Source organism: Haemaphysalis longicornis, unplaced genomic scaffold (assembly GCF_048455015.1).
Source record: "Haemaphysalis longicornis isolate Haplotype H1 unplaced genomic scaffold, Haemaphysalis longicornis Haplotype H1 scaffold_7, whole genome shotgun sequence".
Lineage (NCBI taxonomy): Eukaryota > Metazoa > Arthropoda > Arachnida > Ixodida > Ixodidae > Haemaphysalis > Haemaphysalis longicornis.
In genome coordinates, this window is record NW_027526422.1 from 132,309,789 (window position 1) to 132,413,941 (window position 104,153).

General features: G+C 47.5%; 2 protein-coding genes and 1 long non-coding RNA gene across 4 annotated transcripts; 2 read left to right on the forward strand and 1 right to left on the reverse strand.

Annotated features, from left to right (window-relative positions):
- Positions 1–5,573: 5,573 nt before the first annotated feature.
- On the reverse strand, positions 5,574–28,863 carry LOC144147006 (protein RCC2 homolog). Its single transcript, XM_077679008.1, has 6 exons — positions 28,485–28,863; positions 28,295–28,391; positions 24,921–25,061; positions 21,676–22,178; positions 18,067–18,426; positions 5,574–7,559 (listed from the first exon to the last, which is right to left on the reverse strand). Exons 1-6 carry the CDS (start codon positions 28,722–28,724, stop codon positions 7,386–7,388), a joined length of 1,515 nt encoding a protein of 504 aa, XP_077535134.1. The 5' UTR covers positions 28,725–28,863; the 3' UTR covers positions 5,574–7,385.
- Positions 28,864–41,827: 12,964 nt separating this feature from the next.
- LOC144145138 (uncharacterized) lies at positions 41,828–44,348 on the forward strand. 2 transcript variants are annotated; one of them, XR_013317436.1, is made up of 5 exons: positions 41,830–42,358; positions 43,322–43,448; positions 43,527–43,606; positions 43,662–43,748; positions 43,818–44,348. It is a non-coding gene; the product is annotated as an uncharacterized LOC144145138 (long non-coding RNA). The 2 variants fall into 2 exon arrangements; XR_013317435.1 differs by having other exon boundaries at positions 41,828–42,358; positions 43,527–43,748.
- Positions 44,349–47,646: 3,298 nt separating this feature from the next.
- Ube4b (Ubiquitination factor E4B) lies at positions 47,647–101,352 on the forward strand. Its single transcript, XM_077679009.1, has 17 exons — positions 47,647–47,827; positions 52,981–53,078; positions 53,937–54,079; positions 58,686–58,761; positions 59,685–59,769; positions 60,915–61,018; positions 62,403–62,517; positions 66,418–66,573; positions 70,921–71,031; positions 75,136–75,228; positions 78,963–79,266; positions 80,494–80,878; positions 91,343–91,438; positions 93,032–93,319; positions 95,154–95,493; positions 97,078–97,594; positions 101,011–101,352. Exons 1-17 carry the CDS (start codon positions 47,804–47,806, stop codon positions 101,070–101,072), a joined length of 2,997 nt encoding a protein of 998 aa, XP_077535135.1. The 5' UTR covers positions 47,647–47,803; the 3' UTR covers positions 101,073–101,352.
- Positions 101,353–104,153: the final 2,801 nt, after the last annotated feature.

Genomic DNA, 104,153 nt, shown 5'->3' on the forward strand with positions numbered 1-104,153 from the left:
CAAAAGTACCAGTGTGCACTGTTGTACTGTGCACACTATGCTTGTTAGAGCTACTCAGCAGTATGGCACTTTGGAGTTTTGTCACAACACTGGCCGATTGGCGTAAACGACATCGTCTTACATGACCCTATTTCTTGAGCATACCCTATATTTCACGAAACGATTACTACATGCTGTAACAAAGACAAGCCAGAAATACAAGCGAGGTGCAAATACGCTCAAAAACAAAGTGAGTATGGACAGTGGGCCTGAGTGCTATTCATGCGACATCTAGAGGATGGGCGGTAAACGAAGAAATGAAATTATAAGGCATTTATTTTGCCACAGGGCATAGATGAGGGAGTAGGAGTTGATGACCAAAGTTAATTGAACATGAAAATTTCACTTTGCAGATGAAGTCCAAGAGGGAATGATGATGAGCCCCATGTATCCATGTAGTGTATGCAGTTGCGTCGCCTACGCGGAGGCCTGTTACCGCAAGATGTTGCATCCTTGTTGGATGCAAGGCAAGGTTTCCCTATCCGCTGCAGCCCTAGTTAACGTGCTCAACATTCATTTCAAATACCTGCCCTGGATATATATATCATCGCTGACATCACAAGACGCTATTTAGCGAGAGGATTGAAACTTTGGCTTAAATTGTGTAATCTCTCAATGAATAAGGCATCATTCGCTGCTTGGCAAGCAGTAGGGGCACTATAAGACACCCAATGTTGTGAGTGAAACTGGTATTTTGTCCTAATGGCCCCTTTAAGGCGAATAAAAGGTTTGCTCTACAACAGGATTTGTAGCAACTGTGAAACTTAGCAAAGAACTGTAATGTTGTGGCACAGCAGATAAGACGAACCATGGTTGAAGGTTACGAGCGATCTATTTACATCATTTACAAAATGGCCATGAGAGAGTCAGTGCTGGCTTCGCCCCCACACAGCTTCTCCCTCGTCATTGTCATCAATGGTCAGCCATGGGAATTTTCGTCCACCATGCCCCATGACAGAATGGCACCTGTAAAAATCAAGGAATGGTCAAGGTTACTCATTAAAGGCCAACGGTACTCACACTTCAGCTCGGCCAGATTTATCAATTTGTAGTAAGTACCACTCAACGCCGCCTGTATAAACATTGCCTGACACGTCGCGTGCTTTTCAATAGGAAGGGTAGGGACGCTTAGTTCAGCCACTCATCCGCTATGTGGTGCACGCCGGCGGACATTTCGCCTTACGTCACTGCTCTGGAGTCGCGAACGCTGCACCCACTTCTATGACGTGTGTCTGTCGGCTTGCCTGTTGGGTTTCAAGAGCCGTTTCGCTCACATCTTAGGCCGGACGGGGCGATAGTTCTGGGGCGCGCTGGGGATCTTGTTCAACGTGTCGCTCGCTTTACACTTGCTGCATTTTCCCAAAGATAACCGACGGAGGAGGAACTGAATTATATGTGTAAGAACATATTAATTGTCAGGTAGATAAATAGTGAACAGAAAACGATATTTTAGGAAGGCACAGCCATTATTTTACTGATGTTTTTTTTCTCTCTGGAGGATTTAGGGAGGAAAAAATTGACGGCACATTTTTCATTCAGGCGCTCGCTTCCACTATTACTTTCGAAAATTATCACGTGTTTGTATCATGATGAGATGTTCATATGGAGAACATGCAACAGGGTTGCCGCTATTTAATACTGCAAAAATTCCTGAACAATTCGCAGCTTCTATGTTTTGATGCATAAATAAATAATTGGTTTTCTTCGTTTGCTGGCGTGATAATTGGACCTGCTTGGTACGCTGGTCATACGCACGCACCTTGACAACAAATTTGTCACGTGTTTATATTTGGCAGAGGCATAAACAGTAACATTTAACAGCCTCTGAATGCATTACAACACCACAACGAATGTGATGCACTGTGCGGAAGAAGCAGGACATGGAATATTATTGGGGCTCTTCGATTGTGCATAGTCTGTAGACGCTTCCTCGTATTAGTCCAAGGATCGTTCGTTTAATTTGTCCTCGCGGATCGAGTGTGAAACCTCGCGACAACAGTCTCGGGGCACGCCACTTACGCTACAACAAAGCCGCAATCATGCGAGAAACAAAAAAAAAAAAAAAAAAAAAAAAGTACGCTTGAGGGCGCAGAGATCACGACCGAGCAGTGGTCTGGTAGCGAGAGTAGACTACGTTGTTTTTATTGTGTTTTATTGCGGAATGTCGCAGCGGCGAAGCTCTCGTCCTGCCAAGAACGGCGGACCGGCAGCCCGCGCATGCGCAGATCGCTACTGGAAAAAGGTCCAATCCTTCGAGCCTTTGCGAGATACTCTATGATCGTGTGGCTAGATAAGTTCTAACAACTTTATGACAGGCATTGACAGTGCAGCTCAAGGCGATACATCAGCTGACAGTGCAACGTAGTAGGCGCTGAGTTATCTAGTTCGCAGAAGACCGGCTTCAGAAAAATCAGAACTTTAAAAAAGCTAAAATGCTTCGTTTACAACTTTATGGCTTTTGCGGTTAGGCTTGAGGCGTCACCTTACGGGTATCTAAATAAATTCAGGTAGAATAACTACGGAAAATGGTGCTCCCATATTCTTCTTTCCTGCAAAAATAGCCGGTGGAAAAAAGGGGCAAAACCCGGCGCAAAAAGATTGTTTGTTTATTTTGTTAATTATCACATAACATAAACATGTTGAAAACAAATGTACAAGTTCGGGTCGTTTTTTGATAAAAGCGAAGCCACGTCCGACACCGACAGGAAGCAATTCGCGATTCCAAGTTTGTGCTGACCATCCAGCGGTTAGGGCGGGCACCTGAATTACCTTCAGGTCCAATTGATTTTCCCTCTTAGCTTGACCAGATACGCATACCTTTATCTGGCTTCAGAAATTCGCTCACAGCTTTTCTCCCACCTCCCTCAATCATACATCACCGCAGGACCTGTCAAGGCAGATCGAGGCAGCTGGCAAGCCATGCTTCGACTTGCTGTCTCCCTGGCATTGGCACCAGCATTGCAAGGGCAGCTATGCAACGCAGCTCTGCTTTCTGTCGCTCACTCTGTAGCAGAGCGATCAACATGGATCGACGCGGTAATCTTGCCAACATGTTCCACCTATTGCTCATGCAATAAAAAATCATGCACACCTCTTTCGAACGATGACAATGGTTGAACACGAAGCTTTCTCATGATGGATGCGACTATGTTCTACTCTGGAGGTATGCACCCCTTTTATAGAATATCCACAGCAACTCTGAGGTGTGCACTAGTCGTATATTTTTAACGTCTGGTTTTGGGGTGCACGGCGCGAATCGGTACCTGCTGCTTGGCATTCGTTCTGACCATGTCGAAATCGAGCCATCGAATAGAGGCCAGCTTCACAAATGTGAGGGACCCAGGTCCGGTTCCGGCCATGGGAAGCATTTTTTTCTTTTTCACCCACAATAATTCATCATCGTCAGAGAAAGTTGCCTTTCCTGCAGGGCGTATTGGCATACAATGGCATCAACGAGGACACTAATTAAGCTTCACTTTAAAATGTACGCATCTATAGAGATTTGTTGTGTACCCTCTGCACGGTTGTACAGGTCTGGTTGTATGGAGACACTTGGTCTCCGAGAGATTTGCAGATGAGGAACTTAAGAATAAAAAAAAAAGTGACGATGAGTACGGTAGTCTGCTGGAAACAATTTTCTCTGGTTAACCGCCACCTCCCACTAAGAGTGATTCACTTGATGATAAAAAATGAAATAAAATGTTTTCTTGTAATCCTGCGCCGCACGCATTTGTTCAGCTGGCATTATCGGTTTGCTTTGCCCATGTGCACTGCATGTGCCGCATTTTCTTTTTTTACTATTGCTACCTGCTGATGCCCCTAAAGTGCCACTTTCTTTAAGATGCTTGTTAGCATAGATGCACGAGATTTTATTGCTTGCAGCGGAGCAGAAGCACACGTCTAAGGAGTCGCTGCACATTAGCAAGGGGCGACGATCTGAAGCTTGTATATCTCATGCTCCGTACTGCTGACATGGAGGAATCGCTCCCATTTCTCTTTAGCACGAAGCATACGTAGGCAACTAGTTCAGTCAATCCCTGTTAAATGTGTCATGTGCATTAAACTTCTTGGAAACAGCGCTGAGACAAGACTAAGAGAAGGTGAGACAAGACTGGGCACTGGGAACATGTATTATCATCAGCCTGTCTACGCCCACTGCTGGGCAAAGGCCTCTCTATAGATCTCCAATTATCCCGGTTCTGTGCTAACTGTGACCAATTTATCCCCGCAAACTGCTTGATCTCATCTGCCTATCTAACGTTCTGCCGCCCTCTGCAACGCTTGCCTTCTCTAGGGATCCACTCTGTTACCCTTAATGTTATCTTGCCTTGGCATTACATGCCCTGCCCATTTCTTCCTCCCAATTTCTACTAATGTGTCCTTGACACGCGTTTGTTGCCTGACCCACTACGCTCTCTTCTTGTCCCTTAATGTTACACCTATCATTTTCCGTTCCATTGCGCGCTGAGTCGTCCTCAATTTAAGTTGAACCCTCTTAGTGAGCCTCCAAGTTTCTGCATTGTAGGCGAGTACCGGTACTTCTTTTGGGATGCAGCTGTCGTACACCACTTCTTTTGCGACAATGGTAGGCTGGCATTCATTATTTGAGAATGTCTGCCGAATGCACTCCACCCCATTCTTATCTAATCATCTCTGCCTCATGGTTGGGATCTGGGGTCACCACTTGGCCTAAGTAGACCCACTTACCACTGTAATAATATAATGGGGAACATGTATGGTGGGCATTAAATGCCCATCATACATGTTTCCCAGTTCATTACTGCTTATGAAAAAGTTAAATGACGTTAACACACTGTCATCATCAGCGCATGACCCGGGCAATAAGATGCATTGTATGCGTAAATTGCTAGTTTCCTTTAACATGTAGTAGAGTTTCGGACAAATGGCCATTTGTAAATTTCACCTTTGCAAAGAAACACAGAAAATTCGGCTAGTGACCGTGTGCTCAGCAGTGCAGGCACCGAGCCAACATTGACGGTATAATCTCATTAGTAGAACAGTGTTACTTCGGAAACAGCTAACAATAATGAAAAACCATTCATTCTTCATTTCTCTTTCATTAAGGGGCCATGCAGACAAAATACAAGTTTGTTTTCAGTGCTGTGCAGCTAAAACAAGCATAGGGCATGCAGTACCAACAGCACTATGCATCACTACTTCCATGTTTACACGTACATTCATAACTTCCACTGTTTAGCCCACCGTTCTTACCGTTTGTTTTTTTGTGTGCCACGCGCAAGCATGGACGACATCAAGCGCCCTTCGCAAAACGCGTGCTCACGTTTGGTAAACGGTCGGAGTAACTATGACCTGGTGTTTTTTGTTTACACCGCACAAACTACGGCCAGCAACAACTCCGCTGTCAAAAAAAATATATCATGGCACGGGGGCCCGGACCTTTCGTTCCAAAACTCCCGATTATACTCGTAGGCTACTGAGGTTCAACCACAGAGTTCTTTTAGCACTTCTTCAAAAGAATAGGACAAGGGTTCGAAGAGAAACAGCCACACACTTTGGAAATGACCTTTGCTTTATTATCAAAACATAAAATCTATTGTCCTGAGATCATACAATGAGGTCACGTCGCAATAAACATGATGGGTGGAGGCCAATCGCTTTCCACAGGAAATAATGAGAGGGGGCGTGGGGGGGGGACACTAAAAACTCATGACGCACGCGACATAAACTGATTAAAAAAAGCTCACACTTTATGTACAGCACACGACGGGAAGAAAGATAGGGGGGTGGAAAAAAATCACAAGAAAATGGCAGGAGATTCTCGCACAACCACAGGGCGCAAGGAACCATTGTTGAGGCAAGTGTCCCTTATTGCTCACAGCTTTGGCTTTATGGCCTCCCCGTAACAGCGCAGCAAGAACCGAGGTCTGCAGCTGCCGTCAAAACTCTTCGCTGCACTGCGTACAAAACCGTGGCGGCGACATTGCCAACAGAGCAGCCCCGACACACTCTCGTTCCCAGCCGCCTTACCCTGTCCTGGCAATTGTCTGCAATCTCGTCGCAACCACTCCCTCCGCATTCATCCGGAAGAGGGAACGTGCCTTCGGCGTCCAATCAGAAAAGTCGCAAGAATGTACTCGTCCGATCCTCCACCCCTCGCTACTCCAACGCCGACGACTTTTCGACGGGAAAAAAATACCACGTACCCAACGCAAAAACACGCACCTGCTCTTCAATCAGTCCCTCCTTACTATCTGTCGTATTTACCATGTTTACTAGATTGTAATGCGCGGCCCCCTATTTTCTGGAAAAGAAAGTCTTAAAAATTGCATGTGCATTACCAAACTGCTCTGGTGAGTGCCTGCGTTCAACATTTTAGGAGGACATTTTCCCGAACAATTTATCAAATATTATACAGCCCAAAACATCACAATTGAAATCGCTCGGATGGCACTTCTCTTTGTACAATGCTACCTTGGGGGCTTCCGCATGCGACCTATAAGGGTGCAAACGTCACAGGCTGTTGCAGATCAAATATTGTAGAACTTGCGCAGAAGGCGCTTATCTTAAAAACAAAATGTATCCTTATATCTTTACCGCTTCATCTCGAAAGGAGACTAACTGCATCCAAATTGTATATTACTTCTCAGTTTACACAACACAGCCTATCAAGAAATATGACAAACTGCATCTGCAATTCGACAAGTCAAAAATTCGACAATTCGCATTTATTTTTTAGGCAATCGTTAGTAATTCATGCACTTTGGTATTCTGTGTAACATCTTCTCATCTCGTATTTCAGAGCCTGGATCGCCACATAGCATGAATTTAGCTCGAAAGCAAACGCATCGATCGACCACCTAAAACGCTGCACCACCGCACGCACACTCCCTCTTCCAACACAACACAACACGCAGTGCCGTCCAGCTTCGACAGCACTGCAGCAAACTAACCCGAGCAAACCCTTTTCCCACTCCACCGCGCACAGGACACCATCATCCACGGCAATCCGCACAGGCCGCGACGCCTGTACACCTCGCAGCGACGTAGTAGTACAAAGACAGGAAAAAGAGGGGGCAGGTGGAAACCACACGAGCCAAACCCAGCCGCAGACGAATCCGGGGCCAAAGTGCGGCTAGTTCAAACGCAGTCCCGGGCAACGGCGAGCCAACGGGGAGAGGGCGCGGCAAACGCAACTAAATGCCGGTGCGTGTGTGAGTATTTGCCGCACTGTCTCGTCCGGCGGAATGATTCTCGGCGGCAGCGAAGAGGTCCTCCTCCTCCGCTGCTTTGAACGACGGGGGAAGGGGGGATGCGTGATGTATGCCGGAGGAGGCGTATGTACACGTGAAAAAGGGGGGAGGGGCTTAGGGTTGGTACTCGGGCAAGCGGCGTATGCGGGCGCGCTCTTCTTCGGTGTCGTCGCGCGCGATGAACACGGAGTGGCCCAGGCCGCACGCCACTGTGTGCACGTGGATGCCTTCGAGCAGCCGCACTTCCTGGGGCGTCGTCGACGACTTCTGCCGGCCCTCGCCGTAGCCCTGCACGTAACAACATGTAAAAAGTGTGACTAGGGCTCAAACGCTGGCCAATTCAAATGGGTTGCTTCCTTTACGGGGCAGACTGTTCTTAGAGCTACATTTTCTTATTTAAGCACCAATTTTAATGAAACTGCACAGCATTACAGAGTTTCTTCCGCTTATTTCAAATCTGTAATAACATTTTTTGCAAGTTGATTATTTTTTGAGATAATGAATGATTAACCGCCATTAGTTTGGGGCACAATTACAAAATAACCACTCCATACAGAATGGTGATTACCCTGTTGCCAGGCAGACAAATGACTAAAGAATACAACGTCGGAAGAATTTTTTTTTTTTGATTTAGCTATTTTTGATCATTTTGCAAAACACTAACTTCACTCCTCCCTTGCTCTGCCAGAAATGGCTCAGAGGTGGTGGTAATCAAACACAAAATTAATTTTGCAAAGCCTTCATTTGAAAAATTTATTTCCAGCATTGTATTCTCCACACATTGAGGTATCAAAAGCAAAAAAATTACAGTTGTACCTGCTCTGGGTGCCGAGATATCGGAGGGCGAAACGCTAGCTTCGCGTTGCAAGAAAAGTGCCGTTCCACCATCGAATTCTCTGTGAATTACAATAAAATACGGTGCCTTACGATGAGGAAATTTGCAGACTGATAGAAAAATGGCCATGGATGATGCTGCAAATGCCATTTTTCAGAAAATGATTTTTTGACTCTTTTTCAGCCCCAAAGACCCATGTGCCCTGTCAACGAGCCTAAGCTAAGTTATACCCGTGCTACACGAGCGTTTGGAAGGGCATTTCAGTCGAATGACCTTCGAAATTTCAAATGTCATTCGAACTGGAAGGAGTTTCGCCGATCTACACGGCGATTCTCCAAGGCAGTTGAAAGTTTCCGCATTCGCCCGCCACGTTTTGATGTCGCCACTGCTGCCATGTTTCGTTCTTGGCGAAAATGTAATTTTAGAGTTAAAATGGGAAAAAAAAAGAAATTATTAGAGATCAAAGTGATAACTATCTACAAGCGCGCACAAAACATGCACAAGGCAGCCAGTTGCTTTTTGGTTTTTTTCGCACCGCCGATGTTGAGAGTACCAAGTTACCTCGTACTCGTCGAGCGAATGACAGAGAACGAAAACAAGTGAACAAGTGAAAAATTATGAAGATCTTGCACTTCAAACACAAAGTTTTTGTAGTAAATAATTGGTTTTGTTATTACGGCTTGCCGAAACTGAGCCCGAGGGTACGACCGTTCGTGTTTCAAAGGCCTTTGAGACTCTCAAAGGTCAGTTGTCGTGCTCCTTTGGCTCAAATGCCATTTTAACCAAATGCCTTTGAAAAACGTCGTGTAGCAGCTCAAAGGTGTCATTTGAGTCAAATGACATTCGACTCGAAGGCCTTCGACACGCACGTGTAGCATGGGTATTATACTCAGGCGCACAGTGGAAGGCTACATCAGACGGCCGATTCCTGACCAAGCTGCTTTGGTAACTTATTGGCGCAATGGAAGTTTCGGAGGGTCTCGCTTGCGACAGGAAGCAATGCTGTCGTGCTTTCATCAGCTAGTTACCCAATGACCTAGATCAGGGGTTCTCAAGCATGTTGGTCCCAGGGAACCCTGCTAAGTTCCGTTAAGGGGGGACGTGGCTTTCAAAATCAACTTTTTTATTTCTGAGTGGATTTTGATGAAAATTGGTACAGCAACTGGAAATGCTTCTGTGATAACACCATAAAAATTTCAAGATAATATTTTGATAACTTTTTTATTTATTAAATTTTCTTTCTGTTCCGCTTGTACCGAGCTTGAGCGACTTATAAAACACGATAGAAAACTTGTTCGAAGTGCTTTGCATTCCCAAATGAATGGGCGAGGTCGTGACAGTTTTAGAATTTTTTTTTTACAAAACAATATTTTTTAGTTTTCATTTTTTTAGAGGTTAATGTGCAACAGGCATGTCGAATGTGAACGACTATTTGAATAAAAAAGTCACAAAAAACAAATCTGGAAAACCAAAAGTGTCACGACCTGAACTGTTCATCAAGGAATGTAATGCAAGAAACGGAATCAAAATAGACCCAGTGGTCACGAAGAAATCCCTGGTACAAGCGACATAGGTGGCAAAAAAAACTGTTTTGAGAAAACGGCTTCCGAAGTTGCAACATAGGTTTCACTTATCAAAAGTCGCCACGGTTGCAGCCTTTCATGTCCTTTTGAACATGGGGCTTCTGGAAGGCCTTGCCTTGAAATTGGAGTGCCTTTTGCAGCCTTTCTCTTTCCAGAAAACATAATTTTCAGCTCCTCCGTGAAGAGTACATACCCCCTTTGCAAACCAAACGGAGGGGAAGATGGGTTTCAATGGGCTTTCAATGCAAAGTAGGTTAGCTGGTTGGCTGTATCGCACTGGACAACCTCCTTTTGCAGTGTTGTCACCATGGCAACAAGTTAAACATTTTTTTTTACTTAAATTTGAACATTTTTGGCTTTCTTTTATGTTTTATCTTGCCTGGCACAGCAACTTAGTACTCATACGTGCAGGTGTTCATTGCCAAAAGTTTGCAGACCACAAGGATGAAAATGAGCTACTTTGAAGCTTGGTAGAGTATTCTGCATAACTCCCAACTTCAATGCAAGAGCATATTTTTTTACTACTTTTGACATTCAAGGCATCCAATATTTCTCGCAGCAAAGCCAGTATGCCCTAAGCAATGGTATCAATAATTTCACCAAGAAATCACTGTTAAATGCTGCGACAGTAACGTACATTTTTAATGTAGAGAACATATTTTTATTCCTATATTACTAACTCAAACCTGTTTGCATGAAAATTACAAGTGCACGGGAAACGTAGCGCAAGAAAGGCGATATGGCACGCGCGCATCGCAGCGCACGCTTACCGCGACATATCGAGCTTTGATTATACCTGATATGGCTGGTCAGGTCGCTTTTAAGATTAAATCTAACGTCGCAGGCATTAATTAGAACTACTGGCGTTCAATCGTAACCGGTTGCCCAGTCATGTGATGCTCCAATGCGCGTCGGCTATGCCGTGCGCGCCGCAGCGTTTGACGCGTCGACCGTTTCTTTCTCAAGGCTAGCGAGCCCACGGTCAAAACACAGCAATAACTAAGCGTGTAAACATCGCAAATAAGACTAAAAGTTCACTTCACGAACCGCTATCGCAAGCGCGCACACCGCGTCACCCTCCAAGGTCTGGCGACGGTAGAGTCACGCGCACCACGAAGCGTTCGATGACCTCCGCTTTTAGAGCCACACAACTTCCCGTAATCTGGCTCGTTATCTCTGGCATTCCCATCGCGATAACGTGCGTGTTGAATACCACAGATTGAACAGAAACTCGGCCGAGCGAAGCGGCGAAAATGAACTCAATCCGCTCGCTACGCAGCTCAGGCGGCCGCCATCTTGCGTTGCGCCCGCGACATCCAATCAGGAGGGTCGTCCCGACCGGAGGACCAATAGCGCTTCAGCATCTATTTCTAGCTTCGTTTGTGCGTCGTTTCTTTTCTGCCGTTTGTGCGTTTGTGAATGAACGAAGATACAAGAGACGAGCGGAACCGGAAAGACGATCGCTCGGCCGATCTAACCATATCAAAATGGCCGCGCCCGGTGGCACCGTTGCGGAGATAGAGTGCTCCAAAAATTGCCGTTTTTTCGCCCTTTTGCGCTGATAGTTTGTCACCGCGCCTGACAAAAGTATTTTTTTATGCCACTTTGCGACGCTTTTCAGCGTAAAAACTTTGCAGACGCACAGAATAGGAAACATAGAAGCCGAATATGTGGGTTTCAAAAAAACGATGTTTTGGTCATTTTTCCGAAGTTGAAAGCCGCGTCCCCCCTTAAGTGCCAAGGAACCCCCCTCCCGCCATTTTTCATTCCGTTCATGCTACATTAACGTGCAATGAATTCAAAAGCAAGCAATGGTATCGTTTTTTTTCCCCTTGACTTTATGCAAATGCGTACTCTAGCGGCACCTATCTCCAAACAGGAAAAATGCGCATGGGGGTAATATAAGACCGAGATTCAAGTGCAATAGTTTAACCACGTGGCCCGTTTTGGGAGTCTGGCTGGCTACAAGCTGCTGGCGAGATTTATTGCGCAGCTCGCGAGTTTCTGTTATGCGCCGAGATGTGCTTACTGACACTCGGGCGTGAGTAATGGAGGTTCCTTAGATCGATCGCACCTCAAGTTCACCATATAAGACTTTGCGACTGCGGAACCAGGGAAAATTTATCAGTGGCTCGCGGAACCTTGAGGAGGGGCCTGCGGAACCCCTAGGTTCCGCGGAACCCACTTTGAGAAACCATGACCTAGATCAATTGCTTTTTGAGGTGGCATAAATCATAAAATCCTAGCTTGAACGAAATTGAAATCGCAGTGAGACCGTTTACAACATAACTAGGGGTGTGCAAATACCGAATCAGATATCGAACCGAATTAGTAAAAAAGGAGACATATATCGAATTGAATATTTTTTTTACGGGTCTTGATTTTCCACGGGTTTCTGTGCAAAAACAAAAGCTACTGCGTATGTTCGAAAGTCATGACATTCTTTTAATGACTCAAACAATTAACTTTTAAACTCTCATTCGCAGCAGTCCTGTCGCCAAATGGCTATGAGACGTTACTTCAGGAATCTGGTGCGGGCACGTTACGCATTCGAAGAACAACTTCGAATGAAGTACAGAGTTGCTGTACTGCAATCATAGGCAACGACTAGATAGCGCCTCCTAGCCCGAAAGCGAGCACGTTGCAGGCACAAATAATATTACACCAAAACACGGCAGAACCACCATCACGGACCGCATAAGGGCTGCTTGCTATGGTACCACGACCAGGGAACGAGCCACTCTTTTGGAAGCCTGAGACGAACATCAAGGTTATTAACTCTTTCCTTACGGCGCCATAGGCCATCGGACATGGAGTTCCGATGATTTCAAACGTCCCGCAAAAGCTAAAACCGGCGCCTGGCAGACAACTAACGCCATCTGGCATATTTATTAACAACTCATTTTTCGATTTTATTATGTTTTGTTGATATTTCGCATGCAGAGACCGCGCCAAGAGTGAAATTTGAACCCGCGATAGTGGCGAGTTGTGTGAAAATGGCGTCCGCTGTATTTGGGCTGCATTTATAAACAAAACGGGCTTCCTATCTGACGACTGCGGCTTTACACATTGATGTGAAGGGTCTGGACAACGTATGGTGGGGATATTATGCCAAATGCACCGCGTGATATCGCGTTGTTACCTTCATGATAGCCTGGCACTCCTGTCAGATTAACACTACTGAGCGATGTGCGACCCTTCTCAAGAGCGCTGGATTTTTTTTTTCTGTTTTTTTTTTACCACTAAAGTGAAAAGGATTTTGTGTCAGAACACAAAAAAATGTGCTTGGATGCACGACCGACTTACACTCGAGTGGCTTCGAGGAGTGGCACAGCCGTCAGTTCCGCTTGGTTGACGGGCCCACAAAAATACAAAACTTGGTGTACAGCGTTGATATATATATTGAATCATAGCCAAGAAATGTAGGAACAATTTTTATATCTTAGAATTCCTAAAATAATTTTTAGGCTCATTACAATCGCCTATATACGTTGCGTGTATACTTTTTGTGCATTTTTTTCTGATTATTTGACTAATAAACTAAGTAATTGTACCTTTCACAAAACTGTTGTTATGTGTTTGTAAGAGCAATATATAAGCTACAATTCCATGCATAGCAATGCTAAATGTGTCCACTAGCTCAAGAGAAATAGTTTTGTGGAAGCACTCAAAATCGGCCGCTTTTCTGCCGTAACGAAATAGTTAAAGGAGCCATGAAGAGAAAATGCAAGTTGGTTTTATTCGAAAGATTTCGTGTTTTATAGTGCCCCCAGCGCTTGTCCGGATACAAACGGTGCTTTATTCACTGAGAAATTAAACAATTTAGGTTAAAATTTTGATTTTCCCGCTCAATCGGGCGTTTGCGTGGTCCCAAATGACATCACAGAAACCGACCGCTCTACAGCCTAGAGTACCTTCATTCACACATCCGCCGTACAGGGTAGAGACACGTATACGCTGGCGCCGCCATTTTCGGTTGCTCGCTCGCCGCCGGGGCAAGTCATTGTGTCAAACCGCGCTAAAATTATCGCCGCAACGCGGTTTACTGAAGAAGTTTGAATCATATTGTCTGTTTCGCGTTGCTAAGTCTCGTGGGAAACGAAAAGAATAACGCGTTGAGCCCGTTGGCCCAATTGCGGCGGCACGGGACCGTTCAAAGGTTGTCTCCACCCTGTACAGCGGTGTTGGTTTGTTCCCGCGTTTCTTTACGTTCCGTAACCTAGATGGCGCCACCATACCGTGGCAAGCGTTTGGTTTGTTTTTGCCCGCATTTAAACCTGACTTGTTTTTGTTCTGGGAGAAAATATTCGTTCCCTAAAACAGTGCTCGCTCGACAAATGGGATCACGTAAGACACCGTTGCTTGCGTCAATCGGCCAGTGTCGTCTGAGACAACCCCAAGCCGCGTAGTGCTGTGCAGCTAAATCAAGCATGCTGTGCGCAGTACGAACAGCAGAACGCATCAGTACTTCTATGTTTACATGTGCTTTCGTAACTTCCACTGTTTGTCCCATGATTCTTATTGCTTTGTAAAGAATGTGCCCTAAATTTAAGCGCAAATTGCTCGTTCGTCTAGTTTGTAAGCTCTACCTAATTTGCGTCTGCTTCTGCCAGTCTCCGCCAATCGCAGAGCTTAGCTCATGTGACATCATAGGTTCTGTTGCGGGAAATGAGCTGGTGGGTCGCATGACCATTCCCGTTTTTCCTAATTATGTAGCTTATTTGAGCGAAGTTTACGTTAAAAGTGGTGTCAGTATGATTCTAACGAGACAATTTTTTGAATGAACCAAACTTGTGTTTTCTCTTCATGGCTCCTTTAAGCAGAGGGATGGTTTGTACCTCTCACTAACCACTGACTGATTAACGCTGACCGCTCATCTGTTCAACAAAGGAGTCGTAAAACTATCGTCCCCTGCAGTCTAGAATGTAAACAAAAAAAAATGCAATAAACATACACCTAGTGCACGCCAAAAAAAAAAAAAAAAAAAAAAACCGCCAGACCCTCTTTGGTGTCAAAAACAACAAAAACGACGGCGATTGCTTTCCTGGAAGCTGCCGTAACATGGAAACATCCAGTCACGGAATTCAAAATGGCAGCGGCCTAGTCGACAGCATGGACGAAAGACTTTATCGATACAAATCGCGATTGCGATCGCTGCGTGATAAAATTTACGGCCTCTACAGGGCGCGCTCGTCAAAACCGCAATTTGGATGAAGCTTGCCGAGTAGACAGGAAATGAGGAGACGGTGTAGCAGCAGTGCATTAGCGCGTGCCGAAATTTCTTACTTTCGTATAGTTGGGCACATTCAGAAAATCTACTAGACTGTTCGAAAAAATCAAATACTAGTAGGAATTTGATTCACTAATCAAATTATTTGCGGAGGCTACGTATTTCCACAATTCTAACACAACCCCTATTGTAACGCACAGGTAAGTCTTCTCATGAAAATTTAAAAAATAACTTAAAAAGTAATTTAAAGATAAATATGGGCAACAGCCGGTTAAGGTATGCCCATCAAAGAATGGGCATACCAAAGTTTACTTGCGTGATGTTGCCGGCTTGTTTAGGATTGGACTGAGTTGGACATTGGGAGGAGTTTGTATGCATCGAAGCTGGGCGCTTTGAACCTAATTTTGGTTTCGCGCCCAACTGTAACGCGCACATAAATTTGAAGGCTGCATTTAGGGAAAAGAGGTGCGCGTTAGAAAAGTGCAAATACGGTACTACAGTCAAACCCGACTATACCAAACCCGCTTACATCTAATTATCTTTTACATCGAACTATTTCTCGGCCCAGTACATTTACAGTGAGAATATAGAGCGAAAACTACGCTAATATTGAACAAAAAAAGCAGCAACAACTGATACTGAACAACATCAAATGCCGCAGAAGTGCCCCCCCCGCAAGTTGGCTTTCCCTTGGTGCAGAGGGGAAATTCTGCCGGCACACCTTTCAAAGCCGGCACACCTTTCGACAACAACTGAACAACATCAAATGCCGCAGAAGTGCCCCCGCAAGTTGGCTTTCCCTTGGTGCAGAACAGAAATTCTGCCGGCACACCTTTCAAAGTGGTTTTGCTCGGCCACTCATGGGCAGCGGTCAGCTGTCCTCTCCCTCACCTCGCTTTCCTATTTTGACTGCGCCATCGTGCCGTGTCGGGCGAGCCGTTGACACCCCCCCTTGCAATAAATGATTCTGGCCTGCCCGCCATGCCTTTTTTTTTTCGTTCGTTTTGTTTGCGTTGTTCGCGCTTTGAGGGCGTTTCAGGGAGTGTAGCTCCGGGTGGCGAGCGCTAGTGTCACCAAATAAAGGCTTATTTAGTGGTTCTTGATTTGATTTGATTGTATGGTTTAACGCGCCGACGCAACGCAGGCGATGAGGCGCGCCGTAGTGGAGGTCTCCGGATCAATTTTGACCACCCGGGGATCTTTAATGTGCGCCGAAATCTCGTACACACGGGCGTTTTTGCTTTTCGCCTCCATCTGAAAAGCGGCTGCCGCGGCCGGGAATCGAACCCACGACCTCGTGCTCAGCAGCACAACGCCTTAGCCACTGAGCCACCGCGGCGGGTAAGTGGTTCTAGCTAGTGCGAAGCGGCCAAATTTGCCTTTCACTGTGAAGCTGGCAATCGTAAATCAAGTCGAACTTGGTGAGAAGTCGGACGTCCCGTCAAGCACGAGATTCCCGAGAACACCTTGTAGAAGTAGGTTTCTGGGTAGGTGTTACCAAAGAAACCCCCCGAAATTGCTTCAAATCTGCCGGCTTGTGTGTGCAGGTGATGACTGAAAATCATCAGTGCAACGAAGCCACCACCGGTGTCTTGCCGAAGTGAGGAGCGAGCTGTCGAAATTTATGGACGCCGTTGTCGGATTAACGGTCGGCGCGTTTGTGAGTGTGGATGATGATTATGGGAGAGTTTGTAAGACTATATCGCCAGCATCGTACCGAGCGCAACCGAAAGCGGGCACAACACGGAAAGCAACAACGATCCTTTGCCCACAACCTCCGAAGTGATTGGTGCACTCGTGCTAGTCCGGCGCTTCTTCGAAAATGTGACAGATTGCGGCCTCACCTGTTCCGACCCTTTAGATAAGTGTGGAGAAGTGCGTACTGTTTCGGGCAGCGAGGTTGTCCAAGCAGGATATACAGGACTATTTCGTGCGAAAAGAAGGCAGTTTCACCCATAAAGTGTCTTTATAAATGCTATGTGCTTTTACGATGTCCAATTCCTTAGTTTATATTGAATTATTCCCTGTACCGAACTTCTAGGTGTTTTTTGAGTTTGATATAACCGGGTTTGACTGTATTTGAATCGTATTCAAATATTTGAGTATTCGCACACCCCTAAGCATAACTGCTTACAGGGTTCTGGTACAGACAACTCATGGAATGGAGACTTGCTGCCTCCAGAGGTGATTGATTGATTGACTGACTGACTAATTTTAGGGTTTAACGCGGCGACGCGACGCAGGCGATGAGGCGCGCTGTAGCGGAGGGCTCTGGATTAATTCTGACCACCTGGGGATCTTTAACGTGCGCCGAAATCTCGTACACACGGGCATTTTTGCTTTTCGCTCCATCAGAACTCCAGAGGTGTGCCAAGGGAACTGGGGAGGTTGCATTTATCATGCGAATCTGAACAGAGGCCATTGCTTATCAACACAACTTTCTGTTAGAAACTCCTCGCAACATAGCAGCTTGCTACTTCCACAGCAGCAAAAAGGAAAAGGATGCTAACACCTCAGGTACTAGAGCTGTTCGGTGGACCCCTGAAGAAAACTGGTACTGTGCTTCAGGCAACTGAGTTTGAAGTGTTATGGTAGGTGAACCAGTGGTCAAAGAAACCTGCATTATATCTGGTCCCGCACAGTAAGCAACTGCATTGCGAACAGTCCACACTGCAATTCGCACTTGATTCCAGATGACGTAATTTCATCATTTGCACACCTTTAGAAAAGAAAGCGACCTAAATGTGACAACATAGCATCCTGTTCCATCCGAGACCCTTTGAGACAGACTGTGCCCTAGGTCAAATGTTGGGCCAGAAATGCTGTTGCTGCCATAGTCACCACCTAATTTTTTATCGGCTTGCTGCCCGCCACATGCATTTCAAAAAAGGGTTTCTCAACGAATTCGCATCCAAGGAATACCGGCAACCAGAATGTGCTGCCAATGCATGCTCCTTGTCACTTTGTCGTACTCCTAGGGCGAATGTTTTACCTGATTGGGTGGTGCTTACTGGCTCTAAGCCAGTAGCACCAGCCATGGCCGACTGCTAGGGAGCTTTTAGAGCCAGTGGCACCACACACCAATCAGGTAAAACGTTCACCTTTTCACACACCCCCCCCCCACCCCCTTCCCACCGTCTCTCTCACCAGCTCGCCGTAGGTGGGGTGGGGGCCCCAGGAGATGACGCTCTCGTCGGCGAGCACGACGATGCTCTTGTTGGAGCAGCCGATGCCGCGCACGTGCCAGCCGGTGAGGTCCTGGATGGGCTTGGGGTACATGGTGGCCTCGCCCCCGTGGTTGTTCATGCCCCAGAAGTAGAGCACGCCCAGCTCGCTCAGGGCCATGCTGAAGGTGCCGCCCGCGTGGATGGAGCAGAGGCCCCGGTTGGGCCCGTCAAAGGCCTTGATCAGCCGCGGCACCATCTCGTCCTTGGGCTCGTTGTGGCCCAGCCGGCCGTAGCCGCCAAAGCCCCACGAGAAGCACCGCTTGCGCTCGTCCAGCGCTATCTGCACCGCGTGAATAGAACGCACGCACGGGTCACTTCGACGTCGGGGTGTGAACTGGTAAAGATAAGCCTTTATTTAATATGCACACAGCTGTAGTCCACGTAGAAACAAAGCGTAGTCAACAGCGCAAAAGAACGGGACGCCGCGACAGCTACTGGCGTAAATGTGACCACAGTTCCTGCTTGTCGATTGCAGGTATAACATTATTAGTCGACGACATGCAAATGACGACAAACCTTTTCTCTGGGCCCACAAACGTAAACATGAACCTGCTGTGCAAAGAATCACAGCAGGGACACGGGTCTTGTTAGGTGTGCCTACAGCATGAATGGACATCTCTTTTTTTTATAGTATGTCTGCTGAAGTAGACGTTCATGATGATGGGCAGGTGCAGACAAACACCGATATTTGGAATCTGAGAGAAATTAAAAAAAAAATACCTCACCAACCAGTAAATTAACAAAGATCCCCGTTCTGAGTTGTCACCCCTGGGAAACCTTGAAGTCATTTGTCCCTCATGGTCTTCTTGCCCTTCCAAGCACACTGGAACCCCCTAAACTTCGCTGCGAAGCCCAGGTTGTTCCTGTTTTTGAAGCCCGCAGAGGTCATAGCTAACTAGATGACAACACCAGATACCATGAAGAGGCAAGTTAAACCCAACGTTCATTCAGTCATGCATGCTACGCAAGGTATGTCCACAACACTACAACGTTGCAAACGGTGCACCCAAGCTGAATTGCACATGCTAGGCGAGATGCGCCTACAACACAAAAACAGCGCAACAAGTGACGTTCAAGCTACCCTGTAGCACTCATGGTGCATGAGGCATTCTGAACAGTGCGAGGTGCAAAAGATGTTCACTCTGACTGTCTAACAAAAGCAAAAAAAAAAAAAAAAAAACGAAATAAAGGAAAAGTGCTTGGCCGTAAAGACAACAGGCACCCCCACCACCAGTTTCATTTCTAGCTCTCTACCTTTCCCTAGCACATTTTTTGTGGCCGAATTTTTCAGTGGTCACGCAATGCTGCACGCCAAGCAACCACCGATGCGGCGAGTGTCTTTGGGAAAAGCGCATCACCCAGGGGCTCAGCGTAGGCATGCCACATATTCAACAGAAAGCGAAAATACGATTCTGATAAGAGCATACGACATCCCGCAGTTTCACAAAGGATTTTCAAGAGATAATTTGTTGCATTTAACATACAGTGTAGACCATTCATAATCTAACAGCTAGCTTATAGCGCAGGACCGAATATAACGCGGGTTTTCCTCGTCATCGGTAGGCCTCCCACAGAACTGAATGCGTAAGCATACTGCTTATAATACGGTTGCTCGAAGCACCACTGCGCTTTTTTGGCGCGTCCACTGATCGACCAGTGCAGCTGGGGCATCGTTTTGGGGTCACAAGAAAGGCAGTGCCCGCTCCCTGCTCTCCTGTAACTTCGACATAGGAAAAAAAAAAAAAAGGCACCCTTTAGCTTGCGTTTTTTGTTTGCACTCAGATGAAAACTACAACCGCCCTTGCTCTCGGCACAGCTGTGAAGATAGCTCCTCCCCCCCAGGCGCAGTAAGTTGTTGCGATTAGAACCTTGAGCAGATAAGCAACCACCCTTTTCCTTTTCGAACACCTGGAGATAGTGAGCCAAGCGACACTGGAGGTTTCCACCACCTGCACGTTGCGCAAATCGTGCGGATGGAAAAAAAAAAAGAGATCTGGCTTGCGTTCTTATCTCGTCTGCTGGCATAAGCTGGGCTTCTGCCCTGTACGTGACATCTGTTCTTCTAGACGCTAAGAAACAGATATCTCAAAACATAAACGCAAAGTATAAGTTAAAAAGCCACGCTCGCGGTGGCCGTGCAGCAGCATCTGATGCGATAAAAAAAACAAAATAAAGACTGTACCTCTGTTTTTAATAGGCATTCGTTTAAGTGATGATAAACAAAGAATGCTTAAAAAGCAGCTTGCAATATGGTTGGATTCGCGCTTGATTTGTTTATAGTGCAGATTTTCACGGCTCCCGCAAGATACGTTATAAGCGGTCTACACTGCAGTAAATGACAAAATTCCAAGTTCAACTGTATGCACTCTCAGTGTGTCCACATCATTACACATGCTTATTAGATGGTCACGAGCAAAGGCAGTAACAGTAACTGAACCTCGTGACAAACATGCCTCGAAAAGCCAAGACGTCTACCTAGATGCTCTGAACAGCCCAGAACATGGTACGAGCAAGCCACATCATGCAAATCCCACGAACAGTGCCCCTTGAAGTTGCAGCATTGCTCCTACTGAATTGCATTATGCCTTTCCAGCTACAACATGGCACAGATTAACGGTGGTGGTAGGCCTCTTCAGGATAAAAAAAAAACATGGGCACTAGGCAAGAGACTCCCGTCGAAAACAGGGACTACGGATTGGTGAATGATGGTTACGGTGCCTAGAAATGTGTCGGATTTGAGTAAATGCCACCGCATGTGGCAACAATGCCTTTGGCAGGGACAAAAATACTACTTTACATTATATACACGTTTACACTGACACCACTTCCCAGTACCCCATTGTTCGCTCTTGCAATAATGGGTGCACATCTTTCCCCTCGTCAAGCTCCCAACATGACCAGAACGCAGTTGTCACTTGGAACTGCTGAACCCGCTTTTTGCAGGCAAATTGGAGTTTGATGGGTCACTTTTTCTAGCCAGGCACACATGTGAAGATATACAATTTAGGCCCACAACATGTTAGGCCTGTGTAAGCCCACATTTACGTACACACAGACACCGATAAGCAACCAGTTCTGGGCGGAGCTTTCATCATTACAGCAAGGGATGCATCTAAAAAGCATAAGGCTAAGTACGATACCTTGGGGGCAACACTGAGATACAAATGCTCACCAACCCAGCCATCCTCACTGCAGACGGACGTAGCACTTCGACTAAATACTCCACACCAAATGAAAAACTCGGCTGCCACATCCCGCGGGGCAATAAACATTGCGGGAGCTATGCTATCGCAACTTCTTTGAACATCCAAGAACTAAGCTGCCAACAAGAGGTAGTGGCTGCAAACAGCCAGGCAGGCAACGAACAGCAGTTCTCCCAGACAGGCCGACAGAAGTAACATTTATCGCAAAAGATGGCATTAGGCAGCATGGGAAAAAGGAGGGTAGAAAGTGAGCTTATTACGCATGGATACGTCTAACAAGTAGCCCCCCCCCCAAAAAAGACTTTGGCAGTGCCCCTGCCACGCACCGTGTGGTTGAGCCCCGAGGCAACGTCGACGATGCGGACGTCGTCGACGGGCACGACGTGCCCCTCGCGGCTGCGGTCGATGAAGACCTGGACACGGCGGGGCACGAGCTCGCACTTGAACTGCAGCTTGTTGGAGGTGACGAAGTAGCGGCCGTCCGTGTTGTGGCCCAGCTGGCCGTACTCGGGGCAGCCGAAGGTGTACGCGTGGCCCCGGCAGTCCACCAGCACCGAGAACTCGCCGCCGCACGAGACGCGCACCGCGGGCCGCAGCTTGAAGGCCACCCGGGTGGGCACGTGCACCGAGGCGTTCTGCGAGCCCACCCCGCACTGGCCCATCTTGTTGTCCCCGCAGCCGAAGACGGAGCCGTGGTCCGTGAGGAACAGCGTGTGCGACCGGCCGCACGCCGCCCCGACCACCAGGTGGTCCTTGAGCGTCTCCACCAGAGCGGGCACGTCGCGCCGCTTCAGGTCGCACTGGCCCAGCTGGCCTTTGTCGTTGCGGCCTGGGGCAGAAAGGTCAAGGGGCGTTGTGATTACCAAGATCAAGGAAGCGAGACTGACCCCAAGTGCACCAAAGCATTCTAGCCTACGCCATTGCACCAGCCAGCTATTATGTCCAGTTGAAGGAAAAGGCAACCTCCCTAAAGGACAAGCGACCCATCACAGTCTGCATTATCCTAACGTGCTCTTTTCCCACAAATTTTTTTTCCTAATGGCGCTCAGAGTTTTCCATCTACCCACTACTTATCGTTTCTGCCCCAAGAAGCCATCCTGAACGAATGGTTCGCTTGGATGGTTCACTTGTTGCTGTTTCCAGTACTCCATATCATTGGTCTGACCCGGCTCTACGTGCACGGAGATAACTTTGCACAAGACGAAGTTCGTGTTTTCGCAAACACACCTGCTTAACAGTGTGCTTGGTAAACAATGTTTACTGCCATCGTACTTGGGAGATCCTAACCGTTCAACAAGATATGCAACTGTAACCAGAGGTTCAAAAGAAGGAGCAAGGCACAACACTGTAAGAAAATGCAGCTGTCTCAAAGAGCTCCCACTGGGAGGTCGGACACTCTAAGGAAACTAATTCAGGGGCTCCACAGGTCAATGCAAGGCTAAAGGCCAACTGCCCTCAAATTTCTCTTTGCCTAAATTTGATCCAAATAAGTTGTTTATTCTCTAGAAATCACCATGGCAAAGTTATAAGCCCGATACCCACATAGCACAATAAGTGCAAGCATTATCTCTGCACCAGACGATGTTGGCACCTGGCGGAGAGTCTCCAGAACAAGTTCCGAGTGGCCAGTGATGGAGAAGAGGAACCTGTCTAGTGGAGCTCGCGCCTCTTCAGCGACTGACACGAAGCACTGCCGGGAAGAGTGATGTGTTCACCGGGAGCTTCTCTGCTACACAGCCACACTGTACCCGCTGTCAGCACCCAGTCTTACAACTAACCGCAAAAGTAACAATATTCGCAGTTTTTTTAACACAATAAAACAGACTAGAAGGGTACAAACCGTACGAGCAGTTGCAGCACTTCTGGAGCTAGCAAATCTGTTTTTTAATTGAATATTTGTACTCATTAAAAATAGTGCGAACAGCGCGCTTACCTGCACATTTATCATTCCTACTGCATTTGTCACCGAAAAAAGGATTTATAATAAATCCTTGAGCACTTACACATCCCCGTGCCATATTTGCTGTTTGGGCTGGCCCGACGCCACGTCCACCCCTTCAACCTTCGAAAAGTTTGACGACCTAACTAGAGTTGTTCTACGCGCGGGTGTAAACATTTGTGTGAATTTTCCCTCACTCGTTAAGTGAACCAAAATCAGCCTTGCTCGTGGTAACAAATACATCCGCACAAAGATCGGCCATCGTCTCCGCGAAGTGCAAAAGCTAACAAAGCTGCTCCTCTTCTGTACGAAAAACTGTCTTTTTTTTTTTAAACCATGAAATGAAGTATTAACTTTCATAGAGCGTATATATAGATTTAATTCACCTCAAAGTAAAATGTTAACTGCACATGCCCCTGGTGAAAGTAACAAAAACACAATGACAGATGGGCAAGTTTTTTTTTTCAGTTTTACAACATCATTTAGCTTTGAAAGCTGACGTACTACTGTTTCAACCCGATTTTGCACGTCGTTCCTCAATGTGCACCTATAGTAGTGCAACTAGCTACAGTAGCTCCCGCCATTTCCCACCCGTTGCAGATGTCTACCCAGTAATAACTCACAAGCTCAAGAGACGACAGGCATTGCTCATAACTCACCTTACTGCAGGATCTCTCATCAAGGGTGATCGGTACCAGTTGCATACAACAAATCAAGGGGCATCCTACAAGCCCCCCAAACAGCAGTGTTCAGCGACTAGCATGAAGCAAGGGAATTTTGAAATTAGTAGCTGCAGACGTGTTTGTGGACTTTGTCCGCAAATACGATAATGGAAAGGCTGCACCAGAGCTACCGCTCAAGCAACACGTCACATACTATGTAGACAGAAAAAGCACATACTAGTTAGCATGTAGAATACACTGACTGCAAGGGGAAAGTCACAATTCACTGATAAAATTCAGTTGTTAGAGTCCGCTCATCTTTGTTTTTTCTTCCTTGTCCTTGTATGTTTTGCGCAGTCGCTGCCGTGGAAGGCTTAGTGTTACTGCGTAGGAGCTTCACAACACAACGTGCACTGCTGCGAAGCTGCACTAAAGGAAGAACCGTACGTATAATCTGCACCTCTAGTTTCCCACTGATATTTTCATACTTAGTGCGGGTTATACGCGCGAAAATACGGTAGCTGCTTGCTGCACGTGGGTGTAGTTTTACCACACCAACATTTGATTGGCAACAACCACAATGTCAGTCCTGAGCAGGGCTGTTTCTTCTTCCTTACATCATCCCCCCCCCTCACTCCCCTTGTTAAAACCTTCTCCACGAGTCCTGAGCCCCGCAATCATCTCAAAAACAAACGAACAAGAGGAGTCGAAACGCAACAAGCATTCTTCCCATAATCCCTCTCTTCTGCCACCCAACCCTCTAGCGCTAGTGCAAACCAGCATGTATTCAGTCGCCTAAAGAACTAACCCAGCTTGCTACTCTTCAGCCAAAGCCTCATCGCACAAATGGACGTTCACTTCGGACAGCTTGTCAGCTTTGCCCAGCGCAGCCCTACCCAATGGTAGCAAAACAGATTTAGCCTCACGCTTGGCAACCATCGCACAACAGAAAGCGCAAGATAAGCCGTACCCCAGGTGTAGGCCTGGCCCTCCTCGGTCAGCAGGACCGTGTGGCAGGCAGAGCAGCCCGAGAAGACCGCCTTGACCCGGTGCGGCCACGCCAGCCGGTGGGGGCCCCACAGGTTCTTCTCCGTCAAGCCCCCAGAGCCCCCTGCATGGTGCGATGATCAAGGAGGGGATGGGGGACGGGAATTTGGCAAACAGCTTCACAGCAGCAACACGGAAACTGCGCGCCTAAACACCACGACTTGTGCAGGGAGAACGCATCAACACACAGACTTGCGCCCTTTCTGGAGCGAGATTGCAATGATGCGAGTGAACACTAACATGAAGTCACCTTATTCTACAACCAACAAATCCTCAAGTTCATTATTTGTGCGCCTGTATTTTATTTTGCCACAGCAGTACATCCGCGCTATGCACACCCTCTTCACCATTACGCTGTAGTCGAGGGTATTTTAGACAAAGCCAACGAGCAGCGGGCTCATTAACAACACAGGGTTAGCTCTATGTCAAAGCATAACAACAATATCCGTGTTCTTTAAAGCCAACGACAGGAAACACACAATTTGGAGAGAAGCTGAAACTTGTGTAGGTGTGGCAAAAGTCCCTTAGCGTAAGCCGTGGCTGACAACGCAAAGACTGTGCTTGCAAATTTCAGGAGAGTGTTACGATCTCTCAGCTCAGCCAAAACATGAAGGAAAGATTGCTGAACTTTGTATATTCGCGGTTTTTAGTGTTTTCACATCATTCAAGGTGTTTGACTATGCCGTAACCGCCGTACCCAATTCTAAGTCCTTCAGTGCTGCCTTGTCCCATTCCTGTTCTCGGAAGGTGTTTGTTTTGTTTGAATGAGCCGGTCAAACCAAAGGATACTAAGCTCGAAATGGCATATTCTGAGCCGGATTTCCCAGCAATACATTCACAAGGCCCATGCGCACATAAGAAACACATTTGTAAAAGCCCATTTCCTTGCAACAAGCACCTGTCAGCAACAATAAAAGGTTGTCTGCACTTAATATTGTCTTGGAACTCCTTTTTCGCTTCTCGATGCTTTAATACCCCTTAAATTGTTTTAAGTACACTACTTTTCTTACACCAAAGACGTACGTTAAGATCTCAAAGCTATCCACACACTTCAGAAATAACCACCCTGATGTAACTAAGAGCTAACAAGCTTTTTTTCCTTAGTTTATCTGTACTCAAAACAACAGGGTCCAGAGAAAGCAAGAAGGCAAAGCATCTAGTTAAATGTTTGGCATGCAGTAGTGGGAGGCACCACTTGTCCGATGCTTCCCGTGCCAATCCATCGCTTCCTTAAACAGGGTGCACGAAAATCTAAACTGCATTGAAGGCCACCAGCCTCCCTCGTCGGCCTTATGGGGAACCAAGAGAACTACCAGCTTTATGATCAGCCCACGAGAGGCAAGAGGAGCAAATTGGGTTCCTGCAGCACTGCAGTACTCCCTAATTTATCTCACCATTTAAAATCGAACAGCCAGTACAGTGAGCGAATGAGTTTTTTTTTTTTTTCTCTTTTGGCCAAGAACACTCTAAATAGAATATGTCCTGCGATTAAAAAAGGAACAGGTAAAAAGGCCAAAGAGGTGGCTACAGGGTTAAACATGTGATTTAGTCTTTCCAATTTAGTTTTGTGGATAGGATGCCCCTCCCATGCAGTCCTACTTACATGGGACAAACACTACAAAGCGCGAGTATTCGCATAACATTGCCACTCACTCAGCAAGTGCCCCTTTACCATCTGTTGATGCACAAGGTGACCTCACTTCGGCCTTTCGCAACAATGCAACCTTGTTCGGGAAGCTGATTCAGAAATGAGGGAGCTCGCATGCAGTTAACTCTCGATAATTTGAAGTCATTTGAGTTTTTGGCTAATTGGAAGTGATGTTCATGTCCCGGCGATTTTACATGCAATTCAATAGAAGAAATTGCTCTATATTCGTGACCAAAACCTGTTATATCGGTTAATTGGAAGTTATTTTGAATAGAAAGCATCGAGGTGACGGTCATCTCTAGATAAAACGAAAAATTTTTAAGTGTCAAAACACGTGTTGTGGTTTATTAACAACATGCTTTCTGTTTAATTGAAAAAGTTTCGGTTAATTCGGAGTTTTTTGTGATCCCCGAGGACTTCGTGTTAACGGGAGTTGCCTGTGTACAAAAGCAGGCAAGTGCGAGCATTAGCCCACTGACTCCTTCCCTACTTGATGCAGCATTTATGTAGCTAGATTAAGTTGCTCTGTTGCACTGTGAGCCTGAGTAGCTGCCTTTTTCTGTGATTTGTTCTTCATGTAAGCAAGATAGCTATATATTCGTCACTTGAAGTTCAGCGCTCGCCCTGCCTTCTCTGTTCTTAGTCCTCTATTTGCTACTGCTAATATGTCGGACTAGTTGGTGTAGGCCACCAGCCTCCCTCGTCGGCCTTATAGAGAACCAAGAGAACTATCGGTTATTAACTATTAAGTTAATAACTAGGGTTATCGGTTATCACACCAACTAGCCCGATTTTCAACACAGCACATCCCCCGCGTGCTTGGAAACTTCCATCATTACGGCCATCGTGTACAACTTGACCAAAGCCAGCTAAAGCCCAGAGAATTTGACACCATATGCCTTGCTAGACTTATTCGCGTTCTTTTTCTCATCATTCCACAGCTAGTTCCAACATGCATTCGTAGACAAACCTCAGTAAAACATTTGCCCATACCTACTTCACCTCTTCTCGGCGTCTTACCACAAGGACCTCTTCTAATTTTTCTGCATAACAGTCCAAAGCAGACCCTTATGCTTCCCAGAATAGATAAAGTACCGGGTGCAAGAAAGGCAGAAAATGCTGCCGCTGCAGCGAAAACGATGCGATTACAGTAAAAAAAAATGTTCTTTCCACTGATTCAACAGCTCTCCACTAACTGAACAGGACTAACAGCAAATTGCTCTGCAATCCGCGCGCAGACTTCACGCCGATCGGTCACTCGGTAGCTGCGACAGCACAACAGCAGGTTCTACGGTCGCCTGCGCGTGGGCCGGCGACGGGAGCGTCTCCCGACGACTACAACTCGATGTCGCAACGCTGTGCGCGCAACAATACCCTTTCGTGCCCGCCTACGTTAGCCCGGTGCCAATTTTTCCCCCGAGAAACGCGGCCGCTGGCGCAGCGCTGTTCTCCGTGCCCATTTGACAGCTACGCGCGAGACTGCACGTGCAAGTCCGCGCGGCGCTCAAGAGAGACGCGTCACCGGACACCGCGCTTTTGAGCGACCCCCACAACAACGGTGCCGAACGGCTCCCCAGCTTCTATTGTGTTCGCCGGGCCGCCCCGAATGGCCGGCCGCTCCGAAAAGGTGCGCGTCCAGGGCCACTCACCGGCCGCCTTCTTGTCTTTGGGTCTGCGGCCGATGGTGTCCCAGTTGGTGCCTCCCGAGAAGAGCAGCGTGCCGGCGTCGCCCGTCGCCTCGACGCGCTGCGCGGTCAGTCAAGAGGTGCCGTCAACAGAGAACGCCGCCGACAACCGTAGCAGCGGTGGATGCAGAACAAAAGAGAGAGATAGACTCACGAAGCCGCGCTGTTTGGAGCCCTTGTCGCCGGCGGACGCGTCGTCGGGCCGCTCACCGTCGTCCTCGGCACCGCCGTCCGGCGGCGTGCTGCTGCCGCCGTTGGGCCGCGCGTCCGACTCTTCGCCATTGTCCGCCGGCTGCTGCTGCTCTTGCTCGCTGGCCGCCGGTGTTGCCGAGGTCTCCTCCTCGTCGCCGTCCTCTTCGAGCCGGGGCCTCTTGGCGTCCGCCTCTCCGTCCATGCCGCTTCTCGGTCGGGGAAGACGATGTTCTGCAAGAGATCGAGCACCGCTGGAATCGCCGAGCAGCTGCTGGTGTAGTGTAGCGGGCTGCGGCTGCTGTTGCGCTGCTCTCTCGCACACCGGAGAGGACGCGATGAGCTCGCTGCGGCGGCCGTTGGAAATAGGCGACGCGCGGGTGGCCAGCTCTTTTTCGCGCACACAGCGTCCCCCGTCGGCGCGACTCCGAAGAAACTGCAGACGACGCGAAGCATTGGCCGTGTTCGACATTTTGTTCTGTGAAGTCCAAAATATTGTAGTTGGGTCAAGCAGGTTTGAGAGTCTGTTTGCCGATCTGTTGTTTTGAACCTGTCGTACATTACAAATGCGAGAAAAAAATATAATCCGAGAAACCCGCCGTTGTAGTGTTAGATGCGCGACCATGGAGGAAAGAAAAGGTTTGCGCGACGTTATTTGGCGTGACAGAGTTGACTCTGGAAGTTTCGAACTACATACACGAAAGATTTGCAGGGTTATCGCTCCCGTTTTTCTTTTAATATGGGTACATCTCCACAGGAACTTGCTGTAACATCTCCATGTTCGAGCGAAATACTTGAACTGTATGCGCAGTGCGAATGCATGTTTTGATATCCACACTGTACCCAAAATGTCCAGGCAGTTTAAATAAAACTATATGAATTTTTAACCGGAAAGAAATACCACGTCAGTACTGTTTCTGGGAACAATTTTGCCTCAAAATAAGCTAGCACGAACAGGAGGAGTTTACGGCGGTGGCAAGAACAATTCAGAACAGGAAAGAAAACGCCGGACGAGAAGAGGGTCTGACTAGACTTATTCTAGTTCACTCTAGTCTGACGTAGCAAGGAGGAGCGCTCGACCGCTCTCTCGTGGCCGATCGCGGAGGCCACGGCTCACTGCGAGCAGTTAGGTTCTCCTAAATCAGATGGATCTGAAGCAGCACTCGCCACTAATGGCCTTCGAGTGCATGCCGGCCAGTTTGGGCACGTTCCGCTTCAGAGTGTGTCATTTGCGAGAGTGTTGATGGAGGGGCGATATTTCGAAACGCGGAAGGTACTAAGAAAAAACTTAAAAACAGCGCAGTCGCTGAGACAAAGGGGACATGCGTAGAATGAGCGCTAAAATATGATTCCCAACCAACTGGCCCAAATCTACCCCTGTCATATGGACCGCAAAAGGCCAAATGTCATGGACCGCAACTACGCAATGACCGTCTGTGTTCAATTGAGACATGCTTGATCCTCGAGGTGAGCGCAAGTAATGCGCTAAACTGCTGGAGGAAACACGCTTGCACAACTAAATAGATTAGAACGTACGTTCTCAGTTTGGGGCGCCTGACAGCGTCGGGTATACCTTGCGAGAGCCGACATCGCCAACACAAGCATATCTCGCGCGAAACATTTCATCTTGCAGTAGTTGCACGTTGCAGTGGTTTCGCAATTGCATTTTCAGTGTAGACCAACACAGCGTCACAACCTTGGGGCTGCCACAAAACTTATAGGCCACGAAACGAAGTACAAGTTTGGGGAACTTTGCTTTGTCACGGTAACAATGGCACTAATCCGATCTCTAACTTCAGACAATAGTGAAGATACAATTGGACCTCGTTATAACGAACACTGATATAGCGAATTATCGGCTATATCGAACTACACACGAACTTTGGTTCATGACGCTTCATTCCAATGACACTTATCCTTTTAAACGAAACCGAAACTATGAGAGCCGCGCGTACTATCGCATTTTACGAATAAATATCTGACCAGTAGGCTGAGAAGCTACTTGGAAAAACTCCTGGCGTCCGAAACTGCAGAAGTAGAAAAGGCCCCTTTGTTCGTGGACGCTGTGGAAGACTCCATTCTGCTCAGTGCTGTGAATAGCCACCGGACAAAGATCACTTGTCCTTCCCCGAAAAAATAGGAACGCAGGCCTGTTTTGTAAAATGAGCCTTGTTCTGGTGTAATTTCCCGTTTCGTGCTCTGGTTCATTGAGCTTTGAAATGCCGCAAGGAGAAACGTAAGGGCTACCTTGTTTATAGTATGTGCGAAGATTAAAATAATGCCTTTTTGTATCAAGAATTTTTTGCGCGAGCCAGCTAAGCGATTGGTTTGAACCAATTTTTAGCTTTACTATATACTCCAACAATTATAATCACAGATTCGAAAACGGACATTTAAAATTTCGCCGGTGGGTAAAATTTTCCTGGTGGCATCCAAAAACCTCTTCGAAAATCCCCCGACTTCTCCGGTCGAACTCATTGGGGCGCACACTGGTCTGGGAGGGAACGAGGCGGCCTACAGCACGAGGACTTAATTACCATCCATGCCTAGCTTCACCCCCTAACATGGTACCCGATCCGCTCGGGACCGACTCACGACCGGACATTGTCGTGCACTACCGCCTCGCCCGCCGTTATCCTCCCGCCTATCCAGGGGTGAGCAACTATCAGGAACGGCGGCGTCCTGCAAATGAATACCCCTTGCCGGGCAGTACTGCATCGCACCTACCCCACCCAGTATCCCTCACCGCATTGCCTCCTTTGTGGAACCCCCGCCCCACTTATACACTGTATATGGCATGCCCCAAGATCCCACCCCGTATGTAATAAAAATATGATGAGCAGTGGGGGCGTGCGCTGGGCAGCTCGGAATTGGACGTGCAAACACTCCTGGTCACAAGGGCTGCCACCGTCGCCGCCAGACTTCAACCGGCGGCCACCACGCCCCGTTAGAACATGACTCAATAAATGCGTTTCTCTCATCTCCCTCTCGCTCAGTGTCAGAAGACCCCCCGAAATTTTCTGAGTTGTGCTAATTCCTCCACCTTTTTAGAATTTTTTTTAGATGCGACGCATCTCTTGCTCTGAGGCATGTCCCTCCTGCGTCGGCATTGTCCGGCGTCCGCACGCCAGCTGCGCATGCGCGACTCTCCTCCCGTCTTCTCTCCGACAGCTGTGCGCGCAACGCTCTCACTCCGCCTCATTATCATAAACAACAGCTGTGTGCGCACGCTTCGCTCCGCTCCCGTCGCGCAAGCGTGCGCATGCGCGACTCTCCGCCGTTGTCTCCTCTCCTTGAGGCGCTGTGAATATAAAGCGGGTATCGCGCTGCGGCGGTTCAGTCAGCGCTCGCTCTCGTTCGACTTCGCGTCACTTTGCTTGACGACTGCGTGCTTGACTTGATTCTTCCGATGAAGACGTGATGGAAGCGACGGTCCCTTCATGAAAAGTAAAATTACGCCACCTTCCCGCGTATGAGAACACCCGCATGTGATGGAATGCATCATACGCGTTCACAACACGTTTCACCCGATTTAGAGAATTAACCCAATGGAAACGCCAATTGAACCCCCCGATGCGTCGCATCACACCAGGGTTCCCTCGCGGGAAGATGGGCGTAATTTTTTCGTCCATGCTATTTGCACGCTGCATCCACATAATAAAATAGAGAAACGAAAATAGAATAAGCACACAAAAGTAAGGCATTGTTTGGCCACAGGATATCATTCATTTCTTTTTATTTTTTCTAACGACGGGTCGTAAAAAAACCCCGAAAAATATTTCTGGCACGCGACTGCACTTAACGTTTCTCGTTGCATCTCGTATTTCTTAATATTTGACGCACTCAGCACGCATCACCGTTCCCTGCTGCCCTGGCCACACTCTTATTTTAGGGTGTCAAGGAACCTTACACTCTTTTTTAGGGTGTTCACAAAAACACCCTTTTTTCATCCACACACCTTTTTTTCGCCAAAACACGTTTTAAAGGTGTTCGCCATGGGACAAGATTCTTACACCCTTTTCGGCCAAAAAGGGTGTAAGAAAGTTTAGTGTGTAGTGAGGCCTGTTGCCTTAGCTTGTAGGTAACTTCAGACTAAAAAAAAAGAACATTAGTTTGTATCCTGGAAGTGTACGAAAATTGTCCAGCGGCATCATTTTGACGACGTTCTGAGGATGTACGCTGGACGGACAAACGGACCCCGATTGGACTGGCTGAGGATAAGATCTGGACAACCTGAGGAAGCTGAAATGTCCAGAGTCGGACATCCTGAGGATTTACCCAGGTTTGTTTTGCGTTATCTAGGAATACGCCAAGCACAAATAACACCATCAAAAAATGCCACACGCAAGTTCATTTCAGTGTGCGTTACGCCGATTCCCACTTCTGTTCTGAGTTTTAATTTTTGTTCCGTGTTTTCCAGTTTCCATGAATGCCGAAGAAGAGGCCAGCCCCATGCATATGTGACAACGTAAATTTGTGCCAGTGCTTGTCGACGCGCGCTGCCAGGCGTAGTGGAAACTCCATGTACACAAACTTGTCTGTTGCCTGATCAGTGGAAGGAACAGGGCATGCTAGCTTTGAATTAATTTTAATCGAAACTTATTACTCCAAGTCAAACTCACAGAACGTAATTCGTTCCTCTATCCACCATTCAGACTTTCAAACTCGGCCAAGGTGAAGCAAGCGCAACTGGCTTCACTTTTTTTTGAACGTGCGATAATATGCCCAACGGAACGAAAGAAAGTGTCTAATCGTTCGTTCGTTCCAAGTTGAAGGGTGCGGAAAGGGCGATAGGGGGTAAGAGTAAAGCGTCTAATCGCTGGTTCGCTCCAATGGGAGGGTGAGAAAGGAGGACAGGGGGAAAGAGTAAGTTCGTAGATAACATGGAGGGTAGATAAGTAATACCAGAGTCCTTCAATGCTTCTCTGGTCATGAAACTCCCGGCCAAGTTTCGTACGGGGACAAAGGCTACCGCGAGTGGCGACACCGCAGATCGGAGGGCATCGAGCGGCCGCCGCTGCTCTGTAGCCAGACATGCAGGCAGGAACGCGCAGTAGCAGCATGCCCGTTCGCCCCACATTTTTTCGCCACTCACAAAATGATAAGTCTATTTGAGCGGCCCACGACGAAAGCGCACTGCTGATAAGGCGGCGAGCGTCTGCTTTATCTTACTCCGTGGTCCGTTCCCTGCCAAACGCGCTCTGACCACGCCCCCGGCTGCCCTCCGATCAACACCAGCGCCGCGGCGCGGCAGCGAACTTATAAGCTCTCCCATAGCGAGTCAGTAGTATTAAAGGGCCCCTGAGATGGGGGTTTTTGGGGGGTCGATGGTATCGGAGCGCAACGGCTATTTCTTGAACTAATCGTGACGTGTTTGTGCGCTCTTGATTTAATCAATTTTTTACGAGCGTAAAAACATCAGAAAGCTACAAAAAACATCTTTTGTGTGTGGGTGCTTTTACACAGTCACACATATTTGTTTTATAGCGGAGTGTAAAGCACTTACACACCGGGCCAAACCGGGCTTGACGCTCCTCCGTTCTCGGCGGAAGGATACAGTGAGCGCAGGAGCAACGACGCTTGCAGCCAGCGTGATCGCTCAGCGCTCCGTGTCTGGTGTTAAAGTATCACCAGTTTTCTTTGCATTTGCTTTCTTGGACGCTGTACCCGAAAGGATTCTTTGCACCATCTGTGTTTCGAGCGTAGCCTCGACGTTGTTTCAGAGGTGGTAACGAACGGCGCGCCAAGGGAGCGCCGCGCCGACGACGAAGGAGGAGCTCCGCACGCAGCGCTTGGACGACGCCGGGCACTGCTCGTGATCACGAGGCGCACGCTCAAGTGCGCTCACGCGGGCTGAATAAATCAGTTCAAGCCCAAACGCTGTCGCAGCTGATTCTCTGCGGCGGTCGCGACAAGGGCAAGAGCATGCTCATCCCCCCTAGTAGCACAAATTGTTGCCGCAACGTTTCTGCCGTGTTGCCAATGTTGTGTAACGTTAGGCAACGTTACACAACGTGGTGACAATGTTGCCGAATGTGGGCCAACATTGGACACATTCAGCAACATTCCCGCAACGTTTACAAACAACGTATAGGCAACGTTGCCCGTATGCACATTTTTCACGTTGCAGCAATGTTGCCAAATGTGGGCCAACGTTGGAGACATTCAACAACATGCACGCAACGTTTACAAACAACGTATAGGCAATGTTGCCCGTATGCACGTTTTTTCACGTTACAGCAATGTTGCCAAATGTGGGCCAACTTTGGAGACATTCAACAACATGCACGCAACGTTTACAAACAACGGATGTGCAACGTTGCCCGTATGCACATTTTTTCACGTTTCAGCAATGTTGCCAAATGTGGGCCAACGTTGGACCCATTCAAAAACATTCATGCAACGTTTACAAACCACGGATGGGCAACGTTGCCCGTATGCACGTTTTTTCACGTTCCAGCAATTTCCAAATGTCGGCCAACGTAAAATCAGTGTTGGACGCATCCAACAACATTCACGCAACGTTTAACGCATAGGCAATGTTGCCCACATGCACATTTTCTTGCGTTGCAGCAATGTTGCCAAATGTGGGCCAACGTTGGATACATTCATGTAACGTTTAAAAACAACGCATGAGAAACTGCCATTTACGCGCTTTTTTCGCGTTGCAGCAATGTTGCTGAATGTTGGCAAATGTCATATTTATGATGATAAACGATTTCACGTGGAGTTACATAAGCTGCCTAAAAATTCAAATGATCCCGTACAGCACACTTGAATGTTTGCGATATAGTTACAGGATATGTTAATTTCGGGAGTGTGGTTAAAAGTGATCAACGCGTACGTACAGTTTCTACATATTTAGCAATGCTCACGAAAAACCTTCAAATTAACATTGTCTGTGTACATGTTTATCTAGGTTGCCGCAATATTGAGGAATGTTGAATGTATAGCAGCTTTCCATTTATTTATTATGTGAAACACCACACTAACCCATGTTTTGGAGAAATTACGTCGCCTATAAAAGTTCAAATGGTTATGCCCAATGGACGTCTTAGCCACAGTTCACTGCAACGTTTTAAGATTAGGTTGGTTTAGAAAATGTTGGTTCACTGTACCATCGCCTCGTGTACTTTAATTACTGTACTTTAGCTGCATATAATACGGCACTTACACGCACGCACATAAATGAAATCCCCATCGTCAGCCTGTCTACTGCAGGACGAGGGCCTCACCCATGCAGGAAAGAAAAGTATTCTTTCCTCCTTGCACAGCACTTGCTTCGCGCCATCTCCGCGACCCCGACCTGCCCCGACATACAACACCCCCCGCCCCCCCCTCCCTCCTCGCCCGCTCCATTGCAAGGGGAAAAAACGTGGCCGAGCTTTCTCTTCTCGCGCAAACCCTGCCGCAGCCCAAAACGAAGAATCTGACGCCCCCGCGCCGGCTCCCTCCTTCGCCCTGAGCACGGCTTTTGAAGCTCCTTTCATGGCGGCCGAGCTCGTGCGGGTCATTCAAAATGCAAAAAGGAAAAGTGCGCCCGTAGCCGAGAGGCAGCACTCGCGCCTTCTTGACTTTGCAACTTCCACTTGTCTTCCGGCACCCTCCCTGCTCAATTTGGCCTCCAACTTGTCCCTCCCATCCTAAAAAAGAACAAATCTCCCAAACTTTTCTCCTCTTTTCGTCCTATTTCATTCACGAGCGTTGCCTCCAAAATTCTCGAATCCATGGCGCTCGCACGCCTCGAATTACAAGTATGCACGAATCTGCAACTTGAACCCTGGGCCGCAGACGGGTTTTCCTCACCAGCGCAGTGCCATTGGATTCAATTGCCGACCTTGTCTCTGCACTAGAAAACGCGGAGGCTACCAAAAACCGTGGCCTTTGTCGTCCTTTTGAACATTCGCAAAGCCTTCGACCGCTTACGCCACGAGGCTATTCACGATGCAGTAAAACGCTGCAAAATTACTCGGCCGTCACCCTCATCTCCCCCGACGTTACAAGACTGGACGAGGCCCGCCACTCCATCGCGCAAGAACCAAACAAGCAATACCCATACGCGTGGGTTGCATCATGCAATGCACCCGCTCACATCCCAAGCATCAAATTTGGGTGACAAGAACCCTGCCTACTCAGCAGGCTCCGTAACTGGCTTCGTACTGCAGCCTCCGTACCAGTGCTCACCTACAACTGAATGAGAAGATCAACAGTCCCACTTGTTCTTCATCCACATAAATCAAGCAGCCTAAAATATAGAATCCAATTCGCGAATCAAACATATAGGCAAACCAGATTTCGCTCAAAATCCAAATCAAATAACTACCCGCTCTTCATTTAAAATATGAGTTACAAACATGCCAGAAAGTATTTTGGAGCTGGAAAGACGGGGATGAGGGAAGATTTGAACTAAGACACACTTTGTGTGGCTGGGGCCCCTATATGTACACCACGCTATGAATGCGAATTCTCAGTGTAAAGAAAAATGTAAATTTGTGAACGTCCTAATCATATCGCGTAATGATGTTATAACACACTTGCAGTGATATCGCATGGATGTCCACAAGCAGATGATCTTGGGTGAAACATATTGTATGGACATCACATGAATGTCCTGAAATGACATTGGATATTGTGACCATTTGTGGATATCCTATGGACTTTCGTGGTTTGCTGGGTTCAGAGGCAGACCGCAAAAACCCTACATCGATGTGTGATCATTTAGAAACACAGCTCTCGAAAAACTGCAGAAATGCATGTGGAGAAGTGTCACGCTGAGCGTGTAGATTCCCCCATGAAATCTTAAAGGAACCGTGAACGTTTGAACGTTTCTCGAAACGAAAGAAACGCGTGGTGCCGGTCCGACGGATGGCGTAGCCAAACTCGGCGGCAGATCCGTTTATTTTAGTCCCTCATTTGTTGGATGATCACACAATATTATCTTAGAGTGGATGCAGCCTCGAATAAAATAATACCGCCATTCCGCGCATCGTGCGTTACAAGTCAGGTGCTGCACCGTTCTAAGACGGTCATTTTTTTCAAGATGGCCGCCGGCTGTTCCATGAATGAAATTCGTTTTTATTTCATTTTTTTAGTAAGCGGGTAAATCTCATCGCCGTTCTTGGTGTTAATGAAAATATACCACAAATATGGCACCTTCGATTGAAGGTTGAGCGCGAACAAAATATTTTTTTGTTCAGGAAAAACTTACAAAAACACTCATTTATTGCTGTATCATTTTGTAAAGCTAAAAAAATACACTAACAGGCTTCGTTTACGTTGGAGAACAGAATTTTAACAGGTCAGGCAGGCAGATTCCCGATCATAGCCAATACTTTCTAGCCTCACTAAGTTATCAGTGTCGTGCGTGAGCTCGCGTCATCCGCAAATTCCCCCGCAATGATCGTGTTGGCAGTGGCATTTCTTTGTGTTGCACATGGGCCCGCGGCGATTTCCTCCACGTGTAAGAAATCGAACTTCTATTATTAGTCACGCAGGCGTAATTATTATAATCATCGAAAAACTACGTCCAATAAATATAAATACAGTAGTCACTCGTTATAACGAAATCACTTTATTCGAAATATCGCTTCATTCGAAATTTATTCTGGTCCCAACCCAAACGGATGCATTTTAGGCCGCATTACTCGAAGCGCCAGAAGAGCTTGACCCGCTTAGAGCGAATTAAGTGGCGAGCGGAGGCGTCGCCGTGCCGCGGTGACCCAGTGGCGAGTCAGGCTGTCAACATGGCAGGTCAACACAAGCTGGTACTTCGCCGGCGGTTTTCTCGAGCCGGTCATGCTCGATTCGGGTGATCCCCATTTTGGGCAAACGGTCCAAATGCGTGGTAGGGTCATTGAACTTCGTCGCAACACATTGGTCAAGGGCGTGGACACGACGGTGCGCGAACACTGGCAATCGAACCGTAGAATTGGCAGTGTCGCCGACAACGAGGCGCCGAAGAACTCTTGTGTTGCAAACTTCACGGCTGCACAACTCGGGAAAACAATTCCAAGTGACCATGCAATGCCCCTAATGCGAAACCGATCAGTTTTCATGATTGTGCTTTGTACGCCCAATGAGCGGTTAATCTTTTTATTATTACTATTTATTTATTTTTTGAGCTCAACAAACAACCTCCGTCTCGAGCCACGGCATCTGCGGCACTTTTCAGCGCAAAACTCTCGTATAGCGTTTCGTGACGCCCGCACGCCCCCCTATAAAAGGGGCACTGCCGCTGCCAATTTTTGTGGGCGGCGACCATAGCCTCCTGCATTGCTTGGTCAAATGGTCAAATTGTAGCAGGGGTTGCTCTCGCCCGGCAAGAACATGAAACAGCCACCACAGCTTACTCTGAATAACGTTTTGCTTCAGTGAATACATTATGGTTTGATTTCTCGCAGCTGTGGCGTATAATAAGCTAAACTGGTTTAGCTTTTCTCGAGTGGTTGCTTATATCAATATACCGCTTATAACGAAATTTTTCGCCTTCTTGCTGACTTCGCTATAACGAGGGATTACTGTATCTGTATTCTACATGTTTCCTCTTAGTTTTACGGAATAGCAAGCTCAGTTTAAGCCAATCTTTGCAGCGCGTTATTTGTTTTCATCAGTAAACATGCAATCACAAGAAGTTTGTGTTCCCCCTCGCCCCCTACTTGTTGCTTATCCCTGCTCCATTTATATGTCCCATTTGAACTTCAGCCTTCGTAATATCGCTCAAAAACAGTCACTTTCAAAAGCAATCATGACTTTTCTATACTCGTCGTGCTAGTCGCACTTTTTTTAGGGAGTTGATGAACAAATTTTTACTTTTTTACGGTGAGGTGCCCACAATAATTTGAAGATATGACTCAACAACGAAGCACCTTATTTCTATACCCATTTTTTTTTCATTCACTTTTCCTAAAGGTATATACGCATACGACGTATACACGCAAAAATTTCTTGGCGGCGTGCATCTGACACATGAGTTTCTTGAGGACAGATTGGACTTACAATAACTCTAAGCGACCGCTTTTGTTGGCTATGGACGCGTTTCCGTGAAGTCCAGTCCCCGCGAAATTTGTGAACGTGTGCAATGAAGCGTCGCTGTGCCACACCTAGTAAAAAGCCAATCAATTAGGCACAACAGTCACGCTCTGAAAAATCAATACCTGCAGTGTAAATCAACTTAGATCCGTGTAAATGACACCCAAATAATGACGTGTTTTAAGCAGAATTTCACTGATGTACGAAACCAACTTTTCCATTTTGCGAATGCGCTCTTATTGGAACATCCGTGCGCCCAACGGTTCGCACCAGCCCCTGCAGGCCGTGTCGCTCATGCAATTGGTATACCGATTGTCTCATCTTATAGTGTGATTTAGTTATTCTAGAAACCCACCACTGTGGCTGTTGTGTTAGCGCTGAGTCCAAGGATTGAGCCCGAGGACGCGGGTTCGATTGCAGGCCGCGGCAGCCGCTTTTTGTGTGTGTGTGTGTGTGTGTGTGTGTGTGTGTGTGTGTGTGTGTGTGTGTGTGTGTGTGGAGGCGAGAAGCGGAAATGCCCGTGTGTTCGGGATTTCGGTGCACGTTAATTAGATCCCCAGGTAGTCAAAATTAATCCGGAGCCCTCTACTACGGTGCGCCTCATCGCCTGTGTAGCGTCGGCGCATGAAACCTCATAATCAGTCAAATCAGATATTTTAGGGCGATTTTAACACATCATTAAACTTAAAGAGCAAAACACAGCTGCTGAGCACCGATAAAGCCGCGCAGCTTTCACCCTCAACTGTGTGTTGTCACGTATGGCCAACTATCGGGCTGTTTTCGTGAATCTTTTACAAATGCCACTCGGGTGCGCTTTTGTCCATGTGCATGCCGCATATATTAAGGAAACTGACCAAATGCACAGCGCCTGCTAATTAACCCAACGCGCGCGTGAAACGGACGGCGCAGCATTTCGAGGCACGAATGAGAACTTGGGTTTCATTGCCGTGTGTTATTTTGCAATCATTATTTGCTGAATAAATAAACAAACTGGAATTTCAACAAGAAAATAGCTTTTTATGCCATCGTCAAATGGTATCTACTCCGACTTGGCTTCCTTTACGTTCCATAGCCGCTCACTTCACCATGACATCATACCGAAATTTAACGCGGCCTCTTTACAATGGAGATGTGTTCTTTTGGGAAACGTGCACCATATGGAAAGACAAAGTGATCGGGTATACGCCGTGTTTTTCATTCGACGTGTTGGCCGTATCTTTAAGAAGTTCGCGCACATTTCTTTCATAACTGCCTGAAAACAGCATCCAGAAATGACTTCCCAACTTTCCTTTCCTATTGTTAAAACATTGCGCGCCTTCCTTTGGTAGTAAACGGTTGCATTATAAAAAGGTAATCGTGCATCGACAAGGAAAATTTCCAGTTCCATTTTGCTAAGGTTTCACAAGCGACTCGCACTGTTAACTTTCTCTCCTGACACCAAATTTTTGCTTCATGTTTTTATTCGTTAGGTGTAATAGGTGTAATATTTGGTAAATGTTGCCGTGAATGGGTATTCTAGCGATTGCGCGATTACAATGGCGACCTTCGGAAGCCTATTATGGCCCCTTTAAAGCATGCATGGCCGGGTTGTTTTATGTTGCCGCCTGTATATCCTTAAACAAAAATAATCTAGATAGAAGGCTCAAACATTGCCTTGTTGCTGGATCCTCATAATTGCTCGAAAAAATTAATTTACTGGAGAAATTTTATATGCAAGCTATATAAATTTCTGTGCATCATATGGGTGTGCGAGCCGTATACATGTCGCCAGCTAATTACAATCGTGTGTTTTCCCTTCATATATACATTGCCGCAGTAATTACGGTTGATTTATGAAATAGATTAAAGCCCAAAGTTCATGTACTTTAAATTGCCCCCTTCTTGTGACATTTAGTCACTGTTATAGCCCCTCTGATCAGCGAACGTTCAAACTAGTCCACACCTTGCACCTTTGTTTGAAATAGACAACATGAAGTGGGCTGTTTTATATTTCAACTTCCCCATAGACATTTCACCTACCTCGAGCGCCAAAGTCAGAGCACCATGATATTGTAACATATATGAAACAATAAAACAAAACAAAGACCTAACCCATTTTCCAGGAGATACTGCCTGTACGAAAGCTCATTGGCCTATTTCAAGGATCTTTTCTCATTATACAAACGAACCTTCCAAGTAACCTGAAAATTTTTGCTCTTGTTCCCTTCCAATAGCATTGCAACACTATCTTCAGATTTTTCCTGGTGTAATTTTTATTCGTAAGAGGTTCCAATGCATCGAACACTTGTCGCGTTCTGCTTGGCGCGAAACGAAATACAGCAGGGCGCCAGGCGTTCTCGGAACCCCGCTTTTTTCCGAGACTTCAGCTGGGAATCAGGCACGCTGTCTCGCGCATTCCTTTCTTCCTGCATGCCTTATTTTTTGTTTTCGTCGACGCTCCGTCCCGTCCCGTCCCTTCTGTGTGTCGCGAAGGAAGTTTCAGCAGCCGAGCGCGAAGTGGGGGATTGCCGAAAAAAAAAAGACCGAAAGAAAAGGCTTTCGTCCTTGGCCAGCGTCCTACCCTCCTCTCACACGCGCACACGTGCGCGCCCCTCGCAGAGGGGTCCTCCCCTCATGCTCCTTTGCGAATGGCAGCCGGCGGTGGGTTGGGAAGAGTAGACGAAATGCGCGCGCTTTTTTCAGAAAGGAGCAGCCATAGTGACAATCAAACGGAATGGAGAAGGAACCATGTCATACGAAATATTGTTGTGTGGCCGCATGTTACGGCGAATATTTGCGGGCCGGAAAGTTCATAGCAACCGACCAGTGAAGGTAAGCGCTCGATTTTCTGAGCTCGCCTCGTTCTTTCGAATGCAGTTTACTTCGTAAAAGAGCAGGAACAAGATTGCCGTCCCGTTTCTAACTTCTAAGCATATCCTTGCTTTTGTGAATGCGTACGGTTGTAAAAGGGGAACACGTATTCACTTAAATTTTATGGAAAGAGTATAATGAGAAATCAGGTGGGCGCTCAGTAGTAGATTTTTTGTTATGATGCTGAAATCGAGTGTATATATGTTCTGCAAGAAAGCTTGATATGTACGATTGGCTTTTAATTTACTTCTCGCCGCAGCTGCTCACGAACGCGAAAAATACAAGTAATAAATATAACTTTGTTATGTTTAATTTCACGCGAGTTTCGGCGGCATGCTGTAACGGAATACAATTTAGCGTTGCAGTTAAGCCATATGTTATCAGCTGCTTATGCGAACCATCTTACGATGTAAAACAACGCCTGACGTCTTTGTAGTATTCACATATTTTCCATGTGAAAGGCTGGTCTACGCGTTGGATGCTTATAACTATAAAGAAAATAAATGACAAATAAAAATAAATAAATAAAATGATCAAAAATAAATAAAAATAAGAAAATAAAACAGCTCAAGCCAGTTTTTAGCACATTTTTCGAGAGCAAAAGGTAAAATTAGGCAACCAAGAAAATACACGGTTGTAATTTCATCTAGTTGTACATGTAATGTTTCCCTTCTTTACATTTGCCTGTTTACTCATTTTTGTTCGTTGCGTTTTTATGTTTATGGCCATTGAGGTAATTATCGTCATCTTTCAATGATTGCCGACGTACCACGTCGTCATCAGTTGGTCGGCTTCTCTTGTTAATTCAAAATTCTCTGGCAAGCTGTCTGATCGAAGACTTTTCACTTAATTACTCAATGGCCTGGAAAGAAAGCTGTAAGGTATTTTATATAATTCAGTATTTTGTCCTTTTCTGTTTTCCAGGGATGCTTGAGAAACCAACTCAAGCGATGTGCGTCATAAAGTTGGCACGGGCATTAGAAAAAGTTAAACAAGCAAGACAAAGTGAAAAGTGAAGAGGCCTGTTTTGCTATAATATCCCTTCCTAAAGGTAAGGTTTTCTCTATTAGCTAAAATTTGCTTCACTTCAGTTTTCTGAACCACTTCTATACACTCTGTTTTGTTTCAGAAATACCTTATGATTTACCAGCACCACAACATTGACACACGAATAAGCTCATCTGGCAGCAAGCGTCATCCAAACTGCAGGTGAGCTTCTGAGCACCCTGTGTGTTAGAGCAATGCCATTTTGTTTGTTTTCCAGGAATGGCAGTTAAACCTCATTTGAAGTGCCAGTACCAAAAAATTGATGAGGCCATATTGTATGCCAAAAGTCCTGGTGTTCTGAGAGGTGAGACATTGTCTATGCTGTAACAACTTTGCAACTTCTCCGAAACTACAGCTTTTTTTCATTTCGCAGAAGCGTGGCAGTAACAACCCCATGTTACTGGGTTCATGGCCGTCAAGTATGTCATCAAACTGACTTGTCAAGGCAGAAGAACAAGCAAGCCCAGGAGGAGAAAAACGAAGACAACGGCTGAAACAGCGTACTTGCGAAATTCAATTGCTTTAACCCAATACGTATTCGGATCGATTGTTAATGGTAAAATAAAACGCACATGTTCTTTCATCTTAAAGAGTGTCAGTGTTGTTATTTACGCTAGCTGGCATGTTCCTTGCTTTAAAATTCCGCCATTTCTTAGTTTGTTATTTTGCCGGACTGCCTTAATTGTGTGTGTTGGTCAGTGTAGGGATCAAATGTATGAACATGCAGTCTAAAATGCCAGTTTATACCTTTCAGGAGTTTATGAGGACGAGGTTTGAAGTGCTCGCTTATCATGCAGTCAACAATCGTCTGTCTAGGAAAAAGTTAACTTATAATATTTTCATCTAGTTATTGTTGCATGTATATTAGATACATGTAACTGTAAGTTACCTGTACATTGCTGCAATATCATCGCTTCGCAAGAGAAACATTGCTTGAACGTCATATCAACAGTGCGCGGATGCGGCCCTCGTGGGGAAAAAACGTATTTGTAAAGTCGCGGTAACGTTGTAGGAAGCATCGCTTGAACATGATAGCGACGTTTTCTAAATGTTACCCGCACGTTGGAAAAATATAGCTGGAAAGTTACCGGAAAATTGTAGGAATGTTATTGCAATTTCATAAAAACATTGCTTGAACGTTGCAGCAACGTTCTTTGTATGCTAACTTCATGTTAAAAGTGTGGATCTAAAGTTGCTGCAAGATTGTAGCAATGTTATCGCAACGTCCGAATGGTACAGGGATATGCTTAAATGTGGTATGCACGTTGCGAAAATGTAGCTGAAAAGTTGCTGCAATGTCATCAGAAAACGTCTCATAACGTTGTTCAAATGTGTCCCGCACGTGGCTGGAAGGTTGCTCCAAGAGTGTAGCAACGTTGACGAACGTCAGAAACAACGTTATCCAAACATTAAAACAACACCCTTAAAACGTTGCCCCCATGTTGGAGCAATGCTAATATCATGTTGACGCAATGTTTCTGGGAAACATTGCACTAACGTTAAAAAAAGCGGACATTAGCCACGTTTTGGCAACGTTAAGGGGAAACGTTGTGGAAATGTTCGGGCAACATTCTGTGCTACTAGGGCCGTAACGACAACTGCCAAAGAGTTTCATTTCATTGCTTCCCATCAAGTCATGATAGCAGAAAGTGTGGTTTGCTGCACCGGCCTTCTGAATGAACCTGTTGCCTAGTGTCCTTAGCGCGCTTTACCGTTTACCGTGTTAAATGAAGCAAGAGTAGCCGTTTGCCGCTGAAAACGAAAGGATTGCACTCTGCGGTTTCTGCATTCCGGCTTACCGGCTCTGCCGAGTAGCGACATCTGGCGAATTTGTCGCAAAGCAAATGACACAAACGTTTGTTGCCCAGAACTGTTCGCTTACGCTTGAAATGGCTTGAATCTTAGACGTATTAGATTGAACTCTCACAATACAATAATTTTTTTTAAAAGAGCCGTATACTTCTACTGTAGAGCTTAATAAATCGAAAACATGACGTTGACGCCGCCATCTAGTGGGAATAATTAGGACCAAGTATTGCATTAGCCAGAATTCACGCCACCGCTAAATATTTCGATATAAAATGAGTAAGATGTATTGTAATGATTCCGCAGTGATGTATATTACCTTGCCCAAGACGATTTTGAAAGCATAAAAGAGCTATGCTAGTTCATAAAGGCATCTGAAACATTGGAAGCGTGGGAATTCAGCTGGAGTAGGGGCGGAAATTTTGCTCGCTCGTTCTAAAAAAAAATTGTCATTTATTGTGCTCCTGATCATCATTTAGCAAGAATGTAGTAAACAACATCAACTAAGATTGCTTGCATGAAGCGCAGAGCACAGCGCATTTGCTGTGCCGTAAAGTTCTGGAAGAACGCCCACCCAAATTTAAGTACAGTGATATCAAGTGAAAAATACGAGATGGGCGAAATTTCGGGTCAAGCGCGGAAAGGACGAATAAGTGACCGCATCTACACATGAAGAGATGATTCGGATTTGTTTTGTTCACTCATCGGCGCTAAAGCCATGGATTTTACGGGGTGGGCGCGCGTCTTTCAGTAAATTGAATATTTCACCCGTAAAAGGGGGTGGGCGATGTTCCGGGGGAGGGCGTTCACTCGGAACTTTCCGGTAATCTAATCAAAACGCGAGCGTACATTTCGCCGGCGCAGGGGGCTCGCTACTACAGTCGGTAGAAATTCTAGCCTCTGTATCGCTATGAAGCGACGGTAAAAATAAGTTACCGTTCACAGAAACTTTCGCGCATGCAAGGTCGACTTCCGCAATCACCAGTATCTCCTGCCCAAAGTCCGTAAAGACTGAAAAGGTAGCTTAAAAAAAAAAAGTAAAAAAGCGCTAGACATCGTCGTCTCATGTGCGACCCACTCGCTGAAGTAACCATGGTAACGACGACGCTCTAAACCAAACCGCCGCCGTCAAAAATCGCGGACATTCCGGCGGCCAACCATGAAATGAGTGCTTCGCCTCGGACGAGGTCGGACTATGTCGTCATCGCAAGCCGCCGAGCCAACAAATAGTTCTGTCTCGTCGGGGTAATAACTTTTGTTAGCGTGAGCGAATATGCTTACTATTTTGGGACTTGTTTCTACAAGAACTATAGAGTAGATTTCTGACACAAACAAAAACACTTTGAAATCCATCTCAGGCCCCCTTTAACTCTATGCCATAGCGTGATGGCGAAGTTTCATGACCAGAAAGACGTTGAAGGACTCTGGTAATACATAGAGGTACTGGCTGCATCAAAGTCCTAATGCGCGTTTTATGCACAGCGCTCGTTCGACCGCGCCGAGCAGCGTCTGTGCTTTGATTTGCGATGCAATTGTGTGCGCGTTCACAGCACGCTCTGCGCGCGAAAAACTGTAATTGATCTAACCGCAATCGAGCACGTGCACTGCTAATTTATACCTAAATAATGTGCCACCTCTATGTCGTGTGCTAAAAGCTTCGCTGATCATATACCATCACAGAGTGGAATGGCTATTTTTTTACCTGTGTTCGTCCGCAGACGTTCCGTCATTGCTACAAGCGGCACACTTTCCACAAGGCGCAACCCGTAGCCCTCGTTTCACAGCCAAGGTGCATCTTCGACGCATGGAATACATATTTTTCTAATTAGACCTTTTGAACATGCTTTGCTTCTTAGAACTGAGATGAAAAATCGGCAAAGTGACATTTCTCATTCGGAACGTCCAGACCTTTCGAAACACCCGCCTAATTTGTGTCGTCTGCTCGCGTGCGCTGTTGCGGAAAGCATTTCGACGGATTCGCGCAAGTGAGTGGAGCTAACGAAAATAGGCAAATGCTACATTACGTACATAAGTGCAGTCAAATAGTAACATTGAGTGTAACAAAGTGTAACCAAAGTGCATTAAGGCACCAAAAAGGTACAAAAAGAAAATATGCTCGAACCGCTTTGGCTTGGATTCGTTTCTTTTTGTTTACCGCAGACGCAAGAGTGCAACAGACGACTTTTCAAGATGCTAGAAGACTTGTTTCGACAGCCGTAACATTGATTTTCTTCACTCATGGCTACCGATCCAAGTGGATGAAAGCAGTAGACACAAATTAGCGTTGAAAGGTACTATCGCCTTATAATCGTTCAAAAAGATTAAAAATTCAAATTCTTAATAACACTCAGAGTATGAATAAAGGACACAATGCGATGCCGACGATGCCAGCGCCTCTGGCGTCGTGTTTTTTTCGTCGATGCTTGTGCCCCGTAGTCGTGAAGTTCAGTGTCATTGCAGCAAAGTGCGAGAAAAATGACTGTTTGCCCCGTCTGGGCCGCGCGCTCTCTAGAGTAGACGCTCGTAGATCCGCTAAATTGCGCCGCAGCGATCATGAGTGAGCTGTCACAGGACGAGGTAAGTGGCCGCGGTTTTTGGTGGGGGTGCAAGCACGGCACGCGGGCTGCAAGTCATCGCACAGGGGCCAAAGAACCCACCGGCGTGATCTCGCCAACTGTGGGGAGCTCCGCGTTTCCTGACCCGCCTTCAGGGCGAGGCGTTCGGAGTTTATCTGGCCGCTAAATCGCGATTAATCGCCAGTGCCTAGGGCATGGAGCGATCGCGTGATCAGCTGGGCTGGCTAGCTTATTAGCTGGACTTGGCGTCTGTCATGCCATGGTCAGGTCTGGGTCGTCGTGCGGTGTCCCCGTTACTTGCGTTGCTTGCTCCTGAGATGTAGACCCGAGCTGTTTAAGGCGTGAAATCGATGGACAAATCCTCGCCAGTCGTTGCGATTGGTCCCTACTAGCCCAGTGCGTGACTGTGGAAGGACCCGTGCGTCGTTTTCTGTAGGTTGGTGCGGGAAGCTTGCGCGCTGGTGACTCGCGTTGAAGTAAAACGCTCCATTGCCAAACAGTGCTGACTGCGTAATGCTTCACTCCGACGTGACCTAAGTAACGTCATCTCAGGTGCTTCGTTGAATCACAGTCCCGCATAGCCGCACCTGAGGGATAGTCGTACAGCCGAGCCTATTATTAAGGCGCATAGCTTGTAGCCTGCCATTTCTTTTTTCTCGGAAGGTTACGTGTGGTGATATTAGATAACCCGTGTTGACTGCACTGGTTCACTTTACGTAATGTAGGGCACCACTGGTAGGCTTTGTAGATTTCAGCAGTAGCACGTCACCCGACGCTTCCAATCTTTGTTTGGGTACGGTCTTTGTATGTTTACAAGGGCGAATTTGTGGTGTTTAGAGCAAAAAAAAATAAAAAATAAATGCCTGCCGGATTAAACGGTCGTTGGTGTTGCAGACATAATAGACCTTGACCATGAAAAAAAAAAAAGGCAGTAGGGGTTCTTGATGCCCAATATTTAATTATGCAGTTTTGTCTCTTAAGCAGCATCCCACGATCCAGAGTAGACTGTGTGCCTACTTTTCTTTACCCTGTGTATCATCACCTCTGATTCTTTGTTTCATTGCTATGCCCGAACGAATACGTGGTTTGGGGAAACCAACTTTATTCGTAAAAATTTTCAACGCACGAGCTTACAAACACCTTGTAGGCTGTAATGCACATGCATCTTCGCATGAGCATTGAAAGCCCGTTGAAAAAGCACTCGTTGATCGGTCTGGCCTGACCTTGCCCAGGACAAGCCTGTCGCATCAAAAAGGCCCCGTCTGTCCATTTCTGGAGCAAGAATTCTTCGTAGCCTGCAGTGTTCATGTGTATCAAACGAGTTTGCGGAATTATCCTCCATCCCCGCTGGCTGCCCTGTGACTGTGTTTTTTGATTCCAGCTAGCTGGCTCATCCTAGCCCAAATCGTCGCAATGATACACGTGGGGATTGGCTGTAAAACTACCTGTGTGGATCGCACCGCCTTGTAGCACAGGTTTCAGCTTTTAACGACGACATTAGCGATCACTGTGGTTCAGGTTTGAACTACAACGGCGTGTTTCTGATGCTTAGTTTCAATGTGGGCTGTTCGTTGAAGGGGCCGCGCAGACAAAACACAAGTTTAGCTCATTCAAAAGATTGCCTCGTTAGAATCCTACTGACACCACTTTTTAACGTAAAGTTCACTCAAATAAGCTATATAATTTGGAAAAAAGGGAATGGCCATTCGACCCACTAGCTCATTTTCCCACAACACAACCTATGATGTCATATGCCCAGCTGTGCGATTGGTTGAGGCCGGCAAAAGCAAACATGAATTAGGCAGGGCTTATAAGCTTGCCTAATGAGCTGTTTGTGCTTAAATTAATGTAGGGCACATTCATTTTATAGCAGTTATAATTATGGGGTAAACAAAGTTACGAAGGAACCCATCAACACCGGAGCAGTTAGTGCGGCACTTTGCTGGCTGACACTGCCTAACGCAGCCGCGTCGGACGCGTTGGACTTGTCCGACACAACACTCGCCAAACTGGCACAAGCGGCACGGTCGCTTACGTGACCATGTTTGTCGAGTCATAGCTTACGTTTTAGGAAACGATTATTATGAAACCTAATAGAAGTACGGCAGGTATAGAAGTCTGGCCAGAAGCAAAGTGCGAACACTGGCACTTCAGCGGTACTGCAGCGCCATCTATGAAAGTGGGGGATAAACAAGATAACCAAACAGCCGTCTGTGGGATGGTAGCAGCCCTGGTCAGCAGGATATATTTAGTTCTAAGGCCCTGCTCTGGATACGTCATTGTCGACGTCACGAAAACACGATTTATTAGTAGAATGGAAATTTTGGCTTAAAATGTGTAATTTCTCAGTGAGTAAAGCATTGTTTGCTGCCGGACAAGCGCTGAGGGCACTGTAAAACTAAATCTTTAGAATAAAACAAACTTGTATTTTGTCCGCATGCCCCCTTTTAACGGTAGCCGATAGTGGCCACCTGTGTGCCTCAGCTTGTGAGTGAAAGGCTGTACTTTTGGGCAAAAGCTGTCTTCTTTTAGTTTAACTCTGTCTGCGTTTGAAGCGGATCCCTATTAACAGTGCCACGAAGACAGAATGTACAACTATGCCTTCTACGAAGGACTACCTTGCTGGATGGACAGCCTGCATATTTTGTCGTAGACTGAATCAGCTAAATAGTCAGAGGTGCAGTTATGGACAAATAAAACATGGACGGGAAAGTATGAACCACAACACACCAAAAGCGCACTTTCTTTCCGTACAAGTCAAAATTACGCGTGGCTTAGTCGCAAAAACAAAGTTTCTAAATGTGGCTTTGCAAATATACCGATTGCGCACCATTATTGAACTTCAGCGAACAGTATTTTTTAAATTTTCCACGTTCTGGTTAATTTTTCGTGTTCACATTTAATTTGCCCATGACTGTACAAGAGGAAGGTTGCTAGCTGTCGTGAACTTTTTTTAAGTCATGTTGCAGATGCCAGCTTAGATTGGCTTTGGCTTGGCCCAAGAAGGATTCCAGGCGTGCGAAGCAAATGAATTGTGATTGAAATTCAGAACAGCGCTTTTCTCTAGCAGGAGAGCCAACTAAAGATGGCTGCAAAATGAAATTATATACGAAACTGACAGTGCCGGAAGTGTGAACACGGCTTAGCAGCATCACGAGGGCCGTTCCGAAGCCTTAACTACTGTGGTTATTGTGGTAGTCCCGAGTGGGTCTTAGTAACGGTAGGGCATCTGTGCTTGTTGAGGCTTGATGAGTAAACTGCGGTTGCATTGTGGGCGAATAATTTTTCCAGTGAAGAGGCCTGGCCATTGAAAACAAAACAAAATCAATACCTGCTATTGGGGTGTAATCTCCGGTGGCCCTAATTCCGTTGTTACACACCACCAATGGTTATGAAGTGACTGCCCCTTTCTGGCAACGCCTGCAATTACAGCAGGAATTATGATTGAAAGTGGCAGGCAGTTTCAAATCCTTCCCTTTGTCGGCATATTAGTTGGTGATGGTGGCACCACGTGCGCAAAACTTGCTGCTTTTTGAATTGAACGCGGCTTTATGCTGTTGTCTCAATCCCTGTAGTGGGGTCAGGAACTGGATGTCAAGGGAGGAAAAATGGTCTTTAAACATTTTTGCTGCTATGGTAGTTTGTTTTAGGCTAAATATAGCGAGATTTCTTTAAAATTTTGTTTTACCGAAAAAACAGGAAAATTTTCGAATAAATACAAGAGCAACACGGCTGGTGTTGTAACTGGCCCCCTGTGGCCAGGTTAATGTGTGGTGCGAGAGATAATAAAGCGGGGTTTCTTTCTGGACTGGGTTTGTTATTGTTTGCGGATGTGTCAAGTCATACCCAGGAAAAAGCGTTCACCATTTGAAGGAAGCATATCGCAGCTTTAGGCCCGATATTAACTAAGAATGTGGAGTTGTTGCAGCGTGTAGCCTTTTGCGAAGTCAAAATAACATATTCGGTCCTACGTATTGTTTTGCTGGAATTGGGGTGTGAGGCTCTTAAATTGCACATCAAAACAACCTTTTTTTTTTTCTCAACCAAAATGGTGTTGTGGCGCTTAAATGAAGAACATGACCAGTTTCGTTTCCATGGTGTATGTGCTTGCTGCCAGGGCTGCGGCATTTCTTTCTTACTGGTGTACCCAAATGGTGCACCACATATGTTAGCCTAGTGGGACACTGTGCTGCAGGTGACTGAACACGTGTCGTGAGCGGGGCTATCTGGTAAGGATCCGTCGTGATTGCAGAGTAAAAATAGATGAAAACACGCAAGAAAGGGAAAGCTTGTCGGACTTGTCTGTGTCCTTCTCTATCTTGTGTTTTCATCTTGTTTTAGGCTGCTTAGGCTGTCACCACTGTGCAGGTAACTGTGCAATATGAACAATGAAGGGTCGAACCGTTTCGGCATGAACCGGTAGCCGTTATTTCTTTTTTCATTTCACTTCTGGTTCGGGTTCAGCGGGCTCAAAAAACGGTTCAGGTTCGGGTTCAGTTCCGGCAAAAATACCGGTTCAGTTCCGGTTTTCAGTTCGGTTCGGTTCCGGTTCGACACCCTGACGTTAACATAGAAGCACCGATGCATACTGCTGTTGGTGCTGCGCGCACTATGCTTGTTTTAGCTGCACAGCAGTATGGCGCTTTGGGGTTGTCTCGGGCAACACTGGCCGATTGGCGTAAGCGACGGAGTCTTACGCGACCCTGTTTGTCGAGAGAATGCCATGTTTCACGAAATGATTATTTTCTACCTTAACAAAAACAAACCAAGTGCAAATACAGCCAAAAACAAAAGAAAGGCAGAAAACGGCGCTTCGCGGTATCATGGCGCCATCTAGGCTGACTAACAGTAAACAAGGCTCTGCAACCGGCTGCAGAGCGGTTCTTGTGATGTCACTGCAAATGTCGCGAAAACACACGATATGGCTGGAGAATCAAAACTTTACCTTAAATTTATTAATTTCTGAATGAATAAAGCATCGTTTGCTTCCGGACAAGCACTGGGGCCACTATAGAACACGAAATCTTTCGAATAAAATAAACTTGTATTTTGTCTGCATGGCCCCGTTAAGGCTGCGAGATTTATGTGGGGTTGGGGGATTTCAGTGGGGAAAGTGCATCTTGCTGAAGCGTGCGTGCTTGTGCCCTGGTGCAGCTGCGCAGACGGCGCCTGGCCCGACTGACGGCCGACGCCGTGGCGTGCCCGCCCGAGGATGCGGTCTCCGAGATGGAGCAGGACGACGTCCACAAGAGGTGCGTGTCCTCCACTGGACTTCCTGTACACTGGGGCACTGGGCGCACGAGTGTACGGACAGTTTACTCGGCAGGCAGCCAAAAGTTTACTATCCCATCGTGCGAGGGAAAGGAAAAACACTATTGTAGTGCTTGGACAACAACTCTTGTGGGGGCAGCTTTGAAAAGTTGCAGAACCGGGAATCTTGAAATGAAGGAAAGTTGGTTGAGTCCAGAATGGACATCCGTACTGGAAGTTGTGGTGTGAAACGTTCAAAGGCTGCACAAATGCGCGGTGGGTGTGGGAATCTGTAGCAGCAGCAGGTCTTGGTTTCGCGGGTGTATCTGCCTCTGGGAAAGGTGGTTCACTACCAAGCGGTGTGATGTGTATAACATTCTGTCCACCGTACCTACGAGCCAGTAATTTCATAGGCTTGGAGGCCGAGTGGCCCTCGTTGAGACTGCCACATGTGACACTGTGGTTCGGAACCCCTTACTGCCTCATACTACGCTACATACCATATTTGCAAGATTCTAATGCGCCCTTCTTTTGCTAAAATCAACCTTAAATTTGTACACGTTTACAGTCAGGCTCACAGCAGAAATCGGCTTCAAAGTGGCCAGCAGGCATTGCCACGGGCACCAACTCCTCCCAAAATCCACTTCTGAACCTGTGCGGTAGAATCGGCGTAAAATAATTTTTTTTTAGAAATTTCCCACGTAAACTTACCTGCGCGTTACAGTCGGGGGCGCGTTGGAATCCTACAAATACGGTGCTTGTCCCTTGTAGGCCAGTAGCCTTTGGTGGCTTTTATCACTGCCCGATTGTGGCCGCACTTGTCTCGGGTGAGCGGAAGGCCTTCTCGCGGTTGCCTGCAGCGCTGGCAGCAATCAGACGGTGGAGAGCATGGAGACGGACGAGCCAGTGTGCCGGCCAGAGCCAGAAGCAGAGGCCAGCTGCCGGGAGGAGACAGTGGCCTGCCTGATGCGACTGCTGGGCCTCTCCGAGCCTCCCCTCCCCGGTGAGTGGGCTCTATTCCCACTTCTTCCTGTCGCGTGCTTTTTCAAGTTGGCTGAATTACATCTGACTGCTACGTCGGAAGTGTGCGCTGTCGCTAAGCTGCAGGTACAGCCAAGGCAGTTGTAGGTTTCTTTTATTTGTTGTTTGGACATAACCGTTCCAGGGCAGCTCGATATTTCTTCTCCGTACATTTCCTATTGTGAGGCTAGTTCTGGACTGCCCACAACCTGCTCGAGAGTGACGAAAAAATTGGGCCACCTGCGGAGTTGAGATGCGAAGTCTGAGGAAACAGCGAAGCTGGTGGTCTTTGCTAGTGCCTTAACTTGGCATTTCTTAGGTCTGCCCATGTTGTCGGTAGACCGGGCACTGATGCCACGGAGCGCACGCCGTCTCTCTCATCAACTACACCTGCACGTCGGAGCTTGCGTCCTCACTGGGCGCAGCCAGTCCCCAACACGTGCCTCCCCACCCGAACGTCTGCGCCGCGACGCACTCTCTCCACACCTGCTTGTCGGCAGAGCTCTTCGATGTAGGCAGTTGCGAAACTCCGCCTCAAAAAACGGCCCGCACCTGGACCCCCCCTGCTTTGGATCGTGCATACCTTGGCGCCACTGCGGCCGCCGCATGCACTATCCAAAAAACAAACTAATTATTCAAACTGACAATTTAACGTTAAATTTGTTTTAAAGTGCATAATCTTTATTTTTGTGCTTTCGTAAGTTAATAATTGCTATCTTAACTCCGGTTTTTAGGTTGCGATTGTTTCTGCGTCTGCGCTTCTGCCTCCACCAATTGGCGCTTGTGCGGGCACTCAGGCATAACATCGGTCCAAACTGAAGTACTAAATTTGCAGTTATCGTTTGGCCTACAGCTCATTGTATGCCAAAACTAATCTAGTAGCCGATCAAGCGGCTCTAAATAATCAATTTCAGCTTGCATATAGCCGTCGAAGCGACTTATTTATGTTTTTGCCGCCAGAAGAACAAAGAGGACACGCAGCAGATGACAGTGCGCGAGCGACGGTTGATCGCATGGTCGCATTTCTTTTTATTACTTTTGCTTCGTATGTATATAAAACACTTGCATAGTTGAGCACATTGGGCTTCTTTGGCATAACAAATTTACGTAAGCACTAAAATACATTTTTTCGCCCAGGTCGTTGAGCGGCGAAGCAAGTTGTATACTTTATTTTGTGACCAAAAGATGGCGCCACTGTAAAACAAGATCCAAAGCAGTGGACCAATTGTAGAGCAACTTTTTGATGCATGGGGCCTATGGGGAGTTTCGCAACTCGTATATCAAGAAACTCTGCTTGTCGGCTCCTTGCTTCCTTGCCACTGTCCCTCTCACTTCTTGGCCTAGCATTTTCCTCCTCTCCACTTTGTTGCGCTGAGTTCTGAGCGATGCCAGGCATGGATGGAATCCGAGGTTAAAGTGGTACTGACACAAAATTTTGAAGGCGAGATAACTTCGGAGATAGATTGGTGTGAAAACATATACATAATCTGCAAATTATCAGCGGCAAATACAGCCTAGAACATATTTAAAATCAATTTTAAAGTGTGTGAAACGCAACTGAGCAGCCAGCAGAGGACCATGCGCAATCGACATCCCGTAGGTATTTTGCAAATAAACAACATCCACACATGTAACGAGTTTGTGTTTGCCGCTTCCGCACTGCCGGCGTTTTTCGCCGGCTCGCCCGGCTCGCCGCTCCAATCGGAGGGCCGGAGGGCTCGCACGGCTCGAGGGCTCTCGAGGGCTCGCCCGTTTGTTCTGCTCTCGAGAACGAATGACCCGATCGCTGGCGGCGGAGGCACCGTGATTTCGTCAGCTCGTCGGCTGCAGCTGGCCGCGACCAAAGTTCTACAGCGATTCCAGACACTCTGTTTCTATTACTTTTTATTTACATCGGATGCGAAAACGCGCCGGAGACATGAAAAGCCCACTGAGCGAGCCGCATGGTCGCTGTGCAGGCGGCGGCCACGGCCGCGAAGTGGCCCAGGCCGGCGTAGGTAGCTCGAGTGATAGCTTGGTAGCGCTGCACGAAATTGTCCCCTATTTCCAACCATGGCAGCTTATATGAGAAAGGAGTTAATGATGCGATGGCGGGTTGCATTACAAATTGTCATCTGCACCGCTTACGAGAGCGGCAATCGAATATCTGCCGCAGTGCTAAGCCGAACACATCTGTAGGCGGACCTGTAGGCAGACCGGCCGGCTGCTCCCAGCGCGCGTCTTGCCACCCACTGTCTCGAGCACGGGTCTCGAGCGTCGCGCGTCGTTCTTTAGCCGCGGTAGCGTTTGCACTCGCAGTGCCTGCGTCACGTCCACGGTCGCTTTTTAATTAAGCGGCTTACGAGATCAGTACGGAGAGGCATTTGCAGAAACTGCTGGCGATGCGGATTCGACAGTGCTACGGCAGTTCTGCTCTGTGATATACTCCGACGGTCACGTGGTCAGCTTTGTTCACACAAAATCCATCGTTTCACGGCACCCGCTGAAACCGAAACTGCGACTGGCCGCATTGAAAATGCCTCTAATTAAACAACTGTCGCACGCTGAAGCAAATGAGGTTTCTGCAGGTTATCAGTAGGTCACTAGCTACTTATCGCAACAAAAAAAACAAGATGCAAAATTTTTGTGTCAGTGCTCCTTTAAACGGCTCCGCTGTTAATGAAAGAGACCGAGAGCTTGATATTAACGTATACCAGAGGGAAATCTGTCGCTGAAATTGCATACCATTATGGGAGCTTCCGTGGCTGCTCGAAGTGTTTCTTGCTTACGTGGCCTAGGCGAAAAGCGCGTGTTCGATATTTCGGCGCACATTAAAGATCCCCAGGTGGTCAGAACTAATCCGGACCCCTCCACCACGGCACTCCTCATCGCCTGTGAAGCGTCGGTGCATTAAACCCCATAATCAATCAATCAATTATGTGGCCTAGCTTGAAACATGCCCTCTTGTGGTCCCAGGCGACAAAAGCCACAACGGAGGCAGCGTTCCTTTTTCTTTGTTGTTCAGGCTGCGTGAAACTTCTGAATATTTCTGATGAAGAAAAGTTTTATTAATCATTTTTTAAACATTGTTGAAATGTAGTTAAACTATTCTTAAACATTGGTGAAATAGTTTAACCCTTTCTGACGTGCATTACGATGTAGCCGTCAGAAAAATTTGTAACTGCCTGCGTAGGCTTTTGACAACCAAAATTTCACTTAGAAAGCATAAACAACTCGATCTCATAAGTAGTTAATAAATTAGGCCGTGTCCTAATCGTAAACACACCATCGTAAACATGTCCACCATTTCCTAACCATTGCTGCAATAGAAATTGTATACGTATTATTGTGATCTGTAGCCCTTATATATTAAGGTGAACAGTCTTTTAACACTTTCCTTCCCACGCCTATTCAAATCGACGGTATACTAGCGACGCTTTCAAGTTCAAATTTTGATGTTTTTCTATTCGAATTTGGCGCTTTCCGAGTGCGCTTTGAACGCTGGCACCATCTACCGAGTAGTGGAGACGATTACATCCTTTTTGGTTTGTTTTTCTGTGCTCTGCGACTTTTCAGAGCAGCACCGGTATCATGTGACGAGCGCTAGGGTGATCTGTAGATGGTGTCGACATCATGCGCCACAAAGCTGCAGAAACCCCGCATTTTTGAGCAATTTGGACGATTCTACACACGACTTTTTAGATGACATTAGCAGCGCTGATTCCCAGGACAAATTTTTTGTCATCGGATTTCAGCGCTGACAGCGACAGTGCACCAAACCGGCCCAGAACCTGATCCTCCTCTTCAACACAGGCCCCAGATTATGCGAAAAGTATCGAAACTGCAAATTGTGCTGCGAACAAAAAAGAGTGAAGCTGAAAACCAATGTTTTCTGCTATGCATATGTTGCGAACCTATGTTATGAGGAACTGCTTTGCACAGTGGCATGAAACTCACGAGCGCTAACATTTTTTTTGTAAGTCAAGAAATTTTATAGTTAGGCATAGTTAGGCATTAGATATTTGCAGGTGTTTTGCACTGATAGTATATGTACAAAATGTATATCTTAAAATTCTTTTTTTCGTTTTTTTTTTGTGTGTGGTGCAACACCGACGTTTTTGCTTATTTTTTTGTCTGTGCTGCAAAACTTTTCGGTACAGCTATTCATTAAAATTTCAGTTTGAAACAGTTATCACTGCAAAGGAAATTCACTCTTCTACAATTCGATACCATACACTTGTATGCTGCTTATTTCTTGTGGCTGGGAAAAACTTGCTCGCTAGACCACCCAAAATCACTGCGTTTCCCGTGGATAGGAAAGTGTTGAGAGCGGTAATTATTTTTTTTTGCTTTGAGCTGTGCCACGTGGTAAGAGAATGTACACAGTGAGTCAGTTTGGTCCTCTCTCTTTTTTGCTTAGCTGTCTAAGGGCTGTAGGCCCACTCCGACTGTAAAAGAATGCTTTCAAAAGCCAGTATGCCAAAGCGTACGTAACCTTTTTCCATGCGCAAATCAAACTCTCCCCCTCAGTGTTGTGGTCCCTTGTATAGCCGACCCCCACCTGGTGACACCGCCGCCTTCTCCTCTGACCTTGGACCCCTGTGGTGCAGGAATCGAGTGCTTGGAGGAGTTGACGCAGTGGTGCCTAATGGAGAGCATACAGCAAGTTCGGCTTGCTGCCCCCAGGTTTGTCTCGCTTGCTTCGTAGCACGCCAGAGTGAGCGGTGTCTACAGTGACAAAACGTAAAAAAAAAAAAAAAAAGAAAGAAAAGGGTGGGGTGACATGTTTATTTGTTTCTGTGATCGTGAAACTCTCTGCATTGATGACAGTAGGAGCGTGGGGGGTCAGTTGCTGTGGTTGTGTCGTACGGGGTGTAAATGGTCATGGGTAGCTGAAAACTGTGGAATTTTATGTAAGAAAGAAGAGAGAATGATAGGGAGGACCAAAAAAAAAGGCATTATTTTCAGTTAGCTCTAAGGATTGATGCGTGGGCTTGCGGTTTATAAGTGCAACTTGCGCTAACTTGCAACTGAAGTTTTATTATTTCTTACCAAAGATCGCATTGACGTGCATGTGCAGACCCTTTCAAAAGAAGCATGAGCACAAAAATGGTTGCATTACTAGCACGAGACTGGCTGCAGGAAAAGAGGTGCGTCCGGTCAAATTTCCGTTTATCTGTGGCTTTTGATTGCACCACTGTTTTCAGCATTTACCGCAACCTACTGGCCCAGGGGGTATTTAATGGCATGTGGATGTGGGCCGCGAAACCACCGCCTTTACTTTCTGGGTAACCGCAGTTAAACCTGCCCGTCGTGCTTTTTTTTTTATTTCTAGAAGTGATTTCAGACTTGCAATTATTTGTTCAGTCAGTGAGTCACCTTTTAAAGTAGCTCGAGATATTCTTGCATTTCTTCCAGAAACAATGAATAAGTCCGTAAAAAATAGAACCTTGCAAACGCTTAGATGCCAGTACAAATGCAGGGGTGGTGCGACGTAGTGAGCTGTTTTCTGGTTAATCACTTGCTGCCAACAATGCTGCCCATTGGTATAGAGCTGTCCATGTGGGATATTGGTGACTGCACGCTGACGCTGCTTTGTCCCGTCGCAGAGTGGAGGAGAGCCGGGTGCAAGTGCTGGAACATCTGCTGTGCTGTTACGAGAGGTTCACCGTCGAAGAGAGGACAGCTTCCAAGGTGAAACAGAGGTCGCGCTGCATCGCAGTCGCCGCCCAGTTAGCTCACTGCAGAGTTGTGCAAGAGTGGAAGCCAGACTTGGAAAATGGTAGCCATACTCTGGCATCTCTGAGCACGTGTCCTCCAATTATCAGGACGGGCTTCTGGCGCCCTCGTGGCTGTACGAGCATCCTGGTGGGGCCTTGGCTTCAGTTACGGCCAAATAACGATTCATCATGTGTGTCTTGCATGCGATTCTAAGTTAACGCATGTTTGCACCCCGTTTTAATGCCTTCTCGTTTAATACAGACTCATCGCATAGAGAGCGTATGCTCCGGGGAATGTGTCTAGTACTCACAGTCGAACCTCACTGCAGTGGAACTGATAGAATGTGTGGCAATTTTTGTTAAAGTGTAAATTTCGTTGTAGCCACAATCTGCTCCAAAGCGTCGGAAAAGCAAAAACGAAGAAAAAAAAACTGCATATTATTCTCGTTGATAACTGAAGTGCAACCTTTCAGTCTTCATAAAAACGCAAATGCTGCGCAATTATCCCATGTTTATTGTGATAGCAAGCCTTGTATGGCTATCAAAGCGGTATTTAACTGCACATAAAGGGGCAGCGGTGGCATAGAGGTAGGGCATCGGCCTCGCGTGCAGAAAGACCGTGGCTCGAATCCCGGTGCCGGACAATTCCCACCAGATTAAAAAAAAAGTCTGCGTATTGATGGAATTGCAGAATGATGATGATGATGAAAGGACCCATCATGGGTAGGGGGTTGAGGATGCAGAAAAAAAGGAAAGTGCTAGAACGAGGCGCATCACTTGAGCTGGATTGCTTGTAACCCGCCGCGGTGGCTCAGTGGCTAAGGCGTTGTGCTGCCGAGCACGAGGTCGCGGGTTCGATTCCCGGCCGCGGCGGCCGCTTTTCTGATGGAGGCGAAAAGCAAAAGCGCCCGTGTGTACGAGATCTCGGCGCACGTTTAAGAACCCCAGGTGGTTCAAATTAATCCGGAGCCCTCCACTACGGCGCGCCTCATCGCCTGCGTTGCGTCGGCGCGTTAAACCCCACAATTATCATGGATTGCTTGTAGATAGCACCTAGGTTGTCGGGAGCTCTCGCGTATTGGGAGCTCATGGTGGCCAATGTGGCGGGGCACGCTGCAGGTGCGGTCGGGTGGTGCAGAGGTGGCGCCCCTTTTGGCGAACGTGCGGATGCAGACGGTGCGTCATGCCCTCCTGCTCCTCCGTGGCACCCTGGCGGGACCCAGGTGGGTGCTGGGGGCCTCTTGGGAGGGGGACTGCGCACCTGCTGCTTGGAACAGGGCCACCCCCCGTCTTGGGGGGGGGGGGGGGCATCCTTCTCGTCCATTCTTTCTTTCCTTTCATTAAACATAGGTGCCTACCCAATGTGCTTAGCACAAAAAAATGTTTTCTTAGACTTCGGTCAATTTACCGTGGTAACGGACGATTAAGGAAAATCGCACAAGCACAACACTGTTTGAGGCCAGTTTTTGTAGCGGTTCTGTACGCCTTCTTTCGTTCACTTGTTGCACCATTTTGAAGGATTACTTTCAGGAGTTTGGAACTGAATGGGGCTTCAGACCGTGTCAAAGGTGCCTAGTGTTGCCATAGAAGCAAGGCAATCGAACAGGGAAAGCAGCGGTAGTTCATGTCCCTCTCCTCTTTCTTTGTAGTGGTGGCAGCTGTAATTACAAAAAATATCTTCACGAGTGTGCCCGCTTGCCAGTGGTTGCTGTGCTGACGTGCCAATGGGCTGGGGTCTTGTTAGTTATGGTTCTTCCGTATTTGCAACGGCCAACGCAGGCTTGAAACAAGTCGTGATGCAAGGCTTTAGGGCAGAGTAACGACATCCAAAGCAATTCTTGATGGAAGGCTGGGCACACTGAAGCACCTTGCATATCATGGATCGATGCAATTGCAGTGCACTGAAACAGAAACGTGCATCGTTCGGGACCTATTTAGTGGGGCCCTTTTTGCAATAAAAATTTCTCTTGAGGAACTGCTGTTGTAAGTAGCGCCCCTGGTGGCTGCGCTTACCAGTTGATTTTATAAGGTTTGTGTGTAAACTCCTTCATTTGTTGCCGTAAATAGTCCTCTCTCTTTATTTTGTGGTGTAAAGTTTTATAAAAGTCGTCAAATAACTGTTGAGTTTTATTTTAAAACTTTTAGGGGATGCTGGCTAAACAGGAGTGTTCTGAGGAACGCCTGCGCTCAATACAATTTCTTTATCGCAAAAGGGACTTGCGCTCTCCATTGGTTTTTTCCCCCCGCACGACACACCTTACCTTCTAGTACACACTGTAATGCAATGGAGCACTCAAATCAGTGTAGTGGCCAATGCAACAGGTCATCCCAAGTACTGAGAATGCTTGTTCAAGTTGGAAGTTGGAGAGGAAAACATCCGTTTTTTGCTCGGCGCTTATATACATGACGAGTTAGCAATCGATGCCTTGAGCCACTTTCAAAGTGCCGTTGCCCCGGCAGGCTCTCTTCTTCCTGTTGTCTGATTGGCTGGCGAACACTGGTGGGCGGAAAGAGGGCCTCCGAAACACTGATGATCTACGCTGGCTGTGCCACTTGATCGGGGGTGAAATTTTCGTCGAGAGAGAAACGCTTGTCGTGCGTGCACAGTGTGCCGTGGAGACGGAGCCCCCTGCTGGACCCCCTGCTGAAGCAGCGACTGCCCGGTGGCTTCCTGCAGGACTTGCTGACGGTGGCCATGGAGACACCAGAGTGCCTGCGCCAGGTGAGAGCAAACTCCCGGAATCCTGGCTAGGCCTTGCACTGGTCAAGGAGGAGCAGCCCCAGCTTTTGCTGGTGCCTCTGGGAGCAGCGTTGGAGTGCGAATCAAGCCTAAAGTAGGAGAGCGATGTAATAAGCAGCGTGTGGAAGCGTGAAGGTTGCGGGCGGAAGAGGCTGTTGTAGGCAGCGGAGTTTGGGCCAACTCGCACATTTTCTGTGCAGTCGTCGCGAGATGTAGGAGAGCTGGGTTACAGTTTTCTGTGAAAATTAGAGCTGAACGTGTAGGGCATGCAACACAACATGCAGTTTTTATTCTGACTCTCAATATTGCTCATTTGCTGTGTTACGAACCCTGAACTTTGATTGGCTCTGAGCCGGTAATAATGGCGTGATTTAAAATTCGTTTCCAGTATACCAGGCTAGAGAAAACCGCCCCCCACCGGGCGGGTGCCCGGACTTGAGCACCTAAGGCTCGCCTGAATAATGTTTACTGCTCCTCTCCCTCCTGCAGCATTGCATTTAATGAACATTGTAGTGTCTATGTACATACTAGCAATTTTATTACGGCAGTTTTTTTTTAATTGTTACCAAACAGTACAAGGGTATCTTTAATTTCTGTAATTATCAGGCGATCTAATTTACCTACTGCAAAAGTAATTGCATACTCGAAATCAGCCACCGTGGTGGCTGAGCGGCTAAGGCGTTGTTCTGCTGAGCACGAGGTCGCGGGTTCGATTCCCGGTCGTGGCGGCCGCTTTTCTATTGGAGGGGAAAAGCAAAAATGCCCGTGTGTACAATATGTCGGCGCACGTTAAAAAGATCCCCAGGTGCTCAAAATTAATCCGTAGCACTCCACTATGGCGCGCCTCATCGCCTGCGTTGCGTCGGCGCGTTAAACGCTGCAGTCAATCATTTGAAATCAGGACAAAAAGCCTGAGCAGTTCTGTGAAGTTTCATTTAATTCCATCTAGAAAAAAAAAAATGTCTTCAAGCCCATGTTGTCCCCTATTCTTGTATAAGGTGCAAAGAGTAGTACAGCTTTTTATGGCATCATAGTGTCATTGCCTGGATTTCTGTGTTCACAATGCATTGTGTAATTGGTGTGTGTTACAGGTGATGCTTGCTTAAAAAAAAAAAAAAAAGTCCTGTCGCAGCAGCACATACTGTTTTTTAAATGCCATGAGGATTGCGCAGAAGGACGACACGCATAGGGAAGACAACAGAACGAGCGCAAGTGAAGACAACTGGACGAGTGCATTTTCAAGTGTCCGACTAACTAGCCCCCGTCAACAAATCTTGCTGAGCACATACTGTGGCACTGCTTACCGTATTTACCCGATTCTAACGCGCACCCGATTTTCCTGGCATAAAAAACCGAAAAAACTTGCACCTCCGATTGTAACGCGCACGGGACTTTGTGACCCAGACAAACGAATGCGAGAGAAACGGGCGATTTATTTCCCGAAGTAATCTCACTCATCTCACTCCTCGTCGCTCTCCGCTGACCACATCTCATCCTCGGTGCCTTCAAGCGCGTTCGCGATGCCTCACTTCTGAACGAACGTTCAACCATGGTTGATGAGATCGTAGCCCACGCCTCGCACGCCCATCCCGAGAGCTTCTCCAGAGGTGCACGCTTCAGCCAGGGGTGATCCAGCCGCGCCATTTGCGCCATTTTGCTACAATTGTACTCTCCTGCGCCCTGCTGCGCCCAGTGGTGTTTTACTTGCGCCAAATGCTCTGAACCGCTTGAACCCGGTCTTACGGCTGAGAGTTGTCCCCTCAAACCAGCTGAAGCGAGAGACGATCATTCTGCCGCTAACCAGCAGGATGGTTCCTAGGTTGGCAACTTGGAGGAAGCGGTGCGCTCGATTATTCGGTTGCCCCAGCCGAGCTCTGCTCATGGTGCAGCCATGAGGGGGGCTCGGGGGGACCCGAGGGGGGCTCGGGTCTCCTCAAGAGACACCAAGTCGCTTTTTTTCCGGGCCTACCCTCATCTATGTGATGAAAAGAAATAAAGTGAAACTGAAACAGTGCAGCAATAGTGCAGCTACGGTGCCTCTTCGGAGCAGAGATGGTGATTCGGCAAGTTGGCATGCATACACTCCGGTGGCGTGGACCGCAACGGAGTGGTTTCCCGCACTGCTGCAAACAAGCATAATGGCATTACTTCATGTGTATCGCTTGTAGAAAACTAGCGATTGACGTTCGGCCACTCGTGGCAAGATATGCACAAACGAGAGTCTATACTTTTCTGCGCTCGCGGCGAATCGTTTTATTACTGTGCGGCCTTATATTTAGGGCTACTGCAGTGGACTAGCGCTAGCCAAAACTGCATCAGCGTAAGTTTAAACAACTTGCCGTTTGGGATTTTCGCAGCGAGTTTCTTTTTGTTTTTGTCTCTTTGTTTTTGTTCTTTTTTTTTCATTGCGCGTGACGGTATTGAAAATAAAGCCCCTTCATATTTCTCTTATCCACCGCCTGAGTGGCCGGGAATGTGGTGCTGATGTCGGCAATGAAAAGCGGGTTCAGGTGGAATTTGGAAGAAAAGGGGATCTCATGCCGTGCGTTGCTGAAAAGGGCTGAAAACATTATTTCATCAGGGCAGACTTTATTAGCAGAAGGCAGCTCTGCCTTTAGCCACACCCTCTCCGAGCTGAATGAACTTAATAAGAAGGCAAGCAAGAAGCAATAGCATGGTGTGATGTGTGTGAAGTGCAATATTTTCTGTCTAAATATTGTCGAGCCGCACCCTCCGAGCTGGATGAACTGAACGAAACGGCAAGAAGCAACAAATCAGTTCAATATGTTTAAGATTGTGAAATAATTTTATTGTAAATAAAATGGGTCCCCTTTTGGTATCAGTAAGTTTTGTAATGATTACTTGGTGTTTTTTTTTTAAGTTAAAGAAACGCTTGTCATCTGCTTCACTTGCAGCGGTGTCTAAAGGCTGTGGGGGCACACATTTTTGGTGCTTTAGTTACCAGCTTCAGAGTCTACAACTGTGGGGAAGTAATTAGCGTTGCCTGAACGGTTGCCAGCCTTCTTTATCTCCAGATAAATGAAGCTGCAACATAAGTTTTGTGCTGCTCCCAAGCTGCTCCAAAATCAAGCTCTGATACAATAGTGCTCCAAAATAACATTTTTTCAGCTCCAAAAATTGCTCCAATAGTTCGAATGGCTGGATCACCCCTGTTCAGCCGACCGCTCGTTTTGAACGCCTGGGAGCCGCTGCTGCCATTGCTGTTATCAAGCACGCAAGTGAAACGATTTGACGATTTGTGTGAACGCCGATAGAAAAGCCTAGACGCCTAGGCTTGCTGCGTCCGAAAAATCGTTGCTAAAAGCTTTGGCGCCATCTTGAGATGACGATGGCGATGGGTGGGACGAAATTTCCGCTGTTTCGGCAGTTTCGGTTTTGTATCCGATTCTAACGCGCATGTGATTTTTGGGCCTACTTCTTCAGAAAAAAAGTGCGCATTAAAATCGGGTAAATACGGTAGTTGAGAGGAAATGGACCGGAACCTCATTAAAATGGCCCAAGTTTTGCGGCTGTTTCATGAACTGGTTACACTCAGGCCAGCTTCGCTCAGCCACTAGCTTCAACCAGCACTGAGTGTTTTTGCAAGGTTGCAGCATTCTTGCATGAAGTTGTGCGACAGTACTAGAGAACCATGAATACGTACCCTGTCGCTCCGAGTGAAGGGATGCTTTGCGAGTGGTTAGCAAATTGTTGATCCAAGTAGCAACAGCAAGGGTCCTAGTACGGAGCCTTGCGGCACTCCTCGCACTACGTCAGCCGCAGAACGTTTAGCGGAGCTAAAATGCGGATGTTGCGATGGAAGCGAGAGTAGGTCAGAAGTGCAGTCGGGGTGCCAGCCTGACGAGCAGCCTTCCCCCGCAGGTGTTTGTGCCCCTGGTGCGGGGCGTGGTGGAGCGCATGCGTGCCTGCTGCTCCCTGCAGTCGGAGGCCTTCCGAGCACCCCTCGGAGCCCTGGTGGAGCTGGCCAAGCTGCGCCTGCCCGGAGCGCCCCCTGCCCAGTGTCCCCTCGCCCGCATTGTGCGTCTCTCTCTCTCTCTCTCTGCCTCTCTTTGGAAAGGCATGTTCCTTGCGGCTCCTTTGATCTCCCGTCTCACTTGACGTTTGCTTGCAACAGGGAGACCGTTCTGTTGCTTCTGTACTGTGGGAACAACTGCTGCGCGTGTGTGTAAATTTCCATGCTCCGGGCTGGCGAGCGGTTTTTAACCGATGAGCATGAGCCAGAGCAGTAAATGGGTGACCCTGTGCGTTTGTTTGTTTATTCGAAAATACTGCGGCAATTGCAGGGGTTCCCAGGGACGTGTGAATGCATGTACAGTGTTGGGTAATAGGTACGAGGGAAATTTTGGAAACGCGTGCAACGTTGGAAGAGTGAACGAATGTGCAAGTGGAACTGATGTATGAATTGCCGACAGAACGAGAAAAAAAAAAAAAAAAAATCGAGTCTCTAAGATCTTATGTCGGAGTTTCAATGGGAGACGTTAAGGAAAATGGAGAAACAAAAGTTCACTTGAAATTGAGACTGCACCTGCTACTGACAAGTAATCACCTGTTACCACTAATTCCTGTAATGGTAATAAAATAGGGGGAGCCGGGAAATTGAATTCAGCATTCAATCGTGTGTGGTAGGCACCCATTTTTGAAACTGTTAGTTCATGTGTCAAGGGGGTGATTAGGATCATACCGTATTTTAGCGCGTATAACCCACCCCTGCATATAACCCGTACCCCCGCTTTCCGTCGACAAATAAAAGCAAATATATCCCCACGTATTGCCCGCATATTTTATACACAAAAGGATGGACCAAAGCCACGACTGAAGCAACATTGCACATTTGTTTATGCAAAAGAACTTATCTAGCTGACTGCGTAACTAGAAGACTTGTCGCATATATTTTTTCAGGTTGGTATGTTGTTGAGCTGTGTGTGAAAAAGAAGCTCTCTCAGTGGGATAACAGCGGCTTAGTCGCTATTACTGCTGTAGGGGCCTCACGGCCCGACATGCAGTGCAGTGAAGCTGCACCAAAGGAAATGCCTCGCATATAATCCGCATGTCTACTTCACCCCTGAAATTTTCGCATTTTTGGTGTGGCGTGGGTTGTACGTGTGAAACTATGGTATGTCTTCCTAGTGTCTGTTACTTTGGAGTAGAAGCTGGTCATGGGCAAAAACCCAACAGTTTGCGTTTATAGAGAATGTAATACTTCAAGCGATTTATCATGTTGACATGATGAGAGCAATGCCGGATTTGCTTTAGATCAGAGGTAGCAAAATTACTTCTAAAATGTAATTAAATTACATTACTTATTACTTTCCTAGAATTTTCTAAAATGTAATTAAACTACATTAGAAATTACAGGTGGCCGAAAGTAATGACATTACATTACTATTACTTTGCAAAAGTAATGAAATTACTTTGAATTTACTTTGAAAACGCACGAAAAGAGAACGAAGAGGTGCGAGAAAGCAGGCAGAGCTCTCATCGAACCGTTCTTTTCTTCGCGTTCGTAGAGTTCCAATGCCCAGAGACTCTCTGGGCATTGGAACTGTACTTGCTCAACTTTTCTTGGCCAACTTTTTATGACGTAAGGAACCGGACAGGCTATATCGCAGCCAAAAGTAATTGGGAAAGGAATCAGTAATTTTTATGAAATTACTGGCCTGAAGTAATTTATTACATTACTAAATTAACCGACACTCAAAAGTAATTCATTTCATTACTCATTACAGCAAAAAGTAATTGAATTACTGTAATTTAATTATGGTAGTTTCATTACTGCCAAGTCTGCCTTAGATTAAATAAAGGGGAAGTATTTTGGTCAATTTCCTCAGTAGGTATGTCTGAAATGTTACCGCAAGGTACTGAGAAGACCAAAGGGAATAGTTCAGTTGGACTATTTTTAATCGACCAGATTTAGGGGAAATCCCCAAAGTGGAGAAGGTTTCTACGAAGGAAAGGTTGACATTCACCTCAGTGCAGCCCTATGGCTACAAAGGAAAGCTGCACAGCTTTCTCGGAAACTTCGGAAACTTCTCGGAAAATTTGTCCTTGTCCAGGATTCGAACCCAGGCCAGGACAACTGCATTGAGGTGGATGTCAAACTTTCCTTCGTAGAAACCTACTCGCTCACTGCTGGCTCACTTGTGCCATTTTTTTTTTTTTTCGCTTGTATTTCCAACCTTCTTTTTTGGGCTTTGTTACTTCCGTCTTTGTTTTTTGGAGGAAATGCTTCAGATGCACACTTTCGATTCTGTCGACTATTTTTGTTATTTCCTTTTTTATTGATTTTTATTTTTATTCTTAAGAATTCTGTTCGACCAAGTATCTCCATTTACACTATTATAACGATTAAATGTGTCACTTCCACCAATTATCCATTTTTGTGCGAATGCAGGGCATTGCACAATCGGCTCATTTCTCGTATTTTCAAGTCTTTATTTCCGCTGTTCTTTTCCAGGTGCCTTTTCTGGTTGTCTTCATTTTTTATGCGGTGTATAAGATGCAATTTTTGATTTTGTGAGCTCACTTCTGTAAAAAGATTTATTTTTTATTTTTGGTTTATCAAAATTGTGCCCGACCAATTAGCCCCAATTAGGCAATCGCAGAAAAATGGATAGTTGGGGGAAGTAACATGTTAATTTGTTATAATGGTGTAAGTGGCGATACTTAGTCAACCAAGTTTTTAAAAATAAGAAATAAAAGATATATAAAAATTCAAACCCAAAATATGCACCTTATATATATATATATACAGTAATACCTTGTTAACTCGAAGTCGTAAAAACCAGGGAAAATTTCGAGATAAACGGATTTTCGAGATAAGCAAAGTTGCGCTAAACGCCGGGAAAAATGAGCGCTCTTCAGAAAAATCACTACTACTTACCGGCTCTTCAGCGGCAGTTTCTAATCTTTCTTCTCGTGCAGGTTTAAAAGAGAAAAAAATAACATACAAGAGACTTTAACCGGCTGGGTTTTGCCGCACTGCCATTTTATTTAGCAGAGAAAAACGGCCTAATGCTCGTCTGCTTTGCGGTCGTACTCGGGCCTAGGAAGGCGTCCTCCAGCTGCTTGACGCATCGCATCAGTCGATCTTCCCCGCCGCTGCACTCGACCTTATTTCGAAGCAAGCGCAGCAAATTTCTCGTCTCAGAAGATGTCGGCACCTCTCGAGGTGGTTCGTCATCGCCGTCGTCTCCGCCGTCCCCTACGTTAGCGGAAAGCATCGACGTATGGCAGGCGTGGCTAAATAAGAAAAAAAATCGACGGACTTCAGGCGTGGCAGCATCGCGTGAATCTTGTGAAATGGTCCGGCGGCGGAATTTTCGTTCCACTCCCAGTCAAGATTTCGAGTTATCCGCAATCCGACCCAAAAATACTTCAAGATAAAGGGAAAAATATACATGGGACGTATAGGAAAATGTTCGGTGCCGCGGAAAATTTCGACTTAGCCGATTTTTCGAGATATGCGAGTTCGAGTTAACGAGGTATTACTGTATATACACACACACACACACATGCACACACGCACGCACATACACACACATCCAAGATGCAGTCCTTATTGCCAGTACTTTTCGGCAAATTGAAGGTGTTTTGTAGCGCTGAATGAGGTAATTATCATTTTTGTATGATAAAGGAATCAGAAATATAAAGGGTTTCGATCACGGCAAATTTTTTCTCGACACAATCAATAGCGAGGATGGACCAACCCCGTGCTATTCTTTGCATCTGCAGCAAAAATACAAAATTGGCGAACTAAAGGCACTCAACTGCTACAGCGGTTTAAATTACCGTATTTTCGCGCCTATAGAAAGTCTGCCCCTGCACATAATCTGCACCCCCACTTTTAGCCTGCCAGAAAAGGAAGAAAAATTCTTGCATATTGCCCGCACATTTGATACAGGAAAGGCTGTACCAAAGCTACTGCTCAAGCAACACATGACACTGTGTAGACAGAAGAAGCGTATATTTAGCAAGTACTAATACACTGACTACAAAACGAAAGTCGCAATTCACTAATAAAATTAGTGAACGGGCTTAGTGTTACTGCGTAGGAGTTTCACGGCACAACGCACATTGCCGTGAAGCTGCACTGAAGGGAAATCCCTGTGTATTATCTGCACCCTTCTTTGCCACTGAAATTTCTGCATTTTTGGTGTGGGTTATATGCACGAAAATACGGCACATCATTGGCGGAAAGAATCAAAGAAAAACTTACAAACAGTAACATAACGTAATGCATTTCTGCAGACTTTTTTTCGCTTGGGTCTGGCGTGGTAAGCTGTGTTTTTAGGTTGTTGGAGGCATGGCGGCAGTAATATAGGCGAGTACTGAGGATCTGCGGGGCGGTCTCTCTCCTCCCCACAGATACTGGAGGACCCGATGTGGCTTCCGGCGACGGTCACCGGTGGTCGGGAGCTGAGCAAGCTCTCCCTGCTGGGCCCCTTCCTGGCCCTGTCGCCTTTCGCAGAGGACGAGGTGAGTGCGCTCCCTTCAGTGCGGGCTTTTCTGCCGACTTGCACACTTGCACCGACACTGGCACCCCACCCAAAAAATCCCGCCCGATGTGGTGGGTGGACCACGAGCCACTCTGTATGGGAGCTGGTGTAGATCCAACTAGAGCTGCTCATGATACACAGTGATCAAAATTAAGTTGAGAGATTTTTTAAAAATTAGGCGCTTGATGTACGTGAACACCACCTCTACAGTGAGGTTATGTTATGTGCCCTGGAGGACAAACAATGAGGTGGTAATTATGGATGTCCGTCGCTTAATTAGTTGAAATGGAATAAATAACTTTTTAGCGGCCGCAGTAAGCAGGCTAGTTTGTATTGAAAAGTTGGACGCAATCGTGTTCTGCGCAGTTTCATTTGGCAGAATTGTTGTAGCGCACTCGTAATCCGAGATACTGAACTGCAAAGTTTAATTGCCGATAGCATGATTACACATGATAGACAGTGACGACCAGCCCAAAGCTCCTCCCTTTTGTGATGTGCCTGCCGTGTACGGTGTATAGTTAGACGGTGTGTGTGGAGGCATACACAAGAGTGATAACTGGCACCCTGTCAGTCTTGGCTGGCATTATCGCAATCTGCAGTAGGCGGAACCGCTATCAAAACACTGAACAAAAGGGAGGAGCTTTGCGCCACGTAGAAACACGACTGCGTCCAACTTTTCAATACAAACATGCCTGCTTACTGCAGCCGCTAAAAAGTTAGTCATTCAAGTTTTAGTTAATCAAGCCACCGACATCCATAATTACCACCTCATTGTTTGTCCTCCTGGGCACATAACATAACCTCACTGTAGAGGTGGTCTTCACGTACCATAGAGTTTCTTACAATATAACTAGAGGGGAAACTGGCGCTGCGATCGTACGCCTCAATGGGCGTGATGGGTAGTTGTGGATTCGGATTGGCGCTTGATGGCTCGTGGAACTTACTATGGATTGCAGGCAGTTTCGTTTTCGTTTTGGATTTGCATGAACGCATTTGCCTAGGCGGGGTGTGGGGAGGAGTGATCAAAAATACGTTTCTCCTTGAACTGCATGCCTCGCGTGCACTGACGCCGCCCTGAGTGGAATGTTTTACAACCAGAGTTGCGAATTGGGTGGGTTATCAATGCATTGCCGCACAGCGAGCATGAAAACACAAATGACGGCGCTCTGTGCGGCGAAGTTGTCTGCTAATTAGGAGTTGCGGCGCTGCTCATTCGGCAGAGCAATGTATTGTCAAAGCTGACGATGGTTACGAATCGCTTGGAACAGCCACACCTTTCGTGCGAACGCCGGCTCCTACGGCGTAGAACAGCAGCACCGGCGGCTGATAGGAACGCAGCTTGATGTATGTCACTAATTCACGCAAGAATAACTTCTCCAAAGGTAATCGGTTTCTTTTTTCTTATGAGCACAAAACTTCTCTTACTATTACAAACTACCAGCGCCGAAACTTTTACAAGTAGTTTTTAAAGAAGTCCGCGTCCTGCTGTAGTTGGCGGAAAATGGCAAACCTGCTCCACAAACCTTCTCGACTCCGCGTCTGCTTTTTATATCAACGCGCCGTTTTACCGTATTTACACGATTGTAAGTCGACTCGAATGTAGGTCGACCCCCCAAAAATGGCACCTCTCAAAAAAAAAAAAAAAAAAAAATGCCAGCGCCGCCTAGAAAATCGTATCACAAAGAGAAGCTTTTCCGTCGACCCACACGGCGGCTCTCCACAAGAGCGGTGCGATCGCGGTATGCGCGGTATTTTTTAAAAAAGAAAAGCTTTTGTATTGGCACCCTGAATAACCATGCGCCGTGGGTTGAGCGGGAAAAAACATTCGCTGCGAGATGACAACCATCGAAGCAACCGGCAGCGGCCACTGCCGCGCGATACCAAAACAAACATGGCGGCTGACGGAAGCGGCCGCGCCACAGAACAGGGAGGATTGCCGCGCGCGATTTCTTTTGAGCGACTAATCTCCCACCATAGCGTTCGGAAGTGTACTGAACAATCTGATATGATTTGGGCTACGTTAGCGCCGCGCATTGAATCAAGGGATTTGCTAATACTCATTTTGTTTATTAGAGACGAATAAAACGCTTCTTGACGCGTTTTTGCACGCGATTCGTGCGCGTCGGCGTTGCGCGGTCGACGTTTTGACGCCCGCGTCAACGATTCCGCGCGCGCGCGGCAGCTTCTACTGGGTTTACCTCGGTATTACGCGTGACGAGCGCGGCAGTGGGAGAAGCCTGACGAAGAACGCGCTCTTCATGCCGGCAGTTTGAAAGCACTCGGGAGTCGGGACAGCCGGCTGGCGCCGCCGGAGATGTTTAGGCTTACCACGGTGGCCAATATTTGATTGGCGCTTTCCCTAGCGGCGCGGATGATGCTTTATAGTGTCGTTTTCGACCACATTTCTCCTTTCCTGCTCAAACGCCTTTGTTTGTGCCTTCAGTGATATCTTAAAGAGCGGTTGAAGCTACGCGCACCTCCTCGCGGCTGGTGACGCCGCCATGTTGCCGCCGCCGATCGCGTAGCGCGCGCGGGTGGCATTCGCGGCAGTGTCAGCGCGGCGCATTTTCGCGAGCACAAAACGCTCTATGCGGTTCACACTTTAGACCATAACCATGGGAAAGAGGGTGCAAAGCTGTCCAAAACTCGTAGCACCCCCGATTTCTCGTTTCTCTTGCCGTTACTAGCGGTAAACGGTTCGATTTCGATTCTAAGTCGACCCCCCAACATTGGATTGTCATATTTGAAAAAAAGGGTCGACCTACAATCGTGTAAATACGGTATTTCGTAGAAAACCAGTTTTTCGTCACTAACTTTTTTGTTCGCCATGTAATTTGTAGACGGAGAACCGGGCAATAAGAGTTTTTTTGTCAAAAAACACAATTTGCGCAGCCATAAGCCCGTTTTGGTCCTACACAATCCGGTTCCAAAACTACCCATCATTCCCATTGAAGCGTAAGCGCCACTGCCATGTTCGCGTTGACACTAGCGCCAGTTTCCCCTCTAGTTATTTGTATTATGTCACGTACATCTAAGCGCCTAATTTAAAAAAAAACTGTCAACTTAACTTTGATCGTCATGTATACCAGTTGTGAAACTCCCCATAGGTACCATGTATTAAACACCCGGTCCACAGTTGTACCCCTGCGTGGGGGCAAGTGTGGGGCAAGTCGACTAGCCTGCCATCTATCGACAGGAGGTCGAAGCAGGGCTCAAGTGGTTGCAGCTGCTGCTGTAAGTCGCTGTAGAAACAAAAGTAAAAATTGCCTAATTTTGTTTTCTGAATTAAAAAGCGAGGTTTATTTTGTTGAGTTGCGCTATTAAATGAACGTTTGTACCAAAGTTCAGTTTTTGTTCCTTAGGTGCCACGCCATTTACACTTGCCACTCAGCTTCAAAAAAGTGGGGCCGCTTGCACGGCTCATATTCTGAAGCGGAATTTTTACAACTGGGGGGGCATCGAAGAACCATGAATATCCAACCAACCGACTAACAGAATGTTGGGCAAACGTTTTAATAAGCGCTAGCTTTGAGGCCTCATTATTGCGACCTCGTGTTCAGCAGCACGCTGCCTTTGCCATATCGATCCACTGTTGTCATTGCGTGGAGACTAGTTTGTTTCACTTCCTGGTGTAGACACTTTCTCTGCTGTTTGCGTCTTTGTGTGAACGTTTGGTATACCGATGGTAAAGCATCGGAGTGGTGCAATATCGCTTGGTTTGCCATGCATTACATGGAAAAGGGGTATTCGACAGTGCTACAACTGTTCGCTGTTTGTATACTGGGGCTCTTCACTTTACAGTTTCACTCATTGCAGGTAGTCCAAATATTATACATGTGAAAACGAATGACTGTTTGCTTCTTGGGGAGTCCACGGTGAGTCCGGGACTGGTAACGGAAAATCCTCTTTGTTGTAACTGGCATTGTTAAAAGTGGGTTGGACTGCACTGTTTCATGGCAAAAGTGCGTAACAGCAGTGCTACGCAGTCATCTGTTTGTAATTTTTACCCGTGTTAAATAGTGTTTGCTTAATATGATTCAGTCGTTAATGCCCCTTTGTGTGCTGGCGGTCGTGTTGTCTGCAGCCTGGCCTGGTGCGTGCATACTATGAGGAGCGAGATCCAGAGCACATTCAGCTCGCCCACCAGACCCTGCGAGCTATGCTGGAGGCCGCCCGGGTGGGTTTCTTGACATTCATAGCTTCTTCCGGTAGACTTCTTCCGTTGCCGGCGGGTGCATGCTGTTACTCCCACGTCTCATGTCCAGCTGGCAACCTGTGGGTTCATTCTAGCGACTGAGGTGAAAAAAAAGGGAGGGGCACTACTGCATAACCTATTGTGGGAGACAGGGTTGCTAGGGAGGCATGAAGAGGCGGCAAGCGGAGGTGGCTAGGCAGACACTCGTTGCGCAAGGCACGGGCCCGAAAATGCGATTTTTTTTTTTTTTTGGATAAGTGGTGTAGAGAGACGGCTGATGTCGTATCTGTTGAAGATGTGGTGCGCTTGAAGGTATGTAACGTGTTTGCTGGCTAGGAAAAGGGAGATGCTGGTTGGCAAACGCCAGCGCGGGAGGGAACGTGTTTTTTTTTACAGACCAGCCGTGAAGTCACTGCTTCCCTAATCATGTCGGCTGGCTCTTGATGTGTTGGGTAGGTTGTCCTCACAATTAGGCTCGACAGGTCCTCCAAGTACACGTGTGTGAGACTGCTGTTGTTGTTGATCATTTCGTGCAAATTTATACTGCAGTCGTTTATTAATGAGCTTACTGCTCGGGGGGGGAAAGAAAAGCTGTTTTCAGTTTCAGCCGTAGTGTGCTTGTTTAGCAGGCCACCAATCTCTTTTGGCATGCTGTCTTTTTTTTTTTTTTTTATGGCATAGCCCTTATTAGTCTGCGTTGTTGGGAGAACATGGGTATAGCTCGCCTATCTGTCTGCACAAAACATTCATCGTGCTTACTGCCGTTCCATGCATCAACGTACTGATTTTTTAGGTCTTTTGATATGGTCGTTCTTTCAAAGTAGTTGTACAAATTAATAAAATGCAGTTCTGAACAATCCTCAGCTCGTTAATTGGATTTCTGACCTTTTGTCGCATCTAACTCTATATGTGTACTCTTACTCTGCTAAATCTTCCACGGCTAATGTATTGCATGAGTACTGTGAAGCTTTGTACTAGGACCCTGCTATTTATGTTATTTATGTCTACTTTAGTTAACAATTTGCCAAATAACGTGAACCAAAGGAGCGGCTATGAGAAGCGTTAAATAACTCACTGCCACTTGTCGATGGTTAACGTATTTTTTATGGCTAACATATTGCAGGAGTACCACAAGGCTTTGTGCTGGGACCCCTGCTATTTATTTATACTTTATATTACAATTTGCCAGATAACATGAGCACTATTGGCGGTGAGCGCGAACACAGGCGGCGCTGCGAAGCACGCCTCCGTGACGTCAGCTTAGGGATTCTCGCATTTGTCGTCTGTTTCACTCAGGATCGCTCTCCCTGCTGTTTCTTTGCGCTCGGTCAACGCCTGATGCTTGTCCGCACCAGAATTGGCGTATGGGTAACTTTTTATCAAAATAATAGCCTTAAAATCGCATACACTAGCTCATGGTGTCAATTAAAGTATAGTTTTGGATACCGCTACGAGAGAAACATTGCCGGCGCCACCCCATTCCTTGCGAAGCCGGTCCTGTGCGGAGCGCTAAGATAAGAGTCGGAGCTAGGTGTCAGCTTCTCATGTAAGCATTCAAACAAAAGGAACAGTCAGCTGCTAATAACCGACAACAGCGAAAATGAAGACCAAAACAAATTCTAGGCCTTCAGGGCTGTCGGCTTTGGCAGAAGGCACGATTCCCGGTGATCATATGTAAGGTAAAACAGTTTTTGCAACCTTGCAGAACGCTCGAACGCGTTTTGTCACATCACTTTACGTTGTCAAGGCATGAAAGTTTGCCGACATGCACTGTAGACTGCAAAAACTGTAGGTTGAGTTCCAAATAACCCAGTGTGTATATACGCGCGCGCTGATTCTATACCAGGCATCTAACCAGAATGGAGGTTTATTGAGCAAAACGAGTCACGTCTTCGTTAAATTTTTAGTAACACATATATGTTTGTTAAGACCTGGAGGGATATTTCGGAACATTTTGCACAGCCATATCTTCCCGATATTCGGATATGCGTTATAGGAAAACTGCACTCAAGAGGAGGAGGAGGAGTAAGGGGAGGAGGGGAAAACTTTGTTTAACAATTAAATCGATCTGGTTAGTTGGCCGGGTCCTCAGTCCAGGACACGAGAGTAAAAGTAATTTTCTTCAAACCATAGAACGCCATCCCGAGTAGAATAGGATTTGTTCTTAGCGCCTGGAATTCTTCTTCGGTTTCGAGTCTTGTTATATATGCAGGTATACTATTTATTACGTTAGTTAGCGAATATATCATGCCTTCAACACCGTAATCATGTCATCATTGTTCGAGTTGAGAGTCAGTTCGTTATGATAACGATATAATTACGATAGAATTACGGAGCACAAAAGCCGCCTTCGAGTACTGTGGACCACGTTGTTTAGAGCGTGATCGCGGTGGCGTAGCACAAACCTTCTCATTGTATTTGCATGTGAATAAACAAAGCACGCTGCGGATATGCACCTTCTTGCACGCAGCCGTAATGAAATCCAATTTGTGAAGAAGGTAATGTATGCCATACAAAATGAAGGAAATATCCACACGAGCTTTGTGAGGCTCCCAAACATCCCGAAACCTCCTAATAAGAAGTTAATGACGGCGCAGAAAAATTAATGCGTTGAGCAGAAAAAAAAAAGCAAGAAACATTAATCCGATACAGGACAACAACGAGAGAAACAGAAGAAAGCCACTTTATTTCCTGCTGTGCGATGAGCGTGTAGAGGCCGCTGCTTGGTACGTAGTATTAGACTGTTGAGTCTTCATAGGAGCATCTCAAAAATACTGCAGGGAGGCCTACGCATTTTGAATACTTATCGAGAAGCTCTGATCGCTGATCCTCGCGAATAAGCAAGAAAGGACGAGTTACACACGATCTTCTGACCGATACTCTGAACAAAGTTGTTCTCTATCTCTTCGTGTGTTGCAAATTTGTGGGGGATACAGCTTCAAATTATTCAGGTGCGTCAGAAGCTGGCAAAATAACTGAGTCGCTAGAAATACGCTTTTTAACGTACTACAGCAACGAAGCGGGCGGTTTCTAGCCCAGGCACTATTGCCCCTCACAAGCGGAGTGTAGCAGACGACAGCGGCGCGAATCCCTAAACCGACGTCAGAGCCAGGGGGCGCCACTCAAAGATCTCACCGCCAATACAACTCTTATCGTCACTCATCGATGCATGAGTGTGTCCCAGCCGCTAACTGTTGGCCACGATAATGGTTGCTGCTGCTGCTGTCTTTGTGCTTGGTGTTTGCCATGGTGCCTTGACATGCTATCCTTCTTGGTCACGTTCAGCAGTCGGCAAGTGCAGGCTACCCATGGGCCACTGCTGCGCTGCAATTGTAACCTGCCACTTACGCAGGGTCATGTATTTCCTGCCAAGACCACTGAGTAAGAACAAGGCAGGTGGGGGAACGTCGCTTTGTAGGGCAGCCAGATAATGTCACAAGTTTTGCACCTAGGTTGCGGGAGAAGGAACTGTGCGGTCACCGTGATGAATAAATTGTGGCTGCTATGATCTCGTCCACCAGGGGCCGCCACCCCACCCATTTGCCGTTGCAGCTACAAAGCTTTGTAGTCAGCATTGGTTTACATTGAGACGTCATCCGGTCACTCGCCTCTTATAAATATGTTCCTGAATCATGGGGCAACGATGTACCGGGAAGAAGGAGGCGAGGTGTGCGAGCGAGGGTTGCTTTCTCCCTCTTCCCCCTTTTAAAATGCAGGGCCAGCTGCACCAGCTGCTGCTGTCACTGCTGCTGTCGGGCCGGGAGGAGGTGCTCGGCTGGCTGGCGGCGGTGCTGAAGGCCAACGAGCGGCGGGCCCAGCTGCAGGTGGATCCCCGGCTGGTGGCCCCCGACGGCCTCATGCTGAACCTGGCCGCCGTGCTGCAGCTGCTGGCCCTCAAGGTGCACCCGGCCAAGGTGGACCCCCACTACCCCTTCCGGGAGAACGCCCGCGTGGACGTGCTTGCCGACACCCGCCTCTGCCTCGACGCCCAGCAAGCCGAGGAGTTCACCCGCGAACTGCGTGAGTGGCCTGCCCACGCTCTCTGTGCCTTGGGTGGCACGGTCGGGCGCATTGGCTCGTGTCGGTGGACGATGCGGGTGCACTGTCCCATCATTCAGCGTGAGACGCTGCGTCTCTCAGAAATGACCCGTCTTGCACTTGCTGTGGACTGCCCGCAAAGCAATCCAGCATTCATTTTTGAAGCGACAGCTTTCTAAATGGGACCGATGGCGTCCTCTGAAAAAACTAACGCATTTCCCCACAGACCGGTTCGTTGACCAAAAAGCTTTGATGAGCTCTGGACACGCGGTGCGTGCGTGAAACCAGCCTTCTACTGTGTCAATGGTTACTTGAAAATCGCAAAGAACGAACGGTTCCAGATAAGACAATAGTACACGCGTCGATCATGGAGAAGGAGTACAACAGTATATCTTTATCTCATAAGCTACATATTGGTATACAATTAGATCATTTGCAGATGTGTGTACTTAGTGCACGAAAAATTGTTGCACGGACTAGTTCATTTGCAATTTGGGTCTTTGCAGGTTTGACGATACATTGGATGCATTTTTGGGGAAGATTGGACACATTTTTGGTGCCGTTTTGATGTTAGAAAACTCTCAACTTATTTTTATGGAGGGATGGTGAAGTTTTTCCACATACCTCTCAGTGGCATGGGGAACCCTTGGACTACCTACAAACTATCCATGCCGAGTTTGAGACTTTAGGCAGAAGAGCCACAAAAAGTGTCGTGCCATTGCTACAAAGCATCTCATTTTGGATAAATTCATGGAGCTTGACGCTGTGGTAATTGTGAAAACCCACGATCCCAACTTGTGGTTTGCTATTGGGAGAACACTCGCAGATAGCAGACAATGTGCTGGACAAGGTGCTCTGATGCGATGGCGTGGCTCTGGTACGATCGGGTATGACAAGGTACGACAGGGTACGACAGGGTATGAGAGGGTTCTGTACTAGTAGCGGTGGAGTCGAACGCTTCCAGCCGCTCAAGGAACGCTGGACCCATCAAAGATGTAGAAGGCAGGAGCACAAGGGTGGTGCAGGGAGTAAACTTTTTGGGGGGGTTTGCATCGGTTGCATTCACGCCTTGCCCGTTTCCCACCTCAGTGCCGTTTACGTGGCAGCCGTGTGTGGAGGATTGTCCGAGCGTGGCCCTTTCCACAACGCAGACGCATCTCGCAATCCTCGTCGAGATGAGCTGAGGGGGCTTGCGTCAATCGCTCGCAGGTGCCCGCTGGAGTGCGGCCGTGGCCGCCGGGCAGGCGGAGGAGAAGGCCAACTTCCCGACGGAGTGCCTGTTCCTGGCCCTGCAGGGGGCGCACCTGGGGGTGGCGCCGGCTGTGGCGCGGTACGGCCGGCGGCTGCGTGCGCTGCGGGAGCTGCAGCGGCTGGCGCAGGAGCTGTCGGCCAGCCAGCCCCTGTGGGGGCGCGAGGAGGGCAACCCCGTGGCCGTGCGCAACCGCCGCCTCATTGCCAAGTGGCGCCAGCAGGCGCGCCGCATCGCCCAGGGCAAGCTGTGCACCGACGCGGGCCTCCTGGACCCCACCCTGCTGGGCCGCTGCCTCAACCTGTACAACCTGGCCGCCGCCGTCTTCCTCACCCTGCTGCACGAGTGAGTGCGGCGGGGGGTGCCGCCCATTACCGCACTCGGCGCCGTGCAAGTTGAGGCTCTTCATCGAAAACATTATTTGCCACCCCTTCATGAAAAAAAGGGGAGAGAAGTGCGAAAGTTAAAAGTGTGTCAAGTTAGTGCGTCCAATTTTCACTGAAGGTGCGTCCAATCGATCGTCAAACCTTCACAGATACAAATCGCAAATCAGGAGCAAAAACATGCGACGATTTTTCGCTCACTCAGTAAACACATCTACGAACAATCTGAATGTATAGGTATACGTGGTTGATGAGATAAAGTTGTACTATTGTACCCCTTCTTCTTCGTGATCGATGCGTGTATTGTCTTATCTAGAACCGTTCCTTTTTTTGCGATTCGCGATTAACTGTTTTGGCACAATGGGAGGAGCCCTGCTTCACGCACGCGCCGTGTGTCCAGAGATCTTATCAGAGCTTTTCGGTTGTTCAACCAGTCTCTGAGTCTAGGGGGAAATGCACTAGTTTTTTGACAGGACACCACCAATACCACCAAGATAGCTTTCGCTTCAAAATTTATATCGAGAAACAATGTGGAGACACGCAGATGGCAGAAAGGAAAGAGACGCAAGCATTGAATGTGCCTTTTCTTTCTTCCATGCGTATGTGTCGGTGCTGTTTTACTGTAGGAACTTGCACCAACTCGCCCAATGCACGAGGTTTTTCGAAATTCGAATCTCTTCTTTTTTTTGTTTGAGGGGGGAGGTGGAGGAGGTTAAGGGGGGACGTGGCTTTCAAAATCAACTTTTTTATTTCTTTGTGGATTTTGATGAAAATTGGCACAGCAACTGGAAATGCTTCTGTGATAACACCATAAAAATTTGAAGTTAATATTTTGATAACTTTTTTATGTATGAAATTTTCTTTCTGTTCCGCTTGTACCGAGCTTGAGTGGCTTATAAAACACGATAGAAAACTTGTTCGAAGTGCTTTGCATTCCCAAATGAATGGACGAGGTCGTGACAGTTTTAGAATTTTTTTTTTACAACACAATGTTTTTTAGTTTTCATTTTTTTAGAGGTTAATGTGCAACAGGCATGTCAACTGTGAACGATTATTTGAATAAAAAAATCACAAAAAACAAATCTGGAAAACTAAAAGTGTCACGACCTGAACAGTTCATCAAGGAATGTAATCCAAGAAACGGAATCAAAATAGACCGAGCAGTCACGAAGAAATCCCTGGGACAAGCGACACAGGTGGCAAAAAAAACTGTTTTGAGAAAACGGCTTCCGAAGTTGCAACATAGGTTTCACATATCAAAAGTCGTCACGGTTGTAGCCTTTCATGTCCTTTTGAACATGGGGCTTCTGGAAGGCCTTGCCTTGAAATTGGAGTGCCTTTTCAGCCTTTCTCTTTCCAGAAAACATCATTTTCAGCTCCTCCGTGAAGAGTACATACCCCCCTTTGCAAACCAAACGGAGGGGAGATGGGTTTCAATGGGCTTTCAATGCAAAGTAGGTTAGTTGGTTGGCTGTATCGCACTGGACAACCTCCTTTTGCAGTGTTGTCACCATGGCAACAAGTTAAGCATTTTTTTAACTTAAATTTGAACATTTTTGGCTTTTTTTTCATGTTTTATCTTGCCTGGCACAGCAACTTAGTACTCATAGTGCAGGTGTTCATTGCCAAAAGTTTGCATACCACAAGGTTGAAAATGAGCTACTTTGAAGCTTGGTAGAGTATTCTGCATAACTCCCAACTTCAATGCAAGAGCATATTTTTTTTATTACTTTTGACATTCAAGGCATCCAATATTTCTCGCAGCACAGCCAGTATGCCCTGAGCAATGGTATCAATAATTTCCCGAAAAAAATCACTGTTAAATGCTGCCACAGTAACGTACATTTTTAACGCAGAGAGCATATTTTATTCCTATATTACTAACTCAAACCTGTTTGCATGAAAACTACAAGTGCACGGGAAACATTGCGCAAGAAAGGCGATATGGCTCGCGCGCATCGCAGCGCACGCTTACCGCGACATATCGAGCTTTGATTATACCTGATATGGCTGGTCAGGTCGCTTTTAAGATTAAAACTAACGTCGCAGGCATTAATTACAACTACTGGCGTTCAATCGTAACCGGTTGCCCAGTCATGTGATGCTCCAATGCGCGTCGGCTATGCCGTGCGCGCCGCAGCGTTTGACGCGTCGACCGTTTCTTTCTCAAGGCTAGCGAGCCCACAGTCAAAACACAGCAATAACTAAGCGTGTAAACATCGCAAATCCGACTAAAAGTTCACTTCACGAACCGCTATCGCAAGCGCGCACACCGCGTCACCCTCCGGGGTCTGGCGACGGTAGAGTCACGCGCACCACGAAGCGTTCGATGACCTCCGCCTTTCGAGCCACACAACTTCCCGTAATCTGGCTAGTTATCTCTGGCATTCCCATCGCGATAACGTCCGTGTTGAATACCACAGATTGAACAGAAACTCGGCCGAGCGAAGCGGCGAAAATGAACTCAATCCGCTCGCTACGCAGCTCAGGCGGCCGCCATCTTGCGTTGCGCCCGCGACATCCAATCAGGAGGGTCGTCGTTCTGCGCCCCGACCGGAGGACCAATAGCGCTTCAGCATCTATTTCTAGCTTCGTTTGTGCGTCGTTTCTTTTCTGCCGTTTGTGCTTTTGTGAATGAACGAAGATAAAAGAGACGAGCGGAACCGGAAAAACGATCGCTCGGCCGATCTAACCATATCAAAATGGCCGCGCCCGGTGGCACCGTTGCGGAGATAGAGCGCTCCGAAAATTGCCGTTTTTTCGCCCTTTTGCGCTGATAGTTTGTCACCGCGCCTGACAAAAGTATTTTTTTATGCCACTTTGCGACGCTTTTCAGCGTAAAAACTTTGCAGACGCACAGAATAGGAAACATAGAAGCCGAATATGCGGGTTTCAAAAAAACGATGTTTTGGTCATTTTTCCGAAGTTGAAAGCCGCGTCCCCCCTTAACGTTCTATAGCGACACCTGGGCTCGGAGGCTCACAGTAGCGGAGGCATCCGGATTTATGTTGACCACTCGGGGACACCTGAGCGTTTTCGCTTTTTGCCTTCACCCGAAAAGCAGCAGCCACCACTGCGATTGAACCCACATCCTTGGGGCCCAGCAGCACAACGCCTTAGCCACTGACCTGCCACACAGCAGGTCTTTACGAAAATTTCAGGTTGTGCAGCTTATATTTGGTACTTTCATTTGCTTTTGAGCAATCGGCGTTTTTATTTTCCAGACAACTGTTTATTTCGGCAATACAGCATATATTCATAATTTTAGCAGCGGAGCTGTTTAGGGGCTTGCAGTGTCCATCTATGATGTCTGTCATGCCAGGCGAACGTGCCCCGCTGGGCCAACAGATGGCGCCACTGCCTCAACAGCCGTCCAGTGGGTGATCTCAGGTCTCGCACCGGGGGAGGGGGGAGGAGGAAAGGGGTATGTAAGAGGTAGCACGGCCATCAGACAGCCTTTCTCAACATGAATGCCGAACGGTTTGAAGTTCTCAGTGCGCTCAACGGTGAATGCCAGCTCGCGTGAGCTACAGAAATTGTGGACGCAGAAGGGCTAGATCTCGCATTCACATTCTCGCATTCTCAGATCTCACAAGCGTGGAACTGGCTTCGATTTTTTCATTCACTTTTGGGGAATTGGCATGTTTTTTTAGCATGAAAGTCGCGACTCTTTTTCAAGAAGTTTGAGAGGTGCATCTGATGTTGAGGTGTTTTCATTTTCTTTTGGGGAGTGGCCGTGTTTGTCCGCGTACAAGGTGCGACTGTTATTTTTTTTTGTTTTGGAAATTTCTGGTGTTATATTCAAGGAATCTCACTTGCTTTTGGGGAGTGTCTTTGTTTTCGAGCATAAAAGTCACGACTGTTTCTTGAAAATTGCAGGCATTGCACCTTGTAGTGAAGGAATTTCGTTTGGCTTTAGGAAATTGCCGTTTTTCAGTGTGTAAGTGGCGAATTTTCCGAAAATTTTGGCAGTTTGTGATTTTATTTGTGGGAATCGCTGTGTTTTTCTGCGTATAAGCCGTGCCTCTTTTCCGAGAATTTCGGGCGGTGCAGCTTATAGACCGTTCCAACGAGGGCGCCGCCATCTTGCGTGTGCAGCGCCCTCTGGTAGCTGGCCGATTCGCTGGCTTGGGCGTTTGCTCCGCGGCACATGGGCGCCAGTAACGGCTTGGTGAATTTTTCGTTGTAGCGCGTTGTACGTTTGTTTCCGTAATATACTTTAAATTGGAAAGTTGTTGCATAGGACCAGTTTAAGCGATCTGGCTTAAGGGGGGACACGGTTTTCAACTTCGGAAAAATGACCAAAACATCGTTTTTTTGAAACCCACATATTCGGCTTCTATGTTTCCTATTCTGTGCGTCTGCAAAGTTCTTACGCTGAAAAGCGTCGCAAAGTGGCATAAAAAAATACTTTTGTCAGGCGCGGTGACAAACTATCAGCGCAAAAGGGCGAAAAAACGGCAATTTTCGGAGCGCTCTATCTCCGCAACGGTGCCACCGGGCGCGGCCATTTTGATATGGTTAGATCGCCGAGCGATCGTCTTTCCGGTACCGCTCGTCTCTTTTATCTTCGTTCATTCACAAACGCACAAACGGCAGAAAAGAAACGACGCACAAACGAAGCTAGAAATAGATGCTGAAGCGCTATTGGTTCTCCAGTCGGGGCGCAGAACAACGACCCTCCTGATTGGATGTCACGGGTGCAACGCAAGATGGCGGCCGCCTGAGCTGCGTAGCGAGCGGTTTGAGTTCATTTTCGCCGCTTCGCTCGGCCGAGTTTCTGTTCAATCTATGGTATTCAACACGGACGTTATCGCGGTGGGAATGCCAGAGATAACGAGCCAGATTACGGGAAGTTGTGTGGCTCGAAAGGAGGAGGTCATCGAACGCTTCGTGGTGCGCGTGACTCTACCGTCGCCAGACCCCGGAGGGTGACGCGGTGTGCGCGCTTGCGATAGCGGTTCGTGAAGTGAACTTTTAGTCGGGTTTGCGATGTTTACACGCTTAGTTATTGCTGTGTTTTGACTGTGGGCTCGCTAGCCTTGAGAAAGAAACGGTCGCCGCGTCAAACGCTGCGGCGCGCACGGCATAGCCGACGCGCATTGGAGCATCACATGTCTGCACAACCAGTTACTGTTGAACGCCAGTAGTTGTAATTAATGCTTGCGACGTTAGATTTAATCTTAAAAGCGACCTGACCAGCCATATCAGGTATAATCAAAGTTCGATATGTCGCGGTAAGCGTGCGCTGCGATGCGCGCGAGCCATATCGCCTTTCTTGCGCAACGTTTCCCGTGCACTTGTAATTTTCATGCAAACAGGTTTGAGTTAGCAATATAGGAATAAAAATATGTTCTCTGCATTAAAAATGTACGTTACTGTCGCAGCATTTAACAGTGATTTTTTAGTGAAATTATTGATACCATTGCTTAGGGCATACTGGCTTTGCTGCGAGAAATATTGGATGCCTTGAATGTCAATAGTAAAAAAATATTCTCTTGCATTGAAGTTGGGAGTTATGCAGAATACTCTACCAAGCTTCAAAGTAGCTCATTTTCATCCTTGTGGTATGCAAACTTTTGGCAATGAACACCTGCACGTATGAGTACTAAGTTGCTGTGCCAAGCAAGATGATAAAACATAAAAAAAAGCCCAAAATGTTCAAATTTAAGTAAAAAAAATGCTTAACTTGTTGCCATGGTGACAACACTGCAAAAGGAGGCTGTTCAGTGCGATACAGCCAACCAGCTAATCTACTTTGCATTGAAAGCCCATTGAAACCAATCTCCCCCTTCGTTTGGTCTGCAAAGTGGGGTATGTACTCTTCACAGAGGAGCTGAAAATGATGTTACCCGCCGCGGTGGCTCAGTGGCTAAGGCGTTGCGCTGCTGAGCACGAGGTCGCGGGTTCGATTCCCGGCCGCGGCGGCCGCTTTTCTGATGGAGGCGAAACGCAAAAACGCCCGTGTGTACGAGATTTCGGCGCACGATAAAGATCCCCAGGTGGTCAAAATTAATCCGGAGCCCTCCACTACGGCGCGCCTCATCGCCTGCGTTGCGTCGGCGCGTTAAACCCCCCAATCAATCAATCAATCAATGAAAATGATGTTTTCTGGAAAGAGAAAGGCTGTAAAAGACACTCCAATTTCAAGGCAAGGCATTCCAGAAGCCCCATGTTCAAAAGGACATGAAAGGCTACAACCGTGACGACTTTTGATAAGTGAAACCTATGTTGCAACTTCGGAAGCCGTTTTCTCAAAACAGTTTTTTTTGCCACCTGTGTCGCTTGTACCAGGGATTTCTTTGTGACCGCTGGGTCTATTTTGATTCCGTTTCTTGCATTACATTCCTTGATGAACAGTTCAGGTCGTGACACTCTTGGTTTTCCAGATTTGTTTTTTGTGATTTTTTTATTCAAATAATCGTTCACAGTCAACATGCCTATTGCACATTAACCTCTAAAAAAATGAAAACTAAAAAACATTGTGTTGTGAAAAAAAAATTCTAAAACTGTCACGACCTCGTCCATTCATTTGGGAATGCAAAGCACTTCGAACAAGTTTTCTATCATGTTTTATAAGCCGCTCAAGCTCGGTACAAGCGGAACAGAAAGAAAATTTAATACATAAAAAAGTTTTCAAAATATTAGTTTGAAATTTTTATGGTGTTATCACGGAAGCATTTCCAGTTGCTGTGCCAATTTTCATCAAAATCCACAAAGAAATAAAAAAGTTGATTTTGAAAGCCACGTCCCCCCTTAAAGGGACACTGAAGTGAATTTGTCAAGCTCCAGTTTTTGCTTGCACTGTGTAGACTGGCTCAAATTAGCACACTTTTCATCGTTTATCCGGTTGACAAATCGGTAATTATTTTACAAAGCGCGAAAAAAGAATACCTACCATGCGCGGTTTGCGGCGGCCGCACCAACTAAGGCTGTGACGTTGAGAGGAGGGGCGCCGTGATTGGACGATGCCCAAGGTTAGCAATCACACAAGTTTCGGTTTCGGTTTCGGTTCTGTAAAACATAACGAATGGCTTTGTTGGATGGGCATTCTCAATATCTCAGTAATCATCGTACCGCGCTTCTGCCATGTTGTCGGCTGTAAAATGCACAAGATAAGCCTCCCAGGACGGCTTGTAGTCGTAGCATTCACTAGCCGAGACCTACGCAGTGCATGAACGCCCTCCGCGTACCCGCAGACGCCCAAATGTCATGCGCTTTTCCCCCAGATTTGGAGCTTGCCTCCCTCATGCCTGTATCATAAAAAGCGTGTTCGCACCAGGCCAAGGGTCTGTTCATTCTGGCCTGTGCCCACTGCGCACTGCCTGCAAGCAGTCGGTGCTTATGGCAACAGCACGCCAACGAGAACTCGCTAGCGCGCCAGTGCCAGCCTGCGCGCGTTTTGTAAACCAGTTCGTGTAGCCATGAACGTTGCGGCCCCAAAAAAAGGTGAACTCAATATAGAAAACATCGGAGGAAAACAAAATAGTTAACTTACAAAAAAAAAAGCACGTACCCGCGGGGATTCGAACTCGTGACTCGCAAAACATTTGCGGTGAATTCCTAGCGCCCCAGACTGCTGGGCTACGGAACGGGACGCGAATGTCTTGCTAATATAGGGTATATATTGTACAACCGGTTTACACTTTTATTTAGTTTTGGCGTTTCAAGCCGCCTAGGTGACTATTTGTTGTACTGCGATCGTGCAGTAAGCGTCGCCCGAGTTTCCACAGTAGCTCACGTCTAGCAATTGCATTTCGTAGACGGAAAAGCGTTCGCAGATGCGTAGTCGTGCTGCTGACCGCTGTGCTTGTTCGCCCAGCGCAAAAAAGTGCTTCCCGCGCCCTAGTTTTATGCTGTACGGTAAAAATATCAGTTGATTTTATTTGCCTAGTACCTATATTGACTTCGCTGACTCTTCTCCCGCCTTCAAGAGGCCTTATATTTTCCTACTGGCGTACCAGTCAGCGAAGCGTCGCATGTGCAGCGCTTGTGTGAAGCGACCTTGACTTGGAGCTAGATACAGTGTACAAACAAACCAAGTAAAGAAAGGCACATTCTTCCATTCACAAACGTGTCCTGGCTTCGTTTCAACTAAGCGAACGAATTGCGACCAAGCAATTTTTTTTTAACCTCCTTGATTGCGACGACCCGCCGGCGGCCGGCGGACGAAACGCTGGGCCGACTGACTCTGTCGGCCGGGGAGCCGTGCAGTAGCGCAGCCGTGGCGCAGCCAATTGCCAGCTCATCCCCTCCTGACGTCACACGAAAATGCCACAGAAAATGGGCGAGCGTAAAGAGAGGAGGACAGCGTTTTCGAATTAGTTTTTCTACTAAATAAAATCACGTAAACGCGCCTAGAGTGGTCGAAACATGGCCTGGGGACTCCGGACTACAATTTGCGCTAGTAATCCCGCAATGTTTACATATCACTTCAGTGTCCCTTTAAATTGGCGGCTTTTAAGGCAGCGGTGGAGCTGAAATTCGCCTCGAGGTAGCGTGGTCCACGGTGGGTAAACGATGCCCTGTCAAACACGTTTGCAGTATTTCGTCACAATTTTTTTGTTTGCGTGTGTGTGTCCGGGGTCACGTAAAGCGAGTATTTTGATCGCTTTACTGCAAAGACTAATGTTTATTAAAACGATCTAGCTGTGATACGCTCGGCACCCATGGGCAACAAGCAGAAGCGCGTGTCGACGTCAGTGTAACAGACATCTGGTTTCACATTCCTTCAGGGTTTAATACAGGTAGTTTTGGGTGAACTTTGTAAGTATTTGGCATATTACATAGTTTGTATTAAATATTTTCGATATATCAACACTGCCGCCAACTATAAACAGAAATTCCTCTCTTTAGAATTTCAAGCTGTTCTTCAGCACAATTTAGCTGTGCAACTAATGTACAACATAAATAAAACGAACAACACAGCTCCTGGAGAGCGTCCGCCGTTGGGCAACTTATTATTAAGCGTCTTATTAAGCGTCCACCATTGGGCAACCAGACAAGTGTTCGCTTTTGTGTTGCTTTTATCGAGGTTTGTTGTTGCCGACAAAGAGACATCATATTTGGGTAATAGACTGAACTCTTGGCTGAAGTGAGCGAGTGAACAATTTATTTTGCCCGAGTCGGGGATGGGGGAAGAAGGGAGGTGGAATCCCCTTCAGTAGCACCCTCCCCCCTTTCGCTCAGATTGGCTGGGGAAAGGGACAACCTAGGGAGGTAGCAGTCACTGTGAAAATCGCCAACTCCGGCCCATGTAATACTTGGAGCCGGGTATGCCGCAATGTGAGCAACGGTGAAAATGGAACTAATACCATCTGCGGCACAGGCAAGTTTCAGTGACCAATTTTAGTTTGGAAAGAAGGTAGAATTTTCTGCCACTACTCCAAGGTAGGAGTGCACAGTAAGAGCTCAGAAGAACAAAATTGCCAAAACTTTTGTGTGCTTTAAAGTGTGCAACTCACAAGCTGCTAGTCTGGCTCATTTATTAGCAACATTTAATTAAAAGAATGCGCAAATTAGTGGTAAACTCGCACGCGCGATGCTTAAGAAGCATAGTCAAGGCAAAGGAGCAGCCACGCCGGGCCCGCCTTGATCGCCGCGCACACTCCAGAGAGGAGGAAAGGTGGCCGCGCGCCGCGACCGCTGAGCACGAGAGTACGTTTCCCCCTTGTCCGATAGAACGGTCTATATTCGGGAGTTTTTAATTTGTCTAGAGGGAATAGCCGTGTTTTTCCACGTGTAAGTAGCAACCATTTTTCAAAAATTTTCAAGCGGTGCACCCTGTATTTTCAGGCAATTACTGTATTTTCGCGTGTATAATCCGCCCTTGCACATAACCCGCACCCCCACTTTCAGCCCGCTAGAAAAGAAAAAAATCCTCGCGTGTTGCCCACACATTTGATACAAAAAAGGCTGCACCAAAGATACTGCTCAAGCAACACATCACATACTATGTAGACAGAAAAAGCGTATATTTAGCAATTAGAATACACTGACTGCAAGGCGGAAGTCACAATTCACAAACAAAATTCAGTTATTAGAGTGCGCTCGTCCTTGTTTTTTCTTCGTTGTCCTTGTATGTTTTGCGCAATCGCTGCCGTGGAAGGCTTAGTCAGTGTTACTGCGTAGGAGCTTCAAGGCACAACGCGCACTGCCGTGAAACTGCGCTAAAGGAAAAACTCCGCGTGTTGTTTGCACCACTACTTTGACACTGGAATTTGCGCATTTTCGGTGCGGGTTATACGCACGAAAATGCGGCACTTATTGCATGTTTTGGTTAACAAAATGTCTTTCATTAACGGGATGGAGCGGCATGATTTGCTGACGGCTAGTTCTCTTGAAAAGCTGAACGAAGTTGTGCTTTGCTTTTGTGGCTCGCCTGTAAACAGAGCATGCCTCCTCCCTCCCCTCTTTTCCCTGGCAGGGAACCTCCCGACGCAGTCGAGGTGCCCCGGCTCTTTGCCGCCTACCCGGAGTGGTACATCGAAGACATGGCCGATGTCCTGCTCTTCATCATCCAGTGGGTGGCAGCCGCTTTCTCCGAGCATGTGTGCAACTTCCTTACGCCCAACGCTGGCTATACTCGGGCACTAGTTATTAAGAACGGCAGTGTAGTGTATCCCTCCGCTGAAGCGACGAACCCGAATGTCAAAGCACGCACTTGTTTTGAAATGAGATTGCACTTAAAGCGCGACATCATCTTTTTTCTTTTTCACGCCTAGTTCTTTTTGTCATCACTGCAGTAATTTATAAGCAGATTAAGTGTGAGAATTCACAGAAACGATTTGTGTCACGTTCAAAATACTTGCAGTGAGGAACTTTTTGCGCCGCTTGCAGTAACAGCCAGCTGCGACGAGGATGTGTAACTTCGTTGTCGTTCTTAGGTTGTCCTCGAGTATAGTGAGAAGTAGGGGGTCTTTTTGAGAGGTAGCAGTCATTTTACACCCCCATCACACCCCGTTAACTTAGTCTAATTAAAAGCAAAAGGCGTTAGCTATGAATTACATTTGGCTTGCTGCACGGTGAAGTAAATGTTGTTTGGTGATAATGACAGCAGTGACGATTGGGACACTCGCACAACTGCCAGACAGTAACGTAAATGCGTCCAGAATGTTTTTAAACCTTTCATTTGAATCATTTCTTTTAAAATACGATAAGAAAAAGTGTAGCTGTGTAGCTAAATTCCCATCACAAGTCGAGACAAGTAAAGGACAAATCTGCTTTTGGGTAGCAGCGAATGTGGTAGGGCTTTGAAAAGGTGTCATTTGCTTTTTTTTATACATGTATATATAAATAGCATGTAGGAAAAAGACTTACTGGCAGGTTTCGTGACAGAACACTGCTGTTGAGGCTACTCACTTGGCTTAAAAGCTAATGCAAATGTGTTCTCTTAATTCATTTAATCACCGAATGCTATTTGTGCAAATGTCGTCTAGTATTCTCATGCAACACCAGACTAATGGCATTCACGGGTGCTAATCTTATTTTCTCTAAATGTCATTAGATTTGCCGTGCGACAGGGGTAACATTACAAACTAGGGGACATTGTTGACTCGCAAGTTCTGTGGAATACCAGCATTTTTGCAGAACATTGACAACAGAACATTGAAAAATGTGCCCTGTTTGCAGTGAATATCTTGTCTCCTTTTCACTTTCCTTTTTTTTTTTGGCCAGTGCTGCTGGCGTGCTTACCACCAACTCGCCAAATCCTGTGTTTGACGTTAGAAATGCCAGAGCTGGTTTGGGCAATAAGCGCGCCTTCAAAGCCGCTGCTTGAAGCCAGCATTTACGGTCATTGGCAATGAGGATTTTGAAGAGTGATTCGATTGTGGCTGGCCTCTGCGTTCATGATTTCGATGTGCTCGGTTCAGAACTGTGTGACTGCTGCCCATAGGTGCGGTTGAATTCCTTCCAACGAATAATTGAAGAAAACTCGTGGTGTTGTCCGCACCAAAGTGGGGCAGCAGACAGCGGCCGACAACGTTATGCCCGCGTTAGTAACCGAAACCTGCCAATACTGTGGAGGTTGAGTTTGGTGATATTGCCGCGCTGTGAAGGAGAAATTCTTTTTGAAATTTGGAACAGCTCTTTGAGTTGCGCCCGTCCAACGCAGGTACCAGCCCGATGCGGCGGAGGGTGTGTCATCCCCGCTGGTGGAGCTGCTGGCGTGGTTGCTGTGCGCGGCCGACCGCCTGAAGAAGCCCTACCTGAGCGCCAAGCTGGTCGAGGTGCTGTTCTGTGCCCACGTGGCCGGCTGCGGCTCGCTCTCTTCTCGGCTGCTGGCCCTTCCCCGGGCACAACAGCGGTTGGGGCCCGCCCTGATGCGCTTCTACACGGACGTCGAGTCCACGGGCGCCGCCTCCGAGTTCTACGACAAGTTCACCATCCGGTACCACATTAGGTGGGTGAGCGACAGGTTTTCTTCGGTTTTCGTCGGTTTTCGACCGGTCGGTTTTCGTCGGTACGCGCTTTGACAAGTACGGAAGGAATCGGCTAGGAGAAGTTGGGCGAATGGAGTTGCACTGTTCAGTCTATCGTACACGCGCGTAGATAACCCAGGAATCGTCGAAGACACCTAGTGCAGTGGCTGTTCTGAACAGCTGAGGCATTTTTGCAATGTGCAACATGTGGCAAAAATGCTTTCAGTAGTGCAAAACGTGCTTTGTTGTTGCTGCAGTGTAGGTGTTGAAGTATAGTGTGTAGGGTGCTTGTGCCGCTGTTACTTGGGCACTTCAACGGCTGGTGAAGAAAATGGCAGTTAATGGTCGTTAGGTGGAGTTATGCCTGTGCTACATGGCCTGTGGTGCTGTCTTTCGATAGACAGTTGAACACTCACTTAAACGATTGCCTTTATGTATTTACAATGTGGCGCATGATACAGTTGGTTTGAAAGTACTGCCTTTCAATTGACAGTTGAACGCTGACTTAAAAGATCGCCCCTATGTATTTACAATGTGGCTGGCACATGATAGGCAATTGGTTCGAAGGCCTTCGGAAGGCCTTTGAAACGACCGTGTAGCGCAGGTATTGGATGGCAGCGCGAGCGCTGTAGGAAACCCAACGGCGATTCCCACTAATGGAGGCTGCCAGCCTGTGCTCTGCCGCTATTTCCGTCCATTCTGTTGGCAGATAGACAAGATGGCTGTGGCCAGCAACAATGTGTTGTTGCTGCAGGTGAGCAGCTGCCGCAAGAACGCTTCGTGTGGACACCGTTGCCGACGCATGTGCTGATTAACTTGTGGTGGGAAAATGGTGCTGCGGCTTATACAAGCGATGGATCGTGAAAAGGGATGCTTCGCCACGTCGAAACCACAACAAATGCAGCCATTTGCCATGCCATGTATCGGATTGGATTTGCTAAATGAAATTCTCCAGTACTACAGTAGAAAACCGATTATACGACTTTCTTGGGACTGTGAAAAAGCGTCGTAAAATCCAAACAACAAAAATTACGCCTGTAAATACAATTTTGGGTGATGGAAATGCAAAAACCGTCACTGTAAATTACAAACTAATGCTTTGAAGGGTGGGGAAACCCAAATAAATAAAAAAATTTGCTCCAGCCCACGCTGTGAAGGTGGTTCGACTGCGGAGCTGTAAATGGCACCCACGACGATTACCCGTGCGACGTCACTTAAATTCACACATGTGGCTCCACAAAGAGTGAAACCAGAGACCCTGGCAGCCGTTACCTAGCTTTCACGGGGAGGGCGGCGTCCACATAATTGAGTGACCGAACGCTGCAGCGAAGGCGGAAAGAAAACAGAGAGGAGCGTCTGAGGAGGAGGGCGGCACGCACAGCTATGGCGTCATCTCTCTCACTGCCTCCCCCTCGCCCTTGTGTCATGCGTCGCCGCCAAAGAGCGCCCTCCCCAGACGCTGTTCCGTTCACCACTAATCCAAACCACGTGAACGCCGTTGTCACGCGAGGGCTTTGAATGAGTACAGGTGGTAGACCCGCCGCTGTGCTTGTTGAGTGCACCGTCTGTCTCCCTGTCTTCCGAATGAAAACCCAATCGAGTGTGTCTTCATGGGACTTTTCAGGGGCTGTGGCGCCCACTCTTGACTACTTTCGGTCTCAACGCCAGGCTGATACTGAAGCTATTCCAAGAGAGGGCACCACCGCCTTTTTGGCGAAGCACTGCTCTGCACTTGACAGATTTCACGTTGAGTGGAACTGCCTCAATTTTCTTTTTGCTATGATAAAGCGGCACCGTTGTTGTCGTCATTGGCAGCGTCCTGCTGAAGAGCCTGTGGGAGCGCCCCCACCACCGGGAGGCCATCCTGGCAGAGGCCTCACAGGGGGGCCGCCAGTTCGTGCGCTTCGTCAACATGCTGATGAACGACACGACCTTCCTGCTGGACGAGTCCCTGGAGAGCCTCAAGCGGCTCCACACGGGCATCGAGCCGGCGCCAGGGGGCGGGCCGTCGCTGCCCCCGGCCGAGCTGCAGTCCCGCCGTCGCCAGCTGGCCATGGACGAGCGGCAGTGTCGCTCCTACCTGACCCTGGCGAGGGAGACCGTGGACACCCTGCACTACCTGACGGCCAACGTGCCTGAGCCCTTCCTGAGGCCCGTGAGTAGGACACCATTCCCTGGCGGGAAGTGGTTCATGAACTGAAGAAGGGAAAAGCGAACACTGATGGTGTGTAAAAAATCCCGGGACATCTCCACTAACGTGAAACCTGGGGAGGGGCAAAGCATGCAGTGTACAAGCGTATTCTTGGCACAATGTTTTTTCTAACGGGGATGAAACCGTTGGGGGGGGTAGAGGTATGCAGCTTTGCTGTAAAAGTCTCTTGTCTATGAAGCACGAAGTTCTCTAGCGCCAGGCGTAAATGAGTGTCTCGGTGTTTTAGTACTGCGACTTCATGAGACGACGATTACGACGACGACGATGACTGGAGACGCCAACAGCCCCAGCACCTAAGGGGCTTCACCCCTAAAATCCATTTGACGTCTGGGAACCGCATACGGGTTTCGTTCCGAAATGTCAAATATATTTTTCACACAGCGCTGGTGTTTGCTTTTCCCTTCTTCTCACTCCTATGCCTGACCAGACAGCACTTCGTTGAACCCTTGACCATGGTTGATGAACTGTTCATATGCTTCTGGTACCTGCATCGCAAGCGAATCCAGGGTGAGGGAAGAGAGAGACCATAGGGGGGAGTAGTGGCTGCAGTGGCTGCGCTGTGCCCTATCTCTTCAGGGGAATAATCAAACAGCTTTCTGCCTAGCGCTTGCAGGACAAGGAAGTACGTTTTGGATCGGTCCGTGTGTTAATAATCGGTGTCAATACATGCAGTTTGAGATATGTGACAATTTAGCTCTGCTTCATGATGTCAGAGCATGTGGGTGCGGCCGTAGCACTTGTGTTGCGGTTTCAGTGAAATTAGTTGCGAGTAAAGCGTCATCCTGTCATCTTTTTTTCCTCGGGGCCATCGTGCCAACTGCGCTGCCAAACCAGTGCTAAACCAGTACCGACTTGCCCAAATGTCGATCCTTTTGATGTGGATGCAGTGTTCATGTCAGTAGTGTGGCTCTGGTGCTAACAGGGCCAGGGGGAAGGGACCTTGGGGGCAGTGCTGGATCGGGCAACTGCTCCTGGTGCTTCTCAAATGGAGTGGCAAAGGACGTTGGAGTTTGGGAAAGTGCGAATAATTTGAGTGAATCTGATGAAACTGTTTGATATGTGGGAGCATTCTATACAGTTGCTACCAGCACACCACTGCGAATCACCGTTGCTTGGCTTGCTTCCAGTTTAGCATGATGAAACAGCAGCCGCTGTTTGCATCGTACAATCGCCGTGAGGGAAATGAAGAAGGGAAATGTGTCATATGATTAGCGATTTCTCAGCAATTAAGGCCTTTCGCCACCGAATAAATGCTCAGATGTCTATGGGAAGGTGAGGCTTTCGGTTGAAACCAACTGGCTGGTTGTTGTCAGTGTCTTTCTAAAAGCAGAGCTCATTGCTCTTGTGAGGATGTAGCAGAGTTGGTCGCCATGTGTTGTGGAGGACCGTCAACATGTGTAGTGCCAACTACTTAGGAGTATGAGGAGAGGGGGTGGAGGTGCAGGGGAAGACGGGGGGACTGCAGCAGCGGGGCAGGAGACGAGGCAGGGGCAGGACCGGTTGAGAGACCGTCGCCCACCACTGCAGGAGCTGGTGGACCGGCTGGCGGCCATGCTCAACTCGAACCTGGGCCAGCTGTGCGGGCCCCGCTGCAAGGACCTGAAGGTGGCGCAGCCCGAGAAGTACGGCTGGGAGCCCCGCCGCCTGCTGGACCAGCTCACGGACGTGTACCTGCACCTGGGCCACGCCGCCCCGTTCCTGGCGGCCGTGGCGCGGGACGAGCGCTCCTACGGGCCCCAGCTCTTCGAGGAGGCGGCGGCGCGCATGCGGCGGGCGCGCGTCAAGCCCCAGCCGCGGCTGGAGGAGTTTGAGCGGCTGGGCCGGCAGGTGGCGGAGGCGGCGGAGCGGGCCGCGCGGCGGGGGGCGGACTACGCGGACGCCCCGGACGAGTTCCGGGACCCGCTGATGGACACCCTGATGGAGGAGCCCGTGGTGCTGCCCAGCGGCCACACGGTGGACAAGGCCACCATCGTGCGCCACCTGCTCAACTCCTCCACGGACCCCTTCAACCGGCAGCCCCTCACGGAGGACATGCTGCGGCCAGGTGGGGCACTGCTGCTGCTGTCACCTGCCTCTTCCTTCCCCACCAGCGAGTGCTCGCACAATGATTTGGCCGGGGTGGTTTGAGGTCTGCATGTGTAAAGAAGGGACACTGCTTGTAAAACAGCTTCCTTTAATTTTGAAGTAAACTTTGCGAGACTTGTCAGTCTTGCTGCTTTTACCCCACTGATTTCAAATATGCCATTATTTTTTGAGTAAGTCAATTAGTTCCCAAGATAATTAGAGATAACTAGCCATTTTTGGAGGAGGAACAACAGACCAAATAGTGTTGGCCATAAAACTGTAATCTTTATATTTTCCAATACTACGAACCCTGGTGAGGGAAATAACATAATCGGCCCTTTGATGCACCGCTTGCAACTAATTTTACAGCTCATTAAACTTTGGTGGCACCACTGGCAAGGAACCATTCCGCATGCCCATTTCAAACACCAAAGTCGCTGAGCAGTGCTTTCTGGAGCGCGTAAAACTTGGCACTCATCTCCACGCTCACAGTGCACAAGCTGAGTGCACACGGCAACACGTCAAGAGTATGCAGTGTTTCACTTGTCAACCGTGCTAGTTCACTTCCACCACAGTCCTCGCCATCACTTTCCGATTGCTGCTCGGGCTCCTTCATCTCGTCGACAATGTCGTCTATCGTCCGGACACCGCAAGTGGCGAGACCGTCGTCGACAGTGACGAGATCGTGTGCCGAGCATTCTACGCCAAGCTCGTCCCACTCTCCAATAGCCTGTGGCTCTTCGAACTGTGGAGATGTTGTTATACTGGGGCTCGAAAACCGACACTTGCAGAAGCAGTTGGAGATTGTGTCTGCGGTCACTCGATGCCGCAACATGGCAAGGAAGTGCACGGCGTCCAGCAGACTGATCGGCAGGTCTTTGCCTTGGCGATTGATTTTCGCCAGCAACCGTCACACGAGCATGCCTTTGAAGTGATGCTTTGTGTTTTTGGTAATTCCGGCATCCCCTTTCACATGAGGCAGAACTACCTCTTTCGGGTGAGCCGAGCACTGAAAAGCCTCTTTCGGGTGAGCCGAGTCAATGAAAAGTGAAACCTTGCTGTTTTTACTTGCCATGTTGCGATCCAACTGCGTGAGAAATTGCCTGAACAATTCGGCGGTCAGCCATGCTTTCTTGTTCACCTCACACAGGCAAAGCCAACTGCCTGCGTTTTTAATTAAAGTACCTCGGCTTTTGCGACCTCTTGATCGTTAGCTTTGGCTTCTCCGACCCGTCGGCGTTACAGCAGAAGAGCACAGTTACTCTCTGCTTACTGTTTTGTCCACCTTGACAAGTTTCATCTCTTAAGCACAAGCTTTTGTTGGGTTACAAATTAAAAAAGAAAGCCCCGTCTCATTCGCGTTAAATACGTCCCATGCTTCGAACCCCGATAGAAGCGCCGGCAGCGTTTCGGACATCCAGTCGCTCACCACCGAGTCGTCCACCTTCTTTCCTTCGCTGCACACCGTTTTGTATACAAGACATGCCACTGCTTGAAATGGTGAAGGCACGTGCCGGAGGCGTGAAACTTTTCAATTCCAAGCGAAAGGGTGACGTCGTCAACTTTCTCCCGGAGCACTTTTCTGTCGATGCAGTTGCTTCCTTGAACCACGTCAGGAGGATGTCCTCAAGCTTGACATACTGGGCTGCCTTCGCCTGCTTGATGTTCACGCCGAAGTGCGGCTTGTTTTGCAAAATCACGTCTCGTTGCCTGAACAACTTTTTTGGTCCTTTTCAAAGTTTGCTGTCGACTTTATTCAAAATGTCCAGCTCCTGCTTGAAGGAAAGGGCTTTCCTTTTGCGCGACATAGCTGACAGCAGCCTGGTTGGCTTGGTTGGGAGAAGCTCGTTCACAGTAAAAACCTCGTGCAAGTGTCTCGGCAACCGAACATCCACCGTGAGGGCAACCGCAAGGAGCGGCGCATTTCGAAGTGGCGGTCCCCCACCTAAGACCAATGACGCGCCATCAACTGAGTGGCATCGAGTTGCTACCGGATTGCATCACTGCCTGCCCGAGGCCATCAAGGCATTCTTCTCCGTGGCGGCACGGCCGCGGTAGACCTGGCCGGGCAGGGCCGTCCGTATCAGCCGAAATTTTGCCCTTGCAAACGAGACTCCGTTTTATTGTTTTCTCAGTAAAAAAAGTTTATTCTCTCTTGCTAGGGCTTCTCAGAAATTTGTTTCGTCCCGAGATTTGTATCGCCCAGAATCGTATCTCGGAGATTCCACTGTATAGTGCATAGTTGTGTTGTACACTGTTCGAGCCTGCAGGCTGCGTAACACACACACACACACACCACAGTCGATTCGTAACACCACACTGCAGACAAGTGAATTGTTCTCTCACAGAATAGTAGTTGTTGAGAACCCACACTTGCCCTGTTGTTGTTCCTCTTCTCTGTCCTCGGTTGGATGTGAGCTTGTGCTAGCTCACCCCCGACTTGCAACAACTGCCTTACAATTGGGTCGAATGATGCTATGAAAAGACATCATTGGAATGTTGGAGTTGTAAGAAAAAGTCCACTATTGGGATGTGCAGGTAGTGAGCCCAAATACCAACCACGAGGCAGAGATTATTAAAAGGATAAGAATGGGTGGAATGCATTCAGTAGGCATTCTCAGATAATGAATGGCAGCCTACCATTGTCCCCGGAGAGGAAAGTGTACGACAGCTGCACCTTACAGGTACTCCCCTATGGGGCAGAAACTGGGGGGCTCACTAAGAGGGTTCAATTTACGTTGAGGGCAACTTAGTGAGCAATGGAACGGAAGATGATAGGTGTAACGTTAAGGGACAAGAAGAAAGGGGAGTGGGTCAGGGAACAAACACGTGTTAAGGACATATTAGTAGAGATTAAGAAGAAGAAATGGACGTGGGCAGGGCATGTAATGCGAAGGCAATAAACCGCTGGTCATTAAGGGTAACAGAGTGGATTCCTAGAGAAGGCAAGCGTTGCAGGGGGTGGCAGAAAGTTAGATGGGCAGATGAGATCAAGAAGCTGGCGGGGATAAATTGATCACAGTTAGCACAGGACCGAGGTAATTGGAGAATAATGGGAGAGGCCTTTGCCCTGCAGTGGGCGTAGATAGGCTGCTGCTGCTGCTGATGATGATGATGATGCTTAATGTCATGCCTGAGTTATCGGAAGACTCCGTCATTGGGATGCCAGCAATGGATGAGCACGATCACTGGGGTTGTCTAGATTACTGGAAAAGTACATTATGGTGAGGTGGGATTGTTTGGCAGAGGCCACATTTGGTCTGTTGGGATTATCGGAAGAGTCATTTGGGATCTGAAGATGATCGGGAAGTGCAGTCGTTGGGATGTCGGGACTATTGTGTGAAGTCTATTGCCGGAATGATTGGGAGGTGCCTTCGTTGGGATGCTGTTTTGCAGATGAAGAGCTCCGGCAGCGCATCAGCGAGTGGAAGCAGTCGCGGTCGTCCTCAGCGCAGTGAAGAGGAGGCCTCCGTGGTGCTGCTGTGGGACCCACCAGACCCGTAGTTTCTTGTGCCGGACAGAGGATCCCCTGGCAGAGGTGTTCAGTGCGTGCGCGCTACCAATGTGTCCTGCGTGGCGTACCTGACCTCCGCCCACTCGTTCATGCTCAGCCTCACGTGCGGTGGTGCCAGAGAAGGCCCCTCTTCCTCCTCCTCCTCGTCACGTGCTCTTCCTGCGGCATTTTGTACATTTTTTTAGAACGCACCTCGCTGGTGAATAATGAATATGATGCCGTGACTCCGCCTCTCTCTCTCTCTCTCTCTCTCACACATTGCTTCCTCTTCCTCTCTGCACCCACACGTACGTATTTGGTGCTTCCTGGCTTGTGTACAGTGCAGATGCCTCAGGTGTGTTCGCTTGACGTGGTTTCAAGTTGTTGCATCGTTGGAGACCCTTTGAGAAGACCAACTTCGCGCATTGCCGCACTATTCCACCTGAAGCATGCAAGCTCCACTGCCCCATAGCTGTGGTAACGTGGTTAAATGTGCAAGCCTGTCTCAATTAAAGGGAGCGTGAGGGCAACATATAACTTCACTTAATTGAGAAGATTTGACAGTTTATAATCAGTTGCAATTTTTGATTAGTTGATTAGCTTTTAAAGTGCACACTTCTAATTAAAATTTCCCGCTTCCTGAATAGTGATATGACGTAGTTTGCTTGAGAGACAGAAATGGGGAAGTCGTCGTGCTGACTCCACGCAAATATATGGAGTATGGTGGAAAGCAGAGATTGAGTTATTACTGCTAACCTTACTAAACCTTTCGAAGCACTTCGTTTGCGTATTAGCATCCTGATAGGTTCCGTGCATTTTTGAGACAATGAACCTGCAGCTGAAGGCTTTATCCAGCTAGAGTTGGACAACCTGAACCCAACTGTACCGTGAATGTAAAAGTGAAGAAAAAAATACAAGCTCACAGAGTTCCTTGTACTTATTTTGGTTTAAATAGTGCATGGCTGTAAAAGCGGTGCTTTTACACCACTCTCACAGCTGCCACACAGCGGTGGCACCTTGTTCTTGGCTTAAGGGGGGAGGTGGGGATTGGAGCAAACTTTATTTCTTCACTCCAAATGGTGATATTAAAAGTTTCATAATGTTTCAGGTGTGTTTGTGTTACGGAGATTTACATATTGCCTACTCGTGGAAAGCCTAGTGAAGTGACGAAACATGGTAGGAAGTTCTGAACTTTTAAATTGTAGTCAAAAGAACACTACAGGGTGTGACATTCTTAGAATTTTTTTTAAATCCTGTGTTTTTTATATATACGTACTGCATTATTTTCACCTGTAACCATTTGGACACAAAGAAATAACAAGGCCCTAAATTTAGCACTTCAAGAAAAAAAAAAAAGGAACAAAATCTGTCCAGCGGTTGCAGTGGTATCTTCTCCATGAGCAACAGGGATTGCCTGAAACGCAATTTTAAGAAAACGGCTCTCAAAGCTTACGGAGCGTTTGATGTCCTTCAAAAGGCACCGGGCGCATAGCCCTTGCTGTCCTTGCTAGGAATGACCTCTTGGGCTGTTTCCCCTTGATCTGATGTGGTGTTGCGAAAATGGGTGTTTTTCGGTCATCGCAATCAGTTTCACTTCCGCCTCCGCAGACAAAATAATTTTTTTAGCGCCTTTAGAGGCCGTTTTTTGGCACGATATTTCTGTACAGCATATAATAAGAGTTCTGGAAGCCAAAGCACGCAGTTTCCAAAAATTTATTTTTTCGGCGATTTCCGCGACCCAATCCCCGCGTCCCCCCTTAATCCTCCCAAACTGGCGTTTGTTTTTAAATGGCATCGGCCAATCTGTACAAGTCAATTGGTGAGACAGGAAACGCCTCAAGTGGACACCACTCAATCCTTGACTAATAACTATGTGGCTTAACTAAACGCAATTTTATTAAGCCTGATATATCTGTTATTCCGTTGTAGCTGTATTATGGCTGAAACAAAGTAGTGCAGCACCTTCGTGGTCCCTTTAACAGGTTTGCCCTAGAGCTGAACTTTCCAGACAAACGTTGCCTCTCCTGAACTGCGGTAACGTGTGTTGCAATAACTGTCAGCTGTTGCCGAGGTCTTTTTGCACAACTTTAGGTCGGCTCGCAGGCTGTTGGTATAAGCCATGGCAATTTTGACATGTGCCCGACTCGCCATGTTTCGGAAAAAAGACCGTTTGCCAGCATCCAGAAAATCTGACGGGCATCACCACAATCCTCTAGCCAGTGGTTCGAGTAGTTGGGCAGCTGTGTTGATGCACATGAAGTCTTGCGTGCTTGGTTGCACACTGTGTCATCGCGTGCTTATTACGTCATCCTGTTTGTGCGCTGCTTTTCACCATGGAGCCATCCTTACACCACTTGTTGATTGATGATTGATTCTAGGGTTTAACGCGCCGACGCAACGCAGGCAATGAGGCGCGCCGTAGTGGAGGGCTCCGGATTAATTTTGACCACCTGGGGATCTTTAACGTGCGCCGAAATCTCGTACACACGGGCGTTTTTGCTTTTCGCCTCCATCAGAAAAGCGGCCGCCGCGGCCGGGAATCGAACCTGCGACCTCGTGCTCAGCAGCGCAACGCCTTAGCCACTGAGCTTACACCACTTGTTCGGTTGGTTAATGGCTGCCTCCTGAAAGCAGTTGCTTCGTACTGCTTGCTGCAAAGTGCCTGGATAAGCAGTGTCACCACTGTGCCTTGTAAGGCGGCCCGTTGGAGTGGTGTTTAAAGAAGCCGGTCCTTTGATGCTTGTCAGCAGCTTCGGCCCGCTGCAGTGTTGAGCTTGATTGAGGCGCACAGCAGTGGACATACATTTTGAGTCAAGTTTAAAGTGAAACATGCTGAGTTTTGACTGCGATGCAAGAAGTACCGTATTTACTCTCGTAATGAACCCACTTTTTTTTTTTCTAGAAAATTCGGCATGAATTTGGGTTGGGGGGGAGCATTCATTATGCGGGAAAAAGTTGCAAGAGAGTTCTAAAGGTTGAAATTTAATACAATAATGTTGCTAAGAGAAGTGCTGTCAGAGCTTTACCATTTTCGTAAAAACACGTA

Coding starts and splice junctions, on each gene's coding strand:
- LOC144147006 (XM_077679008.1), bottom strand. CDS start 28,724: ATGGACGGAGAGGCGGACGCCAAGAGGCCCCGGCTCGAAGAGGACGGC. Junction 28,392..28,484: donor GCTCCAAACAGCGCGGCTTC/GTGAGTCTATCT, acceptor CTGACCGCGCAG/CGCGTCGAGGCGACGGGCGA. Junction 18,427..21,675: donor CCTCGGGGCTCAACCACACG/GTGCGTGGCAGG, acceptor CACGCGGTGCAG/ATAGCGCTGGACGAGCGCAA.
- Ube4b (XM_077679009.1), top strand. CDS start 47,804: ATGAGTGAGCTGTCACAGGACGAG. Junction 53,079..53,936: donor CAGGACGACGTCCACAAGAG/GTGCGTGTCCTC, acceptor GGTTGCCTGCAG/CGCTGGCAGCAATCAGACGG. Junction 71,032..75,135: donor CGCCTTTCGCAGAGGACGAG/GTGAGTGCGCTC, acceptor TGTTGTCTGCAG/CCTGGCCTGGTGCGTGCATA.